Source organism: Chanodichthys erythropterus, chromosome 22 (assembly GCF_024489055.1).
Source record: "Chanodichthys erythropterus isolate Z2021 chromosome 22, ASM2448905v1, whole genome shotgun sequence".
In the NCBI taxonomy this organism is placed as follows: Eukaryota; Metazoa; Chordata; class Actinopteri; order Cypriniformes; family Xenocyprididae; genus Chanodichthys; species Chanodichthys erythropterus.
The window spans coordinates 7,580,435-7,688,965 of NC_090242.1; the positions used below are offsets into that span (position 1 = coordinate 7,580,435).

The 108,531-nt window shown below is 36.7% G+C and overlaps 5 protein-coding genes across 12 annotated transcripts; 3 read left to right on the top strand and 2 right to left on the bottom strand.

Moving 5' to 3' along the window:
- The first annotated feature begins 7,146 nt into the window (after window positions 1-7,146).
- Window positions 7,147-20,060, top strand: LOC137013013 (uncharacterized). 6 transcript variants are annotated; one of them, XM_067376568.1, is made up of 8 exons: window positions 7,147-7,266; window positions 7,919-7,953; window positions 8,067-8,120; window positions 10,197-10,243; window positions 10,375-10,638; window positions 12,138-16,787; window positions 17,337-17,468; window positions 18,555-20,060. In XM_067376568.1, exons 6-8 carry the CDS (start codon window positions 16,323-16,325, stop codon window positions 19,056-19,058), a joined length of 1,101 nt encoding a protein of 366 aa, XP_067232669.1. In that variant the 5' UTR covers window positions 7,147-7,266; window positions 7,919-7,953; window positions 8,067-8,120; window positions 10,197-10,243; window positions 10,375-10,638; window positions 12,138-16,322; the 3' UTR covers window positions 19,059-20,060. The 6 variants fall into 6 exon arrangements, with proteins under 6 accessions (XP_067232669.1, XP_067232668.1, XP_067232670.1 ...); XM_067376567.1 differs by having other exon boundaries at window positions 10,375-16,787; XM_067376569.1 differs by lacking the exon at window positions 10,375-10,638.
- A 3,749-nt stretch (window positions 20,061-23,809) lies between these two features.
- On the top strand, window positions 23,810-35,298 carry ccni2 (cyclin I family, member 2). 2 transcript variants are annotated; one of them, XM_067375453.1, is made up of 9 exons: window positions 23,810-24,039; window positions 24,172-24,244; window positions 24,459-24,525; window positions 24,613-24,761; window positions 24,868-25,002; window positions 27,876-27,950; window positions 28,035-28,175; window positions 32,264-32,494; window positions 34,483-35,298. In XM_067375453.1, exons 4-9 carry the CDS (start codon window positions 24,648-24,650, stop codon window positions 34,813-34,815), a joined length of 1,029 nt encoding a protein of 342 aa, XP_067231554.1. In that variant the 5' UTR covers window positions 23,810-24,039; window positions 24,172-24,244; window positions 24,459-24,525; window positions 24,613-24,647; the 3' UTR covers window positions 34,816-35,298. The 2 variants fall into 2 exon arrangements, with proteins under 2 accessions (XP_067231554.1, XP_067231553.1); XM_067375452.1 differs by lacking the exon at window positions 24,459-24,525.
- Window positions 35,299-36,527: 1,229 nt separating this feature from the next.
- Window positions 36,528-61,138, bottom strand: septin8a (septin 8a). Its single transcript, XM_067375454.1, has 10 exons — window positions 61,094-61,138; window positions 52,618-52,732; window positions 52,314-52,509; window positions 48,735-48,921; window positions 47,127-47,288; window positions 46,867-46,963; window positions 42,856-43,024; window positions 39,750-39,882; window positions 39,458-39,627; window positions 36,528-38,652 (listed from the first exon to the last, which is right to left on the bottom strand). The coding sequence occupies exons 1-10, from the start codon at window positions 61,121-61,123 to the stop codon at window positions 38,649-38,651; spliced, it is 1,263 nt and encodes a 420-aa protein (XP_067231555.1). The 5' UTR covers window positions 61,124-61,138; the 3' UTR covers window positions 36,528-38,648.
- A 608-nt stretch (window positions 61,139-61,746) lies between these two features.
- Window positions 61,747-64,382, top strand: LOC137012930 (ankyrin repeat domain-containing protein SOWAHA-like). The gene has a single exon (XM_067376433.1). The coding sequence runs from the start codon at window positions 61,797-61,799 to the stop codon at window positions 63,069-63,071; it is 1,275 nt and encodes a 424-aa protein (XP_067232534.1). The 5' UTR covers window positions 61,747-61,796; the 3' UTR covers window positions 63,072-64,382.
- Window positions 64,383-65,684: 1,302 nt separating this feature from the next.
- On the bottom strand, window positions 65,685-106,388 carry shroom1 (shroom family member 1). 2 transcript variants are annotated; one of them, XM_067376343.1, is made up of 8 exons: window positions 106,263-106,388; window positions 79,755-82,294; window positions 79,574-79,626; window positions 77,602-78,048; window positions 76,394-76,885; window positions 73,370-73,490; window positions 70,896-71,168; window positions 65,685-69,086 (listed from the first exon to the last, which is right to left on the bottom strand). In XM_067376343.1, the coding sequence occupies exons 2-8, from the start codon at window positions 82,206-82,208 to the stop codon at window positions 68,832-68,834; spliced, it is 4,095 nt and encodes a 1,364-aa protein (XP_067232444.1). In that variant the 5' UTR covers window positions 82,209-82,294; window positions 106,263-106,388; the 3' UTR covers window positions 65,685-68,831. The 2 variants fall into 2 exon arrangements, with proteins under 2 accessions (XP_067232444.1, XP_067232443.1); XM_067376342.1 differs by having other exon boundaries at window positions 106,090-106,380.
- Between the last annotated feature and the right edge of the window lie 2,143 nt (window positions 106,389-108,531).

Genomic DNA, 108,531 nt, shown 5'->3' on the forward strand with positions numbered 1-108,531 from the left:
TCTTCTTTTCCTCTTCCACAAGCAAAAGACCAAGGGCTGACAAAGCCAGTGCCATTTGCAACGTGTCGGACATTTTTGAAATAACACGAATCCGTATGTGATGAGCGAGAACTGGTTTTTCATGCACCTTTGTTTATGTTTTGTATCCCTGTAGCTCTTCCGGTCTCCCTAGCAACGAACCATAGCAACGAACACAAACTACTGCCACCTGCTGGCATGGAAAGGCATTTCATCTCACGCAGGCGCAGAACGGACGTGCTATTTGGCCGTCGGCTGTCGAACGTCGGCTTGGTGTGTCAGGGCAACTTTGGACCCAGACGCTGCCGACGCCAGCCGACGCCAGCCGACCCCGCAGTCTGCTTTCGTCGCCACTAGTTCGTCGCCGTCGGCTTGGTGTGTTCCGGCCTTAATACCTTGTATAGATCTGGGTTATAATATCGCGAGAACAGCGCCCCGCGATTTGGATCGCGGTAGAGGACAAACTGTGTGTGTGTGTGTGTGTGTGTGTGTGTGTGTGTGTGTGTGTGTGTGTGTGTGTGTGTGCGCTTGTTTTTGTGACATATCAAGACACAAATGTGTATAATGACATAGGTATTACAAGGAGAGGTTGATTATGAGGACATTATGTCCCCACTTTCCAAAAGACTTATAAATCATACAGAATGAGATTTTGTGAGAAAGTAAAAGTGTGCACAGTTTCCTGTAATGGGTAGGTTTAGGGTAGAGGTAGTGTAGGGGAATAGAAAATATGGTTTGTACAGTATAAAAACCATTACACCTATGGAATGCTTTAATTACCTGTTTGCCATTTGGATAATAATTTGGAACAGATTTTATAGATTTATTTTTTATTTAAAATGTTTTGTTTTAATTAGCTATTTTTAAGATGATATTGCGTAAGAGTCCACTCAGAAGAGTTAAGGTTATACTGTTATCAGAAGATGTTTAATTAGAGCTCACATCAAGTTTTTAGTTTCACTTTCTGCAGTGAATAATTGACTGAGATTTGAGACATAAAATCAAGTAAACTACTTTAAAAAATATTTATTTATTATTAATAACTTATTAATAATATTTTTAAGCAAAATAATACCCCCCAAAATCGTTTGTCCCGGCGCCGGGACTGGCATAGACCACAACGAAAATGTTACTTGAAAACCCCGTTAGCCAGTCCAGTTCACAACAACAACCATAAACTCTAGCAGAGAAAATAAAACAAAAATACAAGAGAAACCGCGATCAACTAAACCTGCAACACAGCTATGATGAACCACGGACTAATATCTGAGATCAAACAAGGACGGGTGTGACCAGAAGCGCTACCAGGCAGCACAATGTTTACATACTCACATATCCGTGCACAAACAACACGCTTCCATGCAAAAGATCAGACCCTTTGTTTTAGGTGTCTGCTTAAAAACCCGGTCCCACTTTATATTAAGTGGCCTTAATTACTATGTTCTTACATTTAAATTAATCATTTGATACAATGCACTTATTGTGTACATACATGTTTTTACATTGTGCTTATATTTTAAAAACACCTGCATGTAATTACATCTGTAATTAATTTCTGTAATTACATTTATAATTACACTGTTGACCCATCATTTACACCTTAACCCAACCTTAAACCTAGCCATTCCACAAAGCTTTCCCTAACCTTACCCATATCCCACCTCAATAGCAGCAAAAGTGTTTTGCAATTCAATATGAACCCAATAAGTACATTGTACATATTTTTTGATCTAAGTACATAGCAGTTAAGGCCACCTAATATAAAGTGGGACCAAAAACCCTCTAACTCCTGCCTGGCCACGGCCATCACTAACTAGTCGTCACCTCACCGGCTACATTCTTCCCCCCAAGAATTCATTGGCGACCCACCGATGCACCCACAAAAACAAATGAAAAAAAAAAAGAGTATCAAATCCGTTTCCGGTACTACAATTCCTCTCCAACTACTAGTCTAAATGCAGCCAGTCTATATGAGCTTCTGTGAAACCCTGGTCATTTACTCTGTTAGCGTCTGTTACGATGGGTGACCTTTTCTCTCACTCTCTCCTGTACTTTATACGTTGCCTGAAGCCTCCTTTAATGTTCTACAATCCAACAATCCACTGTTCAGGCATCTCTGCAGTCTCTTCCAACTGATTATTTAACAGAAAATCAACTAGTAATTTGGGTTCACATCCAAACATTGAAAAACTATGGAGTCATACCAGTAGAATAGTGCACTGTGGTGTTGTAAAGAACCACCCGTCAGCCCAAAAAAGGATTCAGATGACCTGGGCGAAGGTATAATGCATGTATGTCTTTTATCGCCCCTGTGAAGTTCACTTAATTTTAGAATTTAGTTTCAATTTTACTTTAGCTGCTCATTTAATCTGACTCCAATTTCAAATAATTAAGACTCGGATTCCTCGTCTGGGATCATGTAGAGCTCTTTGAAGCTGCACTGAAACTGACATTTGGACCTTCAACCCGTTGAACCCCAGTGAAGTCCACTATATGGAGAAAAATCCTGGAATGTTTTCCTCAAAAACCTTAATTTCTTTTGGAGTGAAGAAAGAAAGACATGAACATCTTGGATGACATGGGGGTGAGTAAATGATCAGGAACATTTTAACTTGAAAGTTACGGAAGAGTACGGAAGAGGATTAGGGCCAAGTAATAATACAAAATAAAACCATCTCGAGATTAAAGTAGTGAAATTTTGAGAAAAAACTTGTTAAATTACGACTTTTTTCTCGTAATTTAATGAGTTTGTTCTCAACATTTTATCTTGACATTTTTTCTTGAAATTTAACAATTTTTTCTCGTAATTTAACAAGTTTATTCTCAACATTTTATTTCAACTTTTTTCTCGAGATGGTTTTATTTTTTCTAATTGCTTGGCCCTAATCCTCTTCCGTAGTAAGTGGACTAATCAACTATAATAAACTTTAATGTGCTTTTCTCCTGTGTGTTTCTCAGAGTTTATGATTTTGCCTTTGGTGCCTCATCTGAAATCTCTCCTCTACAAACACTGTGACAGTATTTTGATAAAACATAACATACATCATTGCCATTGTTTATTGATTTCTTGCTGTCAGTAGCACTTGTATAGCTTTTAATTTTACCTTTCTCATATTAGAATGGATTAAATAATAAATATTGGTAGGCCTATGTATAATTTTAGTATTTTATTTTGTATTCTTTTTAAACAGTGCTTAATTATTTACTCAAAAAAGTATTTTTGTTTTAATTGCAGAACAAACGTGGCAAAATGTATTAATTTGATTTAATTATTGGCCATACAAGCCAATTTTAATTTTATTATATTTTATTTTGGTCATACCAGAATCAGCTTTATTTCAAGCTTTCATATGGTATCAGTGAATGTGCACGGATAAACGAGGGCGGAGATCAGAGAAGGAAGACGGACTGAAACTTTAGAAACACGCTTCCTCGTGTTAGTCATTCTGAACGATGATGGATGCAAAAGGAGAAAAAAGGTAAGAAGCTTATTATTATTATTTTAAAAACTACCTATGTTTTATTTAGTTTCTAAAATGAAATCTTTGCATGACATGCCAGTGATAAAAAGAGGTGTCCATCATATAATTAAATAATTTTCCTCAACCAGAAAAAGGTTTATGAAAGTCCGTGTGTCTAATAAGGAGAACTTGAAAAGCTGTGGGTTCCTGTTAATCCTTCATTTAATGGAAGAATTTAAGAAAGAGCCAAACAAAGCCAAACTAAGATCTCATTTCAATGAGGTATGTACACATACATGTTTATGAAGGCTATAATGTATTTGCCAGATAGCAATCGCTCTGACATTTCTTACGTGACAAAAAGCTAAATTATACTGTTTATAATATTTTCTAATAATTAATCTTGCTTTTTAAACTTTGGTTTTTTTCAAGATTCTCCACAGCATCTTCTTTTTAGGGATCATTCATGAGGACAGTCTTACTCCTGAAGACATTTTATCTGAAAAAACAGCTAAGAGTATAAGAAATGAATTTCCAGAACCCTTTACGAAATACAAGACTCACCTACCCAAGCGGACACCTTTCTCAATATTGTTAGACATAGTAAGAAAACATATTAGGATGTGAATATATTCTGTCTTTTTGTTGTAAAATAGTAGTTATTTATATTTATTCCTCAAAAAAATAGGTTTACTCCAACTATCACTGCAAATATATTTTTTGTTAAATATTATTCTTATTTTACTGCTTTTAGATGCAGCGTAAATATGGCAGAAAAGAGAAAGTAATGGAGGAGCTTTGCAGTCTAATGGAAAAGCTGAAATTTCCTGTTCCTATAGACAGACCAGCAAACAAAAACCAGCGCTACTACACACTGGAATCCACCGTCATTTGCGTGTGCTCCAACAGTCAACGCACAGATGAATATTTTGGTGCTTCTCTGGGTTGTAATGGTGAAAAGGCCAAAAAAATTATGATAAACTCCTCGTGTTTAAATACATGGCATGAGTATGTATCATATGCAGTAATGTCATTCAGACATCTACCAGAGGGGGACAGTTTACAATTTCATGAGTCAATGCAATGTCAGGCATACATCAGGGATTGGAAAACCAACACTTATAAAGAAAAACAACCATGTTGGACCTGTAACAGGCTTTTCAGTCTACCAGACTGTACAGAAAAGGAAAAGATTAAATATTATTATGGCAATTGTGCAGAGACAGAATGCTTGAGCAAACTCCTGTTTAATGATCAATTCATGCGAGAGAATATCAAAATTAGAAGTTATATACCTGATGAAATTAACAGGTTAAAAAACTCTACCAAGGAATCCTTGCTAAATGAGCTTGCTTCGATACCTTCTCTCAGCAATTTGAATGACCTTCTATCGTTTGACCCAAACTAAGTCCCTGATTAGGACAAAAAGTTTACACAGCCTGATTCCATCTTTTCCAAAAAAAAAAATAATAATAATTTTCTCTAGTTCTGAAGCCAAAAGCAACTCAAGAATCTCATACAGGGAAAAAGGTTTGTGAGTGCATTCTTTGATGTACCTCTACATGCAAACAAACAAACAAACAAACATTTTTTTTTTTTAAATGTGTGAGTATGATGTATAATTTTCAGTATTTTAAAACATCATGCATAGACTTGAGTGTTGTACTTGTATCTAAAACAGTGCAATGTATCATTGTGTCATTTTATTTTCCCCACATACTATGATTATAGTGTGATCATTTCCTCAGAAATTTCACGAACACGGAGCACATTCTAGAACCCCATACAGAGTTCAAGCAGATTAGTACATTGCGTGCATTGTTATGTTGACTACAGGGCGCAAGGCACACCTTGATTTCTGGTTAAACCTGAATGTGTTTCCATTTAATTTGAGCTCTAATACATGTCTCCACTCATCCAATAATTACTGGATATGATTAGTAATGTTCTAAGCTGTATTGTGTAATTATGGAAATAAATCATGTTTTATTTATAAGAATGTTCTTTGTCTTTATTATATAGTAGAGTATTAAGAGAAATGATGAGAGATGGGGGAATGGGATCAGACCAGACTAACATCTTGAGAGTCAACAGCTCTAATAATCCGCACTACCAAGAATATATTTGTTGATTATATATAATCCCTGTCTGAATGTATGCTTTGGTATGGTTTTAATGTGCTCAAATTTTTAGTCAACAGTATGATTTATTTGGAGGATAGAATTAGCAAAAAAAACAAAAAAAAAGGTTTTTAACTGTAATGAAGGGCCAGTGGATCCATTTGCAGCTTTATTAAAATACAGCAGTATACAAACAAGGGCAAGGCAGTACCGTAAACAGGGATAGGCAAGGGTCGAGGCTGGCAGCAGAGAAACAATGTCGGGTCACAGGCAAGGATTGGGAAAGGCGGCAGACAAACACAGATCAGGGTACAGGCAGGAATCAAGGTAGGCGACAGCAGTGATAAACAGTCCAGGTAATAATGAGTCCACAGTATAATGATCACAACAGCAAATCAAGACTTCGCGATGGGTGAGAGTGTGTGTGTGTGATGTAGTGCAGGTGTGTGTGCAATCAGTCCCAGGAATGAGGGCCTATGGGAAATGGAGTCCGAATGGTAGTGAATCAATATTCCGGTGATGGCTCCCTCCGGCGGTCCGGAGGATGAACCGTGGGAGCCACATTCATGACATGAACTGTGTTTGAAACCAACTAACTAGATAAATGAAGATAAATCAAATAATATCAATGAAATAATAAAATAAAGATTACAGTTACAATTTTTTTTTTTTCTTAATTGACTTTAGAATTGAATCCATAGTAATATATGACAACTTCCTTTGTGACAATTAGCCATGACCTTCCGTATGTGAGAGAAAAATAAGGACACAATAGACAAAATAAAAATCTAAAAAAAGATGAATTATTCAGTCATTATAAGTTTCCAGAAATGACCAAAGAGTTTCGATATTTTTCCTATTTAAAACTTGACTGTTCTGTAGTTACATCGTGTACTAAGACCGACGATGAAAAGTTGTGATTTTCTAGGCCGATATGGCTAGGAACTATACTCTCATTCTGGCGTAATATCATTGCACCTGCTGCACCCATGGTACGGCAGCACAGTTCCTTGATTATTACACCAGAATGAGAGTATAGTTCTTTTAAATAGGAAAAATATCGAAACTCTTTGGTCATTTTTGAGTGAGATGCTAACGGTCTAATCAGATTCAATGAGCTATGCTAAAAGTGGTACCGCCAGACAGATTGGCTAAATGGATTCAAAAACGGTAAAACTCAACTGTTTAACTCTAGGGGAGTTGGAAAATGAACCTATTTTCAAAGAAAAGTGGAGTGTTCCTTTAAAAACAACAACAGCTGGTTATACAGTAAAGTTATTTAATTTTAAACCGAACACTTGTGGATAGAAATCATCTGTTTATTTTTGTTGATGTCTTTGAATATATTCATCTTTACTCGGAATGAATGTTAAATGTCAAAGCAGCATATCATCAATGGGTGTAGGAAATTGCTCTCCTGTTCAGATAAGCAATTCTTAAGCAACAGGTGACATCAGGTAATATTTGCAATTGTTGCTGGATGGAAAAATACTGGCACATGCGCACAGGGCCAGGGCTTTGTCACCAGTCAGGAGCTTCACGTAAATGAAACTGGTTGGACAAAACCACACCTCTTTACCTCTTCAGGTGTTTTTCCACATACTGTAACCCATAGACTTTGTATTACAAGTCCAACCATCAAAAGATTGCTCGGTGAGAGAAGTTGGGTGAGTTTTGTTTTCCTTTCTTACATTTTCCACCAGAACCTGCAGTTCACTGAACCAATAACCAAATTCACTGAAAGTTGTTTAATTTTAAAATGAATTTAAATGCTTTACAAGGGCCTAAAAAATGGTGTACTGCTGAGATAATGGAATCGGGTTGATTCAGAGTCATATTAAATAAAGTTTTTGTCTTTAATAAAATAAGTTATTTTAGTTGTTGATACATAGGCTAAACACGTTTTTTTAGGTTACATGACAGTGTATGAACTTTGTCTAAGCCTTTATTCATAAACATTGTATTCTCATACAAAAAACTTAATAATTAAGAAATTCTGAAAAAAGTAAAATGTTCCTTGTGACTAATCTATGACTCAGAATCGGTGATGATCTTTGCTGGGAAATTGCAGAGGCGGAAAGGGAACAGGGAAAATAATTACTCTAATGTAGTATACGTTTTTATTTCAGTTTTCCATCTTGATAAAATAACCGCAGTTAAATAAAAAAAAAAACTACCATATTTACCCGTCCAAACTACACAATAAAATGACTTTTAAAAAAAAAAAATAATAATAATGTTGTAAATTGATATCACAGATTAATTATGTAAAAAAAAAGATAAAAAGCATATGTGCTTATTCTGCTTATGTTATTACAGGACTCCACCGCGTTCACTGTGCTCTTCTTAGCCAGGTATGTGAAAGTTTAATTTCAAACAATTTACAGTCTGATGCATTTTGAGACATTCTTTTCACATTATAAAAATATATTATCTTAAATTTTACCTCTTTTTTTTATGCATGTAGCTCAGCTTGAAGGAGACTTCAGCCTTGAGACACAGTTTGAACCATGATAAACAAGTAAGTGTATTTTCATATTGTAGTAAAGCCCTTTAATAGCTTATTTTACTTATATTGGTTGTTTAGTTTTAATTTTTTTTTTTGTTTGCATATGAAATCTTGTTTCCACCATGGAATAAAAAACATAATAGCAATTTTTTGTCTCACAATTTTTACTTTTTATCTCGTAGTTCTGATATTTTTTCCTCAGAATTGTGAGATAAAACCTCATATTGTATTCTCATACAAAAAACTTTATACATCAGAAAGTAGAGAAGGATGAAAACGGCAACAATATGGTTTAGTCTTATGGCTAAAGTCGGAAAGAGATCAGAAGAGATCAGAATCACGTTTGATATAAGTTTGGATTCAAGCAAAAAAATCATCTTTTGTGCCTTAGGGAGAAAAAGAATAGTCTCTTCCTGTGGGATTTGTCAGTCTCTATATATCAACCATATTCATGGAGGACAATAGGTATTTAAAACTATGGAGTCCCAAGGCAACTGGATTATTTGGGCCGACCTGTCCAAAACATTATCAAGCACACTGTTAAAATCACCACCTACAACCAGTAAGATTTTTTAATGTTTTAAAAGAAGTATCTTCTGCTCACCAAGCCTGCATTTATTTGATTAAAAATACAAACAAAAACAGTAATATTGTGAAATATTATTCCAATTTAAAACAGCTGTTTTCTATGTCAATATACAGTAAAGTGTAATTTATTCCTGTGATTTTCAGCATCATTACTCCGGTCTTCAGTGTCACATGATGCTTCAGAAATCATTCTAATATGCTGATTTGATGCTCAAGAAACATTTATGATTATTATCAATGTTGAAAACAGTTATTTACATTTTTATTTTGTGTTGCTATGATGAATAGAAAGTTCAAAAGAACAGTATTTGTCTGAAATCTAAATCTTTTGTAACATTAAACACTACCGTTTTAAAAACGTTTGGGGTCAGTAAGAATTTTTATTTTATTTTTGGGGGATAGAAATAAAATTAATCAATACTTTTATTCATCAAGGATGAGTTAAACTGATCAAAAGTTACAGTAAAGACAATTATAATGTTAGAAAATATTTCATTTTAAATAAATGCTGTTCTTTTGAACTTTCTATTTATCGAAGAATTTTGAAAAAAAAATTGTACACAACTGTTTTCAACACTGAAAACAGTTTCTTGAGCATCAAATCATCATATTAGAATGATTTCTGAAGGACCATGTGACACTGAAGACTGGAGTAATGATGCTGAAAATCACAGGAATAAATTACACTTTACTGTATATTGATATAGAAAACAGCTGTTTTAAATTGGAATAATATTTCACAATATTACTGTTTTTATTTGTATTTTTAATCAAATAAATGCAGGCTTGGTGAGCAGAAGATACTTCTTTCAAAACATTAAAAAAATCTTACTGACCCCAAACTTTTGAACGGTAGTGTATCTCTGTATTTTCTACATTTTTTATTTGGATTTAGAAAAAAAAAACAATCAGTATTTATTTTAATAAATCTTAATTTAACATCCTGCCTAATGTACTGTAATCCTACAAACAGTCTGTCTAGCACTCTATACATGTGCAAAAAAAGGTAAAATTACATTACATTCTGTAACATTATAATCTAAAAATAAAAGTAATGCTTTTTAAATTGACTAACTGACTAAAAATGAAAATGAAAACAAAAGCACAGACTAGCTATATTAGGCTTTTCCCAGCAAACATTTGGACGTTTAATTACCACTGAACAGACGTCATTCCGACACGTCCCGTCACGGTTGAAAAATACTTCCAAAATGAAAGTTGAACCGTCGTCTTTGACATCATCTGGCCTGTTTATTTATTTTAGAGAATTATTTATTTTAGTAAAACACCATTTTTTTTCCCCCCTAAAATGAGATGCTTATGCAAAAGTTTTTAAATTGCAAAACAGAATTGAGATGTATGTTTTTTTATCATTCTTTTTTTATGAATACAATCTCTATTTTGGCAATTACCTGCAAAACATTATATTAAAATTACAATAGATCATGTATATTCAAATATTACTGTTATAAAATGTCATTCCACTTTTTTTTCCTTTAGATCCTCAGAAGAAATCAAGGAGGAATTTCTGTCATTCATTAAAGACGGTAAGAAAGGTCAAGTTTAAAAATGGATAGACAGACCTCTGCTTTACTAGCATAATTTTCTTTAGAAATATCAAGCTGACATTGTCCTCAGTATTTGAAGCTGTAATGAATTGTCTGCTGTTCACTGACAGACATACTGTGCAAAATAAAAGAATCACCCACTGACTGGGTTCAATGTTGTCAAGTTTTGGACACTCCCATTTTGTGGTAATGAGACTGTTGAGCACTTGTGCAAATGCTGAAAGCAGATCTTGACCAGTAACAAGATCTGTGAAATTTGCACAGAACTTCAACAGAGTATTACTTTAAAAGTGTGAGATTCCAAAACATGGCTCTTGACTGGAGAACCTGAGACTGCAGCAAACCTTGGGTAGAGAAGATGCGCCTGGTCAAATGTGAGTTTCTCCAAAAAATCTTCATGCTTCTACAAATCAATGCACTTTTTTGTGGAATCAAATGGCTCCAGTGTCAGTGGAAGCACACGTCATATATTTGACTGGTGTGAAGAACACACAAGTGTAGCCAGGAATCACAATGTATGTGCGCCCAGAGAAAATCAAAAAAGTGCATCAAATGCATCATGAAAAAAGGCCAACACAACTACACCATTCATGCTCTGTTTAACCTGTGTAGTGATCAGCAGGCAGACTCCCCTCATCACCTCAATCTGCCATGATGAAAAGCACTGGACTCCAAAACTCACACCTCAAAGAGAAGCAAACAAGGAAATAGATAGGCTAGCAGATAAGCCATTTATGCAAAGGAAGAATGATGACGTTAGCATGTCATTGAACAGGCAAATCTTATCACCATTTTTGTTCACCTCAGTCCTTAGACCTGAACTGGACTCCACTCACCAGACAGGTTTGCCATATGGCTTGAAGTCACAAAATAGGCACACAGTGGACAAAATGGAGCAAATCTTCTCCATTTCTATTGTCAGAACTCTATACACTTAATGGGTCTCATTCATGAAACATTGGTAAATATACGAGTAAATATGTGAGTGATTTGCGCGTAAAGAGACCTTCCCGAAAACTCTTCTCCTGATTCACAAATACTTCGTAAACGTCAGAAGTGATAGTGAAATGTGTGTGTTAATGAATTCCAATCAGTGGTAAATGGGACGCGTGTGCATTCTCAATTACCATAAATCCCGCCCATTAAATCCGACTGACAACTATATATGAGCATCATATTATGACACCAAACGAAGGATTTTGGCCATTTGGGGCCATTAGTTTGCCCAGCCCTACTGAAATCAATTAATTATTTGATTAAAGTGCTCCGTTTGCAGATGCTATTACTGGCTCTCACAATAAAAGTAAAAAGAAAAAATGTATGTAATTACTATATATAATATTTTTCCAAAATGCTGTGTAAATATGTACCTTATTAAGGTGAATTAAAATGCAGCCTTATTAATGAGCAAAACGTTCGGATGTTAAACGCACTATTTACACGTGACTGGGAGCAGGTGTAGATTTCTTTCATACCAACTAACATTTGGAAAATACGAATATTTTAATGAATCCGAAAATTTACGCCAGAACCACTTTACACACGATTTACACAAACATTCGTTCTGCTCGTGTTTCATGAATGAGACCCAATGAGTGTTGTTTGTGTACATGCAAACTATACAAACTTACCTATTAAGGTATTCATGAATGCATAGGTAAAAGGTCTTTATGTTTTCAGCAAGATGCCTAATATGAAATTGGTTTAGAAAGTGAATTATGCAGGAAAAACCTTAAAGACATTGTTCTGAACATGAACTTTAAGCTATGAACCTCATGCAAGAAAGGGGCCATGCAGCGACCACCTCTGACAGCGTCAGCCAATCAAGACACTGCATCTGAAAGGTGCCAATTTGCATTTCCCTCCTTCTCAGGACAGGTTAAAAGACTTGCCGCAGTCTGGTTCGAGGCTCCAGCTCCTGTTCCAGTTCCGGTTCAAGGTTCTGGTCCCAAGATGTGCTAAGCTAAGCTCAACTCTACAGAGTTGTGAAGTTGCTCTCTCAAGTCTCTGAAGCTCTAAAGAGAGAAACAAGGAAGTTCTGCAATAAATTAATTTGTGGAGTTGGAAAACTGCAACGGAGACTACAACCTTAGCCCCTCATCTTCAAGATATCTTCAGCACCAACTTCAAAATCCTCTGCGTGTTCCAGACTGCCCGGATCTACACTGACTTCAGAATCTAAAGATCCTTCTGTCTGCATGTTCCAGAATAAGGATTGTCTGCACAGACATCAGAACCTTCAAGGCTTCTTCTTCTGCGTGTTCCAGGAAAAGGACCTTCTCTGTGCTCCAGGAGTTCAACATTGACAAGCACTTCATGTTCAAGGCTGTGAAACGGATTCCAGCTCCTTCCTTCCCACCGCAACGCTGCTCAGCTCAACAAGTGGAAGACGTCACCTTCGGATTCAGCACGACCAGGCAGACGTAAATATCACTTACCAAACCTCTTTCTAGAGATCTTGGCATTAGTGTATATTGTCAGTATAATGCATTAGATCTTGCATAGCTGATATCAGTTGATAACAAATAATCTCTCGGTTTATTTGTTGAATTCAGAATAAGGTTTGCCTTATTTCTTCTAGAGAAACTACAGTTTATCTTTCCATAAGATTAACTTGTAACTGCCATAGTAACATCCAACTCATCCACTTGCATTTATCAATCTTTTTGCACTAAATCCATTCAGTAGTTGTTAGTTACTCTTGTCTATACTTTTGTTAATAAAATCCATTTATTGCACTTGTGTCTTCCTTGTGTTGATAATGCAGTAAGAGGCTCCACAAGTTAATGATATCTCACACATCCTTCAGATTGGTCAGATGATGAACTTCCTCCAATTTATATAATTGTAATTCAGTCAACAATCTTCCATGATTGTTCTTTATTGCCAAGGTGAGACTTGACTGGTGCCCCAAAATATTGGAAGGAATCATCTGACTCTATAATAATATTAATACAAAATATTAATATTTAAGACCATAAACCACAAAATTTGTGGTACCCTTGAGTGAGGCTAGTCCAAAATCACTACACATGAGCATAACAATAAAACCACATTAGCCTGGCGGCCACACAAACAGAAATGACATTTATTAATTATGACTGATTTTATTTGACATGCACAACACGGAGTGACGCACGCAGCGGCGTGCTGTTTAGGACAGGTTTGTGTTGAAGAGCCACTAACAAACTAATCTTTTCACAGTGTTCTCTCTCAAAATGTAAGCAAGTGTAAATGTCAGCATTATCATATATTTCTAAAGAACTGAAGTATGTCATGTAAAACAAAAACTTTTACTTTAAAGGGATACTTCAGGATTTAGCATTAAGCTTTGTATTAGTAGAATACCACTAGTATTTTCGAATTACCGTGCTTTCCCCCTTCATATCAGCCCGAGATGAGAGATTTATGCATTTTTATTCTGTAAAAAAGCCTCACCATCACCCCAATTTGCATCATCGGAGGCTTTTTTGGCCAGAGGCTTTAAACTACAGCCAGTAATAGCAGGTAGTTCCGCATTTTTTCACCACACCCATACATATGCACATTTGAGGTTACTCACGGACATCAAAAGATCAAAGATTTTATCAAAAGTGGGTGTCAATTATATTTTTAAGCTTACAGTTATTAACATTATTTTGTTACAATCTGCACTACATCAGTGGTTCATCTCGCAAATTTATCGGTCTCTGCAGTCATCTCAACCAATACAGCAACAGGCTTTTGTGGTAACGTTAGCATAAATAGACTAACTCAGTTTTACAGAACAGTGGCTTTACTTTGATAACAGTCAACTTATATGTAATTGTCTATCTAACATTACTTTGCTAAGTTTGCAGTTTTGCTGCTACCTACAACACTACATATAGGCTACTGTGTTATCAGTCTAGTATCAGCGAGTCTTACCTCTAAGCGAATGTGCTTAGTGCCAGATGCCCAGGCTGTTCATCCTCTGGGAAAGTGAATATCGATGGTATCGCAGTGTCCTTCAGAATGGTTCTCTTCATTGCAAGGATATTTGGTTCGTAGTCCTTGTGCTTGAATTGGAGACTACATATTCTGCTTTTTTTAGGTTTTCTAAAACGGTGTCATCTCCAAACTTCGGGTGTTTGATGGCCCGCAGCCACTGTTGCTCCAAATCTTTAACTTAATCGGAAAATGATGGAAACTTACTTGTCCTTTCCTGGTTTGGGAGTACATCCAGGTACAAAGCAATTTAGCACCATTTCGCTGAAAATGTATGAACTAACTCACGATTTATAGAATTAATATGTAACAAAGCAAGCCTAGTTTTTTTAATTTTCCTGGCAATGCCGCCTGTAGCCGATAGGCGTGGTTTGGGCGTGGCCTCGCAAGGGCAGCAAAACAAGTGCATTCTGGGAGTTGTTGTCTTTCATCCACATTAGTCAAAAATACATTTTCTGCCTTTTCTCACTCTAGAAAGCTCCAAATTCAAAAATAATTTCACATTTCTACTACATAAATGACCAATTTTAAATACACATTCATCTTTCCAGGGGTGAAGTACTCCTTTAACTAAGTTTAATGGTGCAACACAAACATATTAAGTTCTGTCAGAGCGCTATCATCAAAGATTTATTAATGATAACAAAGAATGTTACCAATAAAAACAATTTAAACGATGGCAGCAAGCAATAGTGATAGCAATGTAAGGTTGGCGGTATGGAGCTGTTCTGGGCAAAACTCCGCGCTCATTCAAGCAGCCATGCCTGGACAGAGCAACACATTTCCCCAGGAACCAGAATAGTTCAGCAAAATAATAGAACAGAAACATCTCAGACAAATACTTGTGAACATCACCCGGAAGAGAAATAAACAGACATGAGGAATTAATAACAACAGTAATATAATACGCAGATTGCATGAGCAGAGGTGCGGTACTGAGCCATGTCAAATATTGGAGAAGTAGGGGACGAAGGCAGCGAGATGGTCCCAGATCCAGGGGGTTGGATCTAGACCCAACTCCTCCTACTTTATATAACCCTAAACCTACCCGTCTCCACCCCTGGATTTCGTGTGTTCTGTAGTGAGGGGCTACTGGATCAAGCAGCTCTGAATGGCTGGAAGGTGTATTTGAAAGATGCGGTCTAATCTGAAAAGTATCCCTATTGGATGGCATGGATAAGCTGAGTGACAGCTGACACGAGCTTGACTGACATGTCTTGCCAGAACTGACGCTATACGCTTGATTAGTGTGCGAGTTGTAACTTAGTGCCCATTTACATCAAAACTAGGCTAAAGTTGCACCAGGTTCTGAGAGATGCTGGTGCCCAGGAACCTGAATGACTCCACTGCTGCCCCTGATGGTGAGGTGGGGGTAGTGCAGGGGGGTTTCTCCTGAAGTCCACTATCATCTCCACTGTTTTGAGCATGTTCACCTCCAGGTTGTTGTGACTACACCAGACACCCAGCTGTTCAACCTCCAGTCTGTAAGCAGACACGTCACCATTTTGGATAGGGCAGATGACAGTTGTGTCATCTGCAAACTTCAGGAGCATGACAGAAGGGTCTTTTGCGGTGCAGTCGTTCATATACAGGGAGAAGAGCAGTGGAGAGAGCACTGTGATTGTGATCAGAGTTCTGATTGTGAGAGTCCTGGATGTGAGTTTTCCCAGTCTCACTAGCTGTGTCTGTCAGAAATCTGGTGATCCACTGACAGAGAGCTGGGCCAGTTTGGCTGTAAGAGGATTAGGCATGATGGTATTGAAGCATGATGGTATTCAAGATGTTGAAGGATATTATGCAGTTCCATAAAATTCAGGAATCGCTATCAAGACAACTAGTGTAAGATGTTTTATAAACTTCATGTCATCAGGCATACCACTGGAATGATGAATTTGAATATTGATCACATTATAGCTAACAAGATTAATCCAAATCTCTTATTCCTGGGCATGTTGATAAATAATAATAATTCACAAATGACTGATGCAGTGTGTACTTTCCATTCTGTGCGTACAAAATTGTATAGAAAATGCTAAAAAATTAAATTAATAAATAAATAGGATCTGTAGCACAATTTTATATACTATAAATAATGTATTTTCCTGCTTTTTATTTCTATTCTAATATAATAATAATAATAATAACAATAATATGTACTACTTGTGCTTTAGATGCTGTGGACCTCAGTGGAATAGCAGATTTTGTAAAGTGTAATTGCAACTCAACGATTCCTCTTCTAAAACCAAGAGGTTATACACTGAGAATTTGTGGCCAGGATGGAACATTGTTCGAAGGGGATGAAGAGCAGCTTGAGGCCTGGAGAGATTTTTACCTCCCAGAATCGATGGAAATGGAGGTGATTGGTGCCATTGATGAATTCCCATGTGATGCATTTGGATTGCAATTGGTGCTTTTGTTGGGTGAGGATGGAAGTGTATTCGCCTATGAGGATGAGATTTTGCACCTCGTAGCCAAGAGTTTGAGGGACCTGTTCCAGTGTGAAATGGTTTTCCCTGGAATAAAGACCTTCAAGATTGGAGAATATTTTGATGAGCAGGTGAGGTCATATACATATATTATGCATTTATGTTCTTATGTGTATATATACTGCACATACATACACATGAAAAAGAAGTTTATACTGAGTGACATACATGTTGTCTGTTTAATGTCGCCAACAACAGTAATTTTAAACAAAACTAAAGTAAAATTGATTGTTACATCCCCGAGCAAATCACAGAATTCATGTTTGTGAACCAGTTCAATCAGATTTGAATCAGGTGAATGATTCATTGACTCACTTATAAAGACAGTCACTTGATGCTAAAAAGACAATCTGTGTGGAATTCACAGTTAAGAACAATGATAAGCATAGTGACACAAACAGTGAAAAGTCTCAGTGCTGTTGGGATATATCGGCACAGCACTCTGCCAATCAAATTTGAGTATGACTGAGATCAGTATAGTAATAAGATTAGTATCAAGTAATAAGATTAAACCATAGTTCTGAACATTCTGATTCCTAGATTCCAGATATCTTATGGTGGTTAGATAGCAGATATCTATAGATTTCGTGTTTAAGGCTTTTCATACTTTTGTTCAACAGACTGAGGAAGAATACCGTGAAATGATGGAAAGCGATGAGGTCAAAGCAATAAAGAAACAACACGAGGATTTCAGAGCATCTCTGGAGCCTGACTTGCTAAATATCATGAAGGAAATAGCACAGAGCCGTAATGTAAGATTATAGTTTTTTTATTTACAACCATCAGCAGTCAGTTATCAGCTTCACACACCCAGTAAATCTGATCATCCACATTCCACAGCTATCAATCTTCCCTCATCCTAAACTTCTCCTCTCCAGCCACCCTACATCATCCCCTCACACCTTCTACAGTCAATTTCTCCTACACTGTAAAAAAAATCCTGTTGTTTCTACGGAAAAATACCGCCAGCTGTGGTTACCAGAACAATACTGTAAAAATGACATCAAACCGTAAACATTCTTACGGAGTTACATTTTAAATATGTATATTTAACATTGGATTTCAGTACACTGTAAAAAAAAATCCCAGTAAAATAACGTATTTCATTAACTGACATAATGTTAATTTACCAACCTAATGAAGAACTAATATCTGTTTTGTACTTTTATAATACACTGACAGTCACCAAACACAGTGGTGATAAGAGTCACATGATGAATCAAAGTTCATCACAAGCAGATTTTCCGCAAGCTGAGGAGGACAATACTAATATACAGAAGGTGCACACAGTGTCATTCACACACACACTAAACACCATCATGGTAACATGCATGAAATTTTAAAAATGTAATAAACATTAATTTAACAATATTAGATGTAACATAAAACCCTAATGTACATAACTGATTAGAAAAAAATGAGAAAAACTAAGAAGAAACAGAGTTATTTCAACAAAAATATATCAAATGTGAAGTGTCACGCAGGGAATTGTGGGAATGTCAATTTACGTTTTTTCACTGTATATTTTAAAATGAATTGTTATTTTTCACTTTCAAAAACGGTATTTTACCGTAAAATTACATTAAATGTACCGTTAGATCTATTACAGTTATTCACCGTATATAGTACGGAAACTTTCTGTAAACCAATTAAATGCAGCATTTTTACATTCTTTTACTGTTAAAATCACGGTAATTTTTTACAGTGTCACTTCTGCCATTACTCAAACACTTCATTAACACGTTTCTTCTCACATTCATGCAGGCTAGGGTAAGCCCACTGATTAAAGACCCTTGAACGAGATGTTTTTTAACCAGTTATCATCTGTCCTTTTACAGAACAACCAGCTGGATGAGAACCAATCAGGATTCAAAAATGGCCACTCAACTGAGACTGCCTTGGTGTTGATCACCAAATCATCAGTTCTGATTCTGCCAGATCAGTCTGCAGCCTTTGACACTGTTAACCATCAGCATCTCCTGTCCATCCTCCCAACACTTGGCATTACAAGATTCTTCCCATACATAACATCGCTGGGACCGATCCTGGCAGACAGTTTCTCTTACCAATTCAATGCTGATGACACACAGCTCTGCTTTTTATTTCAACCAGACGATCCCAGGGTAACTGCACAGATAGAGGAAGTCTTTGCATGGATGAAATCTAATCATAATCTGGAACTCAATTGTACCAACCAGCTAGGTCCATCAACAATAATCCCATCCAGTTTGGCCAGAAAATATGGAGTAATCTGTCTGACCTTCAAAAGACACAGAAGACACTTTGCAACAACAGTTGAAAGCAGGATTTCTCTGTACAACAAAGCAATGTTACACATATAGAATGGAGCAGGAATCATTTCTGGTGCAACACATCGCATTTTTGAGGGTCTAAACATGCTCAAAAACTCATGAAACTGTGCGCAACCCAACAGGATGTGAGATATTTAGAATTTTCTCTGCAAAATTTTGTCATTTCCAGACGTTGTACTTTAACGAACTCATCCTAGAGCTTTGATCAGATCAATATCATTTTTGGTTTGTCTAATCTCAAAGTACACATGAAATCAAAATTGACCGTATTTACTTTGTTAGTGCATATTACTAGTCTTGTGGTAAACAATTCATCCATGCAGAAAAAAACAGTTTGTCGCGGTAATCTTTAATCAAAATCTGAAAAGTTACTCCCAGTCTGGAATGGCGTTTCTTATCTGAAAACGTCACTTTGACGGCTTGGGTTGAAAACGTGTAAATCACTCCTCTGCAATGGGTCTGTCATGAGCGAGAGATGGAGAGGAGCGTTAAAGTAAAACTCTGCCCTCTATTCAATATTCCGTTTCACTTGGAAATACATGAAAACACTGGAGAAAAGACGTTTGCAACTTCCGGTTCACATGGACTTTAAGGCCTTTGCAATGTTAAATATCAAAGATCTAGAGTTTTCACAGAAGGGCGTGTCCGTGGCGGCCTGACAAAGTCTGATGTTTCGCCATGAAAGAGGAAGCTGTTGTAACTCAGGCATACAGTATTCACATGTGTGATACGAGTCTATGCCAATATTCAGTTAGTCATAGCGCCACCTGTTGGCAGCTGGAAGTGTGACACTTTGAAATGACTTTGCCATTTTTCCCTTGTATTCAGCATGTCGCCCACTGTTCACTGTTTCCTGATGCCAACGGGTGGTGGTGAGCCCGGGTGTGAGGGCCCTTTCATCGCTGCTTGCAGCTTTAATTTAGGATTGCTTTTACTTGATTAATCATTTTCATTTTTTGCATTTCTTTGTTGTATATCTTTTGTATTTAAAGTGTGTTTTTTTTGTAAAGTGCTTTGAATAAGACACTTTTAAAGGCAATATATAAAATAAATATATTATTATTTATTATTAAGATTGTTTGCATGAAAATCTGCAAGAAAAGAAATGACAGTATAAAGTCAATCACATATTGAAAGTCTCAATTCTGTGTGTTATCTTTCTGCTTCTCTCTGTGTTAACTGCTTTACACCTTCTTGAGCAGACCTTCTTCTATTTTTTTTGGCCGGAGGCAACTAGCAATTAAGGTGCATATCCACCACCTGCTGTACTAAAGTGTGAGCCAGAGATCAGTATTTTCTTAATTTAAATATATATTTTCTTAATATATATATATATATATATATATATATATATATATATATATATATATATATATATATATATATATTAAGAAAATATATATTTAAATTAAGAAAATAATTTAAATATATATTTAAATTATATATATTATTTTAAATTATATATATATATATATATATATATATATATATATATATATATATATATATATATATATATATATATACAGTACAGTCCAAGGATCATGTGACACTGAAGACTGGAGTAATGATGCTGAAAATTCAGCTTTGCATCACAGGAATAAATTACTTTGTCAAATATATTTAAATAGTACACAGTTATTTTAAATTGTAATAATATTTCACAATATTACTGTTTTTTACTGTATTTTTAATTAAATAAATGTAGCCTTGGTGAGCAGACGAAACTTCTTTTAAAAACATTAAAATCTTAGTGGTTCCAACCTTTTGGACTGTACTGTATATATTATTATTATTATTATTCATTTAAATTCTTTGCATTAATCCAGTTTCTTTCATAAAAATAAATACAACTTTAATGATCTGCTCTTCATTTAATATATTCTTAAGGTTCAACACACTCACCACATATTTCTTTAACTCATCTTTTAGTCTTACTCTTTGTCCCATATTTAATGCACTGACAAATAGTACTCCACTGTCTCTTCTTCAATCCACAATCACACATACCTGAAGGATGCCTTCTCAATAAGTCCATCGTTTTATTTATCCCAGTATGTCCTAGCCTCATCCTCATCCCATTGTTTTGCATATTATTGTTTTACTATATGATACCTCAATTATTCTGCTTGCTTAGCTAAAACATCTGCCATCTCATTCCTCTCAATTCCCCTATGTGCAGGAATCCACATAAATCTAATTTATTCCTATATAATGTATTCTGTACAGAGCTTCATATATTATATATATATTATATACACAATATCAGGTTTGTTATAAGATGATAAAAACTGTAAAGAAACCAATGCTGATAAACTATTAGAGCATATTACTGCAATTTTAAGCTTTTTATGTTCTACCCATTGTACTGTATTTAAGATAGCTAACAGCTCAACTGTAAATACTGTTTATTTACACAGAAAATTCTCAAAGCTTGATTTTGTATTATTTCCAATTTCTTTAGCAGTGTCTTTGCAGCTGATCTATACACTATATTTCCATACATTGGTCTTATTAAACACATGTATTTCTCGAATTTTGTCAATGTTGGTGCGAGATACTAAACCACTGTTCACTCGATTTGATGTTATTGATTGTTGAACATGCTTCCAAGGAATCATCCTAAAAACATCTATCCTGGAGTGCAAGAAAGAAATTACAAATAGAGGAACTACAAATGACCATCCAGGAACAAGTCAAAGAATTTCATGAAGACTTGACTTTCAAATTTCAAGTTCAGACGTGATATAATGGACTATGAAGACAATAAGGTCTACAAATGGTTGTCTGGGAGCCAAGGAAAACCTGGAGCTTCACATCCACGGGAAGAACCCACAGCAAATCCTTTTCTATTCTTCATCCATGACGTCTTCTAATCCTAAGAGGTCTTTTTTGGGAACTCCACACCATTCTCAAAGAACAAACTCAAGAAGAGGCGTCCAACCAGAAGAGGTTTGAGGGGGAAGAAGACATGTGAGGTAAACCACATTGATTCATCGATGACATTAATGTAATATTTAATCTGTCTGATAGAGACCTCTCAAATGAACACAATTTCTTAGCAAAGTTTTTTCTTTGTTCCATCTCCAAGAACTGATCCTTTTCTGGTCAAGTTTGAATTATTTAAGTTTATGTGAAATATTTTTAAAAAATTTCCAGCCATAAAAGCATCAGTGGAACAGTTATCAACTGCTTTACGCCCTTCGTTTCCAATTCCTCTGTGATTTTGTCTGCTGGTGGAAAAAAAATATTGATAATTTGTTAATTGAAAAATCTAAATTTAGTATAAATAATTTGGATAAAACTCAAAAGATGGCTTTGGAGGATTCAAAGAGTGATAAATCGATTAATATTCGAAAAGCAGATAAAGAGGGAGCAATTGTTTTACAAAATATGTAGATATTTATATTGCTAAAGTAAAAACAATGCTTATAGCAATCCTTTATGCTATAAAAAAAATAACATTCAATCCCACTATAGAATACAAATCCCAGCTAGACAAGATGCTAAACAGAGGTTTTGAAGAAAAATCACCCAGTTTCATTACCAAAAATACATAAATCAACCATAGATCCCCCTTGTTGACCTATATTCTCTGGTATTGCTTCACTCACTGAAAACTATCTGAATTTATAGATTTTCATTTATAGCCATTGGTGAAACAATTACCATCACAACAGATTTTTTAAATAAATTACAATTGCATTCAAATTTAGAAGATCAAGATTGGTTAGTAATATTGAATGTATCATCTTTATACATGATTCCACACAAAGAAAAGTTGGAAGCTTTGGTTGAATTTTTTTCCCTAAAAATTCTTCAAAATTCAACTTTACCCACACAATTTATTTTTAATTTAACTCAATTCATATTAACCAAAAATAATTTTCTGTTTGAAAACCTTCAAACACAAGGCACTGCTATGGGTACTCTATTAGCACAAAGTTACACAAATCTCTTAAATTGGGTAAATTCGAATTAGATTTTATTTATAATATGAATCCTTTTACCGCATTCAGTAGGCTAATAGTTTTCTTGAAATAACTAGAAATGTTTGTATCCAGTAGGTGTCAGCAGATACACGACAGCAGATGCTGGAGTTTCCTTCTGTGAAGAGAGCTTTCCTTAAATTAACAAATAAATGTAGCCTAATCTCTGGGTAATAAGCAAAAATATTGTCTTTTGATACTTAGTTGTGAGTAGTTAGTGACGGAAAGACGGAGAATCAGGACAAACACAATAACAGAATAACAAAATACACTTTCTCTCCCATAGCTCATTCACATTATCTGTAACCCTAAAATAATACTAGAAGATCCACACATTCCTCTTGTTTTATATCATGGCCTTTTAACGCTTCTAATGTTCTTAAAGGGATAGTTCACCTAAAAATAAAAATTCTGTCATCATTTACTCACCAAACTATGAGTTTATTTCTTCTGTTGAACACAAAAGAAGATATTTTGAAGAATGTTGGTATCTAGATAGTTGACTAGTAGTAGGGGAAGAAGTCAATTAACTGTGGTGGTTACCAACATTTTTTTAAATATCTTCTTTTGTGTTCAGCAAAAGAAAGAAACTCGTGTACAGGTTTGGAACAACATGAGGGTGAGTAAATGATGACAGATTTTCATTTTTGGGTGAACTATCTCTTTAAATTAAGTTAACTCTACCCCTAATAGACACATTTTGGCATTTTTATAATTGAATACATTAACCCTCATGATAAAACATCATGATGTAATAAAAATAGGTCTGAAAACAATACATGAAGGCGACTATAATGAATTCAACCATTTTATATAACAGAACCCGTATGTGCGACCCACTAACACAGTTCTGTACGTGGGTGACGAGTATGTGGGCGGGGCCAGCGCCCATTACGTCACATATATGGGCGGAGCCGATAGCTTGTACTCAAATACGCGGGCGGAGTCAAGCTGGTTTAAACACAGATTCTGGACTCTGGAGCAGTTGTTGACGAGCTTTTCTTCTCTTACATCCTCCGGAGGTGATTCTTTCTCGACATTCCGTGCTGCAAAAAACTTGTTTTACACCCGTTAGTCTTGTATTAATGTTTTGCTGTTTGAAGTGAAACATTTCTTAAATCTGTTGTTGTGTAAACAGTGCGCTTGTTTTTCAGACATGGAGGAATGATTTTGTGCACATTAATGCAGTGGACGCCAATGTCAGAAGCTGTGTTTCCTTTTGAAAAGGTAATTTCTGTGTCAAAACTTTCCGTGTCTTTGTTTACAAGTGGATGCAGATCGACCCGCCCATATCTGTCTGTGCGCTTTTAGTTTCACATTGTCTTCAAATTATGTTTTTCTGCTTCCCTGTTGCAGTTAAAATAGCGTGCATTATTCATTTTAGTAAATTTCAACACGAATTAATGAGATGTGAACATTGATTGTAAACACTGTGCTGTAGGCCTGATGTTGGGACCATTTTGCATTGCATAGACCCCAACATCAGGATGCCAAAGAAGAGAAAATTGGTAAAAGGATTGACTGATGCCTTCTTTGCTTGAATAAATCACTTTGGATAAAAGCATCTGCTAAATCACTGTGCATTTCTTTGTCAGGCATTACTTCCAGTGGAAAAGCTTTCAAATCAGCCATGAAACCTCCTGGTGAAGAAGAGACTCAGCGTCTGGGCACACTGCTGCTCAACACCCTGGCGAGAGAAATGCGTCTTTGGAGAGCTCCTGTGCTGAAGAACGGTTGCATTCAGGTGGAAGCATGTTTTAATTCAGTCTTCTGAACCAGAGAGATCCTGGTGTTTGGTCTTTTCACTAGGGAAAACACAGGTGTCAGAAACAAACTACATTTGCTTTCAGGGTTCAGATATCAGCCCTCCTCAGTACCATGAGGTGATCGTGTGGTTGCGTGAAATGAGCGGCACATTCAAGTTTTCCTCGGAGACGTTTGCTTTGGGAGTCTGTGTTCTCAACAGCCTGCTTGCAACAGTCAAAGTAAGTGAAACTGCTACATTTCCATCTGTGCGATTTAATCGTTTGGCTTCCACAAGAATAGTGTTGTAAAATGCAGTCTACTGTTGATAAACCATGGGATGTGTTTGATATTAAACCGTGTTATTAAAAGCGTATTAAGCTGCAAAAGAGATACAGTTTCCTAGGCGGCTTTCTGTGTGTGCAGAACATGCATAAACGTTTAGTTCACCCCCATGTCATCCAAAGATGTTCATGTCTTTCTTTCTTCATTCGAAAAGAAATGAAGGTTTTTGAGGAAAACATTCCAGGATTTTTCTCCATATAGTGGACTTCACTGGGGTTCAACGGGTTGAAGGTTCAAATGTCAGTTTCAGTGCAGCTTCAAAGAGCTCTACATGATCCCAGACGAGGAATAAGGGTCTTATCTAGAGAAACCATCACTCATTTTCTAAAAATAAATATACTTTTAACCACAAATGCTCATCTTGCACTGCTCTGTGATGTGCCACGCATTACGTAATCATGTTGGAAAGGTCAAGTGTGAAAAACTTAATCTTATTTTCTCTTCCAACTTCAAAAACGTTCAATATTGTTGTTTTACCTTGTTTTTGTAAAGGGCGTTTGACTTAGGCTTTGTGTGTTCAGTTTGTAAACACTGGATCAGTACTTCTGCCTATGTCACTCACGCGTGACCTTTCCAACATGATTACGTCATGTGTGACGCATCGCAGAGCAGTGCAAGATGAGCATTTGTGGTTAAAAAGTATATAAATGTTTATTTTTTTAAGAAAATTACCCATCTTTCACTAGATAAGACTCTTATTCCTCGTCTGGGATCATGTAGAGCTCTTTGAAGCTGCACTGAAACTGACATTTGAACCTTCAACCCGTTGAACCCCAGTGAAGTCCACTATATGGAGAAAAATCCTGGAATGTTTTCCTCAAAAACCTTCATTTCTGTTCGACTGAAGAAAGAAAGAAATGAACATCTTGGATGACATGGAGGTGTGTAAATTATCAGGAAATTTTAATTCAGAAGTGAACTAATCCTATAAGCAAAGTATACTGTGGGCTTCAGATACGCGCCTAAAGGGTCAAATGGCCACAAAATTTCTGAAATGCTTGTTTTGGTGAGTATCCTCGTAAATGTAGTTGGTGATGTTTTAAAGGGTTAGTTCACCCAAAAATTCTGTCATTGATTACTCACCCTCATGTTGTTCCACACCTGTAAGACCTTCGTTCATCTACGGAACACAAATTAAGATATTTTTGATGAAATCCAATGGCTCAGTGAGGCCTCTATTGACAGGAAGATAATTAGTAGCTTTCTAGGCATTGAAAGTGTTAAAGACATATTTAAAACCGTTCATGTGACTACAGTGGTTCAATCTTAATATTATGAAATGATGAAAATAAAAAAAACTAAATAATGACTTTATTCAACAATATCTAGTGATGGACGATTTTAAAACAATGCTTCATGAAGCTTTACGAATCTTTTGTTTTGAATCAGTGGTTCAAATTGTGTATCGAACGCCCCCAGTGGTGAACCATTGAAATTTTGAAGCCCTTATCACGTAACGAAACCTCGTTTACTGAAATCACGTGACTTTGGCAGTTTGATACGTGCTCCAAAGAACCACTGATTCAAAACAAAAGATTCGTAAAGCTCAGAAGCTTCATGAAGCAGTATTTTGAAATCGCCCATCACTAGTTATTGTTGAATAAAGTCGTGGTTTTTTTTTTTTTTTTTTTTTTTTTTGCACAAAAAGTATTTTTGTCACTTCATAATTTTAAGGTTAAACCACTGAACTCGCATGAACTGATTTAAAGCAGAACTAAGTAACTTTCTTTTACCTTCATAAATAATTTAAGTCCTTATGATGGTTAATTGATTAATCGCCAGAATACAGCACTTGCAAGTTGAGCTGCGCCGACCCAACACAATCTTGCCTCATGGTCACGTTCACGTGAGAGTGACAAAATGCTTTACGGTAATTCAAAAACAACGTATATATTATGACTTTATAAGACCATTTCGAAAATTACCCATCTCCATCGAGTTTTCTTGTACTGTATTTGCAAAACTACTGCACTGGAGAGCGTTGTAGACATTGTAGTCCAGAGCTGCGCTTGGAGTATTTACGACAGTGTGATTCACTGAAGGAACCTGTAGGGGGAGCTTCGCGAATCTTACTGAGTTCTGCTTTAAATATGTCTTAAGTCAAACAACAAAAGACAAAGATAAAATCACTCTCTGCTCTTGAATTAAAAACCGAAAGCACTGTTTATTTAATTTGTATTTTTGTTCTGTTGTATTAATTTGTCTTGTTTAAATGTTTAAATTATTATTAGTTTTTGTTCGTATTGTATTGCTGACTGTTGACTTGTCTTCTGTAACTGTTTTGAGGACCTTTTAGCCTAATTACATTAGTTAACCTATTTATTTATTTATTTATTTTTTTGAAATATCGATAATTTTAAATTTCGTTGATATTTAAAATTACTTGTACCTTAAAATAAGACTTTGATCATATGACCCACCAACAGTGTTGCCAAGTCTGTGGGCTTCCCGCAGAATTGGGAGATTTTAACAGTATTGCCGCGGGTTGAAGCGACCCCAATAACATGATATTTAGTCCCTGGAATGTTTATTTTACTAGGGAAACCCAACCAAAAAATGCAGATTTTACCCCCCGAACACGGGAAACCCCCATGAAATGTGATTGGGCTAGTTTTGAGTAGCAATTGGGCGGGTTTTGTCGTGAAAACCTGGCAACTCTTCCCACCAATAATCGTTTTAAATAATCATGATTTCAATATTTTTCCATAATTAAGCAGCCCTATTTCTAGAAGATGGTTGTCGACTCTAAGTGCTCCCTCTTTCTTTGCAGACTCGGTTGAAATATCTCAAATGCATGGCCATCACTTCTCTGATCCTCGCTGCAAAAATCAATGAGGAGGATGAGGCAAGATACAGAAACGACAGAAACACCCCACACAACTTTTAACCATTCCAGTGCATTTATTGTTCTTGTTTTGTTGCTGAACAGGTGATTGCATCGGTTAAAGACTTGCTGGAGCAAAGCAGATGCAAATTCTCAACAGCTGAGATTCTTCGCATGGAGCGAGTCATATTGAACAAGCTGCACTGGGACCTTTACATCGCTACGCCCATGGATTTCATTCACATCGTGAGTAGCGACTGATGCGTCATCTTTCTTGTATTGAGATCAGAACTTAATGGTACAAAAAGCACAGGAAAACATACAACCTTTTAGATGTGCCCATTGCAAACATCAGCAGAAATTGACTTTTGGTCCTTGACTTTGTGCATGTGAATATCTGTGGCCGCGTGGCATGGCATACGAGGGCGGTACGAGGTGTGTGTTCGGCCAAGGCACTGATCTGACTTGAACTTTAGCAGTAAAGCAGATAGATAACCCTGCAAAACATCTCCAGTACAAATATACTCTCAGAAATGGCAACTTCAATTTTCATGCTTCGTCTTTCCTACATAGTGGGGTTCGGTTAAATTATCCAAGAATATGAATTTTTAGTGGAAGTTCATGTTGCAAAAGAGTTGGCTGAGGCATTTAGCCATGATTAGATCAATCAGACCAACTGCTAAACAAGGCAATGGAAGTGAGTGTAGCGTTGCTGTTTTGGCACACCGCGGACAGCCATAAAATAGCCATTAGAAAGTACATGGAACGAGAACCCAATATAAATACTTCTGTGGTTTTAAAAGAACGCAAGATCCTGATCCTGAAACACAATCCCAGTTAAGAAAATGGTAAAATCAGTTTACAAAATGGGTGAAACTCATGAAACCTTATTTGACCCCACATCACAATAATAAATATACTTTGGATAAAGAAAACAAAGCCTTTTTTAGGACAGTTAAGATTTTTCAGAATAGATATTAGTTAGGGATAGATTCTATATTTAATATTTTCCGAAACAAGGCTGCCCATTCAGTGGCAGTTTTTGGTCTAAAAAAGTATTATAAGTGCACCTCAGAAAAAAATCTTTTGTAACAAATAATTTTATCACCAGGAATAATTTTGTAAAGACACTATTTCAATTTTAAGACAGTTGAATGAACAACATCAGCATGCAGGATTGTGGTGTTCATTTATGAATAGGGATGCAAAGGGGTGGAAAATTTCTGGTAAATTAAAAAAAAACTATCCAAAGTTTCCAAAAATCCTGGAAAGTTTCTGGAAAGTTTTTTTTTTTTTCGGAACAAATTCCGGACATGTTCTGGAAAGTTTCCGGAAACATTCCGGACATGTTCTGGAAAGCTTCCGGAAACATTCCGGACATGTTCTGGAAAGCATCCGGAAACATCCCGGACATTTTCTGCAAAGCTTCCGGAAACATCCCGGACATGTTCTGGAAAGTTTCCGGAAACATTACGGACATGTTCTGCAAAGCTTCCGGAAACATTCCGGACATTTTCTGCAAAGCTTCCGCAAACATTCCGGACATTTTCTGCAAAGCTTCCGCAAACATTCCGGACATTTTCTGCAAAGCTTCCGCAAACATTCCGGACATTTTCTGCAAAGCTTCCGCAAACATTCCGGACATTTTCTGCAAAGCTTCCGCAAAGTTTGCCCCTTTGCATCCCTATTCATGAAAAATTAAATCTATCCTAACTAAGGTTTACGGAAGAGGATTAGGGCCAAGCAATAATAAAAAAAAAAAAAAAACATCTTGAGATTAAAGTTGTTAAATTTCAAGAAAAAAGTCAAAATAAAATGTTGAGAACAAAGTGATTAAATTACGATTAAAAAAGTCATTAAATTTTGAGAAAAAGTCAAGATAAATTACGAATTTGTTCTCGTAATTTAATGACTTTTTTTCTCATAATTTAACAACTTTAATCTTGAGATTTTTTTTTTTTATTATTATTGCTTGACCCTAATCCTCTTCTGTAAAGGTTCAACTGTTTTCATGGCAAATTGGCACATTTTTCCTTTTCGTTACTGTAATGTAAAAATTGTCTTCATTATCATAATGTGGAAACAACATACTTTACAATATTCATATTACTAAATTAAGTACTTGCACTGCATTATTTTTGTGCTGATAATAATGCCACAATGCAAAAAAAATCTCAATGGTCCTAAAAGTGCTTCATTTTCTTAATGCAAACTGATTTTTGGGTGATGTTTTTGTGATATCTACCCATATAGGTCATATTAAAGATATCAAGATGTCTATAACACATAGAATAATTAAATATAATTGCCTGTGAAATGAAAAAATATCTAATAGCATACAAAAATAAATTTCCTTAACTTCCCAAATAAATATCCACAATTTAGAATACCTTAAATATATTACCATACAAGGTCCATGTGACTCATCTGTCTCTTGGAGTAAAGACACACACTCACATACAGCCGTAGATACAAAGGAAGGTCACACTTCCACAGTAGACATTTAACGAAACATTCCACAAGGCGATATATATGTATTTTACCCTGAACTCATGAAACAGACGTGTCATTCCTGTTCGATCGAGATGGCTTATTTCTTTTTCTAAAAGGCTGAACCCATAAAAATTGTGCATTAAAAGTAAATGTACAACCAGAATCGGTCCGGTTTACTTTCTTAAAGGGATCATGACATGAGAAATCACATTTGCTGTGATCTTTTGACATATAAAAGGTCATAGTACCATTAAAGCAAGTTTCAGAACTTAAAACGTCCTCCTCCATTATAAACGAAACACTTATTTAATCAAGCTCCAAAAACGACTCGTTTTGGTATTGCACGATCTGTGAGTCACATGGGCAAATGTGACACTGAAGACTGCAGTAATGATGCTGAAAATTCAGCTTTGATCACAGAAATTATATTTTAAAGTATATTAAATAGAAAATCACTATTTTAAAATACAGTAACATTGAAATATTACTATATCAAGTAAACGCAGGCTTGATGAGCTTAGGAAACTTCTTTCTAAAACATTAAAAATGGTAATGTTTACAAACTTTTGACCGGTCCTGTATATGGGCCATTCTACAGAATTGGTTCAGTCAGAGTTTTTCCTCACATTTTGTATTTATGCATATTGTATAATATCCAAGGTACACATTTCTAGTAATTTTGCACTTAATTCTTATATTGTATTTTCAGAAAGTTTTGGAATATTTTACTCTCCCCAAATTTGTCATTACTGAAACAGAATAATAAATAATTTAATAAGAAGGGTTACATTGACCTATTAAGATTTTGTTTACATCTACCTTATATATATATATATATTTATTTATTTAAATTTTTTTATTTTTTTATATATTTTTTTTCCACAGGTAAATCAGTAACAATTACAATTTTTACAGTATTTCAAATCCAATCTTTCTTTGTAAAAGGCATAAAGTTTATCATACTGATTTCAAAGTGAAGGATTCATTAGTTTGAATAAACATTGAACCAAAAACTATCATAACATCTTAGTTGATAATTCAATATACTTTATTCCAAACATCCCATGTTTCGGTAATGACTTGAAATAAAAAAAAAATAAAAAATAGATATTTTAAAAACAAAAAATGCAAAAGTTATTTCGATATAATTTTCACCAGTTTAAATTTAGGGGTGAGGGTTCAGGACAGCTACCTCCCAATTAAAGCTACCCAATAAATGATGATTTTATATATATTAAGCTTACTGATATTTTAAATATTATTGTGCGATTCAATAGATAATACAAGGATCTTAGTAAACATCTAAAATTTGAATACTTAAATGCTTTTTAAATGTGTTTTTTGGTAGTGGGACAGCAGTTTGCACCAATTCTGTATAATGGCCCTTTATTAACATAAGTGAACCTGAACAAACAACAACAAAATCAATGTCATGATCCCTTTAATGTACATGTCCTGGTTTCATAACTCATAAGTGCACATTATTATTAAAAAAAAAAAAGTTGATCAGTGATGATCAGTGTAATAACTTCCCTTCAGCTGGGCTGTTGGACGTTAACCAACAGCCGAATCTGCAACTCATTTTCAGCTCTGACTCCACGATCAGGGAGTCAATTCCAAAATATCTGGATTGGGATGTAGACAACTGGAGCCAGAGACTTGTTATAGTTTAAAAACATGGAGACTACTGAACACGGCACATTTTTACAGCCCACTCATGAAGAGGTTAACACACAAACCATGTCCAAGGAGTACAGATACAGACCCACGCCTCTGTGAGTGATTGGGGTTTTTGGTGGCGTTGTCTCTGTTGGTTAAGCGCTTTGTTTTTTCCCCTCCAGTTCCATGGCCTGTTGATATCCAGGCACCCCCAGCTGGTGTGGGCCGGCTCTCAGAACAGGCCCTGCCTCCAGGCGTCGTTGTGGACCAGGCAGGTGCAGCACTGTATGGCCTGCCACCAGCTCTGGCAGTTCAAGGGCTCCATATTGGCTTTGGCCATCATCACTTTGGAGTTGGAGAGACTGACGCCTGATTGGTTCTCAGTTTTTACCGACCTGCTGAGGAAAGCACAGGTAGTGAAGCATATTCATGAGCAATATCACACTCGTAGCCATGCAATATGGCTGTATATCAGCATGGCTGTGGTTCGGCTGTAGGTTAGCCGAATAGAGCGATATCGCATGGCTACGAGTGTGATTACTGCATTTATACAACAGTTCAATGGCACAAGTGCGTAAATAACAACAATGGATTGTCTTTAAAACCCTCTTTTTAGGAACTACTTCCTTCTTTCCGCCACAGATTCAAATCTCAAGTTTAACAGTTGAGCTCAAGCCTCCGTTAGTAAATCTAAAAGTCACTTTAGAACTAGTAACGAAGGAACGATGAGTCACTTAATTGAAACTCACTGTAATATGTAGAGTATTATGAGAGAGCGAGTTTATTACCTGCATCTTGCTGATATTCCTCAGGTCAATATTATATTCATAATCACACAATCAGTTTGAATGTCCACTGAGGAAAGCAATATCTTTGTCCTTTTAACATTTAAGAGGATTTCCCATGACAGCACTAGTCAATGCATTTGTCAGCTGGTCTTGTAAGATGTTGTTTAAAGTAAAAACAATGTCCTTGTTTCCTTGTTTCAGTCCTTTTCAATATAAAAGTCTTCTTGACTGACTCTCTTATAAAGACAGTCTTTGCTGCCATCTAATGGCGTATTAATGTAACTTTTCACTGAAGTCGAAATCAATGACTTTCTCAATACCAAAAAATATGGCATGTTATTTAAATATTGCTTATATTGTTTATTTAACAATAATATTTAAATTAACAACGATAGCCATTATAACAGTATAAGAAGTAAAATAGGAAATAAACACAAGCAAACAGTTCAGTCAAACGTACATAAGCAGCGCTCTAGTAGGTGCAGGATTTATTTTCATTGTAAATATATAGTTATGAAACTTAATACAGCCCTTAAGCCAAATCTATTAGCTCTGGAACAAGCAATATATTAATAAGACCAAAGATTGCCCATTTGATATACCCAAAATGAATTATACCTCATGTTTAAACACTTTCTACATAAGAGCCAGCGTCAAATTCCCAAAGGACTGGCCGAGATGAAGCTGTTCTCTGTGGGTATTGAGCACTGAATCTCCGAAAGCGTCTAAACAAATTTTCAAATAGGCGCTTTGTTTACATATAAATCGCATATCTGAGATCTAAATACGCGCCTAAAAAAAACTCTTAAATACATTCTGTTACAAAATAACAGCAGTATCTATAAAAATATGGTGGGTTTGCTCATATTTTCTCACTCTGTGGGAATGCTGACAGCGGAGTGATTCAAATAGTGAAATGGTTCCTATGGTGATATTGGTAGAATATCACATGACTGGAAAGACCTCTCAGCCAATCAGATTCGAGAACCAGAAAGAACTGTTGTATAAATCAATATAACTTAATAAGCTTGATGGAATATTATGGGTAACTGCTAGTGATGCACAAAAAAATTATTTTGCTGAAACCAACATTTTTTTTTTTTTTTTTAATAATCAATCAATTAATTAATTTAACTTGTTCATGAGCCAACCCCCCGTCTTTGCGCGGTTGAAACACCGATTGAGTGATTACATGGGACATTATACGTTTCAGTAAGTTGTACTGTATCTTTAAATGTTCCTGGCTGAAATCAAGTAAATTTATATTTCAGCTACACTTAATGTTGACACGTTTTTCAGGTTAGATAAATGTTACTTACACTATCAAGAAAACAACAACAACATGTTCTATTTAACAGGTTTTCTAAAGTCTTAATTTGCACTTGAAAGGGTCTTAAATCAGAGCAGAAAGTCTTAATCCCATGACTTTATGAATTTAAATGTTGCATGCATTACAAAAAAAAAGTACTTCTCTGTATTTTTGTCCTGCTTTCCCAATACAAATATCTAAACACCTTTATAGGTGGCTGGAAACATGGCTAATGAAGTGTTTAGTCGGTGCTGTAGCAGTTCTGGCATTATTTCACTCACATGCATGTTTGCGTTCACTCTAGATCGAAAGCACAGAGTTCATCTGCTGTAAGGAGATGGTGGACGAGTACCTGACCAGCCTTCAGCTCTCCTTACCCACAAACGCTGTGTACATTTTAGACGCCACCAGCATGCTGGCGTTCAGAGGACATGACGTGCAGGATGGGGATGATGGAGACGGGAACAGAAAGACCGCCGGACGAGCACAGACAGAGGACGGGGACCAAGACATGGACGACTTCTATGATGGTCTCTGGTGCCTTTATGATGAGGACACGCCAATGAGAACAGGAAGACATGGGCTGGAGGATATGACCTCGCCCTGTCCTCCTCTACAGCCCTCGTCCAGTCAATAAGCTAACATGTGATTCTGTGGATCAACGATGGCCAATGCACTTTTCTATTCCTTTTTATGAAACCTTTATGCAGCACTTTGATCATATTTGAGATTTCTTTACATTCTTTTATTTTTGTACTTTGTGTTTTATATTTGTGTATCTTCATACAAGTTATTCTGAAGTAGAATTGTGGTGCTTAAGCGGAAATCTTTTTGTTGGCCAATTGGTTATTCCGTAACTAACTTTATGCTTTATGGTATTTATGTCGATATTGAGAAAAGGTTTTTGACATTTCATATTTTTCAAAGAATCCCGTGCAGGATTAATGTGAAGAGGAAATAACAGTCTATTCAGATGTTACTGAGGTTTTTTCTTTCTCGTTTTTATCTAAAAACTCCTCCCAACCCTTTTAAAGGCAGCTACAGATATCAAATTCCTGTTCCTTTTAAATGAAACAAGGAAATTTTCTTTTCTGAATGGGACTTTACACTTTTGTAAAAACAGCAGCTTTTTATGTTGCTTGGAAAACTGTGTCCTATGCAATAAAAACAGATTTACACTACATGTGTTCTTAGGTTTCTTTCTGTGTCTGAGCAAATGTCACTCTAGTGTCATACAGGAATATAATTTATAAGAATGGTTCGTCCAAAAAAAAAAAAATGTTATAAATGTGTGTTGGCAGTGTGTGTACACAACCACCCTATAGTGGCAAAAATCCACCCACTTTTTTTTAATCCCCATAAATCATAAGCAGTGTCTCAGAACAAGCCGTTTGCAGGTTCCTGGTAGTGTGACGTCACATTAGCCACAGGCCCCGCCCACGAATGTTGATAGACACTGCCGTTGAGTTGTACACAGTCCGCCATTGCTGCACTGACGAGAACGTCTCCCAAGCGTTTTAGGTGTTCTGTAGCTGGATAGATTAATCCACATATCTCCATTTACTCCTGAAAGCTGAGCCGCTGAAGACGAGGTGGATTCATTTTGTTTTCGAAGAAAATGCTCCCTCAACTCTACCGAAATTTGTTTATGCGCGAAACATTTCACACTGGACTGATTTGTGAAGAATGTCAATACAAAGGGACAATATGAAACAGAGGTTGTGCTGAAAATGTGTTACTCAAGGATAAATCAGTACAAACTGTTCATGATCCAGCTTACAGTCTCCAGAGTGATTTTGGATACAGCAGTAACGAAGGTGAGAGCACTTTATATCTGTAAATCAACTCCGATGAACTTTAATAAAGTTTGTTAAGTACCACCAGAAAAGGCATAAGGTCTTTATATATTTGTTTGTTAGTTGTAACAAGTGTTTGTGTTCTTCGCTGTTTATGTTGATAATACAAGGGAGAGAGAGAGTTTAAGAATAATATTTTAATGCACACTTGCACTGTTAAGTGCTTACAGAGATTTTCTAGAATGAAAACGGACGCTTCATATTTTGTGTGAAGTACAATAAACGTTATAAAACTCATCGGTACACAGGCTTGTACTAATATAGTGGATAAAAACAAGAAGACAATATAAGTTATAACTGTAATTAAACTAAACTATACTTGTTCTATCTCCATTATTGTACGTCCTGACTGAAGCTCCGCCCTTTTAGGCCGGGAGCAGCAGCTCATTTGCATTTAAAGGGACCACACTGAAACGGCGCGTTTTTGGTCAACTACAAAAAGTAGCAATTTTAACATGCTATAAAAAATTATCTGTGGGGTATTTTGAGCTAAAACTTCACATACACACTCTGGGGACATCAGAGACTTCTTTTACATCCTGTAAAAGGGGGCATAATAGGTCCCCTTTAATTTAGAGGGAAATGTGACACATCAACTTTAAATTAACAAAAAAAGTGTAAACTGGCGTTGGAAGCTATTTTACTTCATAACTTGTTAAATATGGATATTTTATCTTACCTTATCTTATTATTATCTTACACAAACGCATCAGAAGGCATTTATTACCCCCCCGGAAAGTGAACTAAATGCATATGCTCAGTAGGGACAATCTGGCCATAGCTCGAACCCTTCTAGCCCTAACCCAGAAGCGTCATAGATGACAGAAAATTCCATCAGTGGTGGGGAAAGAGTTAAATTTGTTAAAATACAAAACATTTTTAATAATATTTCACATACATTTTAATCAAATACAGCCTTCCTGAGCATAAGCCAGGCCGGATTTACCTCATAAGTGTGACAGGCAAAAGAAATGTATTGCTTCATGAATAATTTACGTTTCTAAAATTGTAGCTTTATGTATGGTCATTATTATTAACATTCTCCACTCTTCAAATACATAAAACATTAACCTTTACGGACAGCATTTCATGAGTAAAGAAAACACTGCTTGTTTGCAGCGCAAGGTAAATAAAGAACTGATGTTTGAGTAAGTACAGAGACGCTTCAAACTGCGCGCAATACTTCATTCACGATAGAGGGGCGGATTTATGAGGTTTGACTGACAGTTTGAGGATCCAATAGAGTTACGCGGTTTAGTGACAAGCTCTTTTTAATACGTTTTATTGGTTAAATACTTGCAAAAACCACAGACCGACATAAAGAGTGACGGCTAGTATGGAAAAACGAAATAAGGTTTGCATATTTTGCCAAAGCTGCAGTCCATAACTTTTGGTGCACTAGCACTTAATAAACAAAACTGCATGCGTCGCGCGGAAGAACATTGTAGCCGGAACTACTTCTCTGTTTATGTCTAGGACGAGTCACGCAGGTACTGGGCTACTCCGCAGCGGTGGCGACCCGAACCAGTCTAAAATAGTCTGAATATAAATACTTATTATAGGTGTACCGTAGTGATTAAATTAAGACATTTATTAAATGTAGTTTAATGGTAGTGTTTTGCCAAATGTTTCTCCTCATTGTAATCTAGTAGAATGTTTTGAATTACACATGGAAACTGTATTGTTCATGAAGGTGGAAGCGACACCAGAGGCAGAGAAGGATACTGAATTTATGCTTCACAGAGAACTTCAACTTTACATCCAAAGCCCTAATGAAGTTACTACTAAGACAACTACAGATCTTGGCTGAAACTGGACCCGTGGATGCCAGCTCATTTTCCTGCTGAAGTTATTAAAAATGAAGTTATACATTATAAAAAACACATTTTATATACCCAACACCACAAAGCACATTCCAACAGTTCAAGGAAATCAGGGGGAGTATTTATTTTTAATATCAGTTGATACAACATTGCCCCTTATGCAAATGAAGATCTGCCAGAAGTTGTCTTTACCTCAATAGTACGGCTTCCATGATAAACAATATAATCTGAATACCATACAGCCTTATACGCTCTACAATACAAAAAATATAATTTGCATATCTGTTGTCATGTACTTTTAAAAACGGCACCAAAAATAACTTTAAGACTGCTTTATTTAGCCATACCCATGCAGGCTTATATAATAAAATCATACACATGTGTGCACTAGTATCATCACTGTGTGTGCTAATGAGTTTGGCTCAGATCTTAAATACTTCTGTACATTGGCAAGGGAAACATGTACTACTCAATACGTACGTCACAAAATTGGCCTGACTGTAAGACAAATGAGCAGATGGTTAGTACCAAAAAAACTGTAAAAACAGAACAGAAACCGTAAAATGGGGTTGATGAGGGTGATGTTAAAAATGACCTTCACCCCCCTCCCAAAAAAACATAAATGTGGCAACAAAAGAACCAATTCAGTCCCCATAATGCATCTCTCTGTCTTCCCATCAGGATCTTTGGTCCGTTAACACAATGTCATGAGGAACATGTCAAAAAACAAAAGCTGACGATGCAACGTTAATGAAGGAAAGTCCATGGATGGCCTGCGATGAGCTCATAAATTAACTGAAAGAAGACAAACAAACACAAAACAAGAAAATGAATCACAAAATAAAGCAAAACAAACTAAATAAGATGATGTAGAATGGACATGTCATTAATGCATTTAAAAATATACAAGCATGTTGTGATATGGGAACAAATGAACATAAGAGGTTTCAGACAATATGTTTTCTGGAATGAGTTCTTGTATTTGTGGTGAATTAAAGCAATAAGGCCAGTGAAGCTGTGGCCAAGCGCACTATTTGAGTGACGTAAACACAAATTAATAATAAAATTAAAACAATTATCTGATCGTCCTCCATAACGCGGTCGCTATTTACTGTCTGTAAACACTTGTGTTATAAAAGCACTGACTGATGCATTTGTATTACATGCAAAGAGCGTCTGTTATCAGCCATTTTCAGTGGAAATTAAACCATATCTGTACCGGATTGGCGTGGGATGGAACGGTTAAGCGACGAGAATGGTTAGGCCCAACGGTGTAAAAGTGGCTTATGTTACAGGGCAGGTTTCAGTGTGTGGATCCATGACAGGTTCAAACCACAAAATGGATGCTCTGTAAACGTTAGACCATCAATAACCACAAGATGGAGCTAAATGAGCTTCATTTGAGAACAGGCTGAAGTTCCCTTGACACTTCACTTCAGCTGTCAGTGCTCATAATGTTATGCCTGATCGGTGTATATTACACACACATATATTACGTAAACACAAATGTTTTATGCGATTAATTGATTTGACTGCACTTATATGAATGTTTTGCATGTAAGATAAAATGGAGAAACAATATGGAAGGATAAGAACTCACTTTTTCTTGTCTTTGTCCTTCTTGAGAGGCTGTGAGAGCGAGAGCGTCTCGGCCGCCACCTTCCTCCTGTTGAAGGCGTTCATCTCCTCCTCCAGATCCCGTCTCTTCTCCTCCACCTTCCTCTTCTCCTCCTGGTGCATGCGCTTCAGCTGCTCAAACTTCTCATGTAACTGAAGACAGAGAGCGTCCATTAGTTTTAACCTGCACCGTTTCTCTAAGGCCATGCTGACTTCATTATGTTTTGTCAAGCAGGCTTTTGAGAAGGATAAATCCTAAAGGAAGCCGGACTAACCTCTCTCTCCTTCTCCTTCAGCTCAGATTCCGTCTCCTTCACCTTGTTAACAAACATCTGCCTCATCTCCTCTTCCTTCCTTTGCAGGTCTCCAAGAAACTCCTTCCTTTTGGCTTCATACGTCTCCTGTAGACTGTAGAAAAGGTTTTGCTTTGAACTGGACGATTTCATATGGTAACATTCTTACACAGATTTTCATTTTCAGATTTACACACACATTTACAAACATTTTAACGTAAAATCTACTGGCATTATGCTTTGATAACTATGGGCTGGATTTTAAAAAGGGAACAGTAGCTTAAAACAAGTGACTACAATATGTCATCAACATTAATGTCACGGTCAAGACAGCATCAGTCAAAGAGGAAGTCATTTTAGAGGCAAAAACATTTTTTTCCAAACAAATAGTTATTACACAATCAAGAACACATTATTTCTGGAATAAACCAGGAATGTTTATTAATTAACCCTTTGATGTGCACGATCACACCAGTGTGATTAGAAGATTCAGTTTAGTGGGTCACGTGATCAGCTGCTAAATTTGAAGTTGATTGTTTTCGAGCTGGTGCTGAGCCAAAGACGGACACGCACAGCACTGTTTTAACCACATCGTGTTTATTTTAAGATTTAAGAAATGTAAATGAAAATGAGTACAAGCAAAAATATATTTGTAGTGTGTAAAAAACATACAGTCCATGTAAACGGCAATAGCAATCCTTCCAAATATAAATTGAAGTGTTTCATTCATATCAAGACACACATTGCGTAGGTAACTATAGACTATTTAGGAGAAGACATCACAGAAACAATAGCCAAGATCCATGGAATAAGAGAAAAAAAATATCTCGTTGTGCCTTTGGATGTCAGAATCAGAATGCAAAAAAAAGATGGCCTTCATTTTTACAAAATATCATCACATATAAACTCATAATTCAGAGAAAAAAGTCAGAACCAAGTTTATATCTCGCAATTTGTTTTTCTTCTCAGAATTGTTAGATATGAACATGAAATTACTAGGGCTAAATTTTTTAATCTAAATAATTATATGATGTGGTTATTAATTAATCTATTATTCACAATTGAATCGCACATCAAATGTGGCTGAGACATTACATTATTGTGTTAAATGAGAAAATAGACATTAGAAAAAAGTAGCGTAAGAAAGAAATATTATATTTGATTCAACATATAATTTATTATACATAAACTTTTAAGACATGAGGGCGAGTAAAAGATGACTGAATTTTCTTTTTATAAAATTAAATATACCTTTAATGTTTTTTTTTTATTAATATGGAATATGATTTTTTTGTATTGAAATGATACTGTAAATAAGAAAGTAAAACTGCCAGTAGGTGGCAGTAAATGTCTAAACGAGTAAGTCATTCATTCATTTGATTCATTTAAACTGCTGATTCATTCAGGAATGAAGTAAATGGTTCTCTTTATGAATGGGTCATTGAATCATTGATTCACCAGATTGATTTGTTCAAAACACGGATTCATTCAGAAACACCGCTGTGTTGCTCAGAGATGCACAATCATTCTGCTATGGCTTTATAGCTAACAAAAATAGACAGTATTGTCTCTAAAATATAACAAAATATTAACTTTTTATTAAGTGAACTGTTGTATAAAATCAATATCACATGTGCTATTTGGAACAAAAACAGCACTCGTGTCATATTGCTTAACTATATTATGATATAAATATTAGACAAAAACACAGGATCAATTTTGCCCCAATATCTTGTATTTTATGGGCATATAACTGCATTAGGTATTGGGTAGGATTAAGGGATGTAGAATATGATTACGCAGAATATGACATTAATGTGTGTTTTATAAGCAGGGATGCAAACAGGTAAAAAGATATTTGCTTTACATGCTCATTTGTAGTTACTTTAAGGGATTTTTTTATTTATTTGTTATTACCTTGTATGTCCAAAGCTGTAATTTTTCACAAAAAAAAAAAAAAAAAAAATGTTGCTACATTTCACCAAAATCAAGATTGAATAGGCTACATTTGGTCAAATATTAAAATTATAAAAATTATTTAAGACAATATTGGCTGATTAAACGGCAATACTGAGCAAAACGCGAACTTTTTGCCCTCTCTCTCTTCACCGTTCCCACATCTCAGACCCCGCCCCATAAAAACACTTTCTCATTGGATCTATACAAATCCCATAAGTGACCTATTTTGATCTCAAAAAGGTGAGTTGTCACTGAAAGGTGAGGAGTTTGCATCTATGTATAAGGACTAATAAACAGCCAATATCCTACTAATATGCATGATAATAAGCAACTAGTTAGTAGTGAGAATTTGACCCTAAACTAAAGTGTTACCATATTTTTTAATCAAATCAATGCCGCTTTGGTGAGCAGAAGAGACTTGAAATCATGAAGAAAACTTGAAGAAAAATCTAACCAACCCCAAACACATCATTTTAAAATCGACAGCCGCAGAAATGACATTTTTCTTCTATTCCATTGCATCCACAGACTGCTATTTTCTGCCAGCAGCTAGACTCCGCCCACAACACACATCATCGCTGTTTGCAAACATCCAAACGATCTGTAAAGTTGACTTAATTCTTCTCCCAGTTCACCGGACACTTACTTTCATGTATTTTGGGGGATGACTTTATGCATTGTAAAACTGAATCAGATTTGAACTCAAGCTTTAGAATTAAACTCAAGTGTGAAAGGGTTAACCGTGAGTTCGTGCTGACTTTACACTTTAGAAAGTTACTTTGCAGAACAGAGATCTGTACCTGTATCACAAGCAAAACACTTTCAGAGTAAAGGCCTGATCACACGATGATGAAAATTCTGTGATAAACATCGTAATCGTCACAAACATTCACATGCCACTAATGTGTCCAGAGGTGTATTAATCTCTTCCATCACACTGTGAAGGAAGCGGGCCAACCATTAAGGTTAACACTTTTGGTCACATGTTACTTGCTGCTACAAAGTAACACCAAACTGCACAAAAGTGTTAGTGAGAGCTTGCTCTGTCATAACGGGCCTCGGATGGCAGCTCACTTTGAGACAGAGTGTTCCACTGATCATGTGACGAGTTTCACCTGCAGTAACCCACCTGAAAGGCTGGCTGTCCGGGTCAGTGTCTTTGAAGCCCATCTCCTCTAGTTTACAGCGTCTGTAGAGCTCATAGTGTCTGGCGTGAGTCTGCTCCCGCAGATCCTCCATGTTCACTCTGATCAACATCTCCCGCAGCTTCACAAAATCACAGTGACTCTCATTCTCCACTGCAACACACAAGCACATGATCACATCAATACAGTTCAAGCACAAAGTATAATTCAGCTGTCCACGTTCCTTGATGGTCTACGTGATGTAATTTTCATTCTCCAAGGACATCCACGGACCCTCCTAATGACGAAAATGAAGTCAGCCTAAGTTTTGTGTCCGTGCAGATGGTGATTTGCGCGTTTAAAAAAAAAAAAGTCCGCTACATCTTCTTTCCAGGCTCACGGCCAAGGAGTATACTTCGAAAGTATGCAGTGTGTGCGTGAGAGAGACCTGAACTCATACATCCAACAGAACAAATAATAAGATCACAATAGTGTTTTATTATTCATTATTCTGCATCATTTTATCATTTTTATGTAGTTACAATTACGAATTAAGGCATATGCATATACATGTTTAAGATTAAATAAATATGGACAAGCATGGTATTTATTTATTTTTATTCTCCTTTTGTGGTCCGAAAAAGAAGGACATACTGCATTAGAACAACACCAGGGTGAGTAAATCAAGACTTAATTTTCATTTTAGGGTGATCTATCCTTTTAATAACTGAGCATCTATAATAATAGACCCTTATTCAGTTTAGACACCATAAGTTAACGCAGATGAAAACAAGGCTGTGAGGGATAGACTTACAGTCTGCACAATGGCACACACTGTATAAAGGTTCTCACAACTTTTAAAACTGTTATATGGAGTTTTTGTTCAGAAAGATGTTTAGTCAGCTGAACAATCAGGTTGTTGTTAAACAACAGTACAATCCAGTACAATCCATTGTTACATATTTTTTTTTTGACAGGAATGAAAACAAGGCTATGGCGCTACACTGACTAAGGTCTATTGATAATTGAGCAGCAGATCAGCATATTACAATGATTTCTGAAGGATCATGTGACATTGAACACTGGAGTAATGATGCTGAAAATTCAGCTTTGATCACAGGAATACATTACACTTTAAAATACAGCAAACAGTTCTTGTAATATTATTTCACAATATTACTGTTTTTACAGTCACACTTTAGATTAGGGTCCAATTCTCACTATTAACTACAACTACTTTCGCCTTCAAATTCCTAATTACTACTTATTAATAGTAAGGTAGAGATTAAAGGTGCCATTGAACGTTTTTTTACAAGATGTAATATAAGTCTAAGGTGTCCCCTGAATGTGTCTGTGAAGTTTCAGCTCAAAATACCCCATAGATTTTTTTAAATTAATTTTTTTAACTGCCTATTTTGGGGCATCATTAACTATGCACGATTCAGGCTGCGGCCCCTTTAAATCTCGTGCTCCCCGCCCCTTGAGCTCTCGACTATAATACAGTGCATTTACAAAGTTCACACAGCTAATATAACCCTCAAATGGATCTTTACAAAATGTTCGTCATTCATGCTGCATGCATGCGTCGGATTATGTGAGTATTGTATTTATTTGGATGTTTACATTTGATTCTGAATGAGTTTGATAGTGCTCCGTGGCTAACGGCTAATGCTACACTGTTGGAGAGATTTATAAAGAATGAAGTTGTGTTTATGAATTATACAGACTGCAAGTGTTTAATAATGAAAATAGCGATGGCTCTCTTGTCTACGTGAATACAGTAAGAAACGATGGTAACTTTAACCACATTTAACAGTACATTAGCAACATGCTAACAATACATTTAGAAAGACAATTTACAAATATGACTAAAAATATCATGTTATCATGGATCATGTCAGTTATTATTGCTCCATCTGTCATTTTTCGCTGTTGTTCTTGCTTGCTTACCTAGTCTGATGATTCAGCTGTGCACAGATCCAGACGTTAATACTGGCTGCCCTTGCGTAATGCCTTTCATAATGTTGGGAACATGGGCTGACATATGCAAATATTGGGGTCGTACATATTAATGATCCCGACTGTTACGTAACAGTCAGTGTTATGTTGAGATTTGCCTGTTCGTCGGAGGTCTTTTAAACAAATGAGATTGATATAAGAAGGAGGAAACAATGGAGTTTGAGACTCACTGTATGTCATTTCCATGTACTGAACTCTTGTTATTCAACTATGCTGAGGAAAATTCTATTTTTAATTCTAGGGCACCTTTAAGTTCAGGTATTGGGTACGATTAAGGGATGTAGAATATGATTACGCAGAATATGACATTAATGTGTGTTTTGTAAGGACTAATAAACAGCCAATATCCTACTAATATGCATGCTAACAAGCAACTAGTTAGTAGTGAAAATTTGACCCTAAACTAAAGAGTTACCATACTTTTTAATCAAATCAATGCCGCTTTGGTGAGCAGAAAAGACTTGAAATCATGAAGAAAAATCTTACCAACCCCAAACACATAGTTTTGCATTATTAAAGGGGACCTATAATGCCCCTTTCACAAGATGTAATATGGTGTCTCCAGAATGTGTCTGAAGTTTCAACATAAAATCCCCCACAGATCATTTATTATAGCTTGTCAAATTTGCCTCTATTTTGGTGTGAGCAAAAACATGCCATTTCTGTGTGTGTCCCTTTAAATGCAAATGAGCTGCTGCTCTAGAAGAGGGCGGAGCTTTAACAGCTCAACAACAACAAAGCTGGAGAATCTCACGCAGCCAAAATGAGGATTGTCAGTAACGGTGTTCAGCCTTACGTTGTTCAAACCGGAGTCGACACTGATGGAGAGACTCAGAAGGAGTTACAACTTTTAGAATGAAACTGGACGTTTCTGAATGGTTAGTGGATGAATGTATGTAGTTTACTACATCGACTAGCATCATATAAATCTTTCGTGCAAATCCAACGTTAAAGTAACTCTCGTTTGTGAAGCAGCCAAGCATAAAATGATTTGCGCAACCGACTTTCTTCGGTACATCTCCTTCATAAATGAAATTCAACCACAGTGTCCTCATTGGCTCGGGAGTCTACGGAGACTCTTATGTTCGTTGGTACATCCAATAACAGAACATTTGTAATGTTTTTTTTTTTGGAGCAGACATTGTATATCTCCAGCTGCTACAGCGAGGAAACAGAAATGGTGGACTGCTGCGGCTCTCTCAGGGCAGGATTTTTGCTAACAGGGCAGATCGCCACAGTCATGGGCCAGAACCGCTGTTTGGAGAGACTGTTTATGATTTATGGGGATTATAAAAAAATGGAGTGGATGGATTTTTACCATTATAGGCTGGTTGTTTACACACATCTGTTTTATAAAAGTGGATTTTGCATAAAGGAAAAAGGGGTTTAAGTCATTTTTAATACTAAAACATGTATTTATTCACCTGACAGCCATAAAAAATATTAATAATCTGCATCCTTGTGAGTAATGCTCTGTATGTAGGTGTGCTGAACGCTGTACTGAGTAAGTAAGTAGTTTTAGTCATATGGCTGAGATCTGAAAAAATGTTTTAATTTGTATTTGTCTATATTTTAATGCTGAAAAACACTAGCAGACTCCACAAAGTCTACATGAAGTGCTCTACGTTGAGCATCTCTTTCATGGTGCGCGAGTCTCTACTTGAGCTGGACGAGCAATTAAACTGAAACACAGTTACAGCTAATGACGTGACCTTATCTGAGGCAGAGCTCTCGCTCACATCTGAGAAAACAGCGTAATTAGCCTCCGTCAAGTGTGACATTTATCGTCGCTTTGATTGATGGGATTGTTTTCACATGAAAGACATTGTAAAAATACCCCCAACCAGCACCCACAGGGAGAAGCTTAAGGAAAATGAAAAGCAGCGACTGACGTACTCCAGCCCCTCGAGCATGATCTTCTCCTGTGACGCTTAGCAATACAGCTCAACTGAAACAGACAATACAAGAGAACAAACTGCAAGAACGTTATTTCTTACCTTGAACTACTCCCCATGGGTACTGCCTGGCCCTCACCGTCTTATTGCCCACCTTCACCTCCTCGACACTGCCCACCACAGCAAAGGGAAGATGGGCCTGGAACAAGAACAATCATGGTCATGTCACAAGCACTACTATTACTCAAATTACTTAGCAATAATATGCACTTTCCCACTGAAATGCAATGAAATATACATTCACATCTGGATTTAAATTCAAATTGTGCACAAGCTTTTATGTGGTTCAAGCAAAGACTCACGTTCATAGAGGAGTTGATTTCTGTGACGGCTTCATCATCCGTGGGAAACTGGTAGATCTGAACACCATTGCTGACCAGCTCGCTCATGATTTTTATCTTGAACTTGTGTAGCTCACTCTTGGAAATCGTGTCAGCTTTAGCGATAATAGGGATGATGTTCACCTAAAAAAAAAAAAAAAAACATTTCACAATATATAAGCCGTGTACATTTCATATCTCTCTTTATTCTATTGCATTTATTTGTGCTGTTGTTTGAAATTTGTTTTGAAAATAACATTTTGCATTGAAGAAAAGTAGATTTTTGATTGTATATGCTGTCAATTATATTTCTTTGAAAGTAAAAACAGGTATTGGCATTTACAAAAAAAAAAAAAAAAAAAAAAAAAAAAAAACAGGAACGGAATCTACTAAGAAAATTGCAATTGGTGCATCTCTATTTAGTATGTATTTGTGTTAGCAGGGCCCTGGGGCAACATCCTTATGAACCATCTGTGCTTTGTGCATCTCCTAAATACACAAACCATCTCCTCTCGTTCACGCCCTTATTATCTGATGAAATGAAGTATTGATCTGCTCTTTTTCCGCTGGCAGACAGAGAGAACCCCTGCCCATTGTCCTACATTTTCACATATTTAAGGATTATCAATACACTCATCACTACAGCAATAATGACATTCCCTACAAACTCACAAAACGATCATAAACAAGATGGTCATTCATGCTTTTTGGCAGCAAAAGAAACTTAAAATATGTTTTACATTTTAAAATATTTACTAATTGATGCACCAACAGCACCAGAACGAGGCTTTTATTTTTGGTACTCGCCGATACCTGTATTTTCATTGCATTTGTAATTTTTTTAAAATGTATTAGGTAGAGAAACCAAAAGAATATGAATCATATTACTTTATTTAATATGTTTAGCAAATATATACTTCCTTCAGTTATTTTCATGCTTAATTATGCCTGTCATTCAGTCAAGAGCAGTGTGTGATTTCTTTGTCCTTTTGTTGTTTGATCAACATTAAAAACACAGCAGCAGGTTTATTAGGCTGCTGTCACTTTAAGAGCTGCACGGATCCAATAAACAGTTACACATGCATTTTATTTCTCAACTGTTTACGTTTACTTAAGACATAACCAAGTATCTTTACTAGGATACTTGCAAAGACTGGTGTCAATGCAATATTCAAGCGCTGTCTGAGATGCGGCATTCTGGGCGCGCGCTTCAGATGTTTCCTGTCCTGTAAACATCCAAATGATGCATTTGTGCCGAGTGAACGATCAGCAATCAAGAGCAACAGAAGTCAGTTAACGTTAGTAATATGTGTCTCTTTTTACCTTCTTTGCTATTGACATATTTTGACATTGTAAGCACTGGTTGAAGAACATACACACTTGGAGTGAATATAATGTAAAAAATACGTTTGTTTAATTTCACATACATATAATTTGCTATCATAATAAGATCCTTACTTTACAATCAGCCATCAGACTAGCAGTTAACGCACATGCTATTGTTCGACGTTTGTAATCCTCATAGTACAACTCTTGAATTTGCCAGCGAATGGAGATTCATGCAGAACATTCACTAGTGATGGGACCTACCTTGCTGTCCAATTTCTTCATTGTGACTAAATCCAATGACTTGAGTGAGTGTCCCGTTGGAGCAATGAAGTAGAGGCAGATGTGAATTCTGGTGTCATGGTAGTTGAAGAGAGAGCGCTTTATTTTCAGCTCTTCCTGCAGATAGTTTTCAAACTGTGTGTCGATATAATCCACAATAGGTTTATAGCTGAGAGAAACGGACACATTGCAAGAAATCAGCACTCGTAAAAAGCCAGTTAACATCAATTTTTGAAAGAATTCTATATAGATGTTATCTTTTCTTTAAAAGAAAAAAAGTGTGAGAAAGAGATGCAGCTGTGTAGAGACTGGCCTGGACCATGTTTACATTCTCTGACCTTGTCTCTTGACTTCTTAGGCATTTTTGCCAGCATGCACCGCTTGTAAGCTTTCAGAGTCTACACTGTTTCGTTCTAGATGCATTTTTCCCAAAAAATGCAATGTCTGTCTGCACATCTGTCCATCTTTACACCCAACATTCAGAGAGTTAGAAGGCACATTCTAGGAGTTGAATACGAAATAAGGTCTTTTTTTTCTCCTTCTTAACAAGATCAGTGAAAGGAGATGCATTTACAAGAAAGTCTATTAAAATCCAAATTAATATGATAAGAGTTGTTTTAATTTCTATTTATTTTAAATGAGGTTTGCAACCCTGTAACATCTGGGACATGCTTAAAATTTGATTGTTATTTAAAGAGGATATATTATGCTTTTTTTCTCACATGTTCATCTTTCTTTAGCGTGTAATGTTGCTGTTTGAGCATGAAAGAGGTCTGCAGAGTTCCAAAGCACAAAGTTTTATTCTCTAGATCAGTGTCACCGTTTCTGAACTCCCTGAAACTCCTCCACTGCAGTCTTCTTCCGGGAACGAATACGTCACAATTAGTGATGTGCCGAAGCCTAAATCCGAATTTGAAAAGGCACGGAAAAATTAATAACGCATTCTACGGGACATTGTTAGGCTTGCTGTGGTAGTTGGTTACATTACAGCACATCAAATTTCACTGATCACATGACGAGAGTGAGGAGAGATGACTGACAAGACGATGTCGGAGGAGTTGGTGTGCAACAGATCCAGAGCATCATTGACAAAGATCGTATCCTGTAAAATGTGTGGTCAGTTTGCTGCTCCCTACATACACAGACTACATGTGATCATGGATTTGAAAGCGAAAGTAAAACGCGAACGTGCCTTCAAAAGAAATTAATACCCCGCATATTGATAGCGGCTTCCTGATTCCTACAAATTATATACTATATAAATCACCCAACTATATTATTGTGAGAGAATGCAAAAGCATGTCCCTTTAGGGGCTCCGTAGAATGCTTTATTCACTTTCCGAACATAGTATTCGGCTTCGGGCACATCCTTAGTCACAATATTCCTCATTTACAAAATTTCTGCACAAAGAATATGCAAAATAAAGGGGCGGGGCCAGGTTGAGTTATTTAGTAGTGTGTTGAAACTGCCGTTGAAACTGACCAATCACAACACACTGGTCCAGCCGACCAATCAGAGCACATTGTGCTTTTCGGAAGGAGGGGCTTCATAGAGACAGGAACTAAACAGAGCGCTATGGTGCTTTTCCACTGCATGGTATGACTTGGCTCGGCACGGTATGGTACGGTACAGTATGGCTCGGTTTGTTTTTCCACTGCAGTTAGTACTGCTTCAAAGTAAGTGGGATTACAGACTGATCGTTATGGTTGCACCACCACCTCGTCTACTGACCACGATACAGACATTTCTTTTTTCAAGTTGCGTATGATGATCGTTTAAAAACGTTGTGCGAACAAATACTGCGTGGCTGTTGCTGACTATTGAAATCTAGGGGGTTTAGTGTCTAGTGCAGTGGTCTCAAACTGCCGGCCCCTACCCCTCTACCCGGCCCGCAAATGATCTCAAAAATAAAACACAATCCGGCCCGCTAAATTATTATTATTATTATTATTCTCTAGTTGCTACCGGTCTGATATGCAAAGAAAAAGTCGCCGTTCTATGGGGGCATTCACATATCACGTCCGCGCCGCATTCTCCTTCTTTCCAATGCGCTTTCGCTCCAGTGGCGTCTGTCGTTGCTATGCAACCATGAGCCGCGCTCTCAACCGTGTCGCTTCTATTATGAGCGCGCTTGCCTAAATTACAGTAAAAGCACTCGACTTTAAGTCACGAGCGTCGATTTAAACTACCGAAACGTGTCCGATGCAGCCATTAAACGTTACCGATGCTCAAACGGCATCTTGGACAAATGCGCTGCCATGTGTCTGTCAAGAAACAGAAGAGTGTACAAATGTATTCAGGGATTGTATTTGTTCAGTACAGTGTTGGTCAGTGCAAAATTTTTATGTTATTTAAGCTAACATAAAGTAAGGGAAAATACTTCCACTAAATATTAAAAACTAATAATGTATGTAACAATGAGAGATTTTTATTTTTTGGCAAAATAAAGTTGTTCATTTCTGACCCCTCCACACCACAAGTGTTGATGGTTTTGTTCCTAAATTACTAATTTTTTTATTCCATGCACCTTGTTGGATGTGAGAAGTTGCATCAGACTATTGCAATTAATAGTATATTAGTAGTATTATATAAGTAATATAATTATATTACACTCTGTAACAATGAGAGATATACTGCTGTTTACATTTAGTATGGTAAATAAAATATTTATAGAATAGGTATAAAGATATTTTAGTAGGAAAATTTGATGTAAATGAGAAATAATGCAAAGGAAAGTAAATTTTCTGAAATGTTGCGCTTTCTTGCACTTGAATGTTAATATGGCCCTCCTATGAGGTGTCAATCACAGAAACGGCCCCCCGCCAATTTGAGTTTGAGACCCCTGGTCTAGTGCTTCAAATCCAATGACACTGGTAGTGACGATTCTCTCTGACCAATCAGTGATCTGCAGTGTTTACACGTCGCATTTTAGTATCGGTACGGCATGCTTCAAACCTCAACCAAGGTGGTACTATTTAAGTGAGCTGTACCATGCAGTGGAAAAGCGCCATTACTGACAGACTGATCAAGTCTAAATTAAACTGACACTCAATGTTCCTTTGTAGTTTTTAATAAACTTATATTTCATATACAATAAAGAACAAAATATTTGTTCTTTGACAAACTTAGACAACAAAAGTTGAATGCAGTCAAAACTATAGCGTGGGTTTGCTTTTCAAGCTTGGTTAACAGCTTATGCAACAATATCTCACAGTTCTCACAACAATATGGTATTTCAGCCTCTAACGGTTTAAGAAAATTAATGAGAGTCCAAAGTGTATCCTATTCATGGAAAGTGTCAGACATGAACACTTGTGAAAATCAAACTTCCTCTCTTCATTTTCCACCCCAAACCATATAAACAGCTTCAAATAAACACTCTTGTCTCAGTTTTCAGCATGTGGGTGTCAAAATTTGAACAAACTGCTTTGTATTAGCAAATGTTTTATTAACGGACTCATTCGCATGTGCGTTTTGGATGTATCAGTTTCTCAGTGTAACTCTCCAAACATTGATGTTGGTCTAAACAGTACAGGGCATTATTGCATTCAATCTTTTACCTTTCTTCTTTGTTGATCTGGTCCCCAAAGCCCACCGTGTCAACGATGGTCAGTTTTAGGTGGACGTTGCTCTCTTGCAAGTCATACGTTCTGGGCCGCAGGTAGACACCGTTTTGGTAATGGCTGGCCTCCTCATTTTCAAACATGGTGTTAAAAAGGGTGTTCATTAACGTAGACTTGCCGATGCCAGTCTCGCCTAATGATAAGAGAATGACTGATTAGCATTTCCACTACAAGATCAGATACCCTCTCCATTGACATTGAGCTAGTGTACAGTTTAAATGGGCTGTTAATAGTTGCTTACCCACACAGAGGATGTTGAAGCAGAAACCCTGAGTCACCGATTTACTGACCAGCTGATCGGGCAGACTGTCAAAGCCGACATGACCGCCAAGGTTGAGGTTACGCTTTTCTTCATTCTGTGAAGGAATGAGACAAATTTGACCATGGACTGAAATAAGGCTCACATAAAAGGAAAGGCAACAAAAAGCTAAAATAATTTGTCTCTCTAGTTATTTGTATTGCCTTCAGCCACTAAAAAACCCTTCTTTGAATGAAATGGATTACTGTAAAGAAAAAAGGTAACATTATTTTGTTGGTCCAATTTAGACATTCTACTAACTGAATCTGTCAACTAGCAGTCAATAGAGTATTATTAGCCTGTCTGCTTAATTTCTACTATCACTTTTAATTTTGTTGCTCCCAAAAGACATTCTACTCACTATAAGACACTTTGTTCCTATAAGTAACTTTACAACTACATGTCAGCTATTGCTCAGGTTGGGATTTGGGTTAGTAGATTAAGTTGACATGTAGTTGTAAAGTTACTTATAGTTAGAAGAATGTCTAAAGTGGACTATTGGAATAAAGTATAAAAAATTGGTTTTATGCATTGTTTATTGATTGGATGGATGCAGATCGGAATGCAGACAACTGTAAGAAAGAGATAGAGGTAATGCGAATTAAATGATTCATGTTCTTTACACATCACCAGAAAAATGTCTGTCATTTCATAAGAAGGAGTTAAGACATTTTGATTAAACATTAAAATGTTGATTAAACTAGGGATGCATGATATATTGGCCACCATATCGGTATCAGCTGATATATGTTCATTTTTAATGTTAATGTTATCGGCCCGATAAAAAAATTTGGCTTATATATTAAAGCAATAAATAATTATTTCCTTCAGCTGAGACACTTCAGATGTGCACTGTCTGACATAATCATTTTGAATTGCTTGAAATATGATTGGAGTCACTTCAAAAAAGGAAAATACAGTTAAGTACGGCGCAAGTCTGTCATATAGGCTACATAAAATTATAATGAGAACATTATAATTGTGTAATTGGGACATGGCTTTTAATGTTGAAACGTTTGTCTTTGTAATCAGACTCTCAAAAATTATATTAACATTTTGAATAATATATCGGTCATCGGCTTTCAAATATACAGAATTATCGGTTATCAGCCAAAATTTTCATATCGGTGCATCCCTAGATTAAACATTAAAAATAATTAAATAAACAGTGTTGGAGAAAGTTACTTTTAATAGAAATGCATTACAATATTATGTTTTTCCCCCAAAAAGTAACTAATTGCGTTACTTAGTTACTTTTTATTAAAAGTAATGCGTGACATTACTTTTGCATTACTTTTTCTCACCTGGACTGGGCTTTCCTTTTTTTTTTTTTTTATAAAAAAAGTTCTATTTTTGGCAAATGTTAAGGCCCTTTCACACCAAAAGTGAAATGAATAAGCCTCAGGCTGAAGGAAATGCATATTTACGCCTGTACAGGAGTAAAGGGTGCAGTTCAAACAAACCTTTCAGCTGTGCTGCCATTCTGGATTAAAGAAGAATAGGATACAGGAAAAGGAAGTTCAACAGTCTTACTTCTAAATCTAATCTAAAGTATTTTTTGTTTACTTAGCAGAAAAGACAGTGGTTAATAAAGTGAGATTAAATACATAAAGTATATTTGTGTAATTTAATATAGTTAACTATTACAGGTTTGTGTAAAATTCTAAGTTTGCATTTCACTGTTTTTATTCATTTTGAGGAATACTGAATGTTTTCGTGCAAGTGAGATGAGTAAATGCATGTTCACATTTAGTCTAGAACTACAATAACCATCATGTTCACACAGCGCACACTTTATTTCTCTCAACATGGTGACAAGAGAGCTGTCAGTCAATAAAATGTGAAAGTAACTTGCATTACTTATTTGAAAAAGTAACATTGGTGTAAATTGAAAAATGCGTTACTTTACTAGTTACTTGAAAAAGTAATCTGATTACATAACTCAAGTTACTTACCCCAACACTGCAAATAAACACATGCATGAATATAGAAAATAGATGGGTGAATTTTTATTTCATGTCGGCTTTAAACCATGTACAATTCAAGAGAATCGTCATTCAACGCATTTCCAATGTTCTAAAAAAAAAAAAATTCCTATAATTCAGAACCAGACAAATCTAAAATCCCACTAATGAGTGCCCTAAAACTCTGTCCTGAAATCAATGCACTCCTCCCTCATCTGGCTTCGTCTTTTCCCCCAATGCAGGCACATATTTGGTGGATGATGTCACTGAGACAATCGAGCTACCGAGGGAAGCAGCAATTCTGCTGGTGTAAAACACATTGAGCACAAAAGGAATTCTGGCTGAAAAACCTGCACCGACCCCCTACCACCCCGTGTCATTTCAAAGCAGAGGCGCTAAAAGGGAGATCCAACATTAGGAGGTGAAGGGGAAATGGCTGAATGCATTTTTGGAAAACAAGGGAGGGGGGAAAAAAATCTTGGGAAGGCTTGAACAATGGCCATATAGGGGCTGATAGCAAATGCCCTTGCCGCAGGGGAAACATTTCCCCTCAGGGGGCAGTAGATCAAGAGGAAATGGAGCAGCGTTTAGGCCACAGAACAATATTTTCTCAAGCCGCCCTCACAGTGACAGGCCTAATTCATACATACTGACAGAACAGTGAGAGCTGTGTGTAAATCGCTCAACATTCCATGCGTTACTTGGCGAAAGAATCACCCCATCCAAATACACTTAAAGAAATAATTCACCCAACAATGAAATTCGGTCATCATTCCAAACCCCACTGACTCGTATTCTTTCTTAGGACACAAAAGATGATTTTTTGAATAATGTACTGAAGCAACACTTTAAGATTAGACATGATTTTCCGCTATTTGCACCAGTGGCTGATAAGAACATAATTTAATACTATAACTCTGCAGGGAACAATCCATAATGGAGTCTAGGACAACACAGATTTGAGGCAGATGGGTACTCAGAGTGACAGTGGAGAAGAGCCAAACTGGTACGGCTCCATTCTCACCCACTACATACACCTGAATATATGTGTGTGCCCGCTTCAGTAAACTGACACAACAACCTTCATCTGAAATTTTGCTGGCATCCTATCTGATATGGCAGGAGGAGGGGCCGGCGTAGAGAAGAATGCAGATGGTCTAGATTTGGGCGCAGCGTGGCATCTGCGCTGAACTGGGTTTTATCTGCTTTTCCTATTGGAGATCTTCATGCAAGTGTGCAAGCGCACACAGACACAGCTTGCTGTCTTGCTGTCCCTCCTTGCATGTACTCCTAAACCTGACATATAAGACAGGTGTAAAAGTGCAACATTTCACCTGCATATATCAGGCTAAAATGAGATGTGTGCAAACTGTAAAATGTATCTAGAAGCATGTGTGTGAAAAAAAGTCCCTGTGGATCCTGAGATTCATGACATTTAAGGTCATAAAAAGTCTTAAATATCTTAAATTGTGTAAAAAAAAAAAGTATAAATTATTTTGATGGGTTAGTTTACCCAAAAAAACAAACAAACTTGTAAGCAATTACTCTCCCTCATGTTGATACAAAACTGTGAGACAAAAATGAACATCTTTTAAATTTAAGTCCCTCCATTGACAGCCTACGCAGCTACCACTTTAAAAAGTTCAAAAAGAGACTGTAAAAATAATCCATATGAATTGAATGGTTTACTCCATTTTAGTTAGTTTTCTGAAGAGACACGATTACTTTATTATTATTATGAACAGATTTTTTAATTCATAAATAAACAATCCATCAGAACATAAACAGAAGCTCAACCAAAGTTGTTTGATGCATGAGAATGAACCTCATTGGCTCTTACTGAAGCTCAAACGTGCTGCGTAACAAGAGAATGAACCTCATTGGTTCTTACTGAAGCTCAAAATGGCAGCGTAACACGAGAATGAACCTCATTGGCTCTTACTGAAGCTCAAACGTGCTGCGTAACACGAGAATGAACCTCATTGGCTCTTACTGAAGCTCAAACGTGCTGCGTAACAAGAGAATGAACCTCATTGGTTCTTACTGAAGCTCAAAATGGCAGCGTAACACGAGAATGAACCTCATTGGCTCTTACTGAAGCTCAAACGTGCTGCGTAACACGAGAATGAACCTCATTGGCTCTTACTGAAGCTCAAACGTGCTGCGTAACAAGAGAATGAACCTCATTGGTTCTTACTGAAGCTCAAAATGGCAGCGTAACACGAGAATGAACCTCATTGGCTCTTACTGAAGCTCAAACGTGCTGCGTAACAAGAATGAACCTCATTGGTTCTTACTGAAGGTCAAACGTGCTGCGTAACACGAGAATGAACCTCATTGGTTCTTACTGAAGCTCAAAATGGCAGCGTAACACGAGAATGAACCTCATTGGCTCTTACTGAAGCTCAAACGTGCCACGTAACACGAGAATGAACCTCATTGGTTCTTGCAGAAGCTCAAACGTGCTGCGTAACAAGAATGAACCTCATTGGTTCTTACTGAAGGTCAAACGTGCTGCGTAACGTGAGAATGAACCGCATTGGTTCTTGATGAAGCTGAAATGTGATGCGTAACACGAGAATCAACCTCATTGGTTCTCATACATCAAGCAAACATGCTTGAGCTTCCGTTTACCACAACTGATATGTGAGCTGATGAATGTTTATGTGAATAAAAGCGTAAATTCTTTCAGTTCATCATATAAAGTGATTGTGTCTCTTTAGAAAACTTGGACTAAACCGCTCAACTCATATGGATTAGTTTTATGATCTCTTTATTTAAAAGATCTTCATTTGTGTTTCGAAGATGAACAAAAATGAACAAAAATCGTATGGGTTTGGAACGACGTGAGGGTGAGCAAATAATGACAGAATTGACAGGTCTTAAATTTGGGGATGGAAAAAGAGCGATAAAGCCTAATGTGATTATTAAACTTCAAATGTCTATGATTTAAAGGGATAGTTCACCCAAAAATGAAAATGTGATGTTTATCTGCTTACCCCCAGTGCATCCAAGATGTAGAGGACTTTTTTTCTTCAGTCGAACGCAAATTATGATTTTTAACTGCAACCGCTGCCGTCTGTCAGTCAAATAATAGCAGTGATTGGGAACTTGAACAATAAGAGTCGAAAAAACTTCCATAGACGAATCCAAATTAAACCATGCGGCTCGTGACGGCACATTGATGTCCTAAGACACGAAACGATCGGTTTGTGCGAGAAACCGAACAGTATTTTTATCATTTTTACCTCTAATACACCACTATGTCCAACTCCGTTCAGCTTCCGGTTAGTGAGGTCTGATCGCGCTCTGACAACGGAAGTGATGTCTGACACTCATTGAAGTATATGGGCGAGACATCACTTCCGTCATCACAACGCGTTTTTTGACCTCACTAACAGGAAGCTGAACGCAGTTGGACATAGTGGTGTATTAGAGGTAAAAATTATATAAATAATGTTCGGTTTCTCGCACAAACCGATCGTTTCGTGTCTTAGGACATTAATGTGTCGTCACGAGCCGCAGGTTTTAATTTTGATTTGTCTAAGCAAGTTTTATTTACTGTTATAGTTGAAGTTCCCATCTACTGCTATTATTTGACTGACAGACGGCAGCGGTTGCATTTAAAAATCATAATTTGCGTTCGACTGAAGAAAAAAAGTCACCTACATCTTGGATGCACTGGGGGTAAGCAGATAAACATCAAATTTTCATTTTCGGGTGAACTATCCCTTTAATTAAATAAATATGAGTGCTGCATGTTAAATTACATGATTATTAAAATACAGTTTGCAGCAGAAACACTTTTTGTATTCTAAGAAATTAAAACATTTTCCTTGTAAATATCTCATTGTAACCCATTATTTGATGAATTTTCTTTGCATTCCTCAAGTTTTTAAATGTTCTCAAGCATCACACCCTGCTTCAAAAAGGTCACACATAGGGTCTCACATGTGATGTCGGTGTTTATTAATGTCAGTGGTTAGATGCAGGGCATCTACGCATGAACAGGACGTTGACTCATCGTGAAACTCATAAACCTTTAAATAACATTAACTACATCAGCCCTGCCCTGAAACTAGAGCATTATAAATGATATTAATGATGAACAGGACAGTCTTGTTCCGATCCTTAGCAGGCTTTCAGTTAAAAGACTGAACTGACACTGCAATTATACATCTGCACTTAAAAGATTTATTTCACACAAAAATGAAAAATCTCTTATTTACTCATCCTCACAAGAAAGAAACAAGCTCGACAGCCCAGTCGAAGTCAATGGAATGAATATGAGGGTGCATAAATGATGACAGGACTTAAAATTTTTTGGGTGCACTATCCCTTAAAGCTTTTTTTTACCCATTATGTAATTAGAACTAGAATTGACCCTCCACAGCTCAATGCAGTTGATCAATATATGGCCCCTAAAACCACACAACGCTCTAATCAAAAGGCATCGACAGTGAAAGCACCCTTACATTTCATTCATCTGATAGCTCGACGCAGTGTGAACAACACTTGGCTTTAAATAGTACAACCAACACACCAGTGGTCAGTTGCATAAACTGCTTAGATTAGTCTTACAAGATAGTTAGTCTTGGAAATTGATTTCTTTAAAGGGTTATTTCACCCAAAACTGAAAATAATGTCATTTATTACTCACCCTCATGTTGTTCCACACCCGTAAGACCTTCGTTAATCTTCAGAACGCAAATTAAGATATTTTTGATGAAATCAGATGGCTCAGTGAGGCCTGCATAACCAGCAATGACATTTCCTCTCTCAAGATCCATTAATGCATTAAAAAATATTTAAATCAGTTCATGTGAGTACAGTGGTTCAATATTAATATTATAAAGTGACAAGAATATTTTTGGTGCGCCAAAAAAACAAAATAACGACTTATTTAGTGATGGACGATTTCAAAACACTGCTTCAGGAGGCTTCTTTTGTGTCGAATCATGATTCGGATCACGTGTCAAACCGGCAAACTGCTGAAATCACGTGACTTTGGCGCTCCGAACCGCTGATTCATAACGCTCCGAAGCTTCCTGAAGCAGTGTTTTGAAATCGGCCATCACTAAATAAGTCGTTATTTTGTTTTTTTTGGTGCACCAAAAATATTCTTGTCGCTTTATAATATTAATATTGAACCACTGTACTCACATGAACTGATTTAAATATGTTTTTAGTACATTAATGGATCTTGAGAGAGGAAATGTCATTGCTGGTTATGCAGGCCTTCATCGGATTTCATCAAAAATATCTTAATTTGTGTTCTGAAGATGAATGAAGGTCTTACGGGTGTAGAACGCCATGAGGGTGAGTAATTAATGACATTGTTTTCATTTTTGGGTGAACTAACCCTTTAACACTGGTTATATAACTTTTTTATGCCAGTTACATACTAGATTGGCCTAATTTGAGTCTGAAAAGTACACTAAATCACCCCTTGATAAACTGCTAGATGATCAGACTAGTTCTTAAGACACATAGCGGCCAAGTTTGTGCAACTGGCCACAGGTTTCACTTCCACAGAAGAACACACAAACTATTATCTAGCCTGCCCAATAGACTACAAACATCTCAATACATGAGCTTCCTCAAAATCAAGAAAAAGTCATTCACCTGATGATGGATCAGTTCTCACGGCACATCTACAATGGGGTTTACTTGAGCTTTCCCTCAAAACACAACTTTTATAAATCTAATCTACTTGAACTTGCTGCTCATTCAAAACCAGGTTTGACCAGCACTGGTCAAGCTTGTTGACCAAAGAAAGTCTTGCTTAAATACATTAAGGAGGATAACCAGCTTACGGGTGACCAACAGCGTCCTGCTTCTTCTGTTTCATTTAGACAGATTGAAATCTCACTGCATTCGTGTAATCGTATTATCCTTCACACAGTCACCACCACCTATTCCAAAGATCCCAGCAAATAAGTCATTCCCTGCTGAGTTTGACTGTGGGATGATCGGATATCACTCTTATCTGTGATCTCAAGACTGAGGGGCCACAATTTGGCCCCAAACTTTTCAAACTCGGTTGTTAATATAGTGGTGTTTCAATGGGGATTAAGGTATAAAACACTAAAAGATGTGCTGCAAAATCTGTACTACAGTATAGACTGCATCAGTGTGTAGACTGTACTGTAAATAAAGAGATGTTCACTACAAACAGCATTCAAGAGACTGAGAGAAGACATTAAACATGACATTTTCACTTCAACAGAAATGTAGAAACACAATATATTGCTAGGATAAGCTCACAAAGAGTGATAGTAAACACACACATACAGTAAAGAAGTAAATAAACAGCGTTAGATTGCAGTGGTCAGTGTTGAGCTAAGCTAGAGAGTAACGTAGCGCTCGCGCTAGTCCTAATTCATCACAGACAAACCTGTAAAGACCGTGTATCTAAGTGAAAACGGGTCTCGCTGACTTTAAAGGGTACTTACAGAAAATATGTCTACATCCGTGGCCGCCATGATGAGGAATGTCTGTGTTTGGATAAGGCGAAAGGGAGCTGCCTGCTTTCGTCTCACTCACCGTCCAACAGTAGTTGGGCTGGAGAATTTACGAACGTTACTATGGTGAAGGCTTTGCTTATGAATTTAAATGACGCAATGTGACGTTCTGTTCTGATTGGCTGAAAAGCTTAGCTTTTGAATATTAATTAGGTTACATGAGTGGACGGATCAACGAATGTTCAGCAGCTCTAGATTAATATTCATGAGGCAATATTTTGCCATACTAGGATTCGTAATTTCGCAATATGGCTTCTTCCTGGAAACTCCCACTGGCTTCAGGAATGTCTTTTCTCAAGACATGGCAAGATTGAGCTTCTAAATAAAGAAATATGCAAGTAATAATCAGTAAATGTACGTTGAAATACACTCACAGGGACAATTTGTTGATTTATTGATTGATTATGTTGTATTCAAATTATTTTATTTTAAACTATTTAACAATTTAAAGGTGGTTAGCCAATATTTGTATTTTCTCCTTGACAAATTATGCTAAAATTAGCAAAACTAAACTTTTCCACAGCCCCGCCCCCACCTACGTCTGAATTTTACAGGTTTTTCATTCCGGAAAACAGGTAAGGGCGTGACGATCGGTCCACAGAGCAGTATGTTTAGATCTAGGACGAGTTAAGAAATGGCTCTCACTCAAGAAGCGATTTTAAACACATTATTAGAAGGCAGAGGAAAGGTGAAAAACTCCGAGCTGCTGAGCAAGTTCAAAGACCTGCTGAACTGCAGTGATCCGGCTGAGAAGAAGAAGAACCGAGATCTCTTCAAGACGTTTGTCAACAACGTTGGTTTTGTTAAAGAGCTCCAGGATACCAAGTATATAGTCCTAAAGAAAGTATACCATCACCTACTTGAAGCCTCAAACAATGAGAACGCACAAAGAGAAGATAATGAAGGTGGATCACAGGAAGATGAGAAGGAACAAAATGGAGAAGGTAAGAAGTCACTGAGAAGATCTTCATCAAAGGCTTCAGATGGCACTGCAGAACTTTCTCCCATAGAATTTGCTTTGGAAAGAAGCAAGAATGTGGACTTTAAACCAAAAAAGTCTTTAAATTTCATTGTACCGCTTAAGTCTGACGACTCTAATGACAAACATGGAGCGGCCAAGACTAACAAACCATTTGCACTTCCATTACGAATGCCCCAAATGGACATCAGCCAGCATCACAAGAAGAAGCTGTCCACTGACTCTAAGAGAACATCTATAGACGGCGTGACCCGCGCTAGACACTTCAAGACCCCGAAACAAGAGGAAGAGCCAAAGTACAACTCGCACCATTGCCCGCTTGACCCTGCGGAGCACGAGTGGATGGTGAAGTCCGCGGCCGGACAGTGGAATCAAGTGTACGGCCTTCTATTGAAGGACGCTGAGCTCGCGGAGAAGAAAGACTTCATGTCTGGGTTCACAGCCCTACACTGGGCCACCAAGTGTGGAAACATTGACATGGTCTGTAGGATTATTGACGTGTCTAGGAAGAGCGGTCATGGGGTGGACGTCGACGCCAAGTCCAATGGCGGCTACACGCCACTACACATCGCCGCCATCCACAGTCACGACTCTCTAATTGACCTTCTAGTCCGAAAGTATTGCGCCAATGGGAATCTAAGGGACAACTGCGGAAAGAAACCCTACCACTATCTGCGCAAAGGGGTTTCGGTACAGCTGAGGGAGCTTCTTGGAGACCCAAAGGCCGTCCAGCAGGAGGTTCAACAGGTCAGGGAGGAGGTTGACCCGCATAGATACCCTAAAAGTCGGCTCTTCCCGACTCATCCGGTGGGGATCAAGAAAAAGAACAAGGGGAGAATCCAGTTCATGTCTTTGGCTGAAGACGTCAGAGCTGAGAGGGACGAGCCGGTGTCGCATAAACAGAGGCTGGTGTCGGACGTCTTTCCATAACCATATTAATGTGAATCAGCCTTTATCTGAGATTCCAGAAGAATTCTGTTCTTATTTTGACTATCAACGATGACATGCACTACTATTGTAATCATTATCCCTTGTGCGACATTTATGTCTTTTTCAGTTTTGTTTTTTTGATAATTTTGCCTGTGTTAATGCCAACTGCATGGATTTTGGTACATGTGTGTATTTTTATTGGAATTTTACTTTTTCACCCTCATTTCCTTTAAAAAATCAATTTTTCACTAGTAACACAAAATAGTTCCTCTCAGGACCTTTTGGACAAAAATGTCCCCATTGAAACCCATTAAAAGTGCAATGTTTAATCCCAGGGTCATTTGACTATAAAATGATGCAATCTTTGTTAATAGGCTTTCATTTTGTGGTCAAGGCTTCAAAATTTAATTTTTTTTACCAGATGGTGCCATTTTGTCAGGTTAGGCCTATAAAGCAAACACTCGCTTTATTCTTTTTTTTTCTGCTTATGCATATTATGAGTCAATTAGATAAATTATGCAGTGTTAATTGTGTGGGTGTGTTGGTATGGATGTCAGAGTGTGGTTTGTATGTGTGTGTAATAAAAAAATTGTGTGTGTGCAGGTAATGTTTGAGAGAGAAAAACTAGTGAAGTTTTACTGAAATCTAATGGGGAAGATTTGGTATTGCGTCCAAACAAAATCTTACTGAAAGCTCATTTTTTGAGATATCAAAATCAAAGTTGGAACACAACTTGTTTAGATTTATGGCTTTCATTTTCTAGCAGTTTTAGAGTTCAACATGTTTAATAAAAAATATATTTTATATAAAATATTGTTCATAGACTTAAACCTCTATAACTTTTTTTGTTTCACTTTTCAAACTTTTTTTCTGCCAAGGTACTTCTTTAAAATGAGACCAAACTTAAGTCTGTGCTCCCAAACTTCACATTTTTATGACATTTTTTTGACACAGACATTTTTGTCCTCTATAATGGACCTATGTGTATCTTTTTGAATTGACGCACAAGGGTTAAAGAAATGAATAGTTTTATTCAGCAAGAACACATTAAATTGATCAAAAGTGACAATAAATAAATGAACTTTTTCTTAATTAGTTTTCTAAAACTTTTAAACATTATATAATAATATTGATGATAAATAATCAGCATATTAGAATGATTTCTGAATGGTCATGTGACATTGAAGACTGAAATAATGATTACTAATAATTTAAAATATATTTAAATAGAAAGCAGTTCTTTTGAATGGTAATCATATTTCACAATATTATGTTTTTTCTGTATTTGTGATTAAATAAATGCAGCTTTGATGAGCAAAAGAGACTATGTATTCTATTATAGTCTAATATAATGTTTTTGTTTTTTATTCAACAGATTTAAATTGAGTAATTACACAAGACATACATATGAAATATTCAATCTCTTTGTCTCAGGGAGTGTTACTCACTGGGAGTGGACAAAATCTCTCTTAATTGTTCTTTATGCATCACATGTTTGAGGTGTTGGGAAACATTTTTGAGAATTATTTTGTTCTAGATGTTAAAGGGATAGTTCACCCAAAAAATTGTCATCATTTACTTTTACCCTCATTTTGTTCCAAACCTGTATGAGTTTCTTTCTTCTGTCGAACACAAAAGAAGATATTTTGAAGAATGTCGGACACCAAACAGTTGATGGACCCCATTGACTTCCAAAAAAAATCATAGAAGTAAATGAGTACCGTCAACTGACTAATGATTACCAACATTCTTCAAAAATATGTGTTGAGAAACTCAAACCGGTTTGGAACAACTTTAGGGCAAGGAAACGATGACATAATTTTCATTTTTGCGTGAACCAACCCTTCAGAACACATTCAAGTCATACTTTTTATCTCAAGTTTAATGCTGATCAACATGTTTATTTTTAGTCATCCATATTCCAGGATTCCCACTGTCACGAAAAACCCGTAATTATGAACTACACATTGTAGCTTATTTTACGATAAATGCATTTTCTTATTCAAAAGCGTCATTATTATGCAAATATTATTAAACAGAACTTAATCTTGTGCTTGAACTTTGACTCGAATACATGTCTGTGGGAGAAACAGGCTCAGGCTCGCAATGTGTTTGTTTCCTTTGAGTTCTCTCCTCATATGAGCTAATTCACGCTCATCTGAGTCTTGCTGACAGCGTGAGCTTGGTTACAGAGATCACTCTTTACTGCTGACCTCAGATCAGCGGTGGATGATGAAATAGCCACAATTGGAAACCAGTCCTGTGAGTTTACGCCAACATGGGTTGACAAGATAACAATTTAGCTTACAGCTGCATCTCTTGATGTTCCCATGATGCAGCGGCTGTATTAAACTCTGACCCTCTGCCCTTGAGATGGAGCACGTGTTCCTCCGTCTGTATTCATTAGAAGAGAAAAAAAATGCCTTAAGACACACATGTGCATGATTCGGCATGTGAGACAGAACTCCACTCTGATGTCTTAAGAGCTTCGATGCTTCAGTAGTAGAAAAAACAAGATGGATGTGTTTGACCTTCAATTTAGAAGTAAATATGATGTTTTAAGCATGTTTAACCATTTGGTGGCCTTATTTACATGATAGTTACATGACATTTCCCCATAATTTTTTATATGCATCATGAAAACACCTAAAATAGGCTAAAATATATAAACATTTACATATATAATTGACTTAAAGATTCACCCATTTGAATTTTAGGCTACACATCAAACAAATCACGTTATTTTTTATTCACTTTTCACAATTTATGTTATTTCAAAGCATTTTTACAGAAAATTGTGCCTAGTTGTAATGAAACACTTAAGATGCACAGTGAGAAAATTCCATTTACACACTTTATTCATTAAACCAAAAGTAATTGGAACTCATGCATCCCACATTAACAAAACCACAAGATGGCAGCAAAACTGATGAACTAACATTCACAGCACACTGATAGTGGACAAACGCTTATTTACAGTCTCTAAATCCACATCCAGCATTCAAAGCACAATCTGATCAATCAATTCCAGGTGAAATGGATAATGGTGGTATTAATGACAGGACAGTTTCTGATGATCAAGAACGCATCCATGTTGTCACTAGATGCTTTCATGTGACTTACACATTTCTTCAAGCCATTTCTCTCTTGACAGAGAAGACTAGGAATCACCCTCTGCCCAAAGGCCAAAACAAACTTTCATTTGTTTAACCAACCGAGAAGCCAAATGTTCATGTATTCCACAAGAAAAGCTAATGAAAATGTGGATCTAGAGCCGAGAAAACATTTCTGAGAGTTCAATTTCCTTGACAATGTTCAATTTAAAGCACTGAATGACTGTAAAGTGCACAACACACACACTGACATGAATCTGCAATGTGAACGTGTCAACAATAAGTACTGTAATAGACGGAAGTAATGGATGTTCCCAGTCAAAGTGCAAAGTAGGCCTACACTTTAACCCCTTAATACACTTTAACCCTGATCAGTTCAAAACATTTACGTTTTTGAAACACTTGATTGAGGGAAGCATCTAACAGAGCAGCTAATCCGAATCAGTTGTGGATCCATGAATCACAGATTAGTAGTTTCTGTGTAGCTAACAAAAATATTGTAATTAAAAATGCAATATGTAATATTGACAGCTAGCGGTTGAAATGGGTACTGCAGTCCAAATTCAAAATATTGGAGAGTTGTTTTTTCGCACCTTTCCTCCTCAGACTCCACGCTCACGCGGGTTGCCAGATTGAGGATACGCAGCAGGAACGAGCACAGTTGACAATGCAAGGAGACGAGCTTTACACTGTAAGTTTTAATATGCCTCTCATTGAGATTTTTAGATGGATTCTGATGCTTTTTAAGTCTTGTAGAATCTGCGATCTCTGACCCAGTTCTTCCGCTGGTTTCCATGGCTGCAATACGCATTTCCGCCAACTGGCAACCCGGGTGCTGAAATACTATTGGGTAAATTAGCAGTGGGCGGGATCACACAAACCAAAACAAAAACAGACATTCCAAAACGGAAGGCACATAGTGTAGGATGTTTCCTAAATATCTGCAAACATAAAGGTATTTTTTATGCTGTATTACAGTCCTAAGAAAATTAAACCGCATCTCTAACGTATGAAAATATTTTTTCTCGTGGTTACGCTTGGAGAAATTATTATGGGAAAGTTACTTTTAAATGTTCTCTGAATTAATAATGTTTTTGTGCTAACGTTTTGAGAATGTTATTAAAGACCAGATAACTTTAAACAAACAAACATTCTATTAATTCAGATCAATCCATTTAATGTGCAGATTATATTCAAACTTTGTTCTGTAGATAATTTCCACCTTGTGTAAAGTTTTAAAAAATACATTTTAAGACCATTTACATACTGAATTGACCGTTGCTATGTCCGACAAGCCAGGCCGATCTCTCGCCACACTTCATGTTCTCGCGCAGTGAAAAATACATTCCAGAGCAAAGAGGAAACTGACAACGTATCGACAGACAAGACAGAGCAGGTTACTTTCAATATGAAATAAAGTCTCAAATTTGATCATTTTTAAAGAAATTTAAACAAATACCGTTTTGTGGCTCTTTAATGTGTCATAATAGATCGCTGTAGCGCCTCAGTTCAAGCGGCTCGTGAACGGATCATCTCTATAGCGTCAAATAAAACATGAATGAACATCAGAAGGAATGTTGTTTCAACCACGGAAAGACGTCAGTACACCATTTTTCAAGTTCAAGTCCACCGACGTAAATCTACTAACTGTAGATTTCAAAATGGCGGATTCGGCATCATGATTGGTTAGATCGCCTGTCAATCAAACTCCCGGCAAAGGGTCAATTGTGATTGGTATTTTATTTTTTGTTGTATCGATCAACTTTTCATATTGCTTTAATTTGGTTTATTTAGTTTTACTGTCATTTAACCTAAAAATTTAACACCGTTGTATTTTTACTGCTTTGTAAGCATGTTATTTCCATCGGTAATACAAATCTAGTTCCAATTATTACTATTAATAATAAATGTAAATATTAATTGAACATTGGTTTCTTACAATTATCATATTGCTGTTGTTGCTGGTTTATAAGTTACTTGTGGCAGAACATTTCAGTGATTTTACCATGGTTTTACTGCTGGTAAATTCCTGGACAATTGTTTGATCTCACTGAAAACAGGACAATTTGCTCACATGTATGTGTCATCAGTCATTTCTGTAGCTCAAACAGCAGAACAAGGCGCTAGCAACACCTAAGTCATGGGTTCAATGCAATGCAAATCACTTTGGATTAAAGCGTCTGCCATATGCATAAATGAAAATGTGCGTAAGTTGTCATCAAGGGCTTTGCTGCTGAATCGTGCTCTTATTACACATGCAACAACAGCAGTTCAATAACACAGACTTTCAAAACGCATCTTTAAAGAGAATCTTGTAAAGTACTCGAAACACATTCAACATGATAGTGTCAAATGAAATTACAGGACAAAAAGTATTGAATGAAAAGTTCATCAAAGCAGTAATGAAGCCCTGAAATCAATTATGAATATGAGAATGTGCAGTTTATTTCCAAAAGTGCTTCTTTCGTCCTTTTTTGGTCATCATTTTAGAGTGATGCATCTGATAAACCATTCCTGGGCTCTTAAATAAAGCTTTCCATGGTCTCATTAGTCAACTCAAGACGTAACTCGACTACAGAGCGCAGAAATCAAGTGTCTCGAAGTAAGTACGGTCCATGCTGGACAGACACTTTCAGGCAGTGCATTTTCATGGAGGAATACTGCTGAGTAAAGCCTCGAGCTGCTCCTCTCCTAAACGCTGCTTCTCATCAAGGTCTTTCTGGCGAATGAGTAAGGAGGCCTTGGTCTGAATGAAGCGCCGGTACTCCTGCAGCTGTGTGTCCGTCAGCTGCCTGGAGAGGAAGGTGGAGACCATGCGCTCCCGACGGTCCAGGTTGTCCTTCAAGTCTTTGGCGTCGTCCCTCTGTTTGCACAGAAGACGGTAGCGGTTGTCCAGAGATTGCTGTGGATTGAGGAAAGTGGGAATTATTTTATGAATACGTCACAGTTCTGTTCTTTTGTTATTAGTGGTATTAACTGCACACAAGAATATTTTTGTCCCGTTTTTCCCGTCCTCTAGGCAAAAACTGTAAATCTGATCTCTTAGAAAGTATCCTCTACAACTCATGTCCATGAAAGAAACGAGGGATGAGCTGCACATCAAACAAAACATCCGTTTCCGGATCAAAACAACCCAGACCATGAAGACTGCACTTCTTCCTTTTATGTCCATAAATCTTATATAATTGAATTCTAATGAAATATGAACATTTATATTTATGTTGTTGTTCATTTAGATTTGTTGTTATTTCTTATTTTATTTACCTCTAAATGACTAGTTTTTACCAATAATTTTAATATAATTTCTAGGTTAAATTCTAGGCCCGATTGGAACCAAATAAGTGCAGTAAGTTTTATTTTCAATAATTATCAAAAAAAAGTTGAAATTTCGATTCACGTCTCAAAGGGGCGCCAAACGTTTGAAATGGGCAAGGCCACTTTTACTAAAATGACTTTAACTTGTGAAAGGAATGAGATATTTTCACCAAATTTGGAACACTTGTGTATGAGCTCAATCTTTGGTCACGTGAAAAGAATCACAGTGATTGGCCACTTGGTGGCGCTATAAGAGGAAAAAAACAGGAAAATGGCTATAACTACTTAACCGTTGGTCCGATTGACTTGAAAATTGGCATGCAGTGTCTTTGTCCAAGGTACCATGACTGTCTATGAGGACATTGGCGTATCAAAAAAAAAAAAAGAAAAAGCATGGCCGCTATCGGCCAATGAAGTTTGAGCACCTAATAGACAAGGTTAACAGAGGCCGAGCGGAACAAAACTTGCTGGGCCTGTTTGACTCACCACACTAGAGGCCTGTGAGAACCTCGCCTTCACGTTTTTAAAGGACTATATCTCACTGATTTTTTGCACATGGCCATGACCACATGGTAGAACTCCTCACTCTGAGCAACTTTGCCTCTAGGACCGCCACTGTCCATTGAATCATTTGTTAAATATTGGACATTATTTAAAAAACAATCAACTTTGGCGAACTAGTCCTAGGTTTTTGCCTCAAACTCCATAACTGTTAAAAAGGTTTAAAAACCATGTATTTCCTATGGTACATTGCCTGTATTGGCTGTAAATGGTCTTTCCATCTATGATTGAAATGGTTACAGGCTTGCTAATGAAAACATAATACCTTTTTACGCATCTGCTTAAAGGCTTAAAGCGTTTGAACCCCGATAATTGCTCGCAGCCATATTATATATACATTTTTTACTGTTTTTTATAAATGTTTTGTCCTTGCTGAATGAAAGTATTAAATTCTTTAAAATCTTACTGACCCTGAACTTTTGAATGGTAGTTTATATTTGAATAATATAATATGTGAAAAAAGTCAACAAATAAAAATACATTAACAACAACAGTCATAAAACATGATAGATTTTTTGATATTTGACCTCCTCACAGTGGTGCTTTATCATAATGATTGCATTTCAAACGTTTGTCACAAGAGGGCATTGCAAATCGCAAAACCCATCGAAACTCAACAGTGGTTTCGGTCAGGCAGTGTTGACACCATCAACAGCCAATCCAGCAGAACATGATGATTGGACTTGAGAAAAGTGTGTTCACTGTCAATCTTAAAGCGATTCAGAAAGTGTGTGTTTTCCCTGCACACCTTTAGTGTGTTTAGGGCCGCTCCCAGCTATCTACACAAAGACACACCTCATTTAAACACCTAGCTTTGTTGGGTTAATAAACTCACTTTCTCCTCCGTGTCCATGCTGTCATCTGCCGTGCTGAGGGCGTTCTGCACACGGGCCAGACGGGCTGACAGGCAGAGCAGCAGACTAACCACCCGCTCCAGGTCTCCTATAAACTGTGTGTAGCGCTCCAGCTCGGCCGGCACGCAGCTCTCCCGCACCAGGGCCTCCATAGCATCACCCCGCACCCCATTCTCCTTCACCTCCCCCTGGACGGTGGAGCGGACTTCCTCCAGATACTTCAAGCGCTCCTTAATATGTGCCATCAGCAGTCTCTATACATGAGAAGATGCAAAGAAGCATACACAAGATATTTATTAGTAATATAGGATAGTAAATAATAGGATCCAGAGGTGCAACAGGCGAGTGTTGTCAGAAGTACCGACTACTATAGCAAGTCGATACTGAAATGTTAAAAATGTGGCGCTTTAAGCGCTGTTGAGTGGATTCATAAACGCCTCTGATCGGCCATTTTTTTCATGTGCTCAACATATATGTCTGTGATTGGCTACAATGATCAATGCAGTGTTTGAAAGCACACAAGTGTTTGAAAGTGGGAGCATATAGCCAATCACAGACATATCTGATGAGCCAAAATGGCCAATTAGAGCCTTTACAAATCCAGCCAACAGCGCTCATTTTATTAAATTTCAGTACTGACTTGGTATCGAAGTCAGTACTTTTGACAACGCTAAAGCGGCTGAACACTTAAGCAGCTGAAGGCCAGCGGGCGGAGCCTATGGTGAGATGATGTATAACTATTGGTTGATGTCTTGCTCTGGAGGCAGTCATATGCAAATGTATTTGCCCGTGTGACATCACAGATCCCACAATATCAAAGCGAGCCGCTTTTGGAGCTACGCGTGATTAAATAAATGTTTTGTTTATAATGAGGAAGATGTTTTAAAGGATTAGTTCACCCATAAATGAAAATGCAGTCATTAATTACTCACCCTCATGTCGTTTCACACCCGTAAGATCATCTTCAGAACACAAATTAAGATTTTTTGATAAAATCCGATGGCTCAGTCAGGCCTGCATAGCCAACAATAACACTCCCTTTTTCAATGCCCAAAAAGCTACTAAAGACATATTTAAAACAGATCATGTGACTACAGTGGTTCAACCATAATCTTATGAAGCAACAAAAAAACTAAATAACGACTTTATTCAACAATATCTAGTGATGGATGATTTGGATGCTTCATGAAGCTTTACGAATCTTTTGTTTTGAATCAGTACTTCGAAGAACTATTGAAGTTTCAAAACACTTATGACGTAACGAAGACTCGTTTACTGAAAATCATGTGATTTCGGCGCTCCGAACCATTGATTCAAAACAAAAGATTCGTAAAGCTTCATGAAGCAGTGTTTTGAAATCGCCCATCATTAGATATTGTTGAATAAAGTCGTTATTTTGTTATTTTTAGTGCATAAAAAGTATTCTTGTCACTTTATAATATTAAGGTTGAACCACTGTAGTCACATGAACTGTTTTAAATGTGTCTTTAGTAGCTTTCTGGGAACTGAAAGTGTTAATTATCTTGCTGTCACTGAGCCATTGGATTTTATCAAAAATATCTTAATTTGTGTTCTGATGATGATGATCTTATGGGTGTGGATCAACATGAGGGTGAGTAATTAATGACAGAAATTTCATTTTTGGGTGAACTAACCCTTTAAGCTGTGAAACTTGCAGGATGTTTTAATGGTAAAATGTGTTCTCATGTCATGACCGCTTTAACCAAGATTATTAAATATTTTAGAATTTTTAATTGTTCGTTCATTTTAATAAATGGCATCTTATTGTAAAGTGTTGTTTGTGTTCAAATGTATTGTGGCAGGAAAAAGTATGTGAACCCTTTGGACTTATCTGCATAAAATGGTCCATCACAATATACAAACAGATTTCTACATTATTCATTATTTTACATTATTATAATACCATCAACGTGGAGAGAATATGTGAATCCCTAGGCTAATGACTTCTTAGCTTTTTGAGTAGTAGATCTACAGTCTTTATTTGTCTGTACACATAACGTAAATGCTAAATCAAATATTTGAGGGCTTAAAAACATATCACGCATCAGCTCTTTTTCAGAGCATGTGCACACCGCTGTAGTCTGATTGTCTGGATGAAGCCAGGTTACAATCACCTTAACTAAGATTGTTAATCCAGTTACTTGACCAAGACATTTTCATCTTAAAAAAAAGATGCATTGCTGCTTTTGTCTGACTGAAACCAAACTCTTAAAGAGCCTGTAGACTCCGTACTGATGAGTGTAACTCATTAAACTCTAAGCAGAACAGTGCTCAATTGAGGTCAGAGGAAGCCACTGCCGTTTCTAAAAACAGAGCTGCAAGTTTGCACCTGGATCTTGCACAGCGTTACTGGCAAAGTCAACAGATTGTTTGGCACATTGATATCTGTGGGAAAATAAGACATTGAACAACAGCATTATAATACTCTCAGTACCTTCTTGTCGGTGATATCCATTTCTGCGCTGCACAGTTCTTCTCTTTGGTTTGAGAGAACAGACTCATTGTTCACAGATGACGGAAGGTTCAGCGGTTTGTCACAAACTGGCATCTCAGTGCTTCAGAAACAAAAACAAACATACAGTGAAAATACAAATGAAAGTCTAGCCTTTTTAATATTTGATTTGAGTGGAACACGGAGTACTTTGTATCAGGCTAAAAATTTGTTCTGTTCCAATGCATAATGATCTAATTTGACTTGGCAAATGTGGTTGTTATGAAAGTCTGTACATAGACACACAAATAACATTCCTCATGTGAAGCTCACAGGAGACTCAGGGTGTGTTCACACTTTTAGTTCGGTTCTCTTGGTTCTTTTGATCAGGACCAAAAAAAGAAAAGTCCTGGTTCGCTTAACATTTAAAAGGTGCCCTAGAACCAGTTTTTACAAGATGTAATATAAGTCTAAGGTGTCCCCTGAATGTGTCTGCAGTCTCAGCTCAAAATACCCCATAGATTTTTTTTAATAATTTTTTTTTAACTGCCTATATTGGGGCATCGTTAAATATGCACCGATATATAGGTTGCGGCCCCTTTAATTCTCGTGCTCCCTGCCCCCTGAGCTCTTGACGATATTACAGTGCATTTACAAAGTTCACACAGCTAATATAACCCTCAAATGGATCTTTACCAAATGTTCGTCATGGATACTGCATTCATGCATCAGATCATGTGAGTATAGTATTTATTTGGATGTTTACATTTGATTCTGAATGAGTTTGATAGTGCTCCGTGGCTAAAGCTAACATTACACACTGTTGGAGAGATTTATACAGAATGAAGTTGTGTTTATGAATTATACAGACTGCAAGTGTTTAAAAATGAAAATAACGACAGCTCTTGTCTACGTGAATACAGTAAGAAACGATGGTAACTTTAACCACATTTAACAGTACATTAGCAACATGCTAACGAAACATTTAGAAAGACAATTTACAAATATCACTAAAAATATCATGATATCATGGATCATGTCAGTTATTATTGCTCCATCTCCAACAAATGAGATTGATATAAGAAGGAGGAAACAATGGAGTTTGAAACTCAATGTATGTCATTTCCATGTACTGAACTCTTGTTATTCAACTATGCCATGGTAAATTCAATTTTTCATTCGATGGTACTTTCATTCTTTATAAATCTCTCCAACAGTGTAGCATTAGCCATTAGCCACAGAGCACAGCCTCAAATTCATTCAGAATCAAACGTTAACAATATAACAGTATACAATACTCACATAATCTGACGCATGCATGCCGCATACATGACAAAAACTTTGTAAAGATCCATTTGAGGGTTATATTAGCTGTGTAAACTTTGTTTATGCACTGTTCAAGGCAAGCGTGAGCACCGTGGGCGGAGAGCACGAGAATTAAAGGGGCAGCAGCATAAATCGGCTCATATTTAATGATGCCCCAAAATAGGCAGTTAAAAAAATTTATAAAAAAAAAAAAATCTATGGGGTATTTTGAGCTGAAACGTCACAGACACATTCAGGGGACACCTTAGACTTATATTACATCTTGTAAAAAAACGTTTGATGGCACCTTTAATTAATGATATATGCATTCTTCATAACAGTGTGCATAAAACATTCTTCATTCTTTCAAGCAGACATATTTATTTGTATAAGTTAAATATAGATTAATCCTTATTAAAACTATTAAAGTCATTTAATCAAGAACATTAAGTGATTCTCTTTCTTTTGTTGTTTGATTAACATTAACGACGGACAGCAGCAGGTTTATTAGGCTGCTGTCACTTTAAGGCTGAATGCACGGATCCAATATACTGAAACATCTGATTTACATTGTAATCTTTTTATTTTTAATATTTGGCATGTTTGTGTGCTGCTGCGCATCCCTGTGTGCAGCAGAGTGTACGTGTGTTGTGCACTCGCATATATTACTAATGCGCTCTTTAAATAAAAAAATATTGTGCCACTGACTTCAGACCAGGTTTTTGTTGGTCAATGGCACAGTCTATTTCATTTGCCTCAAAATAGCAACACACCAACAATGCACCTGAACACGCCTCATTTTCAGACCAGCACGCCCATGGGCGAACAGATGGGTGCAAATGTATTTGCTATTTAAACAACGTGGCACATTATGTGAAAATGAATCGGGCTGAAAAAACGCTTGCCTGGCGCCTCATTGTGCTGGGTGTATGATAGGGCCCAGAGTCTTATTTTCGGCAGGAAAAATATTGTTGACGAAAATTATTTCAATGAAATTAACACCGATTCACACTGTCATTTTTAACATCAAATCTAAAGATACAAAAAAAAAAAAGAAAAAAAAAAAGATATAAGATTTAAGTATATTTTGCAACAGAAGTTACTCAACATCCAAAACAATTCTGGACCAAATCCGCTCGTTCTGTGTGTGTACATCTGATGGTATTTTTACAAGCTGAGAACTAACAAAGAGCTTTGAAAATATCAAAACAATGGCAGGAATTCCTCCGTTACACACAAACGATGATCTGCTGCAAAGAGACACAGTTTTGATGCTTGCACCAAACTGAAGTGGGCAACATCGCGAGGCAAGCTTGAGCATTCTGCTCTTTATAGGGAACCAAACCTGCCAAGTATGAACACACCCTCGAATTGCTGTTGGCTCCAATTTAACATTAGCATGTTGCTAAGATAAGCATTTAAATTCATATTACAAATATTGGGTAAAATAGTCAGCAGTGCAAAATAAAACACCACCATCCACCATCTTGGATGATTTATTTCAATCAGCTTGTTGAGATTGCCTTCTCTATCAATTTATACCCAATTGTTAGTGCCGACATTTTTGTTTCAATGTTCCGAGAAATGCATTTTAACTTTGATTACAATTATTTATGAAAAGATATAATGCATTATGATGTACATCATGAATACCTTCATAATGCATTATACATAAAGGCTTTAAGTAAAGTGTTACGGATGAATTTGATGTGCAGTAGTCACCTGTGTGCAGCTGTTTCTGGGTTATTAACCTTCTGTTTTTTCTTATAGTGTTCCTCCATTAGAAGATTATCTTCAGATAACAGCTGCTCCATCAGCATGAGTGCTGTCTTCCTATTGGTTATAGGGTAAAGAGTGCGAGCTAATGATTGGTCAGCTGAGACCACTTCCTGAACCAGCACCTCCCACTTCAGTTTGTCCAATGGGCCGTTCCCTCCTGGCACTCTGATTTCAGTCACAAGAGGGGCATCTTCCTTCTTTATATGTGGGTCTTGTTCCCCGTTAAGTGCCAGGCTGGACTCTTGAAGGTCAGGTAGTGTTGTGATGGGTAAGATTTCATTCTTACCATATGGGGCAGGTGGTGCATTTTGGGGCTCAGCAAACGTTGGCGTTTCAGAAGTCGAGATCCATTGACTAGGATCTGTTTTGACTCCATGACAGAGAGAAACCTCATGACTAGAGACAGATGTTTCACTCTTAACCTCCTGCTCCTTGCTGTAATATATACAAAATAAATGTATATTAAAAAAATGCTTCAATACAGCCACACAAAGAAATGAACATGATAACTAGATTTTAAAGTCACCATGAAATCAAAATGGACAATTCTTATTTTTTACAGAATGTTGCAGTGCTTATTATAAATAATTTATCTGTGCACATCATTATTAATTCATGTGCACTTGTAATCCTTAATCAAAATGGTTAACCTCCCCTCCCCCTCAAAAACCCTACTCTGTTAAAGCTGTATTACTCAAAGTTTAGTGTGAAAGATGCAGCATTAGAATGTAATGGTTAGTTGTTCAGCAATAAACAACAGTTTGCCTCATTAAATATTCATGCACTTTGTCACAGAAACTTTCATGCACTGCATGCTACTCTAAACACCAGTTTCTCCATACTTATGGTGAACTCTGATGCACAAGAGTCAAAAAAGCCATTATTTAAACAGGTTTATGTTGTGTCTGTGCAATGTTAATGGTTATTGACATGCAAATGTGCAAATAAGAACATTAACCCATATTAACATTAACTTTGTGAACTGACTTGCATGGAGGAATTGTGCACTAGCAAAGTAAAATGGTCAATTTTGATTTCATGAGGACTGTAAACTGCTAACCAAGTATAAGCAAAAGTAACTCCTTGCAGAGACTTGCCTTGGCAAGTACCACTAATAAGTGCATTTACAGCATATTTGGATTTAGATATACCTGACTTCAGGCTTGATTCCCCCAGGTTCAGTGGAATGACCGGGCACAGACAAAACTTTATGTTTACATCCATTGTGTGAAGCTTTATGGATTTCATCATCATTGGAGGATGAATGCTTTACAGAACTGGTTAAGAGAAGGTTCTCAGGGCCAGCCTGAGAGTTATCCGTGTGTTTTCCAGCACTGAAAATCTTCTTCTGTGTGTGCCTTCCTTCAGCAAGAAATGACACAGTTCTCTTCTCTGCACCGGGCATGGCCTGCTTGCCCTGAAGTTGGTCAAGCTGCTCTGAACTTTTGCTGAGAACTTCAGGTCTCGTGACAACGGACACACCAAGTTCCTCCATAGATTTCCCTCTGGAAGCTCTGATTTGTGTCCGCCGCTCATCATGGACAGAAGCTGTACGACTATGATGCACTACTGTATCTTCCTCTACTTTTCTTTGAACACTGAAAAATAATGTTTTTGTTCAATAAAATTAGGCACCAAAATGTTTACATATGCAGTCAAACTTAATCCTGTGAATCGTTAATGAATACAGGATAGACGTTGTAATCTCTGTTATCCGACTTGTTACCCTCTACAATGTGAGTAAATCACTCGCATATGCAACTTAATCTTTACTCTGCGTTCACTCTTCACCATTGGCTAATAAATTCTTAGATTTTACTCACCTGTGTGTGTTAGAGGCATATCTCTATCATTTGATCTCCATATCCATTTACATATATATATCTTCCAAGGGGTTTTTTCCCTCCTAGGACTTTTTTCCCAGTGCTAGCACGCTGGGTTTTTCTCCTAGGGGTTTTTTTTCCACCCCTGGGAGTCAGCCGACATTGGCTTAATGTAGCACCATCTTGTAGATGTTACATATTACCATGCTTGGTTGTACAGCTTATTTTTAACCACTTCCCTTTTTCTGTGCTTCTAATATGTAAAGCTGCTTTGAACAATTACCAATTATAAAAGCGCTATATAAATAAATTTGACTTGACTTGACAAAGTATAAGTTTAGCATAGACATATCTTCACTTGCAGAACACTCTGACTGAGCACTCGAGAGTTTCGCTCTGTCAAGCGATCTGTACTATTTCAATTCAGCTCAATGGATGTGGTATGAATTTGCGGTACAATGGTTGCGTACCTGTATTTGACATACCGCAAATTCTAGTGTGAAGGCACATGACTCGCAATCGCTTTGCCGAGACCATTGTGTTTCTCATAGAGAGAGCAAGACAGGGTTGCCAGGTTCTCACGACAAAACGGCCAATTGCTACTCAAAACTAGCCTAATCATGTTTCAGGGGGTACTCCGGTAAAAATCGGGGAAATACGCGTTATTTGGCGGTGTTCCCCTGGTAAATTTTGCATTCCAGGGGCTAAATATCATGTTACTGAAGGTCGCTTCAACCCATGGACATGAAAAACAACCCAACAGTGTTAAAGTTGCCAAATTCCATGGGAAAACCACAGACTTGGCAACACTGGCGCAAGAGTCTTACATACCAGACAGAATCGACACGCTACATGTAAACAATATTCTTTGTTGTATTTTCCTGTCAAAATAACATTCATTTGGAATTATTCAGCTTTTAAGAACATGCAAAAGAGATGCCAGTTTCTCCGGTAGTGGGTGGAACTAATGCGCAAACGGCAATCTCATTGGTTGGCGCTCATCTACTACCGTCCCCGTTTTGATTTCAGCAAATCACTTCAAGCGAATGACATGTCACATGAAGACAACATGATTATTATTCATGAACCCAGCAGCTTATCAATCCCTAATGTATTGTATGTTGGCATTAGTAGTAGAATTAGTAGTATTATTATCATCTTTTAATACATACATACAGTATATAAAATAGTATATCAGTCTGGCGAGTAAACAAAAAAAATAAAAAAAATGCAATGGCGATTCTATTGCCAAGGTGTGCGTAGAGGGTTGTAATTAGCAATAAGAGTAATAGCAACTCACCTTGAAATAGCAATGTTATGAATGGCTGAGAACTCATCCGGATGTTTCCGAACCTACGGAACAAAAATAATAGATACAAATACAGCAATATGAAAAACAAAACGTTAGTGGTGAATACTAAAAACTTAACTGGAATTAAAGTAAAACTGTAATTTTGTTTTATAAAGTTTTATAAAGATACCTGGAAAGCATGGGGAGTGGAGGTGCTACGAGTCCGTAAGATCTTGGGTTCTTCAGGCTGGTCCAGGAGACTCTCCATGGAGGCTGAATTCCCTGCGGTAGAGGACTCCTCTCTCCAACTGGACTGCCTTGAGTGATGGCTGGGCTGGGCAGTGATGAACTGGGTGTATTTAACAGAACTTGACACGGAGTCAAGAATCTGTCCTGCGGAGAGAGGCCTGTGGAGCTTCTTGGAACCAGAATTGCGTCTGGAGCTTGACTCAGGCTGCCTCTCTGCAGTTGAATTTCTGTGGCTGGGAACTTGTGGAACTGGACGCTGGGGCTCAGCTACCTTCTGACCAGTTTTACGTTCCATGTATGCTACCAAGGCTTTATGCTGAAGGTGCTTCAGAGTTGATTTTGAGAAGTTGGAGGCAGACATAGCACGGCCCCGTGTTTCAAACATCTTCCGCCTAGAAGCCACTAGACCGTGATCACCCTCTAAGAGAAGACCTTCAGATTCATTGCCAAGAGAGCGGCAGGTCATATGAGCAGGTCCATCTGCCAGCTGGTGCAGCTTCTCAGGCTCAGAGCGAGACAGCTTTTTCTGATCTGCTGTCAAACGCTTCCTACACCCTAACCGAGGCACCTGTGGTTGGGCAACATTCTGTGGCTTCTCGGTTTCTTTTTCAACTGTCATCTTCTCAATCTCCTGACCAAGCTCTTTCATGTCCTCCTTGTCTGCTGCTTGATGGTTGTGTAGTTGCGGGGTGGGACTGTCCAAGTTGGGCTGTATAGCTAGTGATGGAGAACCAGCAGGTACAACAGCAAGAGTTTTGTCTGTCTGTTGCTTGATCCTGTGTGGCCGAGAAAGTTGCAAGTCTCTCCTTTTAAAAGAAGTCTCCCTCAAAACCTTGGATTGGGCATCTTTCAGTTTCTCCTTGTAATACTTTTTGTAGGAGTCATCTAACGTACTACATGGGTAGAAGAATTGATTTGGTTGTTCTTTAGGCATTTCACTCTGCCGATATTCGCTGTTTGGAGAGATTTGCCCATTGTTTTCAGCTTTCTGTTTATCTTTGACAGAGTCCGGATTCTTGATCACTGTACCACAATCATTATTGTTTTTGAACTTGCCGGTATATGATGTCCTGTTCGCTCCTGTGAGGTGATACAAAAGTGGGGTAGTCTCCTTGCTGATCTTGTCATTTGGAATAGTCAGTTGGGGCCATTTCGAAACTCTAGTCATCTCTTCTTCTTTCTTGGGATGACTGGAATGGTCTTCCTTAATTAGAGCAGGGGTCATTATTGTACCAACTGAATTGTCCTCAGGACCACAGTAGAAGATAGGGTGGCTGCTGGAGTGATGCCTTCCAGTTTCTCTACTCATGACCCTCTGGTCCTCTACACCTTCAGAAGTCTGCTCGGACTTTATTGCCTTGTTATTGGGATGCACCACAACTTCATTCTGAATGCTGAATTTGTGTTCCTCTTGAAAAAACAGCTTACCACTTGGACCATCAGGACAGCTCTGCCTCCTACGTTGAGCTTTATATGACCACTCACTAGAGGTTTCCATGCATGCACTGTCATCAACACCTTGCATGACACTGGGCTCGGAGGACTTGAAGACACCAGTAACAAAATAAAATTGTCCTTTGTGCTGAATACTCCCACTGATCATGTTCTGTGGCATATGGCAGGAGCTGACGAAACACTGATGCTCAGAAACAGGTCCACCGTAAGCTGAATGAGACCTCTTACGTTGATTTTCTGAATGGCCACTCCAGGACTGCTGTAAGTGCTCTGGTTGACAGGCTTGCAGGGGTGATCTATTTAAAGCTTCTGTAGGCTTTGGTGGATCAAGAATCTTGTCCCCTGGGTCTTGCTTGAGGTGATTTTTAAGCTGTGAAAAGGTGCGACCATCAGTCCGGACACTAGAGACCTCTGGATTACTGGTCTGTTGTGAAGTAGAAATGTCAGCAAGTTGTCCTTCTGGACTCTGACGTGCCCTTGAGTTTTCAAGGTTCCTTGTTGCTACAAAACTGTTCAGACGCGTAGGAGGTGGTGGGGGTGGTAATGGATGCATATGAACTGACGGATTTTCAACGTTAGAAAAGTCACCGCTGCTCCTGTGATGCTGCTGTGCAACGGTTTCCATAGAACGGTAAATGTGGTCCATGCTCTTGGAATCTGAATCAAGACCGGTTGGGCTATATTTAGCTTTCACGCATTTCAGATCAGAGTAGTGCAAGCTTTGCGACTGGAGTTCGTCCAGTAGAAAAGGAGAAGGGTAATCAGGGACCGTGGAGCCACCAGAGAATGAGCTATAGGCCGAGTCCCCTTTGCCGTGGTGGTGGGTATACTGATCAATACTGCTAGTGGACCTGGCTGGGGACAGTCTACTGACCGGAAGACTCAGAGGGTGTAGGTCAAGGTTACTCATTCTCTCGAAGTGGAAATGATAGGAATCCATTTAGGCTATGAAGTGGAATTATGGACAGAGGTGAAATATTTCCTCGCTATAGTTACAAAACAGAAGCCACAGGAATCTGGCATTACCTGCGAGAAAAAAAAAACATTTATAAAACTGGCATTTAGGGGAAAAACATACTGGACACAATACACACACCTCTACATTTTATTATGGCTCTGTTTTGGAATGTTTTTACAGCACTGCTAAAATGGTAAATGCTGTGTAGCATTAAGCAAAGTAAGCAACAGTCTCACACAGGTGTAAATATGGCAGAAGTAGGGGTGTGCGATGTGTATCGTCTACGATAATATCGTAACTGAAAGCTGACATTATTGGGTATGTCACTCCTTTTGCAAAAAACAAACAAAACATGCTTTGAGGGTGCAAGCTTTGACTGTATGTATTCATTCAAGCACGATAAGACACAAAAGAGAACTCAATTCAGTACTGACATGCTGTCGGCCTGTCGATCACAGAACAGTGTACAGTGCCTACTAATTTGAGTTCTCTTTTGTGTCTTATTGTGCTTGAACAAATAAAAAAAATAGTCAAAATGCTTGTTTTTGGAAAGTATCATCATAAGCACAGGCTTAATGGAGTTAAAAAGTCTTAAATGAACAAGGAGTTAGGTGAAAATAGGATGCGCCAGATCTGTGTACTGTCTTAAAGTGACAGCAGCCTAATAAACCTGCTGCTGTCTGTCATTAATGTTAATCAAAGAACAAAAGACAAAAGAGAAAAATCACTCACTGCTCTTAACTGAATAACTTTTGTAGCTTTAATAAAGATTAATCTACATTCAATTTATAATTTATGCAGTGAAGACTGTACCATGTTATTTGTGCAGTACTTGATTATTTAATTTCTGTAGTATTTCTTACATGAATGCTACTGTTACATTTATACTTTGTTTATTTGTTCTTGTTTTATTACTGTTACCTGTCTTTAAAAATGTTTGAACTTTATGTTAGTCGTTTTAGTTGTTGTGGTAATTGAATTGTGAAATTCCATTGGTATGTAAAATGTTAGCATCATAACTTACAAACAATCGTCCTTATAAAAAGGTAAAAAATGCCCCTGGAAATCAATTTAAAATGATTCAAATCAAGATTACAAATGTCACCCCTTAAAGAGTTAATTCATGTCACTGCTGTGACTGACCATGAAGAACACAAAAAGCTTTGAGAGTCAGCTGTCCACGACAGGCCAAAACTGACCAAAGCAGCAGCAGCAGCACAAAACCCACTCGGCAAAATAAATATTGTGATCAACAAAATCCCAGAAAATATATATTTTTTTGTTGTCAATATTGCACACCTCTAGGCGGAAGACAACCGTTGCAACAGAGTGCTGTGGGGGTTTATATGAATGAATGTATGAATAAATGTTGTAAGTCATCAAACCAACATTTTTTAATTTAAAATCCATTATTTAACAACAAAATTTATTTGGTGTTTGTTGGTTTTCAATATAACATTGAAATGATTTCAGTTTGTGTACCAGTGTTTTTTGAACATTTCCAGCACAGTTTATCAATGCTGTAATAATACGGATAACTGTGATCAAACCTTTTCAGACCATTTCATCTCCATTTCACCTCTTCCACGTCTTCAATCTCCAATGAAGTGTAGTGCTTGGTACAGTGCAGAACTCTAAAAGTCCCCTGAGATAATAACTAAGCAATCTGATTTCAGCCTTCATGTGCAAAATTCTTTTAATTCCAAGTTATTTCCTTGAGCCCTATTTACCAGCTCACTGTCAGGATGAAGTCCTTTAAAGAAAGCTTGACGACTTGTAATGGGGACATTTTTTTTTTTTTTTTTTTTGTTAACGAGGAAACCGATGAAGCTGGTTGGTAAAGTATGTAAAGTATGTAACAAAAGATTAAACTGCATACTTTTAGACAGTCGAGTCTCACGGAAGTAGTGTGCATTTAGTAGTATTGTAGTATTCAAGAGCAATTTGCGAAGGTATTTCGAGGGTCTCGACCCTGTCTCAGACTAAGAGGACTCAGGATTTTATTTCAAAACGAGTCAAGACCACAACTACTGGGATATCACTAAATTGTCGATGCAATGACTGATTTATTTGTTAACATCATTTATGTGATTGGATGTAAAACTTCCTGTTTCAAAAGCAACAAATAACTGATTTCTAATTTGATTTCTGACCCGACACAACCGTAACAAAAGAAATCAAATTAGAAATAAGTTATTGATTGTGATGCCAGATCAGAAATCAACGAGGGGTTGTCACTAAGATCAAGAGAAATGCCCACAAAATTCAAGAAAAATGTACTTGTATGAGATCTTGTTTTTTATATATTATACCATATGATATAATTAAGCTGTTTGTTCAATAAACAAAATTTTATTTTAAAATTAAAATCTTCCTACTTCCTGTCATGTGATAATTTGTTGTTACTGATTACATTTGATTGGAACCGCTTTATATAGTGTCTTATTTTTCTCAATGGTTGTTCTTAGATACTCTAAAAGAAGAGCGATATAAAATAATGAGCAGCAGCATAGAGATCAATGATGACAACCTTAATAAGAGTCCTGAAGGAGGACGGGTGGATGGGGGAGTGATCGAAAATGTCTGGAATGCAATTTTAACCGAGCTAAAACATTTCGGCAGTAATCATGTGAGAACTCTTAGATGGATTATGTACTTTCGAGACATTCAATGAATGCCAACTTTATAAAACATCCCATCTTAAATTTATATTTGTAGGTCTTTGGTCCGTAGACATAATTAGACATAAGCATGTTTGAACCATGGTGATTCTTCTATCATCAGACAACAAACATTTACAGTAAACAACAGTAGTAAACTTCAGAAATGCTCTCAGATTTAGCCATTAAACTCTACAAAAAACACTTTTTGACTGACAATGAGAACATTATGCCCTAATTACATTTTGCTGTATAGAAACATGAGTGTTCATGTGCAGGAAATGCTACATAATGATCTGGGCACAAGTACAGAGAAACATTCAAGTGGAAGGAAGGGCAATGCAGGCTAGTGACGAAATTGCTACAGGAAGATCTACAGGAAACAACAGAGGTTCTGTATATGCAAGACCGACGTTTTTGATCCCCATTCAGTTTGAATTCATGCAGAGTCAGTAACAAATGCTAGGCTGCATCAGTATCATACGGTTTACCTCTCTCTGATGTTTAATGTCACTGTGAGTTAATAGATGTTTACTATATGCTAACTGCAGGAAGAAAGAAATGCTGCCAAGCTTCTCTTAGCAGAGTACACTCTAAAAAAAATGCCAAGTTAAAAACAACCCAGGATAGGTTGAAAATGGACAAACCCAACGATTGGATTGTTTTAACCCAGCTGTTGGGTTAATTGTTTGACCCAACATGCTGGGCAGTTTTATTTAACTATTGTATAAAAATTACTCTATGTCTGGCTTAAAATGAACCCAAAATATGTTGGAAATTAAAAATCAGACACAACAGAGGCAACAATAATAATCAAAAGGTGAATATTTATTAAGCGATTTAATAAATGTTTATTGTTTAATCATTATTCATTAAGCTTATTAATAAAAGTTCAATTGTTTTAAACGTATTAATAAATGTTAATTTCCAACATACTTTGGATTCATTTTTAGCAAGCAATACAGTCATTTTGAAACAATAGTTGAGTTAAATAAAACTAAACAACCCATTCGCTGGGTTAAAAACACATTAAAAACAGCCCAATCGCTGGGTTAAAACAACGCATTAAAAACAGCCCAATCGCTGGGTTAAAACAACGCATTAAAAACAACCCAATCGCTGGGTTAAAACAACCCAATTGCTGAGTGTCCATTTTCAATCCAACTTTTAACCCAGTATGAGAGTGTAATAGTTTAGAAACCCAAGAGACGGAGAGTAGTCTTAAACTCTTTAAACTTCTCTGCAGGCACATCCTGGGGAGTTCAGTCTGATTGGCTGTTGGGTCAGCGCAGCAAATCTCTCCTCAGACAAACACCGACAGGATGGGCCTCCCAGTTTGTGACGTCCACCCTGCAAGTGCACAATGGGTGCAGCATAGTGAATATTTCACCGCTGATAATGGTGTCTGAAGAGTGAAAAAAAGGCCTTGCATTCCTGGCCAGCTTCAGAATAAAGAGGGCCCCGGTGCCATTTATTCCCAGAATCCTCTGCACAGAGAGAGCTGCCAAGCAGGAGAGGCAGATTTTTTCAGCACAGACCCTCTCAGAGATGGGCCGGCCCTCCCTTTAGCACTCTAATGGCTTCATCATCCAGCACATTATCCCATTCAAAATCATTCGAGCTGGCAGAACAAGTAGAACTCATGTACAGCCGTTGTTGTAGGAAATGTTATTGTTTATCATTCAAGATTTTACTATAATTTAATTTGCAGTATGTAAATATAAAAATATATAAAAACATGCATGAATGGGAAAATAAAGAGTAGGACATGCTTGATATGTTGAGAGTAGGGCTGCACGATTAGTCAAAATTAGCCAAATTGGTTTAAGCGCAATTTCAGGTTTACTGTGAGTATGAAATCACAAAGGCTGTGATTAATTTTTGTCAGTGAAGCACGGCTCTGTGATCAGTAGTAAATTCTGCTCCATCTGAAATCACTGCGAGTTAGTCAGATAGATGCACAATAATGTCAAAATGACCGTTGTGTGGAGTATTCATGTAAACACAGGGCCTGTTTACACCTGGTCACTTCATGCATTTTTCTCTGATCGGATTGCTATCCGGTCGTGAAAACACCAGGTGTAAATGCCCTCCGACATGCATTCGAAACGGATTTAAATCCGATCGCTCAAACCACTTCAGGAGGTGGTCTGGGACGCATTGCAGTCAAAACTGAACAAGTCTAAATAGATCTGGTTGTTGAAACCACACATGTAAATTTTACTCCTCCCAAAAATACTAAAAAATAAAATATTAGAGTGTATTATAGGCTAAATAACATGATGATCAATAAAATGCAGCTCATATTTGTTGCTTTTAGTGACGTGAACTCAATTAAATCTGCATATAGCGCAGGAACTGAAGAATCACTTTGATAAATCAGATAGCTATCCGATAAGTAATAGGACCAGGTGTAAACATGCCCATAGTCGGTTATGACTTATATTAAAGGGACAGTTCACCCAAAAATGAAAATGTGATGTTTATCTGCTTACCCCCAGCACATCCAAGATGTAGGCGACTTTGTTTCTTCAGTAGAACACAAATGATGATTTTTAACTCCAACCGCTGCCATCTGTCAGCCGAATAATGGGAGTGAATGGGAACTTGGATCAATAAGAGTCGAAAAACCTTGCATAGACAAATCCATATTAAACCCTGCGGCTCGTGACGACACATTGATGTCCTAAGACACGAAAAGAAAGTATATCATTTTTTATCTCTAAAACACCACTATGTCCAACTGCGTTCAGCATCTGCTTGATGAGGTCTGATCAAGCTCTGACAACGGCAGGGATGTCTAGAACTCATTGAAGTATATGTGTGAGACATCACTGCCGTTGTCAGAGCGCGATCACACCTCACTAACCGAGTGATGAAAGCAGTTGGACATAGTGATGTTCTAGAGATAAAAAATGATATAAATACTGTTGGGTTTCTCGCACAAACTGATCGTTTCGTGTCTTAGGACATCAATGTGTCGTCACGAGCCGCAGGGTTTAATTTGGATTTGACTGTGCATGTTTTTTTATTCTATTTATTACCGTTTCAAGGCATTATACGGCTGACAGACGGAAGAAAAAAAGTCACCTACATCTTGGATGCGCTGGGGGTAAGCAGATGAACATCAAATTTTCATTTTTGGGTGAACTATCCCTTTAATGTAAACCTGTGTGCCAGTATATTGGATCAGTGCATTCGGTCTTAAAGGGACAGCAACATAATAAACTGCTGTCTGTCTCAATAATGTTAATCACAAAACAAAAGACAAAGAGAAAATCACTCACTGCTCTTGACTGAATCACTTGTATCTTTAATAAGAATCAGTTCATAATTGATTAATTCAGTAAATTTTAATACACATGATTATTTTTAATAATCTTCATCGTGAAATAAGATTTGTCATATCGCCCACCCAGGAAAGAAAAATCACAAATGATATTTTGTTCATATCAGCATGCTTTCTCAGATTTCAGTCATCTTCCATGTTTCCTCTCGACAGTCTCAAACTGTGCTCAGATCTGTAATCTGAAGTCAGACACTAAATGGATCTTATACAATTCTTCCTTGGCCATATTCTCTTAAATTAAGCTAAACTGTCCAACAAGTACTTCATGCTGGCTCTACTAGCTGACAGGATCAAACAGTTAAACAAACGGACACCTTTGCACCTCTCAGCAGGCGTTCACATTCATGCAAACTATTGCCTAATGCGTTTTCTTCAGTGTGAGGAATCCCGAGCTGTAATTGCTTCTGCCACTCCCACCTGACAGTTGAACTTCTGAATTCACAAAAGCCTTTGACTAACAAAGGTGAGCTATTCTTAACCTAAGTATCATCCATCTGTCATCAGTTCTCAAACAGACAAAACAAGATAATACTAGCAATTACTGACATGAGAAATAAATGACGAAAAAAAATGCAGTTCTTGGAAAAATTCTTGGGAAAAAAAAAAAAAAAAAACGTACATAAACAGGAAATTATACTGTAAGGAGGACACCTGCAGCTCCTCATGAAGGTCAATGAGTCTCTTAAAGGGATAGTTCACCCAAAAATGAAAATTGCCCCATGATTCTCACCCTCAAGCCATTTTAGGTGTATAGGACTATCCTCTTTCAGACGAACATAATCAAAATATATCCTGGCTCTTCCAAGCTTTATAATGGTAGTGAATCGGGGGCCATATTTTGAAGCCCAAAAAAGTGCAAGAAGAGTGACCTCTGACCCGACACATGACGTATTGGCGAAAGCACAGAGGATAGAGCAAAACAAAACACCAGTCACAAATTAGAAGTCTAAAACGAGAATTTTTAAATAGAAATGTCAGAGGATTTCGGTATAAGAGAAGAAGAGCTTGAGTTTGTTGCCCAACCCCATTTGTACACGCCGCGAGAGGCGTCTAAGCTTACGTTACTCCTACATCCTGCGTCATACATTTAAATATCACTGTGACTGTATTTGTCTGAAAGTAGATAGTCATACACACCTAGGATGGCCTTAGGGTGAGTAAATCCCAAAGACTTTCAATGAGTTGTCTCAAATGTGAAAATTTCCTTGTCATATCCAAATAACCTGTCAAATCATGCCAAATGTGTCATTTGAATACTACGAATTTAACCTTAGCACTAAAAAATAATTTGCATTCTTGTACAGTAAGTGTCATTTTGACCACAGATTGGAACATGGTTGAACTGAGATGTGTTTCCCTAATGTGATAGGGGGTTTTTAAGCATGGATGGGTGGAATTCCATGAGGATTAAGAGGTACTTTACAGCACGACTTCCATTTCCATAGTGCCACGAGACCAAGACCAGCGGGGGATTATCATGCGCTCTCCTCCAGCATGATGTCATTGCATCTTAATCACCTTAATGGGTCATTGAAAATGTGAGGCTTAAGTTTCAAACACAATAAATAAATAGCAAACATGCGTTATACATTGATCAGAACACCCGATCTGGCCACATATCTTTGGGTTTTGTCATTCATATATAAGGAATCAACATTGACTTATTTTGAATGATTCAATGTGAACTCCTCAGGAGAATGCTTTCCAGGATATTCCTGCAGAGAAGTTTAAATACTTTAAGACTACTTTTCTCTGTCTTGAACTTGAGGGTGTTTTCTAAAGCTCTCTGAAATAAGCATCCTTTACAGCGGGATTATACAATCCTGCCCTCTGTTTCTCTCAGAAATGTGTCATGTTTTGGAAGTAAAATGAATTGTGAACGTTGTGAATTTTATAAGTCTTACAACAGATCTATGCCACAATAGCATTTTCGACCCAGTCTCGCTGGGATTGTTGTCTGGGATTACATTCAGTGGTTCTGACCCAGACTTTTAATGCAGTTAACAAGCAGGATCAATGCAAATTATGAAAATACTTACAGAAGTAGGTTATTTGTTAAAAAGCAATTTAGCAATGCAAAATAAAGTCTATGGAAATGCTCCAAAAAAGTAATTTGAAGAAGTAATACCCTTTAGAAACGTGTCTAACCAAACAAGGAATGCACAACGTTTTTCTCAAAGACACTTATGCTTGTGCATTTGTAAAATGAGTGAATTTGTAGTCATGAGTGAAAATCCTGGAGCCTTATTTATAATGTAGTAACTTTACCAACACCAAACTGGAAAGTTTCACTTCGTAAAGCTTCATGAAGCAGTGTTTTGAAATCGTCCATCACTAGATATTGTTGAAAAGTTATTTTGTTTTTTTGGCACACAAAAACATTGTTTTATAATATTAAGGTACAACCACTGTACTCACATGAACCTAACCTCGTAACCCAACCCTTACCCCAAAACCAAACTCTAACCCCTACAAACCCTAATCAAACTCAGGGAATTTTACAGAATGACATGTTGCATAGTGAATCCATAGTGTTCTAGGTATTTATTGTTAGTACATAATAAACAAACATAATTATAGGGGAGTATCCAGATCATTTTGGCCATTTCGTTTATAAGAACACTTTCATGTCAGTTTCCGCCTTTATAAATCCAATATGTTCCTTTCTTTTTGTGTAGGTTGAAATGGAATTTAGGGTAAAATGTGATTGTTTTTTCGAGACGAATGACTTTCAGGATTTGGATACAATGAGGTCAAGTAAACACAGCCGAGTAAAGCCAAGTCAAGTCCAAGATACTGAACAAAACTATTTGTGTGAGGAGAAAAGTTATCAAGCATTCAAATGCAATAGTTTGAAATATATTTTACTTTTTTTTGTTTGTTTGTTTGTTTGATTAGAACATAAAAATGAGCATTCCATGACAGGCATGTCACTAACACCAACATTCCATAAGAATTATGGAAGTATTACCACCTGTCAAACCTCTCCAGAAAGGTGGAGGTGAAATTTTACAGATGCAACTGAAAACCAATGAAGAGGCAACTGAACTTTAACCAGGGAAATGTTTGTGCCAAATTACGACATTCTTAACATTGCCTCTCTTAGGTAACAGGACAAAGCGAATGAACAAGTGTAACAAAAGACAGTAAAAGTACGTGAAGGAGCATCAGTGAGGAAATGCCACACTTTTGAGATTTGACATTCTACATGTTGCCCATTCTGTCCATCCTTAATAGCTGGAAAACAACAGAACAAAAAAGGAGAGGGAACCTTTGCTAAAACAACAACTTTAGAAATAATTGTCATGAATACTTTTTTGTGGGCTTTCATTACCTAAAAACTCAAAGAAGCCAATGCAATACAAAACCAGGGAAATAGAGTAGGTAAAGGAAGGTATGGTCCTTTGAGGAAGGACACAAAAGGTGTCAGGATAAGAAAAGGGTGACGAACCTTGACGTAATCTTTTCTCAGGGGCGCTCCAGTGATCGAACGCGCTGTACAATTCAATGACGTCACAAAGCGTCTCTTTCCTGTTCTAGAATGACTATAATCAGGCCTGTTTTGTTCTTTCGCATCACATCAAAAAGATGAAGCTTGGTTTCCATTTTCTATATGCGATCTGTAGATGGGATGCACCCAGCTCAAGTGTTCATTTCCCAGGTGTTGAATTTTATATTAAATTCAAGTTACAATGTTACATTTTAATGGACTACTGAATATAATAATAATATATAATATAATAATATAATAATAATATATATATATATATAATATAATATTATATCTTTGTTACTTGAAATAAATGTTAACTGAAATAAAATATATAAAAAGTGTGAACAAATTATTTCAAGTTCCCAACTTTAGCTTAACCTGATATACTAAAATAAAAAATAAAAATAAAAATAAAAAAAACTATATAGACATTTAAAAGCAAAAAAAAAAAAAATTTTAACTTAAAATTACAATCAAATTTAATCAAAATTTTAAACAAAAACTACACTCTAAAAAATGCTGGGTTAAAAACAACCCAATCTGGGTTGAAAATGGACAAACCCAGCGATTGGGTTAAATGTTTGCCCAACCTGCTGGGTAGTTTTATTTAACCCAACTATTGTTTGAAAATGACTATATGGCTGACTTAAAATGAATCTAAAATGAAATTAAAATGTTCATTTATTAAACATTAATAAAATGTTAATTCAAGATATTTTGGTACATTTTAAGTAAGCAATACTTTAATTTTTAAACAACAGTGAGTTTTTAAACTACCCAGCAGGTTGGGCAAACATTTAACTGGGTTAAAACAACCCAATCGCTGGGTTTGTCCATTTTCAACCCAACTTGGGTTGTTTTTAACCCAGCACTTTTTAGAGTGTCTAATATTAGCTCAATGATAAGTGGGTCAGTCCCTGACAAGTACTGAATTGAGCTCTCCTTCCTGTGTTTTTGCACTTTAACGGTCAAAAACCGTCCGCTTTGGCGAGTAAAGTACAGCTGGTTGTCTTAAGTGAACAAACAGTTTAGAGAGAACATCAGATGTATATCAGTGTTTTGGATCCGTGTATTGTTAGAGAAATGCTTAATGCATTACAATTTACCTAAATTAGATTTTAGTTGACTGTAGATTTAGTCGACTAAAACCAAAACAATTTCCAATGACTAAAATATGACTAAAACTAAATGACATTTTAGTCAAAAGACTGACTAAAACGGTTCACCACTGTTCCTCCCTTGGAGCACTTTTGATAGATACTGACCACTGCAGACCGGGAACACCCACAAGAGCTGCAGTTTAGGAGATGCTCTGACCCAGTCATCTAGCCATCACTATTTGGTCCTTGTCAAACTCACTCAAATCCTTACGCTTGCCCATTTTTCCTGCTTCTAACATCAACTTTGAGGACAAAATGTTCACTTGCTGCCTAATATATCCACCCACTAACAGGTGCCGTGATGAAGAGATGATCAGTGTTATTCACTTCAGCTGTCAGTGCTCATAATGTTATGAATGATCGGTGTTTGTTTCTGCTTGAGTTTGTTGTGTTTGGAAGAGTTTGATCCTCAGACCTTTAGTGTTTGTATAGCAGTCCTTGTCAGTGGCAAGGTAATTACATAGGATGGGAATGTGCAAGATAAGCTCACACATACGAAGCACACATGGCATTATGTCATGTGTTTCACAGCACTTGATTGTAAAGATTCAGACATAGATACTCATGACTCAAGGTTTTCACTGATGATTCAGTTTCAGTAGCTGAAATCCACGTAACATGGTGGATTGCAGAAATGTTTACAGCCTATAAGGACAAAGTTTCACTTTTATTCTCCCTTACATAATATGAAAGCCTCATACAGGAACTCTACAAGAAAATACTGCAAGTCATCTAATGGCGAAGCCAAATGCTGTATAGTCTCAAATATCTCCAAACCCCTGGGCTGGTAAAGTATTTCAAGATCGCTAAAAGACAAAAATCCGCCCGGTGCACTTTTTTCTACTTTTGCAACTCAGTTGGAAAATAAGCAAAAAAACAGATAAGTAATCCTACCTGGGCAGTGGAAATTGCTTAAATTCTCACATTACATTAACCAGGTAGAGGTGGTATCAGGTGACTGCTAGCTGTCAATCACACTCGGCACAGTAACAAACAGTTCAGCTGAATACTAGCTGTGACAAGATAACTCCACATAGAGCCGAGTATGTTTACAATACACATCCGAGCGGGCGATATAGCAAAAATATCACGTAACATTATTTTTCAGGCAGGGTCACTTATCATGATACTTATAAGACAAATAAAAAGCGCTTTAATTTCATTCAATGAGGTCTATTTAACACTAAAATGATTGTCATCAAATCTGCCAAGAAATGCAGATCATATTTTACCTGAAAATCAATATTTAGGAGCTTATTTTAGGAGTTTATTATTGTCACGCAGGGTGCATTTTTGCATTACAGTAATGAGAATGACTTTGCAGTAAAATAAAATTTTATGTCTTTTGATTTTCAGGGGGTGAAATGTAGTCTGGACATTTCCCTAGTGTGTTTTCTCTTTACTGTTGCCAGGTCTTTATAAGGGTAGTCATGTGAAGAAATAACCTTAATGACTCAAACATTCCTTTCTGGATTCCTCTTCACTGACCTTGAGATTGCTGACAATCATTCAACTGAGCAAAGGTGAACTAATGAAGTAATGCAACTGTGCCAACATTAAGAGACCCTGACAACCTGCAGCATACACTAACATTTGCATTTGTTCCTCTCAAATTTGACTTGCAAATAATAACAGTTTGATTAACCCGAGAGATCACGTTCATATCCTGTGATTGGTTTGCAAAAGCACTGAGAAACCATTTTAGCCTACTGTACATGCTGACGCCACTGAGAAATGTTATCTCAGCCAGATCAACCCAGTGAAGAACATCTTCCCACTTGTTGACATTGACAGGAGTCACTAGCACACACCTGCACATCTACGTTGGAAGTTAAATTTGTCCACATTTTTCCCCTTGCGCTGCAAAAAAAATTAAAAAACAATCTGTAAAGTCTTCTGAGAATTAGAGATCTTAAGATATAAGAATTATTCTGTGAAACTATTATTCCAGTTTGATGAGATTTTTAAAGTAGTGTTTTGTAATCATTATATTAAACAAATAATAAAAAAGTGTTAATGTTGATGATATTTTAATTATTTTTTTAGTACAATGACAATGTAAATTGCATTATTATTTCATTCATGTTTTATAATATCACACTTGCTGTTTTTCGCACATTAGTATGAATTAGTTCTAGTGATCGACTGATATTGATTTTTTAGGACTGATACAGATCATTTGTGTTTATGTGCCGATAACCGATATGCAGAACCAATATTTATTTACTGTTATAAGTCTGTTTTTGACACGATTATAACACCACTGAACTAAAAAAAATTTTTATTTATAACAATCACTCCCTCCTGCATAGAAAACAAAATAAAATCTTATTTATACACCAATTATATACACTACCGCTCAAAAGTTTGGGATCGGTAACATTTGTAATGTTTTTAAAAGAAGTTTCGTCTGCTCACCAAGGCTTAATTTATTTAATTAAAAATACAGTAAAAACAGTATTATTGTGAAATATTACTACAATTTAAAATAACTGTTTTCTATTTGAATATATTTGACAAAGTAATTTATTCCTGTGATGCAAAGCTGAATTTTCAGCATCATTACTCCAGTCTTCAGTGTCACATGATCCTTCAGAAATCATTCTAATATGCTGATTTGCTGCTCAAGAAACATTTCTGATTATTTTCAATGTTGAAAACAGTTGTGTACTTTTTTTTTTTTTTTTTTTTTTTTTCAGGATTCCTTGATGAATAGAAAGTTCAAAAGAACAGCATTTATCTGAAATACAAAGCTTCTCTAGCATTATACACTACCGTTCAAAAGTTTGGGGTCAGTGAGAATTTTTATTTTTTTGAAAAGAAATTAAAGAAATTAATACTTTTATTCAGCAAGGATGCATTAAATCAATCAAAAGTGGCAGTAAAGGCATTTATAATGTTACAAAAGATTAGATTTCAGATAAACACTGTTCTTTTGAACTTTCAAATAATCCTGAAAAAAAATATTGTACACAAATATTTTGTACAATTGTACACAATAAATGTTTCTTGAGCAGCAGATCAGCATATTAGAAGGATTTCTGAAGGATCATGTGACACTGAAGACTGGAGTAATGATGCTGAAAATTCAACTTTGCATCACAGAAATAAATAACTTTGTGAAATATATTCAAATAGAAAACAGTTATTTTAAATTGTAATAATATTTCACAATATTACTGTTTTTACTGTATTTTTAATTAAATAAATGTAGCCTTGGTGAGCAGACGAAACTTCTTGATCCAAAACTTTTGAGCGGTAGTGTATATTATACACCAAGAGGTCTGAAAGTGCAAAAATAAAAAAAGTGCACTGTTACTAAGCAGTTTTTGTTTAAAAAATAAAAATCTTCGATGTGGTAAAAAAAAAAAAGAAAAAAAAGAAAGGTAGAATGTCTAATGTTTTCAAATGGAGAAAATAAATTAAAGACAGGAGTCATATCAACTTTGCAGAAATGTAATACTTCGTTCTAGATTATGAAATATCTGCTGACAAAGCACTGTTTATCTGCATTTACACAGAATTCAAACTATGATCGCTCACGGAGATAAATAATTTCCATAGAGTTGTGTTTACTTGGATGTTTATTAGCGAATTATAGTAAATGTTTATAAAATTATGTTGTTTTAAACAAATGAATCTTGTTCAAAGTTACATGCGGTGGCCGTGCTGGAGCATTTCCTGAGCATCAACCCGCTGAATGAACAGCAAAATGCAGACAACTTCACGAGACTAATGATGAGCACAGACAACAGAGAGAATTAAATTCAGTGCTTTTATTTCCAACATGTGCTCATTTATGCTGCATAATTTAAAAACATGCAAAGTTACATCTTTACTGGGACAGGACTTGATGGATTTTCTTACGGGACTCCATGAGCTTGTCTATTTCTTAGAGACAAGCTGCATAAACTAGCATTTCAGGCATTTATGTAACATCTAATTTGTGCATTAATAGCTGTTATGTTAAATAAAGTTGACTATTTACAATAAAGCAGGTAAGTGCACTTGACTTGTGCACGCCGTTGTCTCGTCTCCCCTCAGATGCGCTGTATTGGCGATCCTGCGCGCAATTCTCAAAACACCAACAAGATGGCGGCGTTTATTGGTAAATCCAATATTACAAAACTAATATCCAATTGGTAAAATGCCTAAATATCAGGAAAAATATCTGTAAAATCGATATATCGGTCGATCTCTAGTTAGTTCACCCAAAAATAAACAAAAATTATGACATTAATTACTCTCGTTCCACATCCATAAGACCTTCGTTCATCTTCAGAACACAAATTAAGATTTTTTGATGAAATATAAGAGGTTTCTGTCTTCCATAGAGATCCAACACCTACCACTTTCAAGGTCCAGAAAGGTAGTAAAGACATCATTAAAGTACTCCATGTGACTCCAGTGGTTTAAACACAATTTCATGAAGAGACGCAAGTTCTTTGCACAAAAAAAAAAAAAACATAATTTACCACCTTACTTAAGAAAATATTGATCTGCGTCACTTCATGAAATTGAGTTTAATCCACTGGAGTACCATTGATTACTTTAATGACATCTGCCTTTCTGGACCTTTTTTTTAATTAGAGATCCAACGGTAATTGCGTTGGATCTCTATGAAGGGACAGAAACCTCTTAAGTAATTAATGACTGAATTTTCATTTTTGGGTGAACTAATCCTTTAAAAGTATATAGCTGCCTTTTATATCTAGTGTTATTCACTTCAGCTGTCAGTGCTCATAATGTTTTGCCTGATCGGTGTATATTACACACATGAAAGGTAATATTCAAAAAAGCATAATAGGCCACTTTATTCTTTCTGGCACACCGACACAAAATGCAACATTTGAAAGGAATGGAATGGAATTCTAATTATACTGAATACACACATAATAATGTATGAAAAGAAAGAATGCTATCTTTTATATTTTGTTGTCATCAAAATGTGTGTATTTATCACAGCATACAGCAAAGTCGCCCTCAAAATGGAAGAAAAATCTATGCAAAAATCACATCACTGGATTTCACATCATAAAAGTTGGTTATTCACATTATTACACACGCATGTGAGGGACAAAAATCAGCACCTGTTCTGTAGAGTGACTCAAAAAGATCTCAGAAACAAAGACACTCTTACTTACAACTACAACTAATGGAAAGTTCAGCTCTCAGAGCTGCTACACTGCGTAGGACGCTTGAAGCTCGACACAAAGACCTTTAAGGTAAAAATAAACTAATATATGATAATAGCTGCTATTAAAATCTTAATATGGAAGGAATGTGACAAATGTGTTCAATCCCTGCACTTTTGTTAATTACAGTAGATGACAAAGACCAGCCTTTACAGTAGAAGAGAGAGAGAGTTGCGTTGGAACAAAACAGATTAAACTTCTGCCCGTTGCATTGCCTCAGTTTAGCACTTTGAACTTTGTTAGCTTGCATTAATTCAGAGGTGAAGGACTATAGAGAGGGAAAAAAGACAATCATGGAAAGTGGAGAGATGGAAGAGGCATGCAATGTTGCTGCTTTCCAATCTGCTAAGTCAGACATCTTGGTGTTTGAAATATGCCTGAAATGCAAAGTAATTATGGGATAAAAACCACGTCTACCACAGTCTGAATACCTTTATTACGAGCTAAAATGACAATGGTTTCAAGGAAGATGCATGAGGGACAGAATACTGGTGATGTGACAAAGTTGAGGAAAGGTGGACTTAATGCAAATGAGCAGCGACAAGATTCGAGGACTACCAATGAGAGCGCAGACAGTGATCTGTAAACCGCTCAGCGACAAACGACCTCAAACTGACTCCACAGCTTCAGACTGTGACATTATAAACATTGTCAGTACCAAAATTTAAAGGTGACATAAGAAATCAAATTTGCCATGATCTTTTGACATATAAGAGGTCTTTATACCAGTAACACGTACTGCAAAGTATCACAGCTTAAAACGCCCTCCTCATTATAAACAAAACATTTATTTAATTTGATATTGTGGGATCTGTGACGTCACATGGGGAAATACATTTGCATATGACCGCCTCTAGAGCAAGACATCGACCAATAGTTATACATCACCACTCCATAGGCTCCGCCCACAGGTGTTCAGTGGCTTAACGGCTGAATAAAAATCATTATAAATCACCGATACTGTCTACACTAACACAGTATACGTCACTGATCACATCGCAACATATGTTTGTTCGGAGCATATCGTTTTGTAAACGAGGCACAGTGTGATGAAGCTTTTTTTTAGCTCCTTCCATTCTTTCTCATGTAGACAACAGGTTAAGTAAAAATAAGGATCATGTGATATAGTGCATATATTTAGCAAATGTCCCTTTCTATAGTTATTTTTCTATCTGACTAATGAGCTTATGAGCATTGAATGGCTTTTCTGAGTAAAGGTCGAAATGCTGATTGAGCGATCGGTCACATTAAAGAGCACCAAAATTACATTTATTGCTTGTATTTCGTGATAAAATTGACAGAATTTCAGAGCTGTTAATTAAAATTAACAAAATTAAAAGTGACATATAAAAAGGTAAAAGTTAAGTACAAATTTGTACTATGACTATGGATGGCTGCGCTACAAAAAATGTGAAGTTCAGGCAGTAACAGAAAACAGCAGAGGTTAAAAGACATTAAGAAGAAGAATCCATATCAGTATCAATTAAAAACGGGAATTGTTTAAGGGGTGGTTGATTATGATCTCACTTTTTTTTAAACTTTATTTAGTGTGTAATGTTGCCGTTTGAGCATAAACAACGTCTGCAAAGTTACGACGCTCAAAGTTCAATGCAAAGGAGATATTTTCTTTTCTCTGTTTAAGGACTACAACAAGCTTCTTCCTGGGTTGTGACCAAACCATAAAATGTACATAAACCCCGCCCCCTAGAACACACAACAAAGGGGGCGGGGCCATGTTGGGCTGCTTTAGAGAAGAGGAAGAGTTGTTGTAGTCGAGTGTTGTTGTCATGCCGTCATTTTACGCCGGACTGCTTCACAAACGAGGGTCAATTCAACACAAAAGATGAACATGACGGCACATGCTAGTGGATGAGTTGAATCAACTCCACAGAAACTACATCAATTTATCCACTAACCATTCAGAAACGTCTAAAAGTTGTAACTTCTTCCTGAGTCTCTCCATCAGTGTCGACTCCGGTTTGAACAATGTAAGGCTGAACACCGTTACTGACAATCCTCATTTTGGCTGCGTGAGATTCTCCAGCTTTGTTGTTGTTGAGCTGTTAAAGTTCCGCCCTCTTCTGGAAAGGGGAGCTCATTTGCATTTAAAGGGACACACACAAACGGTGTGTTTTTGCTCACACCCAAATAGAGGCAAATTTGACAAGCTATAATAAATGATCTGTGGGGGATTTTGAGCTGAAACTTCACACACACATTCTGGAGACACCAGAGACTTATATTACATCTTGTAAAAGGGGCATTATAGGTCAATTAGTCCACTCAGATAACAATTATCTGCTGTAGTTTATCCACATTGTGTGCATGAAATAGACTGCCTTTCTGTACTTTTACAATACTTGGATGTTCAATCATTGACACGTCTCCATCGTTTTCTCTCTCATGCTGGCACAGCCGTCAGCGTTGTTGCTCAATTGAGATGAGGGCTTTGAAAAAGTCTGATATTTTTCTTAGTTTTGACATGCATTTCTGACATTGAAAGCTGATCCTCACTGTTCCAGTTCATATTTTGGCACTCAAACTCAGTTTTTTTCCACCGCAACTTTGCTGTATGTCGTCTACACAACAAAAGATGTGATGGGCTACTCATCACAGAACATGCAAGAAAAAAAAAGCAACATTTTTTAATCATAACATGTAAATTTATATTGTTGTCAGTGGCGATCTCAGCAAAAAAATAAATATTACTCACAAATCAATATTTTTAGTTGCAAATGTGACCGTTTTAGTCACAATCTGGAGCCCAGTTGGGGATGTCTTATTTTTATTAACATGATCTTGAACTCCATGCATGCCAAAGCAGAGTCTGGTTTATTGCCATTAAAAAGTGGTACAACTTTTGCTGAACAAACAGAGTGGCATTTTCAGTAGATTATCCAAAATGCACCCAACTGAGTGTATTATAATGTCAGACGTTTCATTGTCCGAAAGTGGGCTTTTGTCCTGCCTGATCACTCGGAGACGCTGAAGCAATCTGTCACATTCTACTGGAATTCCAGGTTGAGCCGTTTGGATCATGCTGATTCCTCTTTATGAGTTACACAAGTTAATAGACAGCTCTCTCATTTAATAAATTACAAGTGGGTCACATGATTGTGAATGCTAGAATAATGAAAGGACGACATGAACTAAATGCTAGAATATTTAGTTGCACTGAGGCAAACTTCACTATTAAATTTGCCACCTTTTCTGTGCTTAGGACAATTAGGCTAACACATTATCCAGCTTTCTTCCTGAGAGAGGAAGTTCCTCATTATTCATAACAGAATGTTTTTGTTTTGTTTAAAATGTTTTAGATTCTTTTGAAGTGTGCCGAAAAACAGTGTACGAGGTAATAATTTTACATAAACGCTCAACATTTTGAGTTCACACATGCAATGATATTTATTTTTAAGATACGGAAATTAAATGCGTAGGCCTATTTAAAATGAGTTAATGCTTTATTTTAAACAAAAGCTTCCATACCAGCTATAATTTTATACTAGTTCATCCCGTCACATGTTGTTTTGATAAAAGTATCGATCACTTTCATTAAAACAACATGTGACACAATGAAATGACGGCCAGAACGGGAGTGTTTGTTTAAAAGGGTTCGTCCCGTAGCATTGTTGTCACCAAAATAACACACACACATTTTAATTCTGTGGGAACGCTCGTCTCTTCAGTACGGAAGAGGATTAGGGCCAAGCAATAATAAAAAAAATAAACCATCTCGAGATTAAAGTTGTTAAATTTCAGGAAAAAAAACTCGTTAAATTTCGAGAAAAAGGTCGAGATAAAATGTTGAGGATAAACTCGTTAAATTACGACATTGTATCTCGACTTTCTCTAAATTTAACAACATTTTTCTCATAGTTTAACGAATTTGTTCTTGTAATTTAATGACTTTTTTCTCGTAATTTAATGACTTTATTCTCAACATTTTATCTCGACTTTCTCAAAATTTAACGAGTTTTTTCTCGTAATTTAATGAGTTTATTCTCAACATTTTATCTCAACCTTTTTCTCGAAATTTAACGAGTTTTTTCTCGTAATTTAACGAGTTTATTCTCAACATTTTATTTTGACTTTTTTCTCGAAATTTAACAACTTTAATCTCGAGATGGTTTTATTTTTTATTATTGCTTGGCCCTAATCCTCTTCCGTACTTCAGTATTAGTGTAATACACAGGACACAAATTGTTGGTCTTCAATATGAATATTTCCTTTTAAAGTCTTATTTTTGTGGCGATCAACAACAGCACATATTGAATCTGAGTTAATGTTTAACTCTTTTTAACATCTGATTTATAATGAGACCACGCATGGAAAATAGTACTCATGATAGCACTTATTGGTTGCTCAGGAAAAATGTGGATAGACATTTATTTCCAAGGGAAATTTGCACAGGGTCTGCATGGAGGATTTTCAGATCTGATTTGAGCTTCACCATGTGAATGTAAAGAAAAACTACCAATAATTTTGTCTAACACTTGCAACTTCTGTAGAATGAAAAGTAAACAAATAAAGATTGTAGCCTTGGGCAGTCCATAATGTGTCAAAAATATTGATTAATTGATTAAAATACCGAGTCTGAATATTTCTGAAGGGTTTCAATATTCATTTTCCACAGAGTTTAATCAATACAGTAGCTTTTTTTTTTTTTTTTTACCGCAGCGTTTTCAACTTTTCAGTCTTCAAAGTATAAGAGTGGCTCGATTCGCAGTAAATGCAGTGAGTTTAATGCACATCTGTACTACAAATTGCACCAGGTCTTTATTTTCACATGTGCTTATTTTTCTCTTATTATTTTCATCAAAAATATGATTTAATTCAAATCACTGCATTATTGTCTGTGTGGAGGCCATTTCATTTTATTTATCCATGGCACATGCATTTTTTTTCTTTAAGTTGACTTGCTTTCATTATTTAGGCATTGTTTATTTATTTTTTGTTTTTCTTTGATAAAGAAAGTTGGTCATAGGAGTGTAATATTAATTTAAAAACTTACACTTGTTCAAACTAGGCTGTACTGTATATGTTTGATTTGTGTTGAAGTGTTTGGGACATGGCTTTTAATGGTGAGACGTTTGTTTTTGTAATCATGCTCTCAAAAATTATATAAAAATTTTGATTTAGGGTAATGCACAAAATTTTATTGGGCAATATATCAGCTTTCACATACAAAGTATCGGTTATCGGTATCAGCCAAAACTTTCATATCGGTGCATCCCATCTATTATTGATTGTTATCAGATTCAGGATGTAAAGAGAGTTTCAACCAGTACAACAAAAAGTTTTTGTTGCATTGCCCATTTTTCCTGTGGCATTGAAAATAATATTGAATATTAATCAATTATTTATTTAAAAGAGTTTTAGAAATATAAGTTATTATTATAGGTCTGCACAATTATATATATATATATATATATCATAAATTGTAATGTAAAATAACATTGTAAAGTCTTCACTGCATAAATTAAATATAAACTTTGTCACGCACAGGTAACGAATTGAGTTCTCTTTCGCATCTTCTTGTGCTCGAATGGCTTAAAATCACTTGAATGTTTAAACTGACATGACCTAAAACATATTTAAATGAAAAACTCTATGATGGTTAAACTTTGAAATTAATCCGAGAAAGACCTGCGTTTCAAACCGTGGGGTCTCGTCTGTGGATCATGGATCAACTACGATCCCTATACTTGACATCACACATCCTGTGACTATTGTGGATGCGCACATCGCGATATTGATGCTAAAATTATATATAAAGCAGCCCTAGCTATTATTGTAATAAAAATAAGCAAGCAAAAAAGTTAAATATCCATAGGCATGTTGCAAGTAAAGCCATATCATTTTGCATGGTCAAGTGTTGTTGTTGTTTTGGAAAGTGATCATTTTCCCCTTCAATTTAGATCTCACATTAAAAAAAAAAAAAAATTTTTTTATATTTTATAAAAGCTTTTTTGTTGTTGTTGTTATTTTGGCATGATAGTCCTCATTCACTTTCATTAAACGAAAAAAGGCAGATACATTCTTTACCACTTCTCTTTCTCTGCTCCACACTCATAAAAATCTAAATGATGAATGAATTTTCACTTTTTTTAATGAACTATTAACTCAACAGGTGAACAGCAGCCGAAACAAGTACATCTTACCACACTAAGAACTGTTTGACAATATTTATTACAGCAAGAGCTCAGATGACCGTGCACCAGATCGGTTTACCTTCATCACGCCTGGCTTACACCTGCCTCTCCGATAATGGCATTTTTAATGCGTGTAACAGAGCCATAGGGCAGTTTCCAAATGAGAGTGACAGCATTTAAAGCGTTTGAAACGACACTTGATTTCAAACAATAAGTTAGGCTTTTTTAAACCCCAGAACATCAATGTCAAAAACAACAGTTCCAGATGCATTTAACAGATAAACAAGTTTGTTGTCTGGATAAACCAGTTTATAGTGAGGATGTACTGCACGTTAAAGTAACATCCAAACAATAAATGGATTGTCTTTATGCAAAACAACATTGCTACTGAAAAATTCCTCGAGTTATATAAGTGATATTTTACAGCATGCACGCATAATTGACCCTGTCACAGACACAGGTGTTTTTAACCACAATGCAAGCATGCAAAGCTTCCAGAGGTGTTAAGTATTCGAGTAAATGTAATTAGCTACTGTACTTGAGTATCTTTTTGGCTACTTTGTAATTGTACTGAGTATCAAAGATATTGGCAACTTTTACTCTCTACTTGACTACATTTTTGAGCAAATAAATGTACTTTTTACTCCACTACATTTGTGATGAGTAATGCAGTCACAGATTACATTTTTCATGACACCCAACTTTTTCTGCAGCAGTTTGTTTCTGATATAAAGAAGCGATATCGCCATCTAAGGTCATTGAAGGTACTATATCTTGTGCATTTTGCCTTTACCCCCCCAAAACTTGTCAACAAGGATACTTTACATTAATGTGAGCGCATTAACAGGTAGTTTCTGATCGCAGGTGTTTGATTTATTAGATGAGGAAATGACTGCAGCTGGTGATGAGGATCAAACCAGCCTGTACAGTAGACTTTGACCATTTAATTTGACTTAACATCGTTTTATTTATCTGCTATATCAACAAGACCTTTTTGAAGGATATTGGTTTACTTTCTGTGCACTTGAGCTCAACTGAGACTTGACAGAGGTTGTTGTGTCGACCTTGTTTTATTTCAATATTGAGGTGTTCAGTTTTATTCTGATTTTAGAAAATAAACTTGATTTCTCATCTTACAAATCAATTGTTTCTTATTTTCACTGGCATTTCTCTCAGGTGTTGAGGACTAAAGTACTGTTAAAATCAAATACTTTAAGACTTTTACTCAAGCCGTATTAGAATTGGTTACTTGTATTTTGTGTCGAGTCATTTTCATTGTACGGTATCAGTACTTTTACTCAAGTATGGTTTTCAGGTACTCTTTACACCTCTGAAAGCTTCTTTGTTTTTGTTAAAGAACATGCAAACTTGCTTTAAAATGCATTCTCTGAAGGTGTGTCTTATTGACAAGAGCATTGTGCGTTGTAGGTGTGTTTGTGTTTTTATGTGTTATTCCTAGATCCAGAGAACATGGGGAGGCAGTTTGCAACTCAAGACTGATATAGAGTTTCAGCAACTGGATAAAACGCCAGTGTCTGGTTTCCTAAGAACAATGTCACATTTTCACCACTCTTAATTCATCTTGCACATATTACTAGGTCAAAGGCACACTGAATAATTCATCTAAACTGGACTGTGACCAATTTTATGACCTGTTATGAACAAATGTCTGCTGATAAAACCTGGTCTCCCAGTCTGGTCAAGCTTTCTAAGGCTGTTTTAATATGTTTTATTTTCTCAGCATAGTGAGGGGAGTCTGTTCTGCGTGATTACCTCTTTCCCTGGTGGGACAAAGTCCCCGAACATAATGCACTTCAACACAAAACACCTCTTGTGTAATAGCGTTACACTTACCTCGTATTAAAAGTGCACACTTTTGAGTGAACATCCGGTTACTTCTCAAGTAAAACCATTCCAGATATTTACCGTCTATCCAGAGACATGATTTTATCCACCTGTTGACCGAAACTATCACATTTACAAAACGATACCAGCACTTTTCAGAAACTCCCCCTGGAGCTGCTCACCTGCTCCTGTCAGGATGCGTTCACTGCTCGACTCCACAGTGTTTCATCACAACAGCTGCCGGGTTAATGTCCTAAACTGAGAGTTATAAACATATTTCCGAGTGTCTTCAGGGAAAGTGAGGCTGCTGCCACCTCTGTCTCGAGAGCTAATCAGCGAGCAGAGGGCGGGGCCTGGAAGGGGCGGGGCGAACTGAACTGTCAATCAACAATGAAGATTTGTTTATGTAAAAGCTAACGCTGCATTAACTATAAACATGTAATATGAATAGGAAGTCTAGAGTTAAATGTTTTTGAAAGAAGTCTCTTATAGGCTGCATTTATTTGGTCAGAAATACAGTAGAAGCATCATTACAATTTAAAAGAACTGTATAGTAAAATATAGTAAAATGTAATTAATTCCTGTGATCAAAGCTGAATTTTCAGCATCATTACTCCAGTCTTCAGTGTCACATGATCCATCTCAATCATTTCAAACATGAAAACAATCTTAAAGTGATTATATTATCCCTTAAAACTCATCTTTGATCGCCAAAATGACATATTTAAATGTTTTTTCCTGTGAAAAAGGCTACACCCTTTCCTCATTTATTATACACGAAGCTATGAATATGCAAATTAGCTCCGCCTCCACTCGGTAAACTTACTGAGGAAAACTATGCACAATTGTTTCTCTCTTTACAACATCGATCGGACACATTACGGTAATTAATATGATTAGCCTTATCAAACAGTTAATAATGTTTTGCTAAACCATGTTCCCATTCGCTATCTCAGAGTCATATTGCTAAATCTACACAATTTCATATCAACAGAAAAATGGATAACCTGGGAAATGGGGGTGGGATCTGTTTTGTTCAGCAAATGTGAGATCAGCAATGGTGTTGACTTGTATGAATTTGCACATGGTTCGTCTTAAACATCACAGACATATTAAAAACTTGATTTTCACCAAATGGGGACTTTAATTATTGCAAAGTTTAATGTATTTTGTTCAAACACTACAAATGGAAAGTAATCTAAGCCTTGCTTATAAGATGAAAAAGTGTTATTAGTTCATGGGCACAATGTGAACTGAAACTTATTGTATTTCTTTCCCCAATCTGATTTAAGTGCTTTCAGTAATGCTATGCATGACCCAGCTATGCGAGATCTAAATGCCAATGGGATTGTGATCATAATTAAACTATTGGAGCTCAAGTTCTCACTTTACCAGAAGTCCAGAACTTTGTACATGTATTTGTGATATTTTCACAGTACTTCTCATGCTTTCATTAGCCTAGATATAAGGTTGAATATGCAATTGGTTCCAGTACATTTAGCCTACTTTAAAGGTGCTGAATATAATTTTTTTGACTGTACTAAAGTATAAAAATGCCATGTTTGCAGATATTTGGAAACATGCTAAGTTCACGTATTTGTTTCTCAGAAAAACGATGCAGCCAGATATTCTCCTTTGAAATGTGTGTTCCGTGTCGGAATGTATGTTTTTGTTTTTGATCTGTGTGATCCCGCCCACTGACAATATACCCAATAGTATTTCAGCACCCCGGGTTGCCAGTTGGCGGAAAACACCGCGTATTGCAGCCATGGAAACCAGTGGAAGAACTGGGTCAGAGATCGCAGATTCTACAATAAAATGCCTCAGAATCCATCTAAAAATCTCTATGAGAGGCATATTCATATTCATATATAAAACGCGGATAAATAAACTGATCAACTCATCCTGTTTCGTGTCTTCAATCTGGTAACCAGCGTCGAGTCTGAGGGGAAAAGGCGGGAAAAACAACTCCAATATTTTGAATTTACACTGACATGACGTGAAGGTCAAGGTAAAGCATTTCTCGTTCTTGCTGTTTTTAGTTAGATTATTTTAGGTACTAGTACTAAAATGCATTCAGTACTAGCATAGCATATTTACCCGATTAGCCTGCTAGCTTAGCTATTGTTTTTGCTTCCAATATAGTTACCAATTACATGTTTCAAATTAATGATGTTTGTGTGTACTTAATATAACAATTCATTTATTAAAAAAATATATAGTAATATTTTATTCAATTATATTGTGAAAAAAATAACAGTAAATTATTTCTACAGAACATAGCATGTTGCAACAATCCATATTTTATATATATATATATATATATATATATATATATATATATATATATATATATATATATATATATATATATATACACACAGTTGCAGAAAAAAGTATGTGAACCACTTGCAGAATCAACAAAAATAAGCATAACAAAATAAAGGAGAT

Coding starts and splice junctions, on each gene's coding strand:
- LOC137013013 (XM_067376567.1), top strand. CDS start 16,323: ATGTATTTTCCTGCTTTTTATTTCTATTCTAATATAATAATAATAATA. Junction 16,788..17,336: donor GAGAATATTTTGATGAGCAG/GTGAGGTCATAT, acceptor TTTGTTCAACAG/ACTGAGGAAGAATACCGTGA. Junction 17,469..18,554: donor AAATAGCACAGAGCCGTAAT/GTAAGATTATAG, acceptor GTCCTTTTACAG/AACAACCAGCTGGATGAGAA.
- ccni2 (XM_067375453.1), top strand. CDS start 24,648: ATGAAACCTCCTGGTGAAGAAGAGACTCAGCGTCTGGGCACACTGCTG. Junction 24,762..24,867: donor TGAAGAACGGTTGCATTCAG/GTGGAAGCATGT, acceptor ATTTGCTTTCAG/GGTTCAGATATCAGCCCTCC. Junction 28,176..32,263: donor CCATGGATTTCATTCACATC/GTGAGTAGCGAC, acceptor TTTCCCCTCCAG/TTCCATGGCCTGTTGATATC.
- septin8a (XM_067375454.1), bottom strand. CDS start 61,123: ATGGCGGCCACGGATGTAGACATATTTTCT. Junction 39,883..42,855: donor CCGGACAGCCAGCCTTTCAG/GTGGGTTACTGC, acceptor CCTTTTCTACAG/TCTACAGGAGACGTATGAAG. Junction 39,628..39,749: donor TGAAGGAGAAGGAGAGAGAG/GTTAGTCCGGCT, acceptor CTCTGTCTTCAG/TTACATGAGAAGTTTGAGCA.
- LOC137012930 (XM_067376433.1), top strand. CDS start 61,797: ATGGCTCTCACTCAAGAAGCGATTTTAAACACATTATTAGAAGGCAGA.
- shroom1 (XM_067376343.1), bottom strand. CDS start 82,208: ATGGATTCCTATCATTTCCACTTCGAGAGAATGAGTAACCTTGACCTA. Junction 73,491..76,393: donor CCAGAAACAGCTGCACACAG/GTGACTACTGCA, acceptor TTGTTTCTGAAG/CACTGAGATGCCAGTTTGTG. Junction 69,087..70,895: donor GCATGGACACGGAGGAGAAA/GTGAGTTTATTA, acceptor CTCAATCCACAG/CAATCTCTGGACAACCGCTA.